The sequence below is a fragment of the Aplidium turbinatum genome, chromosome 13 (genome assembly GCF_918807975.1).
Source record: "Aplidium turbinatum chromosome 13, kaAplTurb1.1, whole genome shotgun sequence".
Lineage (NCBI taxonomy): Eukaryota > Metazoa > Chordata > Ascidiacea > Aplousobranchia > Polyclinidae > Aplidium > Aplidium turbinatum.
Genome location: NC_137484.1, coordinates 10,592,136 through 10,736,314, shown reverse-complemented (window position 1 = coordinate 10,736,314; position 144,179 = coordinate 10,592,136). Strand labels below are relative to the sequence as shown.

Sequence of the window (144,179 nt, the reverse complement as noted above, 5' to 3'; positions counted from 1 at the left end):
ACAACGATAGTTCTTGGATACTAATCAGTTTCAAGTTTTGGAGAAATTATCAAAAAAACATAACTGTGTGGAAACCACTACAAGAGGAGAATCCCCAAAGGTAAATACGTGGATTTCAACACATTTCAGGTATTTTCTCCCCAAGTCAGGTTGTTTTGTCATGATCAATGAGCAAAGTCTTGCTCCTTTCTCTTATCCTACCCTAGTTCTTGGCACCTTATCAACATAAAACTTCCAACTGGTTATTCAATGGGAAGGAATTGCGTCACAGTTCATAGCCACGCCTGTTGAAAACTATTTAAAACCACTTAGTTTTCAAGTCTGATTCACAAACATCCTTTAGAGGAAGAAGAAAAACAATTTTTCCCATTGAAGGAGAACTTGATTCCTCTTCATCGAAATGTCCTGCGGGGAGTGTAACTCTGTTTCCATGGGGATTATCAAAGTGACTCAAACTGATACAGCTAGCCACTCCCGAAATTTTACTGTAGAAAAACGCTATGTTAGTGACTCAATAAACTGCACCAACATTTTCTGTACTTTGTGCAAAGCAACCCCTGTCACCATGATAATTGCTTTTGTCAAACATTACGTTGAGTAATATTTTGATGGAAAAACACAAAGTCCTGTCCATAATCACGTTTTTTATGTTGTTTTGATAAATAAAAATTACGATTTATTTTGAAAAGCAAATGTTTCGAACTGAGTGGCCTTAATAGGTTATTTGTCTTGTTTGGAAACTGAAAAGCTTGTAGTGTAAGTACTTTTTGTATTACTTTTTGTAAATACTTCTTGTAAATATTTTTGCGTTGTTTTGATAAATAAAACTATGGTATATTTTGCAACTCAGTATTTTTTAAACCGAGTAGCTTCATTCATAACTGATATTGTCCCAAACATTAAAACCCATCATTTCTACATTGATTCAAAGTCCGCAGACGTTAAAATGACCGGATCATGCTGTCTGGGCCTTGGAATCTTGTCCCTTCCAGTGATACCAATCTAGGCCGAATTAATGACGTTCACGAGATTGTAGGACAAAACAATGTGTTCAATTCACCAAACACTTGTTAAAAGAAAAATAACAAGTACACTTTTATATTGATTAAGATATTCAGAATCTATACAGTCTTAGAGTGCATAGAGTAAAGTATCCTTAAAATCAAAGAGTAGTTTATATTGTTTGTGTGTAGTAAAACGTGATAGATCAACAATTGAGGTTCCAGCACTGCAGTTGTTCAGTAGGATGATTTTAATTAATTAGCTGTTTGGTTTGAGCCAACACTTTTCCGCAAAAGCTTCTACCAATGGATGACTTGAGTTTAAAAACAGCATAAATCATAATTTTAAAGTTAGTGCTAAAATCAGAGTCGTTCAGAAATTTATCCCTTGTACAAATCATAAAATGGAACTGGCTAAAATTAAATAGATTATCCAGTAATTTAAGCGCTGTTACGGTGAATTAATGCTTAAATTTATCTGTAATTGTTTCATCAAACATGATATCGTACGGAATCAGTAATCACCTTAGAGCTTAGACCATACTTTTTTCAACTTTTTTTTTACTTTCTTTATTCTGATGGTGTTAATTTCACTGTTAAGAACTTTCACCCGCTTTTATCGGATACTCAGTTTTGAAATTAACCATAAACAAAACCGTGTTTAAGGCTTACTTTCTTTGCAATAACAAGGTCCTTCTGAAGAAAATATGAAGAATAACATTTTAGTCAAAATCCATTTTGTGATTGTGCTGCAGTACCTATAAAAGGGGTCAGGTGCTTGGATCGAAAGTTATTTTGATAAAGTAAAACTTTTCGGTTACAAACTTAGGGAACAATTTAACAAACTTGGGGAATGCTAAAACAAAATGAAGCCAGCAATAAAGAAACAAAGAAAACCGGTTTTGAAGTAAGATAAGCAGAATATGTTTTTATTAAAATGTAATGTTGCATATTTTTTTCATTTGAGTAAGTTCTGATGATTTTTGTGTAAGTCTAATATTTGTGCAATTGTAAACAATTAATAAAATCTGCAGCAAAATTACAAAACAAACCCTTTGAGGAAATGACCATTAAGTTAGTTCAATGCGATTGCATAAGTTTGTTATGCAATATGTAGGCCTATGAAGCAATCTTTGCAGTTAATTTTTACATGAGATTTTCTAGAAAAAAAATGTCATTGCAATAAGAGTATCTGACGTGATATATTGTGCGTATGGCATTGATTGGCGTCAAAACTGATGGCATCCCGAGAAAGAAATATCTGATGTATAACCTCGGATTGTTTATGGTTATTTAACACTTCATTCATCTATACGTCTGATAACATATTTGCATAATACTGAATTAATGTTTTCGACATATTTCTAACTACGCAATATGGAAATTTGTGAGTGTTAATTAGTTGCTTGCGTTTTTGCTTCTTTTGATGGTAAGTTTGGAAAATCCCGGTATCATTTTGTCTCATTATGTAATAAGTAGCTCATAATTAAATCTAACAAAGTTAAAAGTAAATACAGTATAGCAGGCTATAAGTGGATAAGCAAAAATAAAAATATCTGTAACCTCTCAACAGAGGCGGAGCAAGCGCCCTCCGTACCCATCGACCGGAGGGGGCCCCGCAATGAATGAGGGCCCCTAAAATGTTTGGGCGGCGCCGAATGATTCTAACCGTTGTGCTGCGTCTGTGCGAAAATACTCATCAAATTAAAGAACTTTTTAAACACCACCAACAAGCTAAAACAAGCCAACTCTGCTGTTTGCGCTACAAAGCTCTTTCAATCGTGATCTGCCTTCTGCTCGCTGTGATAAGAGCTAACAACAACACGGTGAAAAAGGGAGTAGTAATTTCGCTTACTCATAAAAGAATCAAAACAAAACCTGTGATTATTGGAGTTATTGCGTAACAATTTACCTTTCATTGCTCTTCGCTTCTACTTCAGACGGTGTACTATACAGACGAGTTGGTGAGCAGCAGCTATAGCAAGTAATTTAGTTGTTTAATCTTTTATCATTTCCAACGCTGAAGCGTGCTTTGTGATGTCCAAGAGAACGTACAAAAGCGGAGCTAGCAAACGAAAGGCAGCAAAAGATGCCGAGAAGGAACTTCAGAAAATTCCAAAGTTGTCAACGTATTTTGCGCTGCGATCCAAAGTACAGGCACATGAAACAGACAGCGCTAGCAGCGACAAATCGCATCCAGAAATATCCAGAAGTGCTTCAAGTGAGGTTGAAGACGAAGCCAGTGTTTCTAAAATACCGCATTCCAGTTTCTGCGTTGTAAGGGGCCCCGGACTGATGTTCGGAGGGAGCCACGTTCTTTGTTGCTACGGCCCTGTCTCTCAAGAACATGTAACTCCACACAAAAAGAAAATTACATGACTTGTGAACTCGTTTTTATTAAAAAAAATCCTAAAATGGCACTATTAACTGCAGACAAAATGTTGCAGTTAATGATCAGATGTTTGCAGGTGCACCCCTACATTTTTCTATGTAAGGATATCTTTGATCTTTCTTCATGTATTTTGAGAAAGACTTACTTCATTAGATTCCAGTTTTTTATCTGGTTAATCTCCAGCCGGCGGTGAAAGTGAGCCAATACTGAGCTAACTTTGTCATGAAAAGCAATAAGTTTGACTTGATGAACTGTAGCCGACTTGAGGTAATATAAACTTACATGTTTAACACCAGGAAGATGAGTGTCAACTTTTTTAAAAAGAGTTGTTCAATTTACGAAAACAAACGTCTGTCTCAATAAACCACGGAAAGCCTAATACAAGTACAATAACCATACCGAAAGAATAAGCTTCATATAGATACAGGTATTCTTCAAAAGTCAAATTGGATTGCAACCGCAAGTTGATCTGATCAAAGCCAAAACAAAAGAGGTAGAAAGAACAATGGGTTGAAGATGATGTTTCGTTGATTTAGTCTTCGGCATCCTTTGTCAAGTAACCTATTAACAAATCATTGTTTAAAAACTAAATCGCTATTGACGCTAAAAATATAAACAAAAACCAACTTAACCAAAGGCGGTTTTAAAAGAATTTCTTAAGCCGCTTATTAAACAGCGTGTTTAACCGTAGACTTCGATATATTTGATGCCATTATATCAAAGGCTCAGTTCATCCATCGCCATATCTGCACTGTGCCGTGAATGGGTGTTACCGGCACCTTTTATTTAAATAAAAATGATAAACTACAGTATTAGACAAAACAAGTGTTGTTTTATGATTGAAGCACGATAGTAAAATGTGTCTCAGTCCTGGGCATACAACTTTGTAAAGTTTTAAAAACTTAGTTTTTTGCATAAGGAACAAACTTGTTTTATCATTTACAGTAGAATTGCATTTTGATGAATCAATGGCCGCTTTCCGATAACTTGATATTTTTAGCAACCTTCCATTACAGCTTCATTTTAAGACTAAGATTAGGTAATGGCATTGTAATTTGTACAGGTGGAAAAGCAATGATTTTATGCCTCACTGATAACTGAGCCAACGGATGTTTATCAGACCAATTCACAAAATACAACCGACATCATGTTTAATATGAAATCATTGACAGACAATGCGACATAGCCTACCACTCTAGTCTCACAATTGCATAATGCATATAGCCTATCCATCGTATTTTGTCATGTAGAGTGTTTTAAAACATGGATCGCCGGGTGGTTTGTTTCAGATCGGAAATTCTTTGCCTACAGGATTACAGAAACATTTCCCTTTGACATTCAGATTACAAACGCTCTCTGCTTCAGAAAAAATATGCGTGCAAGTGAATGCACTAGGGCGATAGTACGGTAGAGTCTCTCTATATGTTTTCTTTAGTGGTTTTCTCTTGTTCATTTATATTCACCCCATTTCGTATGCATTTCGTCATCGATGAATTCTGCATTTTCGACATTGTTGTTGACCTTTCTAGCTTTCTTGATCTTATTCTTCCATTATTTTTCAAGTTTTTAAAAGTAAAACACCACTGACCTCTTTGTCTGCTTTGGTGGTTACACTGAAAATTAGCTTCTATATCAGAAAAATAGCCTACATTTGGAAATTGGATTTTTTGAAACATTTTCAATTTTTTTCAGCTTTGGTTTTATAATGGCTCAACAAAACTGCGAAAGAATGCCTACAATGAGTGTCGCCGGTTCAAATTCCTCCCAAGAGCTGGAGGAACACTTTAAGCAAAATTATACACTCGAAACATTGCAGAAGGACGCTGTGATAGCCACCGCATACAATGAGGAGTAAAGACCATTTCAAAAAATTATCAGCAAATTTTGGGCCGAAACAAAGACTAGTTAGAGTTTTTAGTTAGTTGCAATGTTTTAATCCAAAACCAGGAGGCAAATTTGTGGAATTGATAGTCTTAAAATTAAAGGCATGCAGCAATTACAGTACCCATAGCCGGCAGTTTAGTCACTTTCATTTCTTTAATGACATGTAGTTAGATTTGTGTTTATCGTCGAGCAAGAAAATGAAGAAAGAAAAGCTTCTTTCGTTTCATGTATGCTTGATCAATCCTATCTGAATGGCCATTTTCTAAACTATAGTTCAATAGTTGCCAAAGTTATGGTAATTAAGTGCGGTTTCACACACCCTTTTCGAAACTGTAATTGCAATTTACAGTAGGCCTACCGTATATTAAGCGCGGGTATAGGTAACTTTTCAAAGATTAAACTCTCGCGATACAACCAAAGCAGACAATCATAAGACATCCCTTTTTACAAAGCTTCTGTTTCAAACCTGTAATTTTCTTGGTTTGCTTTGACGTGAAGTTTAAAATCGGTAATTGCGGTCACTCTAAACAATGTCCCACCGCATAGCAGAAAACCATAAATGAGCAACAATAACCACATACAATAGACAAAAATTGTGACGTTAATAAGTGATGAAAAAAACTCCTATAGCCCACGGGGCCATAAGATAATTATTACAATACAAGGCTCAAGGTTGTTCTTATTTCCACGCTCGGGTATCCAAACTTTTGTCAGAATTGATTCCATGCTTTAAAAATGTGGGAAATATCAAAACCGGAAAAACTTTACAAAATTGCCATGTTAGTGATTGGAGTTTAAGGTGTGGACACCTAATGATGATGGCGGCTTTGTTTTGAATGTACAAAATTTGTACATTCAATTTAATTACTATTATCAACAATAAAAAGTCGTCTAAGCCATACAAAATGTTTTTTAAAGCAAAACAATGCTAGCATTAAACAGCTTTAGTATTAGGTAGTACCTCATTTCTTTATGTGCTGTATGCTCAAGTATTTGATATTCCAAAACCCTTCCATGCTAACGATGACGCTTTAACTAAGGCAAAATTTGTGACTTTGTGGGAGAACGTAGAACTGAAGTCAGCAAAATGGTAAATAATATCAAAACATAGATCACCGGCCTGCGTCAGGGGTTCAAAGACTCCACAAGCATGCAAAACTACCTGAAATAACCAATCAACGGCTATCAGTTCAAGGATAAACATTCTAAACCAATCAACCAACGATAAATTAGTATCCATGGCTCATTATATGTTAATTTTTCTTTCTAACGGCTTAAGGTTTAGCTTTGAGGAGAGTGACACGCAACTGAACATGGGTTACAATTGAAAATCGCATTTAAAAAAAAAAATGGAAGCTCTAGAAGTCCTTGCTTTGCCAAAACATTAGTCTCACATCATTGTTGTACTATGAAAATTCTAAGTGTGTAAATCGTATATTCAATTTGGCACTAGGAAATCTTTTAGCAACTGTATAGTATTTTTTGCGGATTTTGTTTCAATTGTTTGTTTTTTTTTATGTGGAGTAAAGATTTTTAGTTTCTTTCTTTTTGTTTTCATGCCATATAGGCTACACTATACAGTGAATTGTCTTTTTCTTTGCCTTCGATTTGACCCGGCTTTGAGAACAGGTTGTCACTGCTTTGATTGATGTTGTTGTGTGGGGCATAATTAGAAATAAATTTTAAAGTAAAACTGGACAGCAACATATGTAGTAGGTCAAACTGTAAGAATATTTCTTTCAATATTGCATGCCCTCATGTAACACATTGTCATTTAAACAAGGTAATATCATTAAAAACCCATTTTTTCAAGGGAAAAAAATAAAGTTTGTAAACGTTCTGAGCCTACCCTCTAAAATCCGTTACCTAATGCAGTGGTTTCTTTTTTTATATTTACGGACCGATATACCTCCGAGAATTAATTAACTGGAAGTAGCTTACATGTGTTTTTTGAGTTCTCGCTTGAAAAAAAATTGTTAATTTTTTTTTGTGGATGCAAGATTACACAGGTCAAAACGTGAGATTTTTGATCTAACTGCTGACGAGGAAATATAAACAATGAAATATCCAGGCCTGTGTAAACTACTTTTATTGCATTTTTACACTTCAATCAGCAAATAGTATTACAACTGCCAAGTGGTCACAATTTGATAACAATAGACTCAAACAACTTTTTTGTTCAAAATAAAAGTAGCCTAACCCTAGTGCTGACTTCTGACGAACCGTAATACAATTAATACATCAACATGTCAACATTTTTTCAGGATAGTATTTTGTAACAATTCGACAAATTGTGAAACAAGTTGAAGTGCTCGTTTTATTTTCTCATCAGCTCTCCCTCCAATCGTCATGTTCAAAATAGGATTACTAAAGGCTCAGCAGAGAGGCTAGAAACGTTGGGCAACGCAAATTTCATCTGGAAAAGAGTGAAAATAAACCAATAAAGTATCGCTGATCGCAATCATCTGCAACAAAATTTACATTTTCTTAGATCGTGTCAACGTCTAAGCATTTTAACTTATGATATCCGGAAATAACAATTTGAGGAAAAAAATGTACATATAGAAAGTTAGATAAAAGTTCACAAAACAGTATTTCTTGAAAAGCTAGAGTAGGCTAGACCTACATACACAGTTTGTAAGCTTTTATTTAATTTTTAAAATAATTAAATGAAAGTATTTCATACTAAGAAAATACTTTTTCGCTACTCAATGCTTTGTCTGACAATTGATGATGATGATACGTGTTCTCCATTCGTGTTCGAAGATGCCTGCTTTTCCATAGGATTATCCATTGTTTAAGGAATATTGGTCTATAAGGAAATATAACTACTGATTAGAGCGATTCCAGAGTTACTAAGATGAAACTGCATTAGTGTTTGCCAAGGGTTTCTCATCTGGGGACCTAATGAACCCATGAGCTCACTCTGACTGTCAAAGAAGTCTTTGAAATTTAGTTTTTATCACACTCTAGCTACTGATAGCAGAAAAAAGATGACCTTTATTTTCTTTCTAAAAAATTTGATATAAACTGGCAACACCTAAACAAACTAAAACAAGTAACAATTTCTGCAATTCTGGTTACGTTTTTACTACAATAAGCAATAATGTCATGAAGAATCATCAAAACAATTTCCTTCAAAAAACTTTTCAACAATAAGCGCATACACAAATCTAAAAGTAGATCTTTAATAAAGTTGTGTGGTGGCAGGCCCAAGAAAGCGATTGAGTAACACCGTCTCTAAATTGCAACATGGAGCTTTTGTCCAAGAAACTGCTGAAATTTTTCAGCGGTGGGGAATCGCTTTACACTCTTCTTACTTTGTAAACTTCATTCAATATAATCTTTGTTCCCGACAAAAACGTATATTTAAACCAAAAATGCGTAATTTTGGAACGGCAGAGATTCGTCGCGACATTTATAGTTTGATTTTCCAGTTTTGCTCCACTCATAGTAGGCTATACAAGTTGGATTCGCTTCGGCCTGGAAGAGCAGTACATTGATTGCTTGTGTTAATTTTTGTGCTTTTTTTGATTGGTTTTGGCTTGGTGGTCCACTGACTAAATCACTATATGATTAAAGAAATCTTACATTACTCGGTCGTTTATCCTGTCGGGTGTTTGCCAATGGTTTGTCTCAAGATTAATCAAAACGTGAAATCAAGGCATAAATAAATGCACTGACTGAAATTGTTTGCAATGTTTTGATTCAAATCATTTGGATCACTTCCACAAAGACCAAACGCTATGAAGAACATAACCAAACTCGGAAAGAAAACTTTTGCCAAAATATGATATGAAACCACTCATTCTAATCCTACAATAGCAAGATGTTTTCGAGCATAATTACTTCATGCAATTTTCCATATCCACTCCCAAATTTGGAACTGTGCTTGGAACAACAGCTGCACAATGTACAATTTAACATTTTCACTTGTCGAAATAGCCTACAATGCGTAGCCTATCGCTAATACCAATTATGTAGCACACCTGATGTGAATCGGTCACATTGACACTCGTAAGTTGTTTATTTAAAGTAGCTGCATTTCCACAAACTCCTTATGCGATGTTGCAGAAAACGAGAAAAAAAACTTAAACTCTTGTTACTAGCAGCATTAGGCCCACAGGCAAAATACCGTTTGCATAGTGTGACATTTGGCTATTGTAGGCTTACATAGAATCACAAAAAGTATTGAAAAAGATGGTATTTAGGCCGATTTTAAGCGCAATTGCTCACCAAGATTTTACCAAGAAATAGTAATTTGTTCTACCTCCAGCTGATAAGGCAAAAATTCGCATGTTGGTTTGTACGAGGACACACGAAAAATGTGGTTACATTTATCTATCAAGGCATCGTAGCTCATGGCATGCCTTGATAATATCTGATGTTTGTTGAATTGCAAAAAAAAGCAACCATAAGAAGTCTTGACACGAGCTATCTGTTTTTTCACTTTTTTAAATGAGGCCAATTATTGAAAAACATCGCCGATGATGAGATGCGAAAAGAGTAGGCCTTCACCCTAGTAAGGCTTAGAAGACTATGACAACAATCTATTCTTCAAGTTCTTTAAATATTTTTACACACAACCAAACTTCTTTGAAAGTGTAAAAGATGTTACAAACCACATTTGTCAATACTTGTCTGAAGCCTGATAATTTGCAGCCTGTTTAAAAAAATAAAAATTGCGTACCAGTGGCTCGAGTAAATTTTTGATCTTAAAGTTTCTTAACAATATCAACGAAGTATAGTGAAAAAGTTCTTTTTCTGAGCCATAGCAAACGAAACCACGCCCATCACAGCAGTTATCATGAAACCAAAAGCAAACGAAACCAAACGTGTTTCGGTATCTTATTTTTCATGATAAATTTATTGGTGTCGCTTGGTTTTGTTTGTTCAGTTTAAACAGAATTCATCGCAAGTGAAATGATTTTCAAGATGATCAATTGTGCACGTAGGCCTACCAACTGTACACAGATAGGCTATTTGAGATTGGCGAGAGATTGGGTTTTGTTGATATAAGCCGGTGCGCCTAAGTGGTCAATTTGACTCTGCAGAGCAGTGATTCTTAATCTTTTTTGTATGTTTTACTCTTTTAGCAAAGATAAATATCAGATTTACCCCCAATAGATAAAATGGTGCTCATTTATTAAAAAACGAAAGTAACAAATTCCATCAGTTATATTTAATGCGACGGTTGCCCTTGCTTTTTGGCAACGAGTTGTTCAATGTCTGGTAAAGTAGGAGATAATGCACAACGAATATCGGATTCAACATGAAGTTGGTTTCGTGCTTTAGATTTGATAGTAAGCAGTGCAGAGAAGCCGCATTTGCATAGGTAAGTTGAAGAAAACGTGACCAGAACATTCAGAGCTTGAATACCTATCCTTGGATAGCAATGTTATATTTTAACCCAAAACTTTTCTAGGTTGCAAGAGTGAAACTCATCTTTTGCAAAAGAATCGTTTGTTAATTCTATAAATTCTTCTTGGATTGCTTCAGGAACACCTTTCACTTTACATACAAAAGGATTTCTCGCTACTTTCATCAAAATGCAGCCAGTATTTATCTCGGGAAAATATCGTTCACACTCCTCCTGCAATTTTTGAAGATAGCTGATGATGTCATCCTTCAAGTTTTGATTGAGATCATCTCCAGTTATCTCAGTCAAGCGGTGAAATGATATCTACAATACCAATACCTACAGCTGGCACAATTTTTCTGTCCCGTCAACTGCTGTGGATATTTTGATTGATAGCTCATTTACGCTCCAAAATTGGAAATTCACCCCCAGGGGGAAATTTTCCCCAGTTTAAGAAATGCTGCTGTAGAGTGAAAAAGTTATTTAGATTTTACACTTTTCTAGGTGCTTATGTTCTGGTAAACTTAATTAAAACATCTATCTATCCGCTGAGCAACGTCAAATCAATGTCACAATTCATAAGTGAAAATTCTAAGCTGATGGTTTGAATTTCTAATTAACATGAAACAAATTCTGCTGAAACTGGCTACAAAAAAGTAATGCACTGTGATGAAAAAACAGGTGCTTTTAATTATTTTCTCCATCGATAGACAAGATACTTTGTTTTATCAGCATTTTTCCAAAACGTTTACAAAGAAATATTTAAAATCTACACTAAATCAAAAATAAAACAAAGATAATTGTCTTCGATGGAAGACAATTACTTGCAGCCTAAACATGAAATTATTGGGCCCACAAATTTGAGCCATGACACCTTAAAAGACAGGTAAAAATTTAAAGACAAATTCTGCAAATTTCATGCAGTTTCCTGCTGTTAAATAAATCTCTATTTTAACCATGGTTTGGTGCACATTCACAGTATAGGCTACAAAGTGATAACTGCGTCAAGCAATAACGGGCAGCTACAAATGCAGAAAGAATGATTGACGTTGTAGAGTACGTTACATAAGTTTTATTGTGGTAAAGATTTAGTGGCGCCAAGAGACTGGCAGAAATATGAAGTCACCCACTTAGCTGTTGCAACGGAAAATTGCCTAGCTAATACAGCAAAAAAATGCTCACAAACTAATAACCTATGATTGTGTGAAGAAATTCAACTCGGCAGAAAGACAATAAAAACTCTAATTCCGATGAAATATTGGAGCACAGGTGAAAAAGTTTTTTTCCATGATGTAGGCTAACTGTCGTTTTGCAAACATACTATAAACTTTCATCAGCATTACTGAATTGTTTTGACAAAGTGTACAAAAGAGTATCCAGAATCAGGATCAGAAATTTGACCATTTTATTGGTAGCTGCAATCCTACACATCCCGGTGAGATCAGGCGAGCTACAATGTGTAGCGAAGGTTTCCAGTAAATGCGTGAAAAGGATTCGTTTTTAGCATTGCCACAGTGGTATGTGCGGAGTTATTTATATAACTTTTCACCCCACTATCAAATCAAATTGTAAATTAAAATTATTTTTTTTAGTTTGCTTTGTTTACAGTTTTATTTGGCCCTGCCTCCTAAAATCACCTTGACGTTTTTTTATACAATATGGCACCTAGAAAATCAAGACCAATCTTCTGCTCGTGTCCTAAGAAAAAATAGCAGTAGGCTAAGTAGATTTTTCGTGCGCAATGTCAAGTTTCAAATATAGAAATAAGTGAGACATTGAGTTGATAAAAGACAGTTGATACAGAAATGACGTATTAGAAACTTAGTCAGAGCAGAAACTCAAAGCAGCAGCAGTAGTCCAAACTCGTTATCGATTACAGTTTTGCATCTTTCATAAAAATTCTTTATAATCTGTCTCTACTGTGGTAAGTGCTTACTTTAAAGAAACGAGAAAGTGTGGCGGAGGTGACTAATGGTGATTTCCATACAACAACACATACAAACACGTCTTTATAAAGGTGTTGTATCACTCTCGTGGCTCAAATTATTTGGTCAACGGACTGACTAGACATAGACATTCCAATGTTCTTGTGCAACATTGTTTCAACGTAATCAAACTTCAACTGTTAAACATGTACTTGAAATGCGATTGAATTCAGTCATTCAAAGAACACCTGATGACATCAGTATCATTTATATGACAATACCACAAGTTTCCCAACAACGCACAATAGAGGCGTTACGTCGGATGACAAATCACAGATATCATCTCTCGTCACTTAAAACGCCTCTACTTTTCTTTTGCAAAATAGCCTACTTTTTATGAAAATGGCAGCACTGGGAACGTGACATCCTTCACAGCAGAATCTTAAATTACAATCAAAACACAACAGGTTGATGATTAATTAACATGTGTGGTATTTATCCTAGACACCAAAAGAGACATTCAAAAATTTACATTTTTAATGATACAAACATTCCAACTTCAAACATGCATGGAAAAGATGACGCACTGGAGATGGCGTCAGACTTAGCGCTCAGGAATCATTGCACCAATTTTCTGACAACAAGTCATGGAAGCAATGTAGCCTATGCAACGAACCAAGTAAAAGTCTTTGGGTAGGAAAAAGGTAAAAACAAGTTTAGATATTTTTGAAAAATAATTTTGGAACATTGAACAATTCTAGGGAAAAACAGAGTTGTTCTGTTTTCAAGGAACACAAGAAACTTACTTGAACTTCCTTTTATCAACGTCAGGTTACATGGTGACACATAAATAATCAAAAGGAACATTTCACTATGCAAGTACGGTAGGCACACTGGCACAATGATGAGGCTTGGCTGTTTTGAAATCTATTAACTTTCAATTAAATCGATAAAGAGACAAAGTTGTAAGATTGTAGGACACCATGTTGTTGTTGTTTCGTATGACGCTTTAAGTCTAAACGGTTTTCATTTAGCTAATCCATGAGGACATTGTTGCATTGGTGGGATGTTCTTGGTGGGCTTATCTTGGATTGCCTAGTAACCATCTTTGTTGAAGCTTGATTACTAGGCAATCCAAGATGGGATAGTTTGTAGACTGATTGGGGCATTGCAGTTTGGGCAGTTTGATTGAGTTGTGATCTTCATAGGTAAAGATTGTCATTTGTTTTAGTTTGTTTTGTTCTTATGCGGTTTGCAGTGGACCATAATTTTCTGGTAGCTGTGTCAAAGCCTGAGAGAGCTTTTGTTGGGTCTGTGATTAAATTTCCAGCGTCTCCAATAAGTCTTAGGCTATCATAGTCGACCAGAGCGAATATCTGGGTAGAGTCTTGAAATGCTGATGAGATCAGACTGGAACAGACATATTGCAGCTAGTGCAACTTTAGCGTCACCTAACGCCTCAAAGGATTATTGCAATTATGTGGTTCGATGAAAACCGCAGACGACTCTGTTTTTGAAAATATTCTGTAATGAGAATTGACATTTGACATATTAATTTGCACTCGTCACAAAGGCTTGGCCATATCGAGACCAAACCTACTTCCAGGTGAAAGACAGAAAAGTATGGATCAATCGAAAATACGAGTTTTTATAAAAATAGATTACTTTAAACTATAACATTACTCTTTGAATTAATGTTGGTCGTCTTTTTTTCTACCTGGTGGTAGAATTTCACAAAAAGAAAAGCTGATTTTCCAGGACATGCAATAAATGGTATAAAAGTCAAGCAAAGAAAAATATTTATGTACAATCCATATCAATCTCACTAACTCAGCAATATTGGTATGCGTTTTTTTTTTTGCATTAAAACGTTAGTTTACCAAAAAATGAATGTAAAATTAAAATTAGAGAATTAATAAGTCGACAATAAATACATTAAGCTTGTTATCAGCACTTCGGTGTCACCACCGGTATGTGCTTAACCAAACAGCAAATCAATTGTCTGCGGACGTTGAATCAATGTAAAATACGATTGATTTGCTCTCTGCTTAGTTCACTGTAAATCCATTGACGTGTCATGGATTGCTTTCGAGCTTAGCTGAAATTTTTCCAGCCAGAGGCACAATACGTTTATATCCTTAAAAACTAATAACTGCAGAAAGATAACGGTTGCTTTACCAATCGGTGCCATCTTTTTCTAATGCGCCATAGAATAATCCTTTATCACAAAATACTGCTTGATGATTTATTTCATTTTTATATACTTTGTGGTGACAGTGTGTGTTTGGTGAAAGCGTCTTTTTTCTTTGCTCTATACCTTGTTGTTTAACGTAATACGCGTATGTACAGTATGTTCTCTGCACACGTGTCTTGTGTCAGTAGTTAAATAGCACAAAAATGGTCTTTCATGAAAATATATTTGACTAAGCTTTGATGGTTATTTTTACAGTGCTATTGTTTTTTTGTACCTTTATTCAGAGATACAAATGTATCTCCAAAGGATCATTATATGATTTTACAGTTATGTTAATTATCATTAGCGCTTGAGCGTTGTACTTTATGAGGGATCGTACAACAGCGGCTCAAGGTCGTAGTCTGCTAAATCTTCCATTGATCGTCATAAGTGATGCCTAAGTTCTAACGCTCCGAGCCAAATTGAGACGTATGTTAAGTCAGACATGTAGTATAGTTTGTTGCTTTAACAACCTACTAACACATTGCTATGTTAAAACTGCTGAGGTATCAAAAACGATCTGTTTAATCAATGTTTTGAAGATGATGTGATCTGTGAATCTTGCCTTCGTTTTACAGCATTCACTCGTCGATGAGAGAAGATGAAGCTGTATAATGCACGGCGAGAAGACAAACACTAAGAAAAGCGAAACTGAACAAGCAATGAAACTTTTCGTCAGCTGCATCTATGCTCGTGACTTTTAAATTATAAATCTTAACTCTTTTTCTTGTTGCCATCACTTTAAAATCGCAGACCAGGTTTGTACTCCCTTCTGGAATGACTGGAAAATAATCAAGTCTTACATAATTTTATAACTGAAACTGACCCTGATGATTTAACTTCCCAATACCTCTCCAGAAACAGGTTTCCCACCCCTTAATGGTGCAAGCATCCCTAATCAAGAACTTCTGGTTAACGCTTTCTCGACGAATACAGACATTTGAAGTAACCATAAACCTTCAGTCAAAGTGAAAAAAACAACTGTGCCAGAAAACATCCTTGTGAGGACCTGTATGTTTCACAGAAAGAATCCGCTAGATGTCACTAAAAAGCAATCGAGGAAAGTTTCCGAGAGCGGCAAGCCTTTGTTCATCAGCATACATGAACGCCACATTAAGACATGCTGCTGAAGGGCAAAGACTTTTCGCGTAACAACGGACAAATAAAGCTCTCATTCGTACCACCCTGTCTTGCTATTGATTTACCTGTCTTGTGCAAATAAACCAAATTACAAGATTAAAATTGAAGACATGACTTGCTTACAAAAAGGAGTGTTTGAGAAAATGGAGGTTTGAAGATTAAGTCGTAATAACTTACGTATTGAACAATATTTTGCAGATTGATGAAACAAATGCAATGATATCACTAATTAAATTTCACACGGGAAGATGTTTGGACCATTAAACTATACAACTTTAACTGGGGCTATCAAAACACACTAATTTGTCCAAATTGCAAAAAAAGCAGGCAAACTGTTGATCATTTGGTTTTAGACTGTCCATGAACTGCACTACCCGGTGGTTTTAACACAGTTTACCAATGCGGAAATATATTTAAAAACTGGCTTAAAGACAAAGAGCGTCAAGTGTGAAAACGCCAAACGAAACCTACTACTTTAGCTCTAACTCACAATATAAAAGTTAAAAACTTAAATAGATTTTAAACTCAGGTTATCAATTGTACAATTACACTTTTTTATAAGACTATATGTTATTAAAAAAAAAAAAAAAATTGTTATAAATTTGTGTTCACTTGTGGATGTGATGCTGCCATTAGGCTGGATGCGGTTATTGAGCTAACTCCAACTTTGTGCAAAAATTCTTTGAATTACTCATTTTCTAACTTCTGCAAAATCAAAATGTTCTTTTGCTAAATTAAATTCTTATTTCTTTGAATGCCATTTCTTGTCAAAATTTTTAAATGTAGGCCAGTCATAATGACTATTACGTTTCAAGGCCGGAACTCTTCTACCGACCACTTAAGATGAACTGTTGTGGCAAATCATACTACTTTTGTGTCAGATGATCATGTAATGCAAGTATGCAACATATACAAAATAGGTCTGCTGAAAGTTATCCTACATAATTACCCAAGTTTTTAAGAAAATGGAATAAGAACAGATCATAAATCCGTGACCCGGATTCAAAAATATCACTTCCTTCTTGTTAAGGCTCCAGAGGACAGATTACAAATGTTAGATTATTATTTTAAATATATATATTAATAGGGGAAAGGTTAATTTTGATTTCAACTTCAGCCCTGACTTCAAAATACAACTGTATTCTAAGATCTCTGGTATAATTTTTTTTTAAATCTTTGTTCAGGAGTAGGCCAAATGTATTTAAGTGTGGTGATGGTGGCAACTATTGCTAGAAAAGTTAGTAATTACAATCACCTATTTATAAAACAAGTCAAATTGAGCGGAAATTTCAAAATGTTTCTACCAAGGGACTTAGAATATTGTATCATAAAATCAGGGCTAAAGTTGAATCTGAAATAAAAAACAAACAAAAAAACGATTAATCTCCCTCCCCAATATAATTGATGGATTTTAGAAAGTAAAAGTGTAAAGCACTATGGAACAGTAGTTTTAACTAAGTGAAATTAATTCCTATATTTATGAGCTTTTTAGGCGCATAAATTACCCGACTGAGTTATCACGTATACTACCGAAGTGAATTACAGCATGCTTTGGTGAAGTCATTCATGCGAATGGCCATATTTTTTAAATGTAAGCTAAAAACATACCCATAATTGTTTTCTTTTTTGTCTAGTTGCTGTAGTATACGGGATAACAAATGATATCGATTTTAATTGCGTTGGCAGTCATGCCGTGAGAGTTTTAGAAACTTTCGACAGACAATTATCAAAATGGCGGACTGGGCATTGTGGGACATTCAGGTGTCCAATGATTACATCCAATCAATGTTGAAACCCAATGTTAAGAGTGTGAGCCAACCAACTGAAATGGACAAATTATTATTTTTAGCAAAATCCCTGATAAAAAAATTGTATTCCAAACATTGTATTCCAAGGAAAGCTCGGCTGGATTTAAATTTACAAAGCGTTACAACCACGGCAGATCATATCTAACAAAATAGAAAAAATCTTGACTGAGGAACATAATCTATTACTTTTAAGGAAAGTAACAAAATAATTTGATTTTATAATTTCTTGCAACCTAACGTTGTATCTTCACACTCATATTCCTCATTTACTCAATGCACAAGATTTCATAAACCACGAAAAAACTGAACCTGAAAAATTCTCTCATTACTGCATATTCGATCAATTTCATTTAGTTAGTTTTTGTCTATGAAACTTTATTACTGAACTCGTCAACTTATAGGGAAATCTTTTTGCAAATTGTTTCAACTATCATACACAATCAAAGCGTTGGATATCAATCCACTAAAAAAATTACTGTACTTAAAACTTATATTATGTGATTAAATTTTCACATCTTTCTCACTGCACTGTGAAACCGACGACCACTCTCAGCCACCCGTTGCGAAGCGATAGATAGACCAATCTGAAACCAGACAGAGCGTCTGTCTGCTAACTTGAGCCAGGCTTCGTTGAACCGTTTGATCGACCAACGCGTTGCGCGATTTTGAATCGGTCGCTTTTGAACACAATTGTTCACAAATCGACATTTCGATCGCCTTAATCTTGTAAGGCTGTAAGCAATGGAAAGCAAGGTTTGCTAGTAATTTCAAACAACGATCATAACAACTTGGTTAAAGTAACTTCATTTTTCGCTAGTAGGCTACCTTTACAATTAGCCTACAACTTTTGAAGAAAACCACGTTGGCCGTTACAATATTCGAAAGGCTTCAGTGTCAGCACAAATGCAGTACGTAATTTAGTTGAATTCAAACTTCACCATTTACCGCGCATTTCAAGTCGCAAAGTAATGACGTTGGGATAAAACACACATTGAGGAATAACGCCACACAGGTTTAAGTTTGACGCAAGAGAATGATTACAAAGGATAGTCACGCATGACTGACAAACAACTTTGGAGTAATCTGTGAACCGAACCAACAAAGAATGCCAATGAAAAGGGCGCGGAAATCGTACTCCAACGAAAGCAAACAATCTTTCAAGTTGAACATCACTAAATCCACTTTGTTGGTGAAGATATCTAATTGCTGAAAGCCAAGCAGTTCTGAAAAAGTAAGATTTAACTTCCTTCGGCGTAGCTGCTGGAGTGGGAGGCAATTGCCTCTAAAGTTTATCCTGTCCCTACAGAATAATTATGCTTTCGACACCGAAAAAACCTTCTTTGAGACTTTGACCATGGACTTCTAAATAGTAGCATGCTACTATTTAGAAGTCCATGCTTTGACACGTTTTCGGCCATTAGTGCCTGCACGCTCTTACAGCAACTTCAAAACTAGAGTGAAATAAATAGAGCACCGTTTAAGCTAGGTTTCTCAAAGATGTCACGAAAGGTTTATTATGTTTAATTTCTGTGTTTGTCTGCCACATTCAAGTACAAGTTCTTGTTTTCAAGCATTACGGCACTTTACTTGCGTATACAGATGATTTCGTTCTTAAACAGGGATTTTCTTTGCACTGATGACAGCAACCAAATATGTGCTTTCTACGCTCTTTCAAACCAACGACCCTTACGTTTGCTCAGAAACAAACGGTTGACCGAACGGAACACACACAACGCTATAAACTAACAAAGCAAGACAAAGGTAGTATCAGGTTAGTGGGGTATCGTAACCATGACCTTTGCAATAAATTTCAAAAGCAAATATGGTGTGAGTGACGGATAAAAAAGCTTCGATTTGTCTTTTTACGTTGAATCGTTGCAATTTAACAAAGTTACACAATCAACCTAACATGTTATTTGAGTAGAGCATAACCACGTGACAATGCTGAAAAAAACGTTGTATTGAAACTTCTTCGTCGCACCTTCAAACTTACAGTGCACACTGCACAGTTGTCGTTGAACTTTCATGTAAAGAGTTTTAGCCTGTTTATTCTTTCAACTGGCTATTTAAAATAATTGTTTTTGAATTAGCATAGCATAATTTAAGCAGATACTGTATGATCAAACTATGAAACCACGTTGCTAATGAATGAACACTCAACCTACACACCAAGTGCCAATAAATGTATTCGTGGACTTAAAAGAAAGATACTAAAGTGATGTTAAAGTTTCAGGAGGTAACTAAAGTCATTGAAAGTAAAAAAAAGCACGGCAACTTTAAGTCACCAATACATTCATAAATTGCACATGAAAATAAACTTTACGAAATAGCTTTCATTTGTAATTCAACTTACATGGACTATTTTTTGATTTACTGATAGTGCAAACAAAAAAGCACACGAAGTAAAAGGGTAGCAGAAATATAAAAAGCATCAAAAATCCTCACTAGTAAATTATTTGAGTACGTTATAAGAAAGTTACAACTAAGTATGTTTGTTGATGCCTGTTATTTTTTGTTGGCGAATTTTACTGCAAACTTTGATAAATTCACATCAAAGCACAAGCATGATAACTTGACTGTCTGCGTGAGGGTAAAATTATCTCGTATGTTTATTTGCTCTTACATTATAGCAGTCCTAACCCGAGGCGGAATGCACAACGGTTGTAGTATACACCAATGACCTAATGTGCGTAAAAGTAAACTCCACTTACACTTGACGCTTAATAAATGTTTCAATGCATTGAATCAATGAAATTAATGTGAACTACAGGACACAATTTATTGAAGACAAGTCTTCAGCAAATAATCACCAACTTTCGCGTTCCCTTCAAACAAACAAACGAAGTCGGTTAGCCTATCTGCTGCAAATGAGGTAAACCGACACCACCCTATTCAGCATCGAAAGCCATTTGTTAGACACAAAACTACTGTGATTTTACTTGTAGGAGTTATTTTTAAGACTAGACATTACGCCAAAGATTGTTTTAGTGGGTCAAGAAACCTTACTTTTTATGTCGTTTGACATTTAATGGAGTCACAAATTTGAAATTTCAAGTACAAATTGTATCGATTAACGAGACCGTAAAAACCTAACTTTTCAAACGTTTACTGCTTTGCTGTTCACTGATGCTAAACATATAAATTGGCACCAAATAGTTTTTGCATGTATCAGTACATAAAGACAGCCCAGCTCAAGAATACTTTCTTTCCAAAGTTCATCTCAATTCTAAACATTTTGCAACATTTCTGAATCTTTCAAAACAAGGCATGAAATTTTACGACAATTTCCATGAAGCAATAAAATACGTAACGCTTACCACCATGGTTAAACAATTCACTTTGATCTAGTTGTAGAATCATGCAACCTATTGTCTTGCCAGTTGAAACACGCGCGTGTGGGATGCTGTGCAAGAAATAACAAAACTAAGCGCTTTGTGGCCATTGTGATCTCATTTCAGCAAGTCATCTGACCTTGCCTACGCTTCCTTTATCATTGTTGATTGGCTAGATTAGGAAGGACTCAACTGCATTTACGAAACAAAACGACGTGCTTTGGCTTGCAACAAATCCCAGACGGAACCAGAAATCTTGCTAAAGATTATTCTCCCTCAAATGTAGCAACATATTTCGAGATCTGTGTCACTGTCACACCACACCAGAATACAGCGCTGTAGGCTAAACAGTGAGTCAGAAAAATTTACGTTATAAAGCTTCACTAAAAATACAGCTGCAATAATGAGAACGTAGTAGTTTCCACCAGCGATCAAATCAAACAACATACGACATTGGCAGCATTGACAAAACCACTAAAGTGTTTGGTGACATGCGCGATACTCACAGTATACTGACTAGCTGTGCAAAGGAATCAAAGAAAGAGCTGAGATTTATATTTGACTACACATGACACGTTGAATCTACGTTCGCATGAAAGCTGTTATGAGCTTGGTGCAATTCTTCACAACATTAGACAGGTCAAAACAGTCCAAGTGTTGCATGAATTAATAATGCTGAACGGAACGCGAAACCGAATAAAGTGAACTGTCAAATACAGCCTATTTAAGCAGAAGGTTGTCTTTGATGGCAGCATGTATTTTCCTATATTATGCTAATGTCAAGGTGTAAAAATGAGAATTGAGTGAGATCGTTATAATTCTGCATCTGTTTTGAATAACATTACAAAATGGCGGAGATCTTCCCATCATTTGCACCTTTTTTTGTTACAAAAAGCTTAATAATTATATTGTATTACATAAAAAGTTTCACAGAAATTTAGCACTGCTACTTTGCATTCATCGAATGCTGGCAATTGCACAGGAATTTAACAACCTATTATTATCATGACTTTTATACTTTATAGTTGCAAAAATTCTGGTTGTTTTTTTTTTTGTACACAAGCTACGCAACCTCTTGTTTTGACAACAGCTCATTTGGATGTTTTTGATGTGTGCTGAAGTGTCTAATATTATGACGAATCTATATCTCGTGTCTGATTCAGTTTTTTAGTCGATGAAAAAAATAACCCACCTTCTGAAACACATAAATGTTTATAACGTGTTGGCAATTTCAGACCAAGGTTTTCAAAACATTTTATCTCATCATTTTAGGCCTACTCCAACACACTTTCAAATTTATTTTGATTCAGACCAAAAGTAAGCCTTTGAAAGGTATGGTTGGCAGAAAGTTTAAAAACACTCTTTAAATGAATCTTCAATTACAAGAGAAGGCTACAATAAAGCAAACTAGTTCTAATTTTTTTTGTGGTAGCCTAATGTCTAAATTAGCCTAAATTGACGTCTCTAAAGTTCTCCTGAATTTCAACGATTTTTATTGTATCTTTTGATTTCGACGTTTCTCATCGACGTTTTTATTTGACACAAACTGCGATCACCCGACTGCAGGTTTGCGCTTCCTGTTCCCAGTTTCTATTATTTTACAAAGGAAATATCAACGATGCGAGTACAAATTACGAGTGTCTCCCACGCTGGCAGTAGTCTACTCTTTACTGTATTATGAAGTATAAGAACTGATATGCACTTCACGCTAATAGCAGAAAAAAGAGCTAGAAGATCTAAGAGCAAAAATTTATGTTGTAGTAAAGTGTATCTTTATCTAGTTTGATCTAATTTAGGTTATTCCACTAACAATTTATTTTCCGTGAAATAAAAACACTAGTAAAGCGTAGGCTACTGGAACTGTGCCTAGGTAGCCTACAGGTAGGCTGAAAAAGTCTGCACTACAAAGGAGCGCTGGGACCGCGAGTTAAGCACTTCTGTAATAAATACAACATCATACCAAAACACACGTTAAAAACGATTTGAAAAAGCAAAGTTATTGTACAGCGTCCTAATTGATGGAACTAAAAAAGTAAAAAGTAAGAACGTTAGCATTGTTTGACGAACGTATCTATTCTGCAGGTAATTTTTAGTAGGCCTAATTGCTTGCCTAAAATCGCATGTTAGAGACTAAGAGAACAAACTATTTGAAATTACACGTCAACGATATAGGCTATTTATTGCCAAGAGCGATGATATATCATCATCGGTATTTGTGTGGTATAAATGTGAACAACCAATTACTTATCGGTTATTTTAAAAATCTTTTGTTTAGGCTTAAATATTATTAATCATCGTCGGGAACTGAATAAATAGTGAGGCTGCAAGTGGCAAAAACATTGGGTGGATTCTGACACCGATTTTAGGGGGTGTTAAAAAGTGTTAAATGCATTTTAGCGGCAAAATTAAAAAAAAATCCATTTTACATCTGCATTTTTTCTTGAAGCAGTTATCATAATAGCATTATCTGTTATTGTATAATGTAATGTTATGTTGTAGCCTATTGCCTTCCATGATTATCCTAAGCAATGTATTTCCACAGCCTACCCTGGCTAATAAACTGACAAGGAACACTTTCGGATAATTGCAACAAATGTTGTTGCTTACCTATCGTTGCTCCTGAACGTAATAACATTATTCAAGAGATTATCATAACAAAATATTATCTCATGGATTGCCCAAATTCAAAGATTGCCCAGCAGCTCTTCTAGGCAAGCATGAGTGACGAAGAAGGAGATGGTTGATTGTCATGTGAATCAAAGTAAGCAGAAAAGAATTCGTTAATTAACATTGCTTTTTTACATTTTTACCACTTTTACAAGTAGGCTACGCTATTGTTTGCTGATTTCAGAGCAGTGAAAAAAATTCATGAGTGGCAAAAGCGCTCTACTCATATCAAGTTGTAAATGAACTTTGATTACTGGTTATGAGCCAAATGTCTAGTATGAACTAACTTTATTGAAACCACATTTACTGTAAAAATGAAACCAAAATAAACTCTGTGGAATATTTGTTTGAGAACGTAGCAAAGACCTTAACTTTAGCGAACTCAACTGACAAGAACACAAACTATACCTACTGTTCCCCTTTATCAAGCCTTTTCAGCTTGTGAAGAGTTCCTCAACTCATTTGAATTAGTGGACCACCAAGCTAATTTATTGAATTCTGTTGACCCTTAGATACCAAAACAAACATTTAACACACAGCTCTACCAGACCTGGACAGATCTAGCATTCAAGTTGAATTGGTGCAAGGGAGCGTTATCTAGAAATTAAACCATAAATACGGGGATGAAGTCCAACCTCTCACAAAATTTTTGTATTTTTGTAAGAAAAGAGATGCGTTTTGTATGCCCAAGATATGACGCTTATGTTGAACGAAATTCATAAAGTCTTAGCAAGAGTGCAAGGCGATGGCCTGGAGCTCAAAAAAATTGAATAGTTTTTAGAAAAAGCATCCAGTTTTTAGGTCATCGGAGTTCGTTGAAGAAGAACAGTCGATATCATCGCTCTCATGGATTGCCAGTGTTGCCCCCACTACCTTATAGTAGATCGGTTTTTAGGCTAAACGATTACTCAATACAAATTTCTTTTTAGCTTCTGGATAGGCGTAGTGCACCTTTAGGTATTCATGGATTCTTGGTAGGTTGAGAATCCCTGATTTTGTAGCTAAGACAGATCATGGTCTTGCCATAAGAAATGGACATAAATTCAGTCTCACACTAAACAACAACCAATCGCAATTGAACAGCTAAACCAACAGGCTAAAAACAGAAAACAATATGGTTCAGAAAGACGGTAATGTACATAATTTAGGTAAGCCAAGCGGTACCAGCGAATGAGTCATCTTCCTGTGTTTTGCACTTACAACTTTAAATGAGCGTTTCAGCATTTTATGTTTCCACAACACCAGTTGTGTAATAATGGAAATGATCTACTTTCTACTACAATTCAAAGTAAACAACTACAAAAGGGAAGTGCGAAAAGAAAAATGGCGACCAGCGATGCAACGCGATGAAATGCAATAAATTTGTGCATTCAGAGTTCTGCAACTTTTTTACACTCACGGCACACATCAACTAAGAATGAAAAAAAAAAATTACAAAGCACGCAAAAGCACTTATAGATAAAGTAACTGCAGACAGTGCACACCGTTTCGGTCTTCCGGCCTCTTCAGCGCAGTAGGTACACTGGATATGGCCACGGGGATATATACTTCCGTGTGACATCTCATTTGTGGAACCTATATAAGCTCCAACAATGGTACTACAGCCAACCTTGCCAAAGTGCTCAAACTGCAATGTGTATTGCTTTGATTAGCCCTACAACACTTTTTGTATATTTTGCTCAATGCTCGAAAGCGCGAGTCTAAAATTCTCATCACCTTCTATTCAACAAGCACATATCACATATTCAGCAAGCACATATCACATATTCAGCAAGCACATATCACATATTCAGCAAGCACATATCACATATTCAGCAAGCACATATCACATATTCAGCAAGCACATATCACATATTCAGCAAGCACATATCACATATTCAGCAAGCACATATCACATATTCAGCAAGCACATATCACATATTCAGCAAGCACATATCACATATTCAGCAAGCACTTATCACATATTCAGCAAGCACATATAGAGTCTGTGTCTGTGTTGAGTCTGTGTTGGATTTGACCAAACACACAAACGTTTAACATTTGTCCACCTGAAATATGAGTGATACAATAAAATTAAGATGAATAAATTAGTTCTGAAAACTTTGTGCGCTATCCTCAAACGTAATCGCAACAACTGCACCTGAACATTTACAAAAAAAATCGTTTAAGCAAAGGTAAACTTGACATTAAAATTTCGCGAAATTTCGCAGGGCAAGTTTTGAATTTTTTATCAAAAAAATAATGTTCAAGTGATATTTCACGTTTCGCAGCACATTTGTAGTAAAGCATTGTTACATGTACCCGACTAGCTTAACACTTTGCTTAGCAGCCTACTGTACATTCAAAGAAAGATTACCCCCACCTAAGATACTCTTTTGAAGTCTTGCAGCATAGTCAGGACAAAAATTGACATGTAGGGTAGTAAAGACATCGACCTTGAACACAGAGGCTCTAACAAAAAGATAGGCTCCATAAAAGAAAGTTGACAAAATTGTTGTAAACAACTTTGTGAAACCATCAGTAATCCTTGAAATTTGCAACTTTACAAAATTAATTGTAAGCAAGAGCCAAACGTGAAGCTTGTAAATCACTTGATGTTTTATCAACCCAACAGCTTCTTTTACTCTCTATCAGCAATCGCATAGAAATTATCAGAGAAAATGCAACTTAATTCATGATAAATAAATTGCAAATAAACTTGTAATCTAATCAAAACCAAGCTAAACGACAAAAGTGTTCATTGTTCAATGGCTCATGAAATGAGCTCGGTATTGGAACAAGTCATAGATAAAATGATGACAAACATTGTTCAACCAAATGAAAACGTCTGTTCTGTAGTAACAAAATTTAACAATTTAACACAAAATTTAAGACCACACTACCTATTGTAGGGCATGTGCGTGAGATAACAGACACTGGATTAAAGCAAAAGAATGTTGTATGTAAACTAAAAGACACCAAACAACTATTTTCGGAGCATAACTCTAATTTGACGTTAATTTTCAAATCAATTTTCAATTTTCAAATTGGTGAGATACAATATGTAACATGTTTAAAAGTATTTATGAAACAAACAGCAAATTATGTAAAAGTGCGTGGATAAGATTTAGGCGACGGTCATTCAAAGAATGCTGCAATGGAACACTACTCTTTCTGGCGAGGAAACAAGCTCAGAAGGGTCATTTCTTCTTGGAAAATCTCTTCTTATTTTCAGAAAGTGAAGACCACCTGGCCAAAGAGTTGGTACTTGCATGAATTTTATCAATCAATACTGAAAAGTGAAGTCACAATTACAGCGTTTATGAGCCGCAAAAGGAGTTTTCCGTTAAAACAACTAAAACTAACAACATTCCTGCACGATCGAATATAAAAACATTTGTCTTGTGCTTTCGAGCACAATGCTCATAGGAAGATCAAATATCTCTCTTTAAACCGGTAGTAAAGTTAAAAATAAATTCCAGGGTATAGACAGCTCAACTTGGTGTCCAAATAAGCATGACAAGAAGGCACAAAAAGTCAGCAAGCCAGCATAAAACCGGCTGAACTGTAGCTGAGGGGCTTTTTCAAAATAAAATGTTTGATAATTTCGCCTTGGTTTGTCAGAAAATATTTAATGTTCCAAGTGCTCGCTCTTATTTACACTTCTGTCTTTAGCCTAAGTTTTCCTAGTTGCCCGAACACAAAAGCAAGCGCAGCTTCGCAGACCGCAAAGCAGACATGGTGTCTGGTTTTCTACTCTACACTTTTGTAGGCTGAAAAATCCGACTTTGTTGGGCAAGCAAAAATCACGCTTGCCTGCTGCGATAAAACACCGTTAACAATGTGGTTCATTGTTGCCTCCTCCATGCATGGCAAATATTTCGAAATCCGGTGTCTAATGTTGGTTAAACATCAATAAACGCGCTTTCAACACAAAGAACGGAAAAATGTACGCGTGGTGGAAGAAGTAAGAGCTATCAGGTTCAGTCGCATAGCATTTCAGGTCGAAGGAAATGCACATTCTTGTTTGACATTGGTAAACAACTAAGAATCGGAACTTCGTTCAAAGTTATTTCAGACTCTTGTTTAGGCGAACCTCGTAAAAAACTTATTTTTCCGCTTCAGTTCTCTGTGATGAGAACTCCGCTAGTGCAAGTTAATGTCTTTTGCCGCATCACATGATATAGACTTTTATTAACCCTACCTGACAAACTTCTTTCTTTCCGCATAAATTCTGTGTCCCCAGACATATTTGCTAGCTCAAAGTTTGGCAAATCAAGAAGCGCAGACGCTGTGAGCAATCCTTAGTCTATCTAATTTATAAAAGCGAAGCGATATGCCAGATTGCCAGAATGAATATCAATGATGCGAAATTAGCTTTATGCAAATATGTTGTGGGCAAATCGGCTATACGGGAGTTAATGACAATTTGAGAAAACGCAAAAATTATTCGTTCTGGCTGTTAACGAATAAATATTGGTTGAATTTTGCTTAGAGTCTACTAAAAAGAAACATTTTTTTCACAAGTTATGAAGCGATCAGCCGCTGCAGAAAAACTGTGTAAGCTTAGATATTGACAGAACTAAATTTTTTACAAAAAAATTGACGAAAGAGGTTCTTTCAGATTACCATAGACCCCTGCCTAGAAAGTTTTTTATTATTTCTGTCATTTTACAAATTAATAGTACCCATACATATTGAACAACTTACATATTGAACAACTTATTTTTAAAAAGATGATCCTTTTAGTATTTTTTGAAGAAGACCCCACCATACACACAATCCTGTCACAAAGATTACTGCTTTGGCATAACAGATTGAATTTGAACGCCAAATCAATTGCAATATAGTTTTAAGCAAAGTCAATGCAAGAGATTAAATGTGCACTTTTTCAAATGCAAAGTGCATAAGTTAACTGTTTGATACTGTACAGCGAGCGACTAATAATAATGTTATATCTATTGTCGCTTTACAACTGCTAAAGTCTTTTAGCGACATAGCTTTTTCATTTTTTGTATTAAATTTACGATGTCACAATGTTTCAATTTTTGTATCAGTATCTTCACTACGTTATACTAGAACAGGGTTACTCAACCAATGTTAACAAAAGTCCAGTTTGACAAGTTGAATATTGTCAGCGGTCCGGTAAATACGTTTAAATTTACACGCAACCAAAAAAGTTAAACTATCAGTAGCAGCACCGAACCATTTTTTTTAGGTAAAATGTAACTCCACTTGGATTTTTGACAAAATGTTGGGGTCTGGAAGGCGAATTGGCCCCAGCTACTAAGATAATCACAGAGAAAATTGCTTCCTTACAGTAGAAATGTGAAAGAGGTCGTGAAGCGTGGCAATGAAGTTATTCTATAAGACGCCAAGGTCCACCATCAACACCCAGATGGTCCGGATCTGGACCGAGGTCCGCTAGTTGAGTAGCCCTGTGCTAGAAAGAATGCAATTGGCACCGTTTGAATTTTTTTTTAAAGTTTGACCAACCTGGAATCGACCCAGATCTTGCAGCAATAGAACCGAAGGCGATAACCACTCGTTTACTGAGCTGGTTGCGAGCGACTAAATAAGACAAGAAGTCAAAAACAGAACGTCAGCTTGAATTTCAAAGCACTATCTCTGGTACACGATCTGCGTTTCTTTCGTCACTGGCTGTTGACCAAACTCGTGCATTTAGGCTTCTATGCCATAAACGACGTTATTTGTATTTCCTTCTTTTCTTTGTACAGTAGTAGGCCTACAGACAGTGTTGTACGCGTCAATGAAATAAATTGACGGCGTCAGCGTCAGCGCGAATTGCCTAAAAACTTTACGGCGTAAAGTACTGCGTTAGCCTTTAAAGAAATTGACGGCGTCAGCGCTATTTTGGCCAGGGTCTCACAAAACGGAAGTATTTTAACCAAGTGTAGGCTAACAATAGCTATAAAGAGCAGGTTTTATGTTTTGAGACTGTATTGTAATTAGCTGCTTTAGCTTATTAGTTATTTCTTTGCCCTCTACGAAATCGGAGTGTCTAGGGACCTGATTTTGTTCAGCCCCCATCTTATGGAGATGCCTCAACGTGGTGTAGAGGTGAACCCAGGCTGAAAACTAGGCTAATCCCTAGCAACTCCTGGGGCTAATAGACACACGTAAAAGTCCCCAACGGCAATCTCTTTATGGCGGAAGAGGGCAGTGTCTGACGGGCAGGCATCCTGTAAGGCGGGCCTCAATGAACAGAGCACCCGGCAGCCCGTTGCAACCGGTTCCCCTGAATCTGCACGTTCCGATCTTATTGGACCGCAGTGGACATGGAGCTGGCCAAGAGTGTGTGCGTAGCCCTCGCGTAGTCACGACCACCTTAAACAACCACACAAGCGAATGGCCTTTGTCTCAATTTGGACCAGGACCAAAACAAAGCCCAATGGCGATGATATTACGGGTAACGGGGGCAGGCTTGGTAGAGCTGGAAGCCTCCAGCCCGGTCTCACACATTGGCGGCGGATCTCCATCATAGGCTGGGCCTCCAAAGCCACATACGACATCACCATCCAAAACCAAATTCAATTTGAAGACAAAACCAATGCTCGGACACGAGCTGGAGCCGACGAAGACGAGGTATTTTTTTGTAGAAACACAAGCATTTCAAAATGTTTGTCAGACGATCTGCTGCGGTTGGGACGCATAAAGTCCTTTCCAAACGAAAACATGCGTTCCACAGCAGCGCTGAATGGTATTGGTGTGTTGTATTTCAAAACAAGTCTTGAAAACGTTTACTCGGAAAGGTAGCCTATCACTGTTCCAAGCGTGCTGTGATGGCTTAGCACAGCGTGGTCCAACTGCAGGCCCGCGGGCCAAACTTGGCCCGCGAGCTCCGTTTTTTGGCCCGCGAACTGATAGTCAGCTTTGCTTTAATCTAGCAATGTCACTTCAATTTTTGTTTCTTTGTTATTGTAATTGACAAAAAAACTTTGTGAATGATCCTTTGTGATGCATAACAATACCACTTTCTTCTAATGGTAGTAAAAACAGAGAGAGACTGTTCACCAGGCATTTGATAATAATGCTTCATGTACCAGAGATAGTGCTTTATTATCATATACCACTTCGTTCAAAATTTTTTTCCCATGGGCGTGAGAGTTAGTATACAGCCCCCAGAGCTTCAACTCCAATTATGTAAACTTCAGAACGATCCGTTTTTGTTGTCAAAGAAAATGGAACTTCCTGCAAGCTTTCGGAAGTTAGTGTCAAAGGAGAAGTTTCCCCCTTTAAAAGATGCTGTTCTGAACCTGTAGGCCACTCGATGTTTGAAAGTACATACATTTGCGAATGAACAATATTAAAACCAAAAATCGAAATCAACTTGGAAACGAGGCTCTTTACGCTTGCGTTCGCATGGCCACAACTACGATTCTCGTGGATACCAACGTTATTGTCGAAAATTAATATCTAAAGTTGATAACGTTAAAGATGATCTCCTTTTAGGGCAAAACAAGCTGTAGAGGTTTTAGAGAGTATAGCAACTATATGCCATAGGCTAGCCCATGTATAATTTGCCAGCAATAAGCCTATGAATCGCTATTTAAAAACATTGGCTAATAAGATTAAAAAAAAATGTTTTTGGCCCTCGATGAAAAGAAGTTGGACCACGCTGGCTTAGCCTATATAAATCTTATTTCAACGAGGTCCATTGCACCAACATAGCTCTTTTCAGGGGCATAGAGCTCTTGAAATAAAGTTTCTTCAACCTCCGCGATGATATTCATTGATTTTTCGCTTTCTCTCTCCGATCTCTCGTTTTCGATACTGCTCACAATATGAGTGATCACCAGGGGCTCCGGACACTTCCTGAGAGTGGGGGGTAATTGCAAGGGCGGGAACGATGTTTTGACATCGACCGGGGCTTATTGGATTATCGCATCACATATACTTCTGGAAAGTCGCTCTCCAGACCCCGTTCGCATTACTGAAAGCTTCAGTTTCTTATACAGCGTTTTAGGCTGCATGTTTCGCGTCGAAGGCGCAAAATTTTTGCCTTTCAGCACGATTTAAAATCGAAAAATTCTTTCAACAAAGCTGAAATCACGAGCAAAAGCTTTTTAACATTTGCCACATTTTTTTGAGGTTTTGAGACAATTTTGACTGGAAGAGGGGACGTACGCAAAATCCTTCTCTGTATTCTTCCTTGACTCAAGTCCTCCAAATTTTGCACTTCAGACGCTAAAAGGTTAGATTTAAAAGGCCAAAAGCGTTAAGGTCAAAGCTATAATCTATAAAACTACAGCACGACAACCTGTGCCATAACATCCACATTGAAATGAAACGTTTCAGCATCTAGGGTTAGGCCTACATTCAACTCAGAAAAAAAAAAGCTAAAATACATTAACTTTTACAAGAACTGAAAATAAGGAGACATCTTGATCGATACTACAGGAAGGCCTACCATCTGCGCCGTATAAGAAATAACACTAAACAAAAATGTCATAACACCCAGGTAATGCCTTGTGCCAAAATCTCACAAAAACTACAAAGAAATAACATTATAAACGAACACCTCAACTTAAACAACACACTGTGTGCACTTTGCTTCCATTCTAAGCAGAACAGTCAGAAGTCGTCAAAGACTTTAAATCTTTGCATTGTTGAAAAAAAATTCTTTGCAGATTTCATCTGCACTTAGTTCATCCAAATACACTTAATGGGCATGGTAGGCCTACATGGCAATGAAATTGAGTCTTGAAGCAGTCATTGTGCTTCGGAGCCATGTTTTAAGCGGCGTAGCGAGCTAAACGATCTTTCAGCTTCTGCAGAAGAAGGGCCATTGACCAATAGCAATTTTACAAGTTTTTCCACACTGGCATAAAACTCTTTTACAATAATAGGCCTAAGTCCCATTAACTTGTTTCAAACATCGCACACATACTTGATCGGCCCAAATTTCTGATGGAAGTGGCTTAAATCTTGGCCCAAAATTTTCACATCGAAGCCATATCGTTCCAACGCTGTAGCAACACTGTCGTTGACTGTGCCAGATACTAAAACTTCAAGCATTTGGTGAGGCCTTGCACTATGCTGTCAATAGATGCACAGAACTGCCTTCTGTAATGAGAAGCGAGGTCATGGGAAGCACTTTGCTCACAGCGCTTTCTTGAAATTTGAACTTTAGCTAAGCCTAAGCTATCTACTTGCTGCTGAAATTCCTTGTAGCCTAGCCTGTAACTGCATAAATTGTTCTTCATTTCTAAGACTCTGGTAATTAACTTTTGAGTTTTCAACCAGCTCCATCATGTCGCTGATGGTAGCTATAGGCTAAGACTTGATCTGCAACAGGCCAGTTATCTTTTCAAGTGGCTTGAATAAAACTTGGCAAAACTGCAATGCAAAGTAGCCTATGTGTTGCCTTGCAATAATTGGGAATAAAGGCCTAATGATTTCGCATTATTGAAATTTTGAAGTGTGTTTAGCAAGGCTTCGTAGTTTGACAACACTGCCGGTACATCGTACATAGCCGGTGCATCGTCAGCCATCTTGTTTGGCACAAAGTGTGCAAGCCATGGTGGGATTCATCCTGCAGGGCGATTTTGAACTTGCCAGACTGATTTTGCAAACTACTTAGCTCCTGAACAATTCCCATAGCATTATGCAAGTCTCTATTGCATATCTGCGTTGTCTTGCGAGTCGGAGTTTCCAAGCAAACAACTAAAAAGTTGTGCAACAACATAAAAAAATGAAAATAAAACACAAAAGTAGAAAAAATATAAAAATTAAATTTTTATCTCTACATTAGTGGGGGGTAATTTTATATTAGTTACCCCCTCACTCCAATTGGTGGGGGGGTAATCACCCCCGCGGCCCTCCCTCTAACGGAGCCTATGGTGATCACCATTTGGCGAACTTCTTCCGCTTGTATTCCAGGGAACCATTCCAACCGACGCGAAAGCTGGTAATTCGGAAGAGTCGCGCTGGCCAGAATACATTGTGAAACGAGATTTTCCATGAAAACAAAAAATGACGCATAGCGCTTGACGCTTAAAATCGGCAAAATAGTTGACGGCGCTATCACTTCCGTCAACTAAAAAATAAATTGACGGCGCTAGCCTCAGCGTCAACAAAAAGTTGACGCCGTCAAATTAACGGCGTCAACGTACAACACTGCCTACAGATTAGATAAGTTGATTTTTATTTGGATAAAAAATAAGCGAATCGCCCTCTTAAGATATGCTATTGAGTTCAAAAAACAGGTCGGTGTCAATATTCAGAGAGCTTGGCTCAGCTGTGTAACTTTGTTAAAAGTAACTCTGATTACCAAGGTCATCGGCCTTTATACAAATAGGCTAGTCAGGTTTCAGGTGTTATCCAGCAATAGTAAAACAAACAAACCAAGAACGCGACTAAATTGTCTACGTGACATTATACTTAACTTGGATGGTGGAAAAGTAATTAAAAATTTATTGAGAAGTTATGAAATCATAAAATATCCTCTAGCTGTGAATTACACCTGCCAAAGGTGCAGTAGCTACATGGATTGTGCGTAAAGAAGTTGTGACTTTGAAATAATACTGTATTTATACTTTAATTCTGCAAGGTAACTTTTTGGGGCCATTTGTCTTCATAAATAAGAGTATACGATTGAGGCAACTGGTTATTATACCAGCTGTCAATAAACAATGAAAAGTCCAACGAAATCTCAGAACTATTTATGCTGCCTTAATCCACCTTTTTCTTGATAATGATAAGTGTACAAGCAGCTTCAAAAGATTTAAAACTTTAACATTAGCTGAAAATCTTATAAAATAAAACTACGAAACTGAATCACATGATAGGCTACGGCAAATATTTTCGCATTGTTAGTGAAAAGTTGCTGCTCTCGTCTGTCGTTTAACGCAATGATAGCTTGTATACTTCAATGGCGACTTGCTATTTCTGACTGAAAACTTCACTTTTAAGAAAATTCTAACTGGTCTGACATTTACGGCCAAACAAACACGCACCGAAGTGAACTTGCACTCTGACACATTTCAGAAAAAGCCGAGAAACCAGTGGTGCAATTAACTTTCAACAAAGCACGCAAGAATTTAAAAATTTTCCGTTTTTGCAATAACCAATTGTTTTCAAACGTCACTTTAACATTAATGATATCACCAACAGAACCAAAAAACATTGCAACAACAGAAAAAGGAAGACCCAGTCAACAAATGGTTCTGCAGACGTTGAATTAATATAAAAAAAACAGTTTGCTAGCTGGAAACCTCACCACGCACTGTCAAAATTTTGCTGAATTTTAGAAGTACCTTTGCTATTTTAGTCTCTTTTACTTTGGATTTGACATTTTGTAAAAGCAGTCATGCGAGAAAGAAAAATTGGAACAATCTGTTCTTACAGTGACATCGAAGAATAAGATCAAAGTTTAGAAACAAAGTACAAATTTCATTTGAGCCAGCCAAACAAAACCCAACCAAATTATTATTTACAAGAAAGCTCATAAATGAAAATAAAGCTTGGGCAAGACAAAGAAATTTTGCATCGAATAGAGACAAATGTTCGTTTTTGTTTTAAAGTATTTTGTATTGTCCAGTGTCCACACCTAAGTCCTATTTGAAATCCAGTAAGTTGCAATCATAAATGCGTTGATGCGTAATCCACAATGGCGAAAAATACGCAATACAAGCTATAAACAAAACATGCCTTTGTATAGACTAAAATTAAAAACTATGTTTGCTGACAAAAAGCTACCAATTTTAAAAGTTCTTAACAACATCCAAGGTTTAAATTAAACAACAGGCATGCATGTGGTTTTGGTGTGATTTTTTCTTTGACTATACAGTACAGTATCACCAACCGTGCCAACACAATCAGAAAAGCGGTTTTAATAAAAATCATAATATTATGATTAAATATATATAGTTTTATGGTTTGATGGTTAATCATATGGTTGTATTGATTGTCGTTCTACATCAGCAAAGGTTTTTTAACTGCACGGATCATTTTTAATTTCATATCATATTTACGATGTCATCACATTATTGCCCGACTTATCCTTATTGCGTCACGCAAGAAAGAACACAGTCGGTACCATTTTTACACTTTTCGGTTTGACCCGACCTGGAATCGATCTCAGATCTACCAGCACCAGAGCCGAAGGCGATAACTACTTGGCCACTGAGCTGGTTTAAAAATGCATTTAGCAAGACCTGCTTCAGATTTGAGCAAAGACAACTATGTAAATACACAATGCATTTCCTTATCACAAGCATGCACTTATAATACTGCATACGCCTGAAGCTACAAACGATAGGTCTACGTCTGAACAAGGCAAAGCCGATTCGCAAACTGCAGTCTTGTTCAGGCCATGGCTTCAAGACCAACTCGCTCTGCATACCTAAATATTCCATGAAAGGTTGGAGACTGAGGCTATCAGCATGATATTTATTCATCTTTGTATTAATCGAACTCAAAGTTTCGCGGTATTCATAATGAAATGTTTTCGACAAAGCAACAGAAAATGGGAACAATTGTAGGCTACATGACACACTCCTCTTTGTTGAAAATTTAACATCAAACCTTAGGCTAAATTAACATTGCTGAGTGAACAATATGCTTAAGCTATCTATAATCAGTGGCGTAGCCAAGGGGGGGGGCACCCCCACCCTCCCCCCTTTTTGGCACGCGTGTGATGTCACATCATTGAGAATGATACTTTCAGTCTCTTTATGTCTCTAAAACAAAGTTTGCCTAATTTTAAACAAGACTGCATCAAAAGAGCGAGTTTTGCCAATACCAAACATTCAAATAGCTCAGCCAGGGACGTTGAATCAATGTTGAAAAGACCTGCGAAAAATTTTGAGAGTTAAATTTTGAGAAAGGACAAGCTGGAAGATTTTAACTGGACAGACTCACAAGAGAAGGTTTTGATCACAAATGCAGGTCGGTGTCATAAAAGATTTGGTCTTTCCAATGTCAGAACTTCTCACTCATGATTACTCCCCGTATCTGTTTAATATGATAAATGTGCTCGGGAGTACATTTGTGATGCTGTTATCAGGAGCGTAGCCAGCAAAAAGGTCGAGGGGAGGGAGCAAATACGTATTATTGCATTAGTCAGTGAGCCCGACAACAAGTTGGCGAAAAGGAGTTCTGGGAGACCTTCCCTAGAAATTTAAAAAAAATACATCTTAAAACTAAGCCTTCTCAGAGTACTTTTAACTAAAATTCATATTAAAACTCTATTAAATGATGCTGTAACAAAAGGTGAAATGTTTATGCCAACTATTTCGAGGAGGAAGGTAGCCTAATTGCCCTGTAGTAGCCTATACAAAGATCCCCCCTATAAAAATAAGTACACTTTTGTCAGAGATTTTTCAATCAAACAGTTTTCATCAACACAGCTTTCTTGCGCCCTCTTGTCTTCTTTCAAGGTGTAGAAAACGTAGTTAGACGTTCCACAGTGCAGTGAAGCAGTCCAGAAAGTGGCTCCGCCATGCTTTGTTAAAAGCATATATCGGGTCCAATTCATTGACGATTTTGACAGCAGAAGCGATGGCATGTACTCCGTGATCATAGGTAGGCTATTCTTTGTTGATCCACGAGAAGGTCTTTAACTAAAAAGCAGGCTTCAACACCTAATTGGTTAAGGCAGGATCGGCAACCTTTTTGGTACTACAGACAGGTTTAAGGCAGACATTACTTTACGGCCGGTTTTTAACAAAACACTTTCGGTGCATGCACATACAGTAGCCTATATTACTAAAAGCCCTGGGCTTGTTTTGCAGCAATCTGCATTCATCTTGGGATGATGGCTGTCAAAGGCACCGGCAGTGTTTTCGTTATGTCGCCTACTTCGCAATTTTTCTTGTTTGCTGTTGTTTTGAAGTTTTTGAAGGAAAGTTTATGAAATTCTTATTTGTGTTTGGTTTTAGGATAAGTTTGCACTAGCCGGGTTGATTAAACTTTTTGTAATTTTTGGAGCAATTTGGCCTTGATTTTGTGGGGCCCGTTAACAAATTGCTCACACACCGATAGCGGTCCGCGGTCCGTTGGTTGCCTACCCCTGGGTTAAGGTATGAGGAACGACTGTTTTCGCTTCTTTTTCTTCTTCAAGAGTCCTATTTTAACAAGGGGGTAATTGTCGCAATAATTAGGCCTAAGTACTGATAGAGTATTTGTAATTCTATGGCATTAAAATAAGAATTAGGGAATGTATTGCTTTGGGAAACTCCATAGCCTACCATTTGATTTTACAGCGGTTAACTTATACCTTGGGGTGCCATATTGTCTTAGTCTGCCAACTTTTGAATCATTCCAATAACTAGATGCCGATCGTCACTTTGCATCTGTGTAGAGTGCTGATGCCGACACGGTAACACAAAAAAAAACTTATGAAAATCCTGTTCAACTTTCTCTGGTGTCCTTCGCCATTGAATAACTCCAGAGAAGCAAAACACTTCCTCCTGCCAAAGATGGAGGCCTCAAGATAGTAGACATCCAATCCAAATTCAGAACATGCCGCATCGACAGCATTCTCCATCTGCTTCTTATAGAAGACGCCACCGAAATGTGGCACATAGCCCTACGGACCATATTCAACTTGAGTCAAACTGAATTTGAATTTAAGAAATAAAATTTATATTTCCACCTTACCTATCCTCGACATCCTATAGGATATTTCATGGAGGGTACAAATGGGGTGACTTTGAAAGATCAATACAATCCGGCACAATCACCAACTGCAAGTTTTGCCAAAAAAACTGATGATAATGTGACTTGCGTCCTAACAGAGTGCTCTTTTGCTTGATTGAATATGGGAGTGCCTGAAACAGCAATGTTCTTACTTAATCAATGAAACCTGGAAATCACAAACGACGTGATCCTTTACAATCAATTTCCCGGCGAACAAAAGAAGAATTCAAAATCATTGATCATGGTGAATGACGCCAAGCATACCATCATCCAAAAGAAGATATCTGTGGATTTGTGGCAAATGGCAACACATAGCCTACACATGGAGCACAAAACGGTCCACTACCCAAGTCCACTAGCGTACGCAGGGGGGGCATTGGGCCATGCCCCCCTCCCCCCTTAAAAATGTTTTAGTAGTTAACGACGTAGATTAAGGCATTTAATACGTTTTAAATTGCACTTTCAAAGCAATTAACAATGTTGTTTTATAGACTAAGCCAATACGAAATACATGGCCCAATCCACCTACCCCACCCCAGGTATGCCAATGTCTGTAAGCCTATTATAGTGAGAAAGAAATGGATAAAGTTTAAACTAAAACCATACTGGGATATTATGAAGACGTCTGGGATATCAATGGCCAGTGGCGTAGCTAGGGGGGGGGTTGGTCGCTACAACCCCCCTTTTGGCACGCGTGTGACGTCACGATATTGAGAATGATGCTTTCAGTCTCTTTATGCTTGGGAATGATGCTTTCAGTCTAAAATAAACTTGCCTAATTTTAAACAAAACTGCATTACAAGAGTGAGTTTTGCCTAGCCCAGTGCTTCTCAAACTTTTTTACGCCGTGTACCGCCTGAGCACTTTCCATCACTTGGCGTCCCGGTCAATTTGCAAAAAAAAGACAAAAGCAAAGTCATTGTTACTTTTGTAACAAATACTCAACAAAAAAACAAGTAAAAAAACACTTTTATTAATGGTCTTTCGAATTTTGATGCGAAGTGTGCGCTTGCTTATTTGCAACCAGCTTATCCAATTGCGGTCCAATGGAAGACAATGCTACTCGAAGAGGAGCATGGATATCCAACGCGTTTCTGTGTTTTCCCTTTAAACAGCTCATGGTGGAAAAGCCGGCTTCACATAGATATGTAGAAGGGAATGGAAGCGATGTTTTAATAGCCATGGTACACAGTCTCGCATATTCTGCTTTTGTTTTGACCCAAAAGCTTGCAAGGGAGTTTGATTCAAAAGATTTTCGCAAACCTTCATCAGCAGATAGATCCAATAATTTATCTTTTAAATCGACACTTATATTTAACTCTTCTACGTTTACAGTTGGTGCAAATGGGTTTCGAATCCATTCATTTCCTCTTTGTGGATCTTTTTGTTCCGGAAGATAATGTTGAATACGTTCCACCAAATTTGACAAATGTTCTGTGGCAGTATCTTGAACACATTTTACGTCCAAATTGTCTCCAGCATCGTCAATAACAGTAGCTAACTTAGGAAACATGTCGTAACAATTGTTCGAGACTCGAATCTTCCATGCTTTCAGCTTTCGTTGCATGCCGTCAATTTTATCTGCTGTTGCAAAAAGTGAAGCATTTTTTCCTTGCACTGAAGTGTTAAGGCCATTCATAATAACAAAAATGTCAGTTATGTAAGCTAGCAAAGCAAGCCATTGTTCATTTATAAAATAGCTTAAATACGATGGATCGATCATGTTTTCGAACAAATGTTGAACGACTTCTTTTTACAGTCAACACCTCAGTCACCTCAGTGTTTCCAGCATTACTTTCGTTTGATCATTGTTTCTGTTTCATATATTTGTCCATATAGGACCACGCTTTGCCATTTGTAAAACTTAGCTAAAACTATAGTTTTTATAGGCTAATATGGGCTAACAGCTAACTCACTTTCTAAAAAAGAACAAGGTTTATAGCTTCAACAAATCTATGTAAAAACATGCTCAACTCACTACAATCATCTGATATTTTGAAGTCAGAGTGTGGCCGATCGATTGAGCCTCTCACTTCTCTACTCGTTACTGGACGCTGCAGGTATAGTCAAGCACGTGGACACAGCACAAACACACAAAAAGGATGATCATCTCGCATCGAACATTGCGATACTTTGTTGAAATAATGGATTACAAAATAACATTTCTTTGTAACGTAACTGGAATTCGTCGTAGTAGCGGGCCACCAAACAGTCTATAGCTGGAAAAGCAGATTGAACATTATCGTTGCCTAAAAATTATTATATAGACGTTCTGATCAATATAAAACAAATTACTCAATTTAAAATTTCTCCTAACTGACCGTGTACCAGCAGCCAAGTGCTCGCGTACCGGCACCGGTACGCGTACCGGCGTTTGAGTAGCACTGGCCTATAGCCTATACCAAACATCTCAGCCAGGAATTAGCAACAAGAAAACATAAAGACTTAGCTTTATTTCCGAAAAATGCTGAAGAAAACATGATCTTATCCTTTTGCTATGCCACCTGACAGCACCATTTTATAGGAATATTCATACCCACATTTTTGTTAAAAATGCTCTCAGAATGCACCAAATTCAATTCAATGCACCAAATTCAAAATTTTCTAGGGGAGGCCCCCCCAGACTCCCCGCCGCTGGGTGTCGTCTTACGCGAAAATGCCATCGGGCTTCGCCCGCCGGTCGTCAAAATTCCTGGCTACGCTACTGCAGTGCCGGATTAACTATAGTAGCAGATGTAGCAGCTGCTACGGGCCCCGCGCTTCACAAGGCCCCGCGCTTGGTGAGCAAAACATTTTTTTGCAAAAAAAAAAAACTGTCGAACATTGTTGATAAGTAATTTTTGGCTTGCAAACTGGAATGGTATGGAAGAATATTATAGTTGTAGGATTAAATTACTTAGTCCCAACGTCTTATCCCTTCCTGATTATTGTAAACTTTAAAAACTGGTAATTTCCGCTGGAGGCAACTGCTTGATCGAGTGCCACGAGCCCACGATACTAGTTGTTTGAAAGATTATTCGACTGTACTGTACACCAGTGAGAAGAGTATCAATCTTGCTATTACAACGCGTTCAACATGAGTGGGAAATATAACGGATAGGCCTACAGGCACTTCTCAAAAAAAATATGGTGCTGTTGCAGAATATGTTCCATGTTATGCTCATTCGTTGAATTTAGTTGGTGTATGCGCTGCACAATCGTGTCCAGAAACAGTTCAGTTCTATGACTTTGTTGAAAATATCTATGTAGGCTATTCTTTGCTGCTTCAACACACCGGTGGTTCGTTCAGGAGTGTTCAGGTGGTGGAGTGCTAAAGAAGCTCTCTGAAACACGATGGTCCGCAAGAGCTGATGCCATTAAGGTTATTAAAGAACGTTTTCCTTTCATAAAGGAGGCACTGGAGAAACTTGCGAATGACCAAGTGCAAAAGGCAGAATGTCGACAGCAGGCAAATGGACTCCTCGAGAAAATGGAGTTGCTCAAAATTGAAATCTTAGTGGTTTTTTGAAATAGCTTACCCGATCGCTTCCAGGCAAGTCAAGCCTCTCTTCAAACAAAGCGGCAAAATCTCGACATTTCTTCAGCGTTGTGTGCCTCTTTGGCAGGATCCCTACAGACTTTTAGACCGGCTTTTAGAGAACAATTCGCTAAGTTTGAGTCAGAGGCGCAGAAGTTGACTCCAGTGCCGGATTACCGACCAACAAACACAAGAAGAATTGTCCAAAATCGAACGCACGATGAGAATGTAGGCAGTGGCCGTTCAGTTTCAGATGCAATGGATATCAACTAAAGACAAATTCCCGGTGGAAGTTTTCCTTGCAGTATTGGACAGCCTACAATCTGTGCTGGAGCAACGTCGCAAGGCATAGGCCTACACCAATCCGTAAAGCACATTGCTATTGATTGCTCCTCTCCAGAACTCAATTATTTCACTTTGATTAAAGAAAACAATATTGACACCATGTTTCCTAACATTGACAATTTGTTACACATTTATCTATGTATGATGGTAACTGATTGTAGCCTACTGGAGGGAGAGAGATCATTTTCAAAATTGAAGTTGATTAAAAGCTAGCCTATCTGCGAAACACGATGGGGCAAGAGCGGCTACACTATAATAAAAAAATATCAAATCTATAAAATATTCAATTACTTCCCAGTCATTATCTGTAGCCTACATCAAATCAATCTGCTACAGGCCCCGCACTTGGTTAATCCGACACTGCGCTACTGTACTGTCAATGCCCCCCCCCCCCCCCTTGAGAAAATCCTGCGTACGCAACTGCCCAAGTCCTATGGGTAATCATGACAAAAACAAATAGGGCTACATAGGCTACCGTACCAAAAAAACATAACCTAACATTCTTTTATCGTCTGACATTTCCCTTACTCCTAAACCTTTTGCAGTCAGAAAAAAAAGGACCAATCTAGATACCCTTCTCAACCGTCCCTCTCAGCCGTCATTGATGGTCGAGATTACTGTTGCAGCAACGGGTCTCACTTAGCTTAGTACGGTCGTAGAACAGCTTTGAAAAAGTTTAGACAGTTAAGGGTTTAACAATCCTTTTTTAGCCCGTCTTTCTCACTCATCTCAAACGGCCCGATGCAGAAACTGTGATTGCAGCTGGAAATTTTTAACCATCTCTCTCTCTCATCCTGGGATGATAAGATTGCAGCGGCCCATTCAAAAAAGACTCTGGTGTCAGCACAAGCTACCCTCCTTCCAGAGATGTACGTATACGCCGCAACTTTTTGTTTACGCTAACGCTTGCGGCCACATTTTTTTGGATAGTTTGCGCTTGAGGCTACGCCGTAAAATTTGCGCGGTTTTTTAGCGCATAGCATCAACGCATACTTTTCAATGTCTTTTTTTCGCTACAACACGCCAATACCTTCCAGCGCTGCAGTCGAAAGAATGTTTTCAATGGGCAAACACATATTGGAACCAAAACACAGCAAAATGTCAGATGAACATTTTCAGATGCTTGTGTTTCTTCGTGGAAACTCAAAATAAAACTTGTTTGTTTCGAGTGGTTTATACCGCGTGAATGTTTGTCACCTAGCAAACAAAATTAGTTTACGCTAGTGTATGCGCTGACGCCACCAACTTTTTTTACAAGTTGCGTTGACGCATACGGCGTATGGTTTTTCAAACGTTTGCGTTAACGCTGGCGGCGTCAATATTTTTTGTTTGTGCGTAGGCTACATCACTGCCTCCTTCTGGCCGCCTCTCTCTGGCCTGTTCACCATATGAGATGTGATGAGGCAGGTAACAATTCCATTTTATATAAAAAATAATGTAAACCTGCAAGGTGTGGTGGTGGTATCCAGTGTTTTTTTTAAGGTGTTTTGGGGGACCGAAACGGTCCCCCAAATTTCTCCAGCGGTTTCCCAAAATTTGGACTTGCAACTACAGTAGAAAAGTAATGGTTGTTTCTCGCTATGTCTTGTCGATAATACGGATATAGCCTACAATCAATAGTTCAAATCCGGAAAACAAAATAAGTGGAGGTACAGCTAACAGCTGAATCAAAGAGTTATTCACAAAAGAAGTGCACCTTCGATACTCGTCAATGTTTATTTCTGATTTATGGCGCATAATGATCAGTTTTTACGTGTGGAAACATAACAAGCAGAAGCCAACAAGCACACTTTGTGTGATTGTGCAGCAAACTTGTTTGGCGGCCGTGTTGGGCAGGCTGTTTGGTCGCTGTCACAATCATTTAAGCTGTGCCTTGTCGAATAATTCATTTTATGTTGCGTTGATTGTATGTAGTTATGGCTATTTTTTGGTATTTAAATGAAACACTTGCGGTCTCTTAAAACTACTTAGCGGTCACCCAAACCAAACCTTAAAAAAAAACCTGGTGGTGTCCACCTTGAACTCTAAGCGTTGCGTAAGAAAAAAATAAAATTATGTCCTTCTATTGCGTTGTTGTTTAAGACTGAGATAAAGTTGTTCAAGACACTGGGAATTGAACCATAATTGCTTACCGTATTTTACACATTGCCGATTAAGTTTTTATATTCCGAGAAATATGACCCAACGTTCTTATACCTGTTGTTCAAGTTTCACAGTGCACAGCGATTGCTTTGCGTGTTACAGCAATCAAAGTAAATTTACACTTTTTATTTAAATTTAAAGTACGGTAAATTCAAGAAATTATTTCTTAAAATTAAGAGCAAAATTCTTTCTTTTCCGACTTCTAAAGCTAAAACCTCAATTGCTAAGGTAACAGGGATTTTCCGACTTCTTTTCAAATTTTCATTGAAATTCACGGTTGATTAATCAACCAAAGAAGGTTGCTATGAAACATTGGACACATCCATAGTTCCATACCAGAGGCTGCTGAAAGAAAGAATATATCAGAGAGAGAGAGAGAGAGAAATAAACTTTAAAATACCGAAATAAACTTGATATATCAATCAATCAAGTTTATTTCGGTATAGCTCCACATTCATTTTCAATGTACACATCAGTAGATATAACAAATCGCTTTTTTGATATGGAAACTACACCATGGTAAGGTAAAGGTGGGTCCCATACTTGATTCAAGTGTTGGGTATGAGAAGATAAGGTTCTCATTGTACTAAGCCTTCGGCACTAAGGAGAGTAGGGTGGCCAGTTCCTTTCTCTCGGCCGCCTTTACTTCAGCAACTACGCCTACCCATTTTATTACACCCTGGGTAGAGGTGAGCGGTGTTTTCAACAACCAGCTTAGCCAGGAGTTGAATCAGGTTTGCATAATTGGAAAGCCAACGCCTTATCCGTTGCGCCATCCCACCACCATGGAGGCACCGAAAAAACCATGCGGTTATCTAAGTCAAGGTGCCCCCACGTATAGTAGCCTAATTTTATTTGTCAATCGAATATCACAGATAACCAAATTCAATCAGGAAAAAATGTGATAAAATACACATAGCTAAAGGGATGCTTAATAGCAGCAATTTATTCTGATAAAGTAAAAGTAGTAAAACCCTTTTTTCAGTCAATAAAAATCAATTAGTTTGCTTCGATTGCGCTATATAAAACAGTCAACAAAACTTTGAAGACAATGTTGCATAGTGCTTTTGCAGGTTAAGCCATAGCCTAGGACAGTCTGGATAGCATCGGAATTCCAAAGGCAATTGGACTCCATTCTGCAGTTACCTGATAAAAAGACCATAAATAAAGTACGTAGTTTATTTCTCTCACAATGTCATAAGCTGTAGTAGTAATAGTCCAGTTTTAATCCGGTGATGTCCCCATTACCGAGGGTGGTCGGATTCACCTCCAAGTACCGCAATTGCCTTCACACCTTGCCTCCAAATTGATCTGTCTAACGCGTCCTCTCTTGTCAAGCCCACCTTGCTGCTTTCCACTTCAACTTGCCTTTTCCACGTTTTCTTGGGTCTTCCTTATTTTCTTTGGTCTTCCACTTGCAATTCCAGCGCTTTTCTTAAAACATCATCTTCATCCCTTCTCAAAACATGCCCATACCACCTCACTCCATTCGCTTTCGCCAACTTATCAACATTCTCATTCAACCCAAGCGAGTTCACAAGTTCTTCGATATTCCCTTTGCCCATCAGTTTCACACCACGCATTGCTCTCACCAATCACCATCGCTCTCTCAGTTCTTCTTAAAATTGCCAATTCGTTTTCCCGTAAGCACCATGTCTCACTTCCGTACAGCATTGCAGATTTCACACAACTAGTATAAATTCTTCCATTTTCAACGAAAATCTGCTACCACATAGCAACTCTCGGCATTCTCTGAATTTTACCTAACCAAACCTTACTCTTGCAGTCACAGCCGCTTCACAACCACCACTGGCATTCAATCTACCTCCTGGATAGCAAAAGGCCAGTTTACTAAAAAATAAATGCTCTCTGGCTAGGTAACCATTTTGCTCAGCACAGTCTGCAACCTGTGGTGAAAATTCAACATAGTTGGTGTTTATTTATTCAGCTGTATGCAACAATTGACACATGTTTCATTGTTGTAGACCAGGGGTCATAAAACTACGGCCTGCGGGCCGGTTCTGGCCCGTGAACTGATTTTATCTGGCCTGCCACGTGCTGCGGAAATAACAGCTGCACTACAACTGTTAAGGAAAGGACTGACGTTGCTATTGAGCTACACGCAACCTGCTAATGATTTTTCCATATGGTTTCTTCTTATGACATCACAAACTTTGTTGTTTAAAACACCAATGTTTCATCAATGCGACATCTCTGTTTAGGCAAATCATACCAGCCAGACTAGGCATTACAGCAGGGTATAACTTTTCCAGAAACCTTTCCATTTTCATCACAACTTTGCTATTCCATCGCTGACTTTGTTATTTATTGTGCTCAATTCAAGTCAATGGAGATTCTAAATAGTTGTATATCTTTTTGCAATTTGCATCCGGCCCGCAGCTGTTAATCTCGCAGCAATCCGCCCCTCAGAGAAAAAAGTTTGGTGACCTCTGTTGTAGACAAACAAACCCCTAAAGTCACATATAGTTACTGTAATAGGCTAGTTACGGTGAGTTTTTAGAAACAGCTGTTTACAAATAAATAAAAATAAGGATGAGAAACAGCAAAGTAAATACTTCCACAACGTTTGATAGGATTTTTATTCAATGTGTGTGTACAGCACATTCTTTGCACAGTTCAGTGGGCTGTGTGGATGAAATTTGTAGACCGGACCTGGCTCACGGGTCATAGCATGGTAACCCTTGATCTAGCTGTAGCCAACGATATCCTGATATTGTATTTTAAGCAAAATTAATAAAAGGTTTTCAGTACCGTACGGCGTACATGTACACATTGTATTAATTTATTTGTTGGAATGCAAAGTTAATGTAACGATAGTAAAATATAAAATAATTTTACTTTTTTATAAATATATGATATAATCTGTGATAAACTATATTAACACCCTTTGTTTGTTTTGCACAGAGAGTTAAGTCAGTAGCCTACTACTTAAGCCAAGAAACAATAATGAGAAGTAGCACTGATGCAAATATTGTGTATTGGACAGTGTTGGCCATTTGCTCATATCATGTTTTAATACCTGTCAAGGAAGACAAAAATACTATGTAGGTTACTAAGTTGCCTTTGATAGCATGTCAATTGTCACCCTTTCGTGTAAGCTACAATCATGATATAAACTAAAAAAAAAAAAACTTTGGAAGTAGTGATTTGCAATTCAACAGCTACTTCACCAGATGTTTAATACATTTTTACTTTATCAGCTTTGTTAGGGGTTTATTCTTGAATAAATCATTTGCTTTTGTTGATATTTAAGTGATGAAACTGCAGAGTTGATTGGTGGTACAAAATTTGAAAATTGCTAGTAGAAGGTTGCTCATAGCTTGAAACTGCAGGTTTTTGTCTGATTCTCTTTAGGAGCTAATGTCAGAATAAAATAAACATAAATGTGGTGAAGAGAGTCAGACGGAAACCTGCAGCTTCGAGTTATGTGCAGCCATTACTCACAATGGTGAAACTGCATTTATTGTCCAGAAAAAGTGACTTGTGAATCTTTATTTGACTTATTTTTGTGAAGTTATTGAGGCTCTGAACCTCTGTACAGATCTCATGATTGGAGTTGACAGTTATAAGTTTCTACTTGGTGATACTGTTCATGAATTATTCTGTAGATAGTTTTTATAATTAGGCTATTATTTCCTATATAATAGTCGAAAGCATGACAAGGCAAGAAAGAAAAAATATCAACATAGTTATATGCTTACATTACTGTTTTAAAATTACTGTAATATTCATAAAGTCATGTATAAAATGTTTTATCCAAAGTGAACAAACAAACTCCTGGCACTGCATAATATAACAACAAAATAACTTTAATTCTACAAATTTAAAGCAAAGTTTATAATATAAGTAAATCGTTTTAAGGGTATCGGTATTTTGTCAATTAATTTGATGTTTAGATTGAGTCCTAATGCAAGTAAACAAAGCAGTTTTACTAGAGTTAACTAAGGAGTTGCAAACTGTACCATGTTTTGTTTTGCTTGAAGAATCATATGCATTGCTGTTGAAAACGTAGTGTTTGAACAGGCTTATACAGTACAACAGAGCATAAAAATACAGTTTGCTACATACCATGTTATTTGAAACTTTTGCACAAACAAATTTTGAAGCAACTTGCTAAAAGACTGTAGTAAAGCTAATGGAGTGAGTTTCACATGGGAGTTATTGGTAGGTGATTACACCTTGTAGAATGTAGATACTGCAGGTATTGCATGAACCAGTCTGAGGCCTTCTACCAGCACATGATCAGAAGTGATAATAAGAATTGTTATGAAAACAAAAAGTATTTTTTCTCTAAAATAACTAAACAAATATGGCTTTACAGATTCATGCATTTATCAAAATTTAAAACTCATTAAGTGATGTGATGTTGGTTGGAAATAGACTAAACTTGTTTGAAGTAAATTAGTTCTTTTCCAGACGAAGCATTTTGCTTATTCATCAGCAAAGGCCAATAGAAATTGATTTTTTTGTTATTGTTTTATAACCACAATACTATTTTATTACAGTTGGCCAATGTTTGTTGAAAAACATTGTTAAAAAATCGAAATTAGGTGACTGTGCAAATCAATCATATATATAACATTGAAGAACCAAAAGAAAAGTGCTCTGCAAAAATGAATACGAAGTTGCCAAAGATTCTGAACCAATGCTTTTAAAGCTTGCTTGTTTGTGTTATTTGTAGTTTGCCTATCTTGCATTACACAAATCACGTTCAAAGTTCCTCCATTTCCATCTTTTCCTTAAACTTTCAACATGGCTGTGAAGATGTTTGAAGGAGCCCCGTTTGGAACACAAACAGCAAGGTAGTTACAAGATATCTATAAATTGATGTGCTTACCATATTTCATTTTTCTGTTTTCATGTAGACTTTTGTCCCACCAATCAAAATGAATAAAGAAAACTTTTGACGGCATGCTGCAACAGTATTGGTTTTATGCAATCTAAACAGATAAGCTGCTTTTTGCTAGTTTAACACAAGTTTAAACTAGTAAAGGCCTGTCATAAATAATTTTTGAAGTTCTATGAAATTTCAAGTACATGTATTTTATAGCAACACAGTGGTTTCGGTTTGCTAAAGCTACAGGAACACACTTCAATTTTTTTCTTTTTTTGGAAAACACTAAATACGTTTTGTTTAATCAAACTTTCAAAACACTGCGCAGGTTTGATGTTACTGGCATTCATCCTCAAAGCAAAGCTCCTGGATCATTCACACAGATACCTTATTGTAAGAAATCAACAAGTGACCTACAGAAGAAGTAAGTTTTGTTCACACAGATCTGTCTTGATTTTTCTTTCATGTAGCATCAAGTATAAATAGGCTTATTGATTTCTGCCAATAACAAGATCTCATTTGAGACTAATCTTAGAAGCGGGGCTCTGCGTAACCCATTTCTAGTAGCTGTGTGGGAAATTCGTCAGACATTTAACGGATTATTATTTCTATTGTCCATTTTTGTATCATACGATAGCACTCCTTCAAGTAGAAAGTTTGAATGGCTAAGGCACCCATCGCTCCTCGTTGGCATCAATATTTTCTCAGGGCATGGCCAGCCACCTAGCATGAAGTGTTTTGGTTAAAGGAGATTACACTCAACAGATAAACTGCCCAAAATACCTACTTCTTTTTTGAGAGTCCTTCAATCGTGAGTTCCTCTGTACATCTCCCCGGCACAATGTATTTGGTGGACCCTTAAAAGTTGTTAAGGACAGTCACAAAAAACACGCAATGTAAGAAAAAACCAGTTATTCAAAATTCAAGCTTTAAAAAACGTAGGTGACAGCACAAAGTATAACCTACTGTGTTTTGTAAACTTATTTAGCAAAACCAGATATTTCCAACATCGTGCCTGAGTCTACGTAGCTATAAACCAATTACTTCTTACAGATATTATGCAGGACACTCAGTCAACGGCCAAAAAACAAACAATTTGTTAGGCAAAGCAAAATAGCAACTGTAAAAACAAGCTACAGGGATAATTATGCGTGCCTGGATTCCTAAACAAGCAAACACTTAGACACAATTTGTTTTGTCTTTCTCTTCAAGTTACTTTACTTTTCAGCTTTAAAATCTTTCATGATTTTATTTCTCCACTATTATATTATACCTAACAATATCGCACTTGCAATAACGTGATAGACATTCTACTGGTGCAAACTAAGCTGAACTATCACAAGATGTATAAGGTGATGATCTGCTTTTATTCCGATGTTTCGTCAATCAGACACGACTGACTTCTTTAGGGGGCTAGATCAGGTAGAGACTACCTGTCTAGCATGGCAAATCGCAGGACCATGTTACTGTAAATTAACTGAACATGTAAAACGAAACTCAACTTCCCAACAAAATTATCGTGCGCCAATTTTGAAACTAGAAAAGAGGACTTTAAGTGTTAAGTTATCAATCAACAAGAAACTTACTTAATGGCAGACCAGGAAGAGAGTGAACAGTATGAGTTATGAAGAATCAAATTGTATACGAACCACTGCATAGCTTTCAATCAGCATGAAACCAATTTCAATACATCAAACGAGCACTTGCAATAGTTTTTTATAAATAGTAGGAAAAGAAATGCGATCATTACGATTCATTACATGAAGCTTTTGATTAATAAACCAACTTTCAGAAAACATTCGTTTTTAGTACACATACATCGCACTTTTCTTGTAAAATTAAACAGTTATGTTGTCAAAAGTTAAAGAATGTATGAAAAATGCTTGTTAAAGAATATTTGTACTCGCATTTTAGAAATGCAAAATACATCGATGAACTGAGGAGATGTGCAGGATAACTTAGCCTACTCAGGTTTATTGCTTAAATAAGACATGAGATTACTGAAAATATTTCCACGTTTTTTTTTCTTATAGACTTTCTCCTGGAGCATATAGCGTCGATGTTGGTGGATTCAATGAGAAAGCAGTACAGGAGAAAGCACAAGGTCCCGGATGGAAACGATCTTATGAAACATCAAGAATGGCAAAAATACCCCATTTGCTTTACAGGTATATTACTTTACACCTTCAGCAGGATCTACACTATAGGGCTCTATTCCTGCATACGGCTGATGGTTGTACAAAGTTAGTCAAGATGTAACCATTAAAATCTTGTCTTTTAAATTTCAAAATAATTCTCTCTATATACAGTTACTAGAAATGGTTGAACTATTGTGGTTGTTTTATGGTTTGACTTTTTTACGACTTCACAGGTGTATAATTTTATATAAGACTACCTTCTTGTTTGCCATTAATGTAGGTCTACTTAAATTATCTATTTGTAAAGTAGTACACAATTATATAATCAAGATGTAAACTGTACTTTTATTTCATGACTTGTAAATTTATTATAGAGAAGAGTGGGTTAAAAAGAAAGAAATTAAAAGAAAACTAGGACCAGGAAAGTACAATGCTGAGAAATTCGATTTCATACATGCTCTGAACAGTAAACCACGCAGTACGAGAGGAATCTGCTCCACGAGAGAACAACGCTTTCGTGGTCGCTTTGTTGTGAGTATGAAATAGAAAAGTTATTTTCTCACAGAGTTCATTCTTAGTTGCGTTGAAGGAGAAACTAAACTCAAGTGATAACTTTGCATCATAACTACCCTGTTTGGGTTCAGTCTACGATAGATTGCTTGTCGACGACTTTCAGTTGATTAAGCTGTTTAAAGATAATGAAAACTATAGGCCAGAGGTCGGCAACCTTTAGCATTAAAAGAGCCAATGTTCCCAAGTTTCTTCAAATTAAGACATATTCGGAGCCATAACATGTAACTGTCGAGTTGGCCACTAAAACCAAAGGTAATTATAGCCCACACTTCATGTAGAATTTCTTTCAATTTTTGCTTTGTATGATACATGCAAATATTCTAGAATTTCAACAAACAAAGCCTGACTATTAAACACAACACTTTTTAGTAGGCTACCTACGGGCACAGTATTGGGTAAAAACATACATTTTCAAATAATCATTTATTTCACCCAGCTAATGCGATATTTGCTCCTGAATTTCACTGCACAGCACATCTACATTAGCTTGATAAAGATGACACTTTGAGTTTCATTTGAGACTGCAAGCTCTCATCTGTTAGGCGTGAGCGTTGTTCATTTTTTAAGTAGCCTAATTCATGAACGAAAAACTTTGTTCGCATAAACATGTTGATCCAAATATCGACAGAACTCCAAATGCATATTTTTTCATGTTCATGTAAGAGTCAGGTATGGCATTCCACGTATCGAACACGAGCTTGTCTGGTTTTTGAAGCTTTTCAAGGTCACTCCATTTGTGGTTGTGACGAAGCGTGGCCTTCTGGCGAGCAAGATCTTCAAGGTCAGCTCTCAAGCTTCGGAACTTAGATACCCACACATCCTTGTCAGCTATGTCGGCCAGTTCAAGTTCAAAACTAGATTGACTTACAGCTGTGAATGCAGTCATATTCAGCAGTAATGGATCGATTTCCAGAGGGGTAATAGGGAAGGATAACGTGTCTTTTTCCTTCCTAAAATCACAGAATCGTTGTTGAAACACAGTTTGCATATCGATGATAGTTTGCTGAAAGTAAGCAAAATTTAACTGGTTGTGTGCTTCTTTGAACTCTTTTAGAAAGGGAAAGTGAAGTAGTGTACCTCTTTGTAAATCTCTGGCAAACACTGTCATCTTGCGCTCAAAACCCAAAACCTCCTCCAGCATCTGCAGGGTTGTGCTACCTTTTCCTTGCAAGGTTTTGCTCAACGTGTTGAGGTGCAATGTCAAAAAAAAAACGTACTAAACGGATTTGTAGGCCTAAGTCATAATTTTCAACAAAACTAGTTTAAACTATAGCCTAGAGCAGTTATTAATTTACAACAGAATTTTTTTGTATTGCCCAAGCTCGCAGTGTTTAAAGTCACGGGAGCCAGAGCAGAGGGCTGAAAGAGCCGCATGTGGCTCCGGAGCCGCAGGTTGCCGACCTCTGCTATAGGCTATCAAGTAAGTTCAATATGATTTGATTGCGACCGTGGCCTTCTAAAATAGATGGCCTAGACACCGTGCACAAGCCTTCAGAATTGCAGAATGACTTGCGAGATTGTGCTGAAATCAAGTGTAGCAAGAACTGGTAGCGATCTAAACGTGTTTCGCCCTTGAGGTTGGGCGCATCAGTATTTATAGCGAGTGCCCTGCTTTGTGCTGACCACCATGTACATGGTTTCTTCTACATAATTTAAGTTCGTTCGTGGACTCGTGTCAGTAATTTGTTTAAGTTACTACTTTATTTTGCCACCGTTGCGAGAGTAATCTGATTAAATTACAAATTTAGTAAAATTGACAGGCGAAAGCAACAAGACACGTGACAATCAACGAGCCAGCTACTCCCATTGTGGCGTATCATCAAGTGTCCAGCCAGAATATAATCTCGTGCTCTCGAGCGGTGTCGAATCGACTTCCTATCACCCGTTATGCAGATCCTCCCATCACTCGATGTGGAAGCAAAAAAATGTCCCTTGAAAGCTATTTCTGTTCACAAGAGATTTCGTAATGCAAAATTTTTGTCACAGGACAGCCCAGGCCCGGGTACGTATGGCAAGGGTGGGGTTCCATCTGCTGGCTTGGAAGAGAGAGCATCAAAGTCAGCCACTGCGATCGGATTGCTGGACTCAGGTGCAATGTCATGTTTTTCCACTTTCATCTTTCCAACAGTTCTGATGAGAATTACCATTATTTGATCATCTATCCAATCTGATAATGAAGTACCTTATTTTGCGAACTAGTGTATTTGTATGCATCAACCGTAGTCCGCCAATTAAAATCTCCGGTTGCTGATCCACCAATAAATATAATTAATCTTCACGCAAACTGGTTTTCGATTGTCTAATCAGGTGACTAGTTTAATCGGTTACTTACAGGAACTGCTGTTGGTGTGTCCAAACCTAATGATAAGATTCAAAGATCAATGTTTCAATGTGATAAATTGCCAGAACAAAGTTTTTATAATGTCATAAATAAACCTGTCAATGAAAAAGATATGCTAAATTTGTATTACACAATTTTTGAATTTTTTATACTGTACTTTCATTTCACGTTTAAGTTTTCAATTATCTTTTGATTGAAATACGTAGACTAACGTTAAGTCACCAAAAACTCGCCCGCTTAAATTAGATCAACAGATAAAAATTGTCTACACCAGCTTGAATTAAAGTGTCACTCTTTACAGACTGGCATTGATCTCTTTCAGGGTCATCTCATCAAAGGTCCTTGCCCGTTGTTGGGTGTGAGTTGGCGCCGGGGCGATACGAAAAAGAAAGCTTTACAGAAAGGATTCTGAACAAAGTTGTTAGTAAGCGTGGTCCGTACGATCTTTTCACCGGAGAAAGAAGCAAAGCCGACAAAACTGGACATTATGCAATCCTGGTGAGGCATACAATTGTTGTGCATACTACTTTAGTTTAAAGCGAAGGAAATTTCATGACTGCTGCTCTATACAGCTGCCCTGTCATCATGCGAACTAATATCCACTGTTCTAGTAGGCCGTGGTACCAGTCATGCTATGCCAGCAATGATTGAAGGTGCCATGACGGGCAGCACAAGAGTTCTCAACTTCTCTTCTGACTTCTTTGTTTGTATTTTTAAAACAATTCAAACACACTCTGTTCACAAAACAACGAAACTAGTTTTGTGTTGGCTTCTTTTTCATCCGAAACCTATTCAATTACAACGATTCGATTATCTTCATGAAATATTTAAACTTTCAAATAGTATCATGTTGTGATTGAAGGATCATTTTACAATTGACAGAATGTACCATAACTTTGTTAACATGTTACTGTAGTTTATAAGAATGTTAATATTATTGGCACGGGACACCACTCATCTGTAGATAGAATGCAGGTCTAGAACAATGGATCAAGTTTCTGATGTAGCGTTTGTTATTTTTACATTGGTGAAACATCGCATGATGTTGATAACATGAAAACGATACTTTTTATCATTTTTAAAATCGTTTGTCTTAACGTCCTTGAACGTTGCTTGATTTGTATTGAAGAATTTATATGTCAATGAACAATTGCTACAGGAAGGTTTAATGTTTATTTAGAATATTTGGTCTTTTGAGTGGAAATAAACTTTGAAAAGTGTCCACTATTTGTCTCATTTCAGATCACTTGTTCCTCGATAAAATCTTTAACTCCGTCAACAAGGCATAACATAATGTCTCAATGTTGTTTCAGGCTGCAAGCGAGCTTGGACCTGGCGAATACAAATCAGGTTCCTTCTTGGATCAATGGGAAGGCGAACATAAGATAAAGCACGGCCAATTCGGAAAGGTGGTTTTTGTACCTAGACAACAAAATCTATCATTTTTACATTAATTTAACGTTGCAGACGTTGAATAATGGAAAAATGGAGCGTTCTGATATAGATATCTCAGCTAAAATTTCAGACCTTTTTATACATTCATTCAACGTTTGCAGCCGTTGAAGCAACCCGTCGAACAATCTTGAACGATGGGTTAAGGTGGTGATGCAAATTGTTGGGAAATCTTTTGTTTTAAAGTTTTATTAGCATAAAAATAGTTTGAATGCTTTGTCGGAATTGAATCTGCCGAATTGTAGGTTTTCAAGTCTTCAGTCCTTGTTCATGTTTTTGATGTGCATTGTCTATCTCAAAGCTTTTCAATTTTTTTTTTATCGTCCACCCTTCAGAATTAACAGAATTAACTCAGAATTAACTCAGAATTAACATTGTTATTTCATGCATTTTTTAAAAAATGTGATGTATAACCGACTTTTTTGGCACTTTGGCCTTTGTAACCTTTGGCCTTTTTCAGGATTAAAATATATTGGATGATATCAAATCATGCAACTAAACACAGGCACGGTGGGTTATAGGCGAATTCTTCGTAAACAATTCTTCGTAAAGCAATTCTTCGTAAGCAATTCTTCGTAAAACAATTGTTCGTAAACAGTTGTTGGTGAAATGAAATCCGTAAAAGAATTTTTCGTAAAGCATTTCTTCGTATACATCAAATCTCCATTGCATGCACGAATAAATGCTTTGGGAAGAATTGTTTTACAAAGAATTAACTTTACGAAGAATTGTTTTACGAAAAATTGCTTACGAAGAACTGTTTACGAAGAAAACGTCGGACACCGGCACGGTGCATGTTTGCAAGCATTGCTAGCTCACCAACAATTGTTTTGGGAAACTCCTTTACTCCCATTTTTTTCATGTACGCTTGAGGTTGAAATGGTGCGTCCTAGGGGGTGCACCCTTGTGAAGGGCGCTGATTTAACTTATGATATTAAACGTTGATCCTTTCATCTGTACGTCTATTCAACGCTATAGCTCTTGAGTTGTTGATTTGTTGTTAATTCCGAAACGACGTTGCTTCTAGCCGAAATTATACTGTAGAATAACGAGTGATATTATGGACGCCATCTTCTTCTTCTTTTGTTTGAGACTAGATCAAATCAAATTTCAGGGCAGGTGGTGGAGAGCCAGGTGAGTGTAGCTTCGTCCAGCGTTGCTATACCATGCGTTCCATTTGGTGCCTTGTAGATGGGGCATTCGAGAACGACATGGTCAGCAGTTTGTTCCTCCGCGCCGCATTCGCAGGCCGATGAGGGAGCCAGACCCCACTTGTGCATGTTGGAATGGAAGCGACCGACTCCGGTTCGGATTCTGTTGAGCTTGACCCAAGTCGGCCGAGGCAGGTCCATACCAGGGGGGCGCGCCACCGGGTGGGGTATAAAACCATGTAGTTTGGTGTCGGTGGCGCACCACGCTGCATTCCAAGTGTCTTCCATGAAGTGTGCTGCGCTGATGGCATGATCGCTGAATGGATGTAGTAATTCAACAGCAGCTGGCACAAAGGGGTGTCTTGACTTTAGTTGCCGGGAGATTCCTGAGGTGGGATGTTGAGTTTTGCATGAAGCAAGTGGTTAGGATCCCCCGCCCGGCGAGCCAGGTGTATGATGGCTTCCTTTAGGCGGAGCTCAGCAGGTTGGATGCCTGCAAGGATTGGTAAATACTCTGTTGGAGTTGGGCGCAGGCATCCAGTCACAGTTCGCAATGCGTCGTTGATTGGGCTGTCGATGAGGCGGGTGTGGGCACTGCGGCACCAGGCAGGGGCGCAGTATTCAGCAGTGGAGTGAACCAAAGCCAGGGTTGCAGTGCGCAAGGTGTCAGCACCTGCACCCCAAGTTGTGCCTGCCAAACGTCTCAGCAGGGCGACGCGAGATGTCAGCTTTTTGCGTAGTGACTGTAAATGGTGACGGTATGTGAGTGACCTGTCAAGTGTAACCCCAAGGTATGTTGGTTCTGGGCAGGGCGGCAGAATTTTGCCGTTAACGGTCACTTTCAGGTCACGTTTTGCCTCCCTGTTGTTGAGATGGAAGGCTGCCGTCACAGTTTTACTTTCGCTGAGCTTCAGTTTCCATTGGTGAAGGTATCCAGATATGGTCGTCATGTCTTGGCTCAACGTCGTTTGTAATGATTGCCAGTCTTTCGCAGAGTGCAAGATGGCCAAGTCATCAGCATATGCATATTTGTCAGATGTTGTTGATGGTAGGTCGTGCGTATAGACGTTGAAGAGGAGGGGAGCCAAGACTGATCCCTGTGGGACACCGTTTTTGAGTCGCCGCAGTCTACTTGGTTTTCCGCTTCTGGTGGTAAGGATAAAACTCCTGTTGTGGATGAGTTCCATGATCATTTTGACCATGTGCCCGTCAGGGAGTAGGCAGAGTAGCTTGTAGACTAGGCCACGGTGCCAAAACAGTGTCATAGGCTGCTGTTAAGTCGATAAAAACAGCCCCCGCTTTCTTTTTTGCCGAGAAACTCTCCTCAATATCCTGAGTTAGTAGTGTGACTTGGTCTACAGATGACCTCCCTTGTCGGAAACCAGCTTGTTCTTTGGGAAGCATCATCATCATCATCCGTTCAGTCGTTTACGACTCTCGGTCACTCTATACGTTATCTTTCTCCACATCTCTCGATCCCACGCAGCCTCCTTCAATTCATGCACTCCCATGCCACTGTCATTTACAATCGTGTCAAGCCATCTTGTTTTCGGGCGCCACCTTCCTCTTCCTCCGCTCACCAAACCAAGCATGATGTCTTTTTCCATTGATTTGCTTCTCATTATGTGGCCAAAATATGAAAGTTTCTGCCTGACGATTCTAGCTTCTAGGGATATGTCCGGTTTAATTTGTTCAAGAATTTTCTCATTTGTTATTTTGGCTGTCCAAGGAACACGCAGTAACCTCCTCCACGGGTGTAGACCAGTCTCTCAAGGATCTTGAAAGGGATGCAGAGCAAGGAAATGGGGCGATAGCTCTTTGCATCGTCTAGAGTGGTTTGTTTGGCTTAGGGATCGCGACGACCAGAGATCTTCTCCATACTTTAGGAATCTTGAGGCGGCGCAGGCAGGACGACAGGAAATCGCATAACCAGGACTTTAGAGCATAACCAGTGTGCATGATAAGCTCTGGACATATCTTATCTGGACCAGGGGCCTTACCAGCAGGTTTTAGGTGCTTGAGGGCAGCATTGAGTTCGCTCCGTGAGAAGGAGCTAGAAATGCTCTCCTGGTCGGGTGTATTGATCTTCCAAAGCTTTGTCACTTCCTTGGTAACAAACCGGTCGGAGGTACGATCACACGGCTTATATGTCCCATTTTTTATTACCTGCGATGCGATCGTATTAGCAGGAATGGGACATTGTCGGGGTGATTGTCTTGATCGTCCCATAAGGTTATTGAGTGTGCTCCACTCAGTACGGCTTGAGTGCGAGAGATCGATAGATTGGATGGTCTCTGTCCAGCGTTCTTTTCTTTTCGCATCGAGTCTTTCCAGAAGAGCCTTGGCGGCTGAGAGTGTTGTTTGGCCATCTGAAGAGCTAACAAAAGATTGGTAGAGGCGCTCGCACTCTGCATCCCAGCACGGAGTGTAGTTACTTCTACGACCGCGAGGGATGGCTTGTTTGGCACATGTTTAGATGGTGTTGCAAAAGTCCTGGTAGGCCTCGTCCACTTTGTGACAGTTAGGTGGAGGTAACTCATTTGTGAACTTGTTGGTAAGGAGGCTAAAGCGATTCCAGTCGGCTTTACGGAAGTTCCACCGCTTGACTGGTTCACTCGGAATCGGTGTCTTGAGCGGTATTGCGGTAATGAGAGAAGGTCGGTGCTGGGACCGAGGGAACCTCTGTAGCACACGTTTGTCCGGAAGCTGATTGTCGTTGCCAGTGCTAGCAAAGGCCATGTCTGGGTTTGTTCCAGCGCCCCATCGCCCGGATGTGAAGCTGGCTTCGTCTTTGGGGTTGTACAGTGGGGCATAGTTGTTATTTGATGCCCAGTTAGCCAGACATGCACCAGAAGGACTGGTGATGCGGTATCCCCAGTCGACGTGCTGGCAATTAAAATCGCTAGCATAGAGGCAGGGGTGGGGGTACACTGGGATGGCCGTCGGAGTGAATGGCGAGGGAGGTGGCTTGTAGATGTTTACGATTTTGTAGCCGTTGACGTCCACACTTAGCCATTCAATCTCTGAGTCTGAAGGGGATTGTTCAACCAGTCTCCAGTTCAGCTTCTCGTGGACAAATGTGGCTAATCCGTGTGTCCTGCTTAGGATTGACCCAGCTAGTGAGTAATTTGGGATCACTAGCCTGTCTGCGCTGTGGCAGTGGGTCTCCTGGAGGATGATGATAAGGGCCTTTTGTTGTTGAGCTACTCTTTGTACGACATCGATTTTAGCAGTCGTAAGGCCTTCAACGTTAAGATGTTGGGACTTCTGGCTTCTTTCTTCGTTCTCTGGGGCCGAGGGTTTATCCTTTTACCACCCCAGAGACGCCGTGATGTGTCTCTGTTTGTTGTCATTAGCCTGTTTTGTGCAGTTACCAGGACTCACCGCGAGGAGGTTGACAACATGAGTCCCATGATTATTATTCGTATTGTAAATGTCAGTAGCTTATTTTAAATGAATGAGAAACTTCTAAAACTTTGAGGTAAATGAGGCTGTTAAAATGTTTGTGGTAAATGAAGATTCCATTCTCTTGTATTGAACTACTCTTTTGATTCATACAAGCAAATTTTTGTTCACACGAGTCAGTTAAGCTAAAGCAAAAAACACTAATAAAATCAAAACGATAAGATAATGGTGCGAAAGAGTTATAATGTTACACTCCTGTTATATTAAAGAACATTGATAGATATTTTCAACAGTTAAAAGCTAATTGAAACGTGGTAAATTGATCGTACTATTTTATGATACATTTTCTCATACCACTTTTCATTTTGCTTTTAGTTGTTGAAAATATCCACCAATTCTTCAAAATAGCAGGAGTGCAACAGTTTCCTTCGCGCCTTCATCGTTCTGACTCTGATGACTATTTGTGTTGTTTGCTTTCAGCTTACCTGAAGATGATTATAGTAGATTGGAATCGTTTGTTATTTCATGTTATTTCATATTAAACGAGTCGTTTGTACCAAGCATTGCTGTGTCTTTTGGGTTTGACACCTGTAAAGCGTGTATTAATTTCATTATACATTATTTATTATTATCAAAGTTATATTTTGTGTATTTCAATATTATTGTATTTATTTAATTTTGTTGTTTACAGGTTCAACAATACCTCGACCGTCCTACGGATAGGTTATACTGCACCTCACTGGCTCATTGCCCCAGGGACCCGTCTCAACCAGCGCCCAATAGTTACTCCCTTACACAACATTCACTCCCAAAACGAAGCCTTCCCCCTTTCCTCTCATCAGCAGATCGCTTCGACAGGCGATCGAACAAGTTCTTTACTGGGAACGTGGTAAGTTGATCCTTCGCCCGCTGCACTGACACCCAATCAAACTATCCTTATGGTTCATATTCGCCTACATTTTTAGCATTAAATTGAGGGAAACCTTTGTTTTCATATTCTTCGTCGTGTGTCACACGTCCGTAGCCCAGAGCATCACGCAAGCTCTTGCTCTATTGTTGAACTCGGCCAAATCTTGTGCAGGGCATTTCGCTTTTAGAACAGGGCATTCGAGTAGATGGTACATCGTTTGCTTTCATCTTTCATATTGAAATCGTATCTTTGGAAACCTTAATTTTTACAGTTTTGCGCACTTGTATTGGGTTTGAATCACAAACTCAATTATTAAGATAGACGGTTGAAATTTTCCGAAAAGAATGTAGCCTACATGCATTGTTCTTGTTTGTAAACCGTTTCATCTATTTGTTTCCTCCGTTTCATCGAGCGGCCCTCGGAACATAGGATCAGCTGTGTAATTCCTTATTGATATGTTGTATTGTTGACTACACTTTCTGCATTCCCGTCTTACATTTTAACAAAAATTCTCTACTTATCCAGAATCCAGTTGGGGCGGGGAGGTATGAGGTACGTAAGTGGCAGGAAGCTCAGCATCGGTATGGCAGCGCCCACGTCTTCAACTCGGCGCAACACCGCTTTGTTTCTGCTGAGCGAGATTTTCTATTGAAGTAAGTGCTTGAAAAGTCTATGCATTCGATTTTGCGAATGATTTTTGCAGGCCAGCAGTAAATTGTTCTTCAGTTCATGTCCAGTCTTGTGAAACTAAAGACCACTTTACTTGGAAAGCATTAGCCAACTTGAAATTGCGGCCATGTTAACTCAACAAGAAATCATTGTATGGTACAATAATCCCTTCATTTAATTCAGTTTGTTTTCATTTCTGACCACCTCAACGAAAAACAACATACTGTACTGTAAATGCCTAACATAGCAGAGATCTAGAAAAAGTTAGAAGCGACAAAGCACGAACGTAATGACGTGCTTGAGACCGACACTTGATAAATAGATTGAAGTTGGGCAGATTTTTACAGATCACTTTACCTTTTAGTAGTCCCGATAGCTCACTTGGGCGTCTTTCTGCACTAAGAAACCTCAAGATCAAGCGGCGCTGGTTCGGCTCTCGGCGTGTGCGCTTGAGCAACGCATTCCAAGGACTGTTCTCCATTCAGTGAAATCTTATGGTGGAAAAATCTACAGACAACAATACTTTGACAACTGGAAATTTCACTTTGCCAATCTCCGTGACCGTCCTGTGTCATTGATTTAAACTTAAAGCCACTTCATCCTATCAGAGGCTTTGTCAGTGCAAGGACAAAGATTCAAGACCAACCAAACAAACCAGCAGCGAAACAAAGCAGAAAAACGAACCACAAGTTCAATAATTATGATACTACTTTTTAGAGAGAGAATACAACCCACAGGCACACGAATATCCAATCAAGCATTGATGAACTCATCAGATGAACTCGTTAAGCCTTCATCCGTTTAAGAAATACTGCCCACCCCTAGCAAGCCATCGCTGACTTTGATGTCGCCGATAGCTTAGAGTTGCCATACGCACTTTTTACGTTGATTCTCGATCTCAAAAGCATTGAATCAACGCAAAACTAGAAAAGGTTTTAGATAGGTGATGAGATTAGCACGACTGCACTATTAATTTATCATCGTAGTTTTCATTTTCTTGTCTCACCAAGCCATGGGCTGCTTGCTTTCTCTGCACAGAGGTAAGCACGTTTTGATTCAAATCGATGAAATGTTCTTTTCACGTGAAATTTATAGCCTTCCTATGGTAAGATTGAACGTTTATGAATAAATGCAAAGCATGCGAGATGTGTTATCTTGATTGCAAGAGATTCTGATTAGGCAAGGACTGTTAACTGTTGAGAGAATAATTTAGGGCTTGTGCCAACAAGAAGCCCGCACTCCAAAACAAGACACTATCAAAAAAAGATGAGACTCCAAAAATATGTGCGGTTTTCTTGTCTCTTTTGAAGATTTCAGGGCCCTAAAATAATCCCTAGTCCTGGTCCAAAAGTATTGTAAACTCCGGAGCCCCGGTCAACGCCACCAGACAAGGCTTAAACCGACAAATAACCTATCACCTTACTCTAGTCTGTTCAACTCGAACCCTACTTTTGAAAATATATTGAGTTTCGCTTTTAGCAGTATGATCGTTGCTTACTTTACAATGTAGATACTAACGACCTGATTTAGCCTGATGTTGCGCGTTCGCTGTGGTAGTAGCGGTTTATCACTAGCTTTCAGAACACAGTTCTCTAATCATGAGCTATGACTCATGACTACTGCAGATTCTACAGGAGTGAAACATACTATTAAAATCCGTCTCGAATATCCGAGATTCAGATAGATCAGCAGTGCAGCCTCTGTTAACTTTGTAGGGATGCTACATAACGTACAGTCGTACAGCCACCTGCAGGGAAATTCTGGTACGAAAGTGCTCTCGCTGTTTGCGGAATATGGCTTGAAACTAAAATGCAGTCTGTGGAAAAATGTTTCGGTTCAGTTTTCTCTTTCATTCTCGTCTGCTACAGTTGTTCGGAATGACAATGATGTAACTTGTAATATCAACGTACACTGACAAAGACACGACAGGACGAACAATTGTGATTTTCTAAATATGACATTGCGCTTTAAAAACGCCGAGAACAGTGCAAGACGACTGCATTGCGCTCATCTGACAAGCAAGTGCGATACGTTGGTGAATTTTGACGTGACGTCGCACTCGGCCAAGTCAGGCAGCGAGTAGCAACCAGGACAGTTCAAAATAAAACTATTTTGTTTCGATGCAAAGTTTTTTTATGCTGTTTCGTTTCGAAAGAAAGCCGTGTCGTTTCGTTAGTAATTCGAAACGATTAACCAATCATTCAAACTTACGGACTAGTTAACACAATTTTTTATCTTAATCTCATTTCGAACAGTGATAATGCTACTCTCCACTTTCTAATGATATGACAGCGCTCCACTCGATGAAAGAAACGAATCAAGTTATTCGGTCTTGAGCTTAAAGTTAATTTCATGTCTGAACTTCACAAAATGTCTGAATATTTTCTAGGGCGGCATCAAAACACGCAATTTCAGCAACCGGTCAAATACCCAGACAACAAATCATTCGTTTTTGTTCATTGTCCTCAGACGTTAAATCAATGAAAAAAACGACTGATTTGCTGCCTGGGTAACAATGATTTTCCTTCTCATCACAAATACATTGTCACGTAATCATGACGTCACGTCTTTGCCACGTTCTGAACAGCTGATTACAAAAAAAACAAAAACAAAGTTTCATAAACATCATAATGGCGTTTTTCGCTCCGCCTACGTCGTAATGAGAATGGCTAAGAAATATGTGAGAAGGTTGGATTCGAGATCACGACTAAAAACCAGCAGAAAAGGAATATTTCCTGAATACTGTCGATCTCACTTCATACAAAATTACATTCTGGTCGATTATATATATACAACGTCAAGTGGCCATGATTTAAACATAAAATAGTGCAGTGTAAAATATAAAAAATCTTGCAATTCCGAAACGATTTTGAATCAATCATTGAAACCAGCATACATGTAAAATACTCATGAAAAGTTTCAAGCTCTAAAAATAATTAGCTTAGTAAAATACATGATCAACATTTTCGATGTAAAAGCAATCAACTTTTACCCTACAGCTTGAGTTTACCAGTACGGCATAAGATGTTTAATTGTTTATACAGGTAGGATGGGAAAGCTGGCCAGTAAGCCAACTAATTGATAGCAGTGTAGCAGCAAAAAGATCATCTTAGATGCTAATCATTTTTTGGGAAATAAAACCCAAAGTACGTCTCTGTTAAAACGAAGTAACATCTGCCGATAGTAAAGTACTGCAACTACAAGAAAACAGTCCAAAGCAGAGGTAAAATGTAGTTGCTTCATAGAAAGTGGCAATGTGTTATTTTGCCAAAAAAATAATTCATTATGGGAAACAGAAACTTAAGAAGGCATTAGCCAAATACGTGTCTATTGCTACTGGTTGATTCAGAGATTCAGGCTACGATTTCCAGAGGGCGGGTTACAAAGATTTCATTAAGTTAACTCGGAGAACTACACACGCAGATGTATTACATTGAAAACTTTTAAAATGATATTTTGTGTACACAGGCACACACTGAAGGCATGCACTGAAACACAACACGGTTTAATACAAAGTTACATGAACTAAAAGAATTGCTAAAACTCTGCTACACAGCGAACAAGCGTTAATTCAGAGCACATCGCGTCGTCTTGAATGAAATAATTTGTTTACACTGCGAGGTTAGATTTTAATCACGCAGGAAAACGTCTAAAATAAGGCCGTGAACTAACATTTCTATATTACGAGTAATACACAACCGGTATAAGTGTGAATTTAATTGAACAATAGGCGTACCGAGAGCGATAATGACTGAGGAAATGCTTGCGTCGATATTTCCAGGAGCGATTAAGTCGCAAGCTTTTAGGTTAATTTCTAAAACAGATATTGACAAAATGTCGATCAGAAAAAACATCAACACGCGAACGATAAACACTTGCAATGCAAAAACGTAGATGAGCTGGAACACAATTGGACAAATAGTTACGTTAAAAGCAATCGCCAGAGCGTAACTCAAAACACGCGACACCTACAAAAAACAATTACGCATCAAGCGGGGGCTTCTCAACGGGGGGCCCATGGACACCGAAGGGTCCATAATGACCTATTGACGAGGTTAACAGAGTTTTCTTATTGTCACAATCAATACGAATGACCCAAGCATTTCTTGCCCACATAAGTGTGTTATTTCAATTTGTCTTGAAGTAACTTTATCCCGAGCATGGCACAACGTCTACTGCTAAATTGACTTCTAAAGAATTAGATACATCGCATTTCCAGAAACTTGTTTGTTTTGGTATTAGTCTCGGACTAGGGTCCACATACTTATCTGAATAGGCATGATGGTGCACAGACGAAAATGAGTTGAGAAGGCCTGAAAGCCCAAGCTTAAAGTCTTGTGCAAGCGACAGAAGTCTATAGTCTTGCTCTTACTGGCAGATTCCAGTTTGAAACAGGGCATGCTGACATTGAAAGCTACATGATGGCAGTTAGGTCAAGTAAACCTATTAACCCATACCGCGCAAAAATTTCTCGTATTCGTCGTCGTAATCCTCCTGATAAGGAAGATCTTCTTGCGTGGCGTTGTCATACTGATCACCCGCGTATCCTGTTGACCAGTTTGCATATGGAGCATCCATGGATGTGGATGGAGGAGCAACCATCGGGTTGTGACTGTACACGTCGTTTGCTTGGTGAGGAACAGGTAACATCTGGCAACACAGAAATGTTATAAAAGTCAATCCTTACACAAATTGGACAAGAAAATACCACCAGTTTCTAAAGTGAAACTAAGACTTTACCGGTGATTTGAGATTCAGTAACCACACTGCCAATCTGAGTTCTCAAAAAAATCATTTCAAAGAGATATAAAGCACATTTAGCCAAGAGTTCAAAATAACATCGGCCTCTAGTTTGCACGTTGGCAAGGCCTGTGCGGTGTGCACCGGTCTATGATTTGTATGGAAGTATCTTAGCTGCGCGAGACTTGTGGGATCTTTAGCTTGAAAAACAGATTTTTTGTGAAATGTTCAATGAACCTCTTGTCTATACTAAAGAAAGTTAAGGTTATGAAGCAGATTTGTGAAATCAGTTAAGGTTGTTATAGGCCTTAAATCTGTAGCTTACAGGAGTTACAGGTGAATTGTTGTCTCTGTCGGGCAGTTGAGTAATGCCAACAGGCTGATTCTGGGTGCTGAGTGGAGCTAAGTGCTTGTTGTAAAACTCTGGATCCACTGCGTCCGCTGCAGTGTACATGACTCCGCTTGGGGTGAAGAAGACCGGCTCGTTCTGCAAAAAAGTGCATAATGTGATATCGCACAAAATCATCAAGCACAGTAGCGACTGGTTGGCGTTTTCGCTTCTGGTATTGCTGGACCTGGGTTCGAATCCATGTCAGGTCACCACAACAAAACAAAAGATGCTTCTATTAGTGTTTTTTTCTTAAGTAAAGCAGTTAAAATGAGCAGTTGTTCAATATAAACTCATCGTAAAAAGGATGCAAGTTTGAATAAACAGATCCAATGAAACTTCAGCTGTTGCAGGACGCTGAAAGATTAACACCGCGGTTAATTGTCACACACAATACCAATATAGAGTTTATCCCACGGGTCATTTCATTATATTTCAGACAAAATTAAGATTTTTTGGAACCATGCAATTTTTTTATTGGCTTATTTTATTCCTCTCATTATGCTGAGAAAAATGACACCAATTTTATAAAAATTGGGTCAGCAGTTTTCGAGATATCACGGCATTTATACGCTGTCACTAGGTGTCCTTACAAACAGAAGAGCAACACGTTTATAACCATAACTCTAGACCCACTGGTCGAATCTTAAAAAATTTTGTGTCTAACCCCATGTTTTCACTGGTGGGCTTTCCAATAACATTGTGTAAAATGAGCTACAGGCAGTAGTTTTCATGATAGACTAGTTTTGACTACATTTTATCCGCGGCAGATATGACAATGATCTGCATTTTTTTTTTGAATTTTTTTTTTATGAATTGGAAGTGGAAGGTTTGATGTGTGTTGTATATCATTTTCAACTGGTTACTCTTTAGTTAAGAGCATTTTGTAACTCATTAGGCTCAAACCTGATCAGTATTGTATTTCAAGGTTGGGATTATTGTTTACAGATAAATACTGCTGTGTAACAGTCACTTAGCCGAAATAGATTGATTTTGAGCAACTTAACTGCAATTGCACACTTGTAGTTAACACTTTTTATATATGCACAGAGCAACTTTAAACTTCTGAGCATAGAATATGCTGTATTCTAAGCATCGATTGTTTAACTGTTTTCAATCACATCATCATTTTTAAACTCGCTTATGGGCACAACCAATGTTGTCAAGCATAGACTACATATTACACACAGGTTTAATAGGCTGAATCGAAAATGTGAGAAAATATGCATAACATGCATTTCAGCGTTTTGAACAGTTCCTTCAAACATATTAACAACATGCATTGCAAATTCTAATACTTTTTATCCGCATTGTCAAAGAATCTCTAACTAGAACGTACAGGAGAGCTTCGGTTGTTGTTCATGAAAGTTCATAAGAGCTTGGTAATTTCTTTCGCAATGGAATCTGGGATCATATATGTAAGACGTACATCGTACGTCCTGTTGATGTAGTTGGTGCGTTTAATGTCATGCGTATAGATGAAATGTCCATAAGACATTTGTCTTCATGACGAGGCCAAATGAAGGAAGAAGATGGTCCACGAGGATGCATAAAGTTAACAGTAATGTCATTATGTTCTCGATCAACATGGTCAATCATACCAAACCACCCCTTTCCATCATAAACACACGCTACATATGTTGATACTTTGATTTTTTCAATGTCCAGTGAAGGTGCTTTTGAAAAGAACTGATGTGTTCCAGCAACTTGAACATCACCAGAAAGGCGCTTGAAACTGACTGACCCGATTCCCTCAGTCAGAGCAAGCAAAATGATACCCTCTGGTATCGCGGACTATGCAACCCTTTGGAAATCTCTTGGAGTTAAGATACGTTCTTTGACAGTCCACTTCATCAGCTTTCATGAATGTAAATCTGATGCCCTTGAGCTTTGATGTTTTTCTTGCAATATTCGTATGCATCTGAAGCATTTCAAATTTGCTGGCCCCTTGGTCGATTTAAGCTTTCATTGGCCAACTTTCGCTTAACTGTTCCCCGAATACCATCGCAAGGTGACTTTTCTTGGCTTGTCGCAAAAAACGACCAGGTTACTCGGAGACCAAAATCGTTGAAATGTTAAGAAAGGTTAAAAAAATATTTGTAAATTTTATATTGAGCGGCACAGCCAACCGAAATTTATTCAATAATGATATATTCTATTTTTGCTGAAAACTTGAAATACATGAATTTGTTGCTACTGTAAAAGTCGAAGTTGATGTAGTAACTATCTAAAAATGGCATATAACCCACATGTAACCTTCCTTTTTCTAATGATGATTTTTTTTTTTCAAAAAAAAACTCAGATCATTGTTATTTTGGTCGCGGATTAAAGATAGTCAAAACTAGTCTATCATGAAAACTACTCCGTGTAGCTCATTTTACACAATGTTATTGGAAAGCCCACCAGTGAAAACATGGGGTTAGACACAAAAATTTTTAAGATTGGACCAGTGGGTCTAGAGTTATGGTCATAAACGTGTTACTCTTATGTTCTTGAGGACACCTAGTGACAGCATATAAATGACGTGATATCTCGAAAACCGCTGACCCAATTTTTATAAAATTGGTGTCATTTTTCTCAGCATAATGAGAGGAATACAATAAGCCAATAAAAAAATTGCATGGTTCCAATGCCGGTTCGAATTATAATGAAATGACCCCCACGGCTGTAGAGTAGGATGAAACATATACGACTCCAACTCCGGACACACCAAAATCCCTACGACTTTACATTCCTGGTTTATCCAGGGTAATATTTAAGCAAAAGGGAAAAAAATTCAATTGAATTAGTTAACAAACTAAAGACAAGTACAGTGTTTACAAGGAGCTATCTACCTGGGTCAGCACAAGGCTGACTACTCACTGTAGAACAGCGGGCATTGGTTTCGCCGGCAAGGAACAAGTACAGTAATGCTTAAAAAAATAAATGCACAGAAGTATCAAATTTCTTCCAACCGGATAACCACTTTTAAAAGACAAAAATAAGAAGATTTTTCATACAACTGATCCTTAAAAACACGGATAGTCTCACCATGTAGTAGTTTTCATCCTGCTCTGAAAGAACAGCTGGATTTGGATTTTGTTGGGACGTTTCGGATGAAACGGAGTTACTCCTCCCCCAGTTGGTGGCACGGAGCTTCACGAAACCTTCTAGCAGAGTCACGGTGAGCTTGTTCAATGGGAGGGGACTGGATGAGTAGAAGGCTTCCAAGTTGTGGAGAATCGACTGAAGTTTCTCTATTGACTTTTTCCCGTCATCTTTCAAGGAATCCTCCATTTTCAGTATTGTCAACTAGAATAGAACAACAGAATAAGATTAATATTCCAGAACTAAATTTCAAACTGGTGACGTTTAAAACCATCCAAACCCCTAACCAAATTCGCGTGACTCTAATTACCCCTTTACAATGGAAGAAAAGATTGGCATCACCTGGATGAGAACAGCAAAAGACAGAACTGCGTGGATGGTGGAAACATATGTGGATGCCATCTGCCAGCAGTGGCATGACCGGCTGATGATGATGAATGAAAGAATATTAATGGTGAAATTGAAAAAAAATATAATAGAATTGGTAAGAAATTGCCCAGAGAACACTAGCTACGCAATATTCGTCAAACCCAAGCGTTTTACGAGAAAAAAATCACCCAGTTGCAAAATTTTCTGATGTAGTGTTAGTTCACTCTCACATATTACAAATATCCCTGGCATATAAACACAAAGCTAAACGAGCGCATTAAAACAATGCTTAAATTTTTATCTTAAAAATTCTACCCAGATGGTAAGCAACTTCACCAACCTTCAAAACACGAACTGTGCATTGTATGTTGTCATCATTAGGTTGGCTGATCAACTTCTCAACAACTTGCAATAACCCGCGGCCCAGCACCTTGACTCTGACAAAGCGACCGTTTTCCTCCAATTTTAGGTTGAGGAACAATTCAGCCATGAACTGAGTGAAACTTCTAGCCCTGCAAAATGACGCAATTACGTTCTTAATCTCAGAACTTTTGCAACTGATTTCTAACGTTTGTGTTGATTTTGTGACTTTATTTGGTCAAATCGCACACAAGTAGTTTTACAAGCGATGGACAACACTCTATAGCAGTCTCACGACTAGAGATGTAAATGCAAAAAAAAAACGACTCAATGGTATTACTCAAGTCGGTATTAGCCTACTCACTTCTCACGAGTCGTGAAGTCTCACAACACAAGCTTCGCAACTGGACGTTTTGCAAGATATTTTTGTAATTATTCTATCATAAGGGCTCCAGTTAAAAAAACTTCAATTCGAATAGAATTTTGTAGCAACCAAAAGTGAATGTTCAAAACTAAAGTGAATCAACTAGAGTTTTGAATAGAATTACATATTTGTCAACCGTGCAGTTTCACAAAGTATCCTGGGAAACAGAAAACAAAAAATCAGACTACGCTACAATCACGTGGAAGTAGTATGACAAGCCGAATCACCTGTCTGGGTCATTTTTCAAGGTGTCCTCCATACGTTTAAATTCTTTCTGGGCTTTGACAAGTAAAGTGCTGCGGAAATTTGGAAGACCAGTATCAGTTCTCGACAACTGGTCGCACAGTTGACTCCCAAGATAGCGAAAGTTTCGTTCCAGCACGCACTAAAAAAAAAATAGCGATCTTTCTATGCAAGATATCATAGCCTTGTTTGCTACGTGGGAAAGACAGCAATCTAAGGCTTTCCAATTGACAGAAGAATATTTTTTAATCTATTAACGTGTGAAAAATGATTCAATTTCGGCAGCTTTGAAGTTCCATCTAACCTGACTTGCATTAAAATCTCTACATCAAGTCTAAACTACTTCACCAAAAAATTTATTTCTTTTAGATTTATTTTGCTTTATTTAAACTGCTTGTAATTGATAATATCACGCAATAAAAATGTTAAAACTGACCATTTCATATACTTTATCCACTATGACTGGTATGACACCACTGTGTATCAAGTTATAAGACCGCAAGGTGTCAATCACTCTTGGAACATCTGTGTCGAAGCAGGCAGGATTGCAAGTGACTTGATCAACACAGTCATCTATCAAGTTCAGTGCTATTGCTTCTATTTCAGAATCTGAAACAAAATATGTCTCAGCTAACAGCATTCACTGTAATACACTAAATGTGGGATATGATACAAGACAAACCAAACTAAATAAGACAGAAATAAGGAAAATAAAATGTTTCTGAAAAATAACAATTATAATGTGGCTTCTAATTTTTTTAACCAAATTTGCAAGGCCGACTTTGCAAAACCTAAAGTATGCAAGTTAACTTCACAAAAGATTGGCTATGCAGAAATTGAGTTTCGCTTTTAGCAGCATTCGGAACACAGTTCCCTAGTCAGTAGTCACGTGCTATGACGAATTGCACAATGCACATCATCATTGTACGTGACTAGGGAACTGTGTTCCGCAGGCTAGTGCAAACCGCTACTACCACAGCGAACCCGCTACATTGTGACGTAAACAACGATCATGATGCTAAAAGCGAAACTCAATCTACTGCAGGGGTTCTTAACCGGGAGCAAATTTACCCTCTGGGGGTAAATTTCACCTACCGGGGGGGGGGGGGGGGTAAATTTACTGAATCATAAATTAAAGCAAACTTTATTTTGCCACGAGTTTTCGAACTACATGGTGAAATCGAGATTTTTCTTCCAGAATCCCCGTTGAGTAAGCACTTTGGCGACAACAAATTTATTAGTGCATTGGCGTACTTGACAGACATTTTTTTAAGTTTGAACCAGCTCAATTTGCAAATGCAAGGAAAAAGTGTTACCATTATAGATGTATGTATATACATGATAAAATTCAGGGCTTTCAGACAAAATTAGATCTGTGGAGTAGAAGAGTTCAAAAAGGAATTTACGCAAATTTTCCAACATTTGATGATTGGAAAGTCAGTAGAAGTCGCAACGAGATTTTAGACCTCGAAGTCGAAATATGCCAGCACCTTGCCACCTTAAAAAACAACTTTGACGGTTACTTCGAAGGTGAAAGTTTTAACAGTACTGCTCTTTGGATAACTCATCCCTTCAAAGCCAAGTTAGAAAGTATTGCTGACGATGATCTTTGCAAAGATGAATTGACTGATGTTCAATGTTCAACAACACTTTGTTCCAAATTCTTATCGTGCAATGGTGACTTTTCCAAGTTTTGGTGTGGATTAGTCGAAGAGTTTCCTACGCTGACTAAGCGTGCATTTGAAGTTATTATACTTTTTCCAACTACTTGTCTATGTGAAGCAGGGTTCTCTTCATTGTTGACTATTAAAACAAAACATCGATCTCGCTTAGTTCCCAACGAAGACATGCGAGTAGCTCTTTCAACGACTGTTTCAAGAATCTCCAAAATTGTTCGTGGAAAACAAGCACAAAAGTCTCACTGATTGACTGTTGAAATTGCGTGTCAAATGTTAATAAAAGAAAAAAAACTTAAACATTCTTGTGTGCTTTTATCATATTTATTTAGCACATTTGAGTAGGCCTAGACATTTTTTTTCACAGAACCCGTCAAGAACCGAAATGGCCCGTTTCGGTGAGTCCGATGCCTATTTGGTGTTTTTTTCATTTTTTTTTTAAATTATCGGGTACCGTGGCCTAATTATCATTGCCGTTTTAGAGTTAGAGGTTAGGAACTCACCGAATCAGACTCACCGAATCGGACTCACCGAATAGTAGCAGACCCTCAAGAACAATCGTGTCTTCGGCAAATAAACAGCTTGTTTTTGATATTTGCCAAGGTAAATCCACACAAAAAAGGATGTTTTGCATTTCTTCACATGGTTGACTGGACACGACGGCATCACAAGGGCCACCAAAACGGTGGGGGAAATTTTACTTTTTCATTCGGCAAGGGGTAAACGAGACAAAAAAGGTTAAGAACCCCTGATCTACTGTATGCAAGCTAAGTCAGTCAGGTCTATGTTTACATCAAAGACAATGTTTGTTCATCGGTATGTTTAGTCCAATGACCTTCAATCCTCCGTGCAAGTGCTGGGTTTTTGTGAACTGTTCCAGTAACTTGTATGTAAAGAGTTGTTTAGAAAAGCTTTATCGAAAGTGGGATCTACCACATGATTGCATGCATTCACGCTCACGCAAAGACGATCGAAATAAGTGTTTGCAAAGCTGCTACCAGCATTTCATTTTTTGAAAACAATGTGATCCACTTTCGAAGGTAGTAGCAGCCCAAACAGCGAATCAGTCGTTTTTTACATTGATTCAACATCTGCAGACGTTCAATCAATGTAATAAATGACTAATTTGCTGTCTGGGAGCTTACCACACTAACGCAAAACTAATAGAGAATATAAATGGTTAGCGTAAAAAAAAATTCCACAGACGGCAGTTTCCCATCTGTGGCCACGATCTACCGCCCAGGGCAATCGGTCGAGGTATGATTGAGCGCCTCCAAAGAAGCACATGACTTGATTGCTTGGGCAAAAGTGTGCAGTTAAACACTGTTAAACACTGTCAGTGTCAAGGCTAAGTGACGTTTTTCGCTTGAAAACTACACGTGTGATTGCTGGTTTTTGGTCCAGTTGATTTGGATGTCAACACCATGAAAAACTCACCATAGCTACTTTTGACTTCGTTTGCTTCATTTTGAGAAGTATCTTCTGTTATTTTGACCTGCAAGCAATTAAATTTTAGAAATGTCAATAGTTTTAAAAAAACAATGTCACGCCTTTCTGTTAGCAGGTACAAATGTAGCAAATAAACTTAATGCTTTACACATGTTGTTGTATTTACAACTCTTTTCTCTAAATACATTAAGTGCATAAATTGTCACATATCCACACAAGCGTAACCTCCTTCAACTTTTAAGCTTTTCACATTTATTTGCAAAGGTGTCTGGCTGCAAGTAAATTGTTACTTGCAATGTAATAACGTTAAGTGGTACTAAAAAACAATCTATAAAATTTATGTTTTTTATTTAGATTCACTGAAGTGTGCATAGCATACTGCCAGAAAGGAATATTTCCAATACTTCTAAAAAAAAAACACACATTTTAGTTTGAAGCAAGATATTCTCAAATATTTACTAAGACTATCTGAGTATATTTGATAAAAGCTGCATGGTCAGGAATAATGGGAGCAAGTCTTTTAGGCGCACACACTGTGGCGTCTGGATATTTAGGTGCGGAGCACTGTGGCGCCCGTTCATTTAGGTGCTATTCCTAGTAAAGTCTGCAGATTGTATCAGCTTGGCAGGTAGGGCAAGCTGATACATATAGCATGATACATATAATACACAACATGTTGACTTACGTTGGTCTTACTGAAGGGAATGAACTCTACTGCATTTGCGGATAACTTGGAAGTGGAAATATCTCCAACATGTAAACTACTCATGTCTAAAAATCATAAAAATGAAAGAAAATGTTGGCAAATAGTTTATCACAAAATAAGTAAGTACTAAACTAGTTTTATCTTTCCACAAACTGCTTTCCATGAACGAGAGTAGAGTATGTAAAGTTTTCTTGGGGTATAAAACTTTTTAGAGGTGTGGTACCAACTTGGTAATACCAAGTATGATAATGATTTATCAATATATCGAATAATAAACTTTGAAGGCAAATAATCCTATTTTCCTTAGCCAGTACAGTAGTACTAACGTTGCGGAATGGCCCGTTTCGGTGAGTCCAATCCCTTAACGGGGGATTTTTTCAATTGTTTTTTTTTTTTAATTATCGGGTACCGTAGCCTAATTGTCATTGTCGTTTTAGGGTTAGAGGTTAGGAACTCACTGCATCGGACTCACCGAATAGTAGCAGACCCCTAACATTGCGGTGAATGGCGCAGCGGATATGGCGTTGGGTTTCCAATCATGCGAACCTGGTTCGACTCCGGCTTACGCTGGTTCTTGAAAAACACCACTCACCTCTACTCAGGGTGCGTATTTATAATCTGCAGGTCACTATCAGCAAACACGTGATATTGCGAGCGTCTTTCTCGAAACTTTCTGATATGAAATAAATTACACGAGTGATTCGGTAGACGCAGATTGGCATAACGATTTGGTCTCTCAGACTTAGGGAGGTAATAATTTTGATGACATGGGTTCGATTCCCAACGCTGCCATTATTATTTTTTTTAAATTACTAAACAAAGTTCAAAGCAAGAATCGATTCTCTGTCTGAGTGCTAGAAGAATCACAAGGACTCAAAACACTCCATCTGCTACAGCAACCTGCAGATTACAAATACGCACCTCAGGTGTAATAAAATGGGTGGGCAATGGGCATAGTTGCTAAAGGCAAGGCGACAAGAAAGAGGAACTGGTCACCCTACTCTCGTTATTGCAGAAGGGCGAAGCTGAGTATAATGAGAACCTTGTCATCTCATTCTCCAAAGTTCAATAACTGAGTAATTGAGTATGGACCTTTACCTTTACTCACTTAAAACACATTGCATGCACTATTGCAATAAGGAGAGGTCTGGTTTACAAAAGATTGATTAGGAAATGGCTATACTGTGCAAAAATTGCAAACAATTAGTCTTTTTAGCATTGCAAAAATAGTTTTTGTCATAATTTAGCAATTTACTTGCAATAATGCTGTTATCTTGGTTGCCATTGGATAATATTCCCAACTCTCGATCTCTTGACTGCTTCAACAACTCAGCAGATTCGAAAGGCTTAGCAGCTTTCTTCAGATCTGTAAATTGCAACAAAATTTGACATCAAAAAGCTAACCATCAAAGCAGCAAAAATATCAACGAAACAGTAAATAAACAGTATTCCATTAGCTGGTATTAAAACATCAATGTGCTTGCATTTTGCTTAAAAGTAAAGTAAATATATATATAGCTTTTTTAATTTCATATTTATATAAAAACACTTTTTACTAAAGAAATTCTTCAACTGTAAACAACACAAAAAAAGCTAAGTTAAAAAATTGATTCATTTTATAAAAATTTGCAACATGGCAATAGAGAATTAGAGGCACAATTCAAATTATGTGTTGACAGCTAGGAGTCCAATGGAAAATAAACATTTCAAGAAAATAGTCACAGGTGTAGATTTTTTCTTAACAATTTTTGCAACAAAAAGTATCAGCTGAACAAAATATTTTAATGTAACATTGAGAACCTCTTTGGATCATAGCCAAAGCTGACTTGGAAAATGTGGTAGGCTTTCGATTGGTTTCTTTCAAAATAAATTGCGCTTTATCGGCAGCTTGTTTCATTGACTGCACAAGATTCTCTGCAAAACATCACAACTATCTTAATTCATGCATTTATAACTCTTCATGGAGAAAGGCTTGTCAATAATCCCACCACATCTGCATAGAAATTGACCTAATGAAAGAAATTATTCGTCTTTTTTACATTTCAAAGCCTGGATAACTTTGTTTGATGAAAATTAAGGAGAGTATGTCAAGGCATTGATACATTAGGATTAGTGGCGCCGCCAGACCTTCAACATTGAGGGGACAAAATATTACTGCAAGACTTAGACAGTGATATATATATTATTTAATTTATCTTGTTTTCTACTGCTATTGTCTACTGCAATATAGCCTACCTAACGTCCCACATTTTTGACATGTCTGATCTGTCGAAACAAAATAAATTGACTTGGCTTGACGCTAGGTTCTTGTAACAGTTAAGTTCTCTTGTATGGGTTATTTATGGCCTACATAGTTTGGGTCTGCTACTATTCGGTGAGTCCGATTTGGTGAGTCTGATTCGGTGAGTTCCTAAGCTCTAACCCCTAATCCTAACCCCTAACCTCGAACCCTAAAATGGCAATGATAATTAGGCTACGGTACCCGATAATTTAAAAAAAAAATTGAAAAAATCCCCCGTTAAGGGATCGGACTTACCGAATCGGACTCACCGAATTAGACTCACCGAAACGAGCCATTCCGCATAGTTTCAACCTCACTTGCACTAAACTAAGTTGGCAGTATCACAATTTACCTTGACCGTTAAAAGTAGAAATGTGAAATAATTTTAAAATCCCATTCCGTTTAACACTGCTAAAGCGTCTATCTAACGCAGTGGATAATCTGTCATAACTCGAAATACATCTTCATTCTTCATAACTTGAGGAATAATATTTTTGTACGCAACTTTCTTCTTACATCAATTCACAGTAACAAAAGAGAACACGCTGCACTGTTTAAATCTGTAGTAAAATTTTTCTACTATTGGTTTTCAGATATTTCCACTTTTCTCGTGGTATGTATTACCTGAAATTTGAGTAAATATTACTCAATTTTTTGTAATATGCACTCACATTTTTGGTAAAGTTAGCATGAGAAAAGTGGGAATAACTGAATACCAAATTGAGGGTAAATTTTAGAAGCATTTTTAATAGTGCACTGCATATTCTGGCGATGGGAAACAACTTCTTTTCAAGAATGACAAGCTGACTGACAACTAGGTATAACAACTAACAATGTCAATAGTGATCAGATAAGTGATCTTGAATCATGGTGGTTCTAAGTCGCGATTTCACTATTTTCAGTGTTGAAAACGATCTTTCAGCTGAGCATGAAGTAACGGGCAACAAAAGTGCCTGTTTAAGTAGACTCACAGCATTGCTGTAGATTGACTTCGCCACAAATTATCTGGTATAAGTCTATCAATGTTGCATCTGGGTTTAACTCTAATAAACTAGCGTTTTGCAGCAGTGGCAGTTGCAATTTGAGATCGCACAGATTAAGGTCGTCATGATACTACTCGACTGCCTTCATAATGTTGGCTATGGCATCTTTCGTCCGGAACAGTATGACGGAACAATACAGTTTAAAGTCAACATGTTTCTACGTTTATTAGACGTAAACACAAGCTTCACTTATAGTAAAAATAATCAATTAAAACACAAACCCAAGCCAGCTAAATCTGTCGTTTTTACATCGATTCAACGTTGTAGGGCGTTGAATCGATGTAAAAAATGTAGAATCTTGTTCCGGGGACGCAGGTCTTACAATTTAAAGGTAATAAGCAAAGCAATATCCTTAGAAATAAAAGAATGAGAAAATAATTTTAATGCAAGTGAAACGCATTTTCACGTCTAATGAACGTAGGAACATGTTGACTTTAGTTGCATTGTTTCGTCATACTGTATTTTTTGCATCTTAATGCGTAATACAATTGTTTGCTCATTTTGTGTTTTAAACTTTATCGTCATTTAATATTGTGCATGAAATCTTTGTGGACAGGAAGAAGAAATATTAAGAACAACAAATCATTTAACTCCGGTGGAGCAGTATTGCAGTTTAATAGAATAAACTTTAACTAATATTATCAGTACTGTAACATACCAAGCTGTTGAAAACTTGACAGGGAAAGCAAAATGCGGCATCCTTAGCTTCTGAATACTCCAGCCAGAGATAGTCATCAAACCATTGTGAGTGAAATTTTCTACCTTTAACTTTCGGATAGTTGGCCTGGGCAGTTTTAATTCATTCTTTACTAATAACATAATTACTTGCTTCACGACATTTTGGCACACGGAAGGCAGGATCAAATTTGTAATTTTTTAAGTCCATTTTAGAATTTTAATAGGTACCGGTAAATATTAAGATTTATTGAATCATTGTTCTAAGCTTAAATAAAGAACATTGATTACTTTGTAAAATACAAAGCTAAAATTTAATTCTAAACGAACTTTACATTTAAAACAGGTTGATGTTTTTTTTTAATGTCAACAAAACCAAACTTCCTTTTGGCCCACCTTCCTACTCTCATCCTTATTGCGTTCCCTCTCTATTAAAACAGTGTCATTCTCACTCATTTTGCATAAGGTTTTGTAACTGACAGTAATTAAACTTCTGCAACAAAAAGCACTGTGGAAGCAAGTGACCCTTATGCGTTATGCAGCAAACAAATTAAACTAAGCTAAAGAATTACAACCGCTTGCATTAGTGTTGGGGGATATATCGAATTTTCGATACGATACGATATCTTTTCAATATCGATATTTATTTCAATATTGTTCGATATTTTAACTATTACAGCCCTACCTCGTAACTGCAAACCCCTACAAAAACGTTGCCGAGGCCAAACGACAAAAGTTGAAATTGCCGTGGCAATTGCTGTGAACGTTTATTATGAAAAAAATTGTACTAACACATGTAAAATGAGAAGCGAAAAATATACTGGAGTAGTCTATCACGACCGCACTGTTTGATTTGTTGTGATGTAATAATACCAAAAGTAACGATAAAGCGAGCAACGCGATACGCACGCTGTTACGGTAATTCACGTTGAATAACTCACGGGGAGGAAAAGTAAGTTAATTTTGGGTTGATTCAACGTTCGAGTCAGCACAAATCGATTTAATTTTCCGGCGAGTTATATTGCATAACAATAATGCCCAATAAGAATTTTACGTTTGTTTTACATTAATTCGACGTCTAGCGACGTTGAATTATCATAAAATAACGTTAATTGCTCAACCAAGTACCGGTAACAAATTAATAGCTCCCTGCAAGAAGATTGTCTCGATTTACGTATGCACTAACATAATTTTGGCACAATTGGGATAGGCTACTGCGAGCAACACAAAGTCTGTTTGATGAAGAACTAGATGTCAGAATCGGAATCATCAGATGCTGTATCGGAGGATGAGTTTGTCGTGTCATCACTGGAATCGGACAAATTAAGAGGCTCATCACTTGGCTGTAAATCTACACTGTCTTCGCCGTTCACAATGAAGCGCCCGCGTTTTGCCGCTTTCGTGCTTTGATACCCATCCACACGCCTCTTTCGCAGAGCTCCATCAGGGTGTTGACTTAGGAGCAAATCTATGGCTGCGGCATAACGACTGGGAGGAATGTCTAATTGTCTAATCCTAACCTTACAAGCGCTCGTGTGGCCTCGGCATTTTTATTGCCGACGCTAATGCGCCATTCATGCATCTGCGTCGGCAATCACCTCAGCAATCCGACACTAATTTCGAAGACTGAGAAGCTCTTTTCTTAATTAGAACAAAAATATCGAAAAGTATCGAAATATCGAGTATTTTTTCAAATATCGTATCGTTTTTTTCAATATCGCCCAACACTAGCTTGCATTATCCTAATTGTAGGCTACGTATTACTTTAGTAGATTTTGTTGAGTTAAATCTACATTATATATATCCTTATATTCTTAAAACAATGAAAACTATCAATACTACAAAAAAGTGCTCAATGCTAAGCAAAAAAGCAAAGCAGAGCAAATTAAATCAAATATAGTTAATACTATCTGAAGCCTTTACAAATTGCTTCACCTAACGGATCATCAGAAGGTCTTATTCGAATAAGACCTTCTGATGATCCGTTAGGTGAAACAATTTGTAAAGGCTTCAGATAGTAATCCTTATATTCTTATATAAATCTACATAGCCTATATTATATCCTCGACAGCCCAATCAACGACGCATTGCAAACTGTAACTGGATGCCTGCGCCCAACTCCAACAGAGTATTTACCAATCCTCGCAGGCATCCAACCTGCTGAGCTTCGCCTAAAGGGAACCCTTATACACCTGGCTCGCCGGGCGGGGGATCCTAACCACTTGCTTCATGCAAACCTCAACATCCCACCTCAGAAATCTCCCCGGCAATTGAAGTCAAGACACCCCTTTGTGCCAGCTGCTGTTGAATTACTACATCCATTCAGCGATCATGTCATCAGCGCAGCACACTTCATGGAAGACAATTGGAATGCAGCGTGGTGTGCCACCGACACGAAACTACATCGTTTTATACCTCCCCCGGTGGCGCGCCCCCCTGGTATGGACCTGCCTCGGCCGACTTGGGTCAAGCTCAACATAATCCGAACCGGAGTCGGTCGCTTCCATTCCAACATGCACAAGTGGGGTTTGGCTCCCTCACCGGCCAGCGAATGCGGCGCAGAGGAACAAACTGTTGACCATGTCGTTCTCGAATGTCCGATCTATAAGGCACCAAATGGAACGCATGGTATAGCAACGCTGGACGAAGCTACACTCACATGGCTCTCCATCACCTGCCCTGAAATTTGATTTGATCTAGTCTCAAACGAAAGAAGATATCCTTATGAAAACATTGAATGACTCAATGCTGTAGGCCTATGTACTGTAGGCTACTGCCACTACTCTACTATCTTAAAAGGCAGTCTCTCACATGGCTATACATTTCTAGTCAATTCAACGACTTTGCTGGTGACAAACTAAATCTTACAATATCATAACACGTAAAAATCATGCCCTTGTTATACTCGCTGCTGTTACGTCAAAATGTCAGCATTGTCTCGGATTTTTCCACCATGAGGTAAAAAGATGAAATATTAAGTTACACAACTAAAAATTAAATAACTTAGAAGCAAGAACCAATCTGCAGGACTGCCGGTAACAATTAATTGTTACGTAACAGGCAGCAGGAAAAGTATGTGACTAAAATCACAAAATCATAATAATAACAGCAGCAAGAAGAGCAAATTTAAAATAAAAGCTTTTACCCCCCCTTTGCAACTTGAGTTGACTACAGGTTGAGATCCAAATATTAAAAAAATAATAACAATATGTAATAATATAAAAAAATTAAATAGATGATGCCCAAATCATTGGGGGGGCAGCTGCTTTGACCACTAAGCGGTTTAAACCTGGTTTTAACCGGTCAAAACTAGGTTTAAACCGGTCAAAACCCTGACCTGACTGGTCAAAACCCTGTAATGAGTTGCTTGATCGTGTTTGCCAGAAAATCACTGAAAACGTGAGGGAGATGGTAGAAGGTGAGGGAGGAGGGAGAAGGTGAGGGAGAAAGAAAAGATGAAATTGACTGGTGAATGAAGCATTTGAATATACTGGAGAGACTTGTTAATTCCAATTGTTCAATTGAGGTGTTCTACATAAAGTAGATAGGCATAAGGCATCACAACTTGTTCCTTTTCCAATAATCCTTTCTTGGCTTGACGTGTACTTTGCTTCAAAGAACGAATCATAAACTATCCTGTCTTTAATTTTTAAAGGATCTTAGAATATGCATTTGCATTGTTTTATTTTAACTGGATAAAATTTGATGGCAAATGTTTTTCATAAAAAAATTGTTGGAATAAATTCTTGTACTTCAGTTGGCTGTGCAAATTGTTCATCGTTCTACCAAGCATTTTTTGGTTCATCAGAAACTTATTTTTAGAATTTAAATTTTCTCAGTAATTAAAATAACCAACTGATTGAAATATCAAAAACAAACAGAGAAGTTGAATATTTTTTGTTCCAAATCCAGCATTTAGGTTATGTTGATCAAAACAAAATATAGTTGAACATTATTACTAATACTAATAGCATGGAGCATGGAGGGTACTACTTTTAATTCAATTGAAAAGCAACTTGATTCATACACTAAAGGAGTTTTGACCAGTTTTGACCAGCAATAGGTGGTCAAAACTGCCCGGTTTAAACCAGGTTTTAACCGTTTTTTACCGGGCGGTTTAAACCGCCCCAGTTTAAACCGATCAACCCTGCTGCCGGCGCCACTGATTAGCATGGATTCATACATTCTGCTGCCAGTGATAGGCGATCAATAGACATGCACATTGCATAAGTAAACAATATATACATTATAACAAAACGTAGTTGAAGCATTTTAGGTAACCAAGTATCAAAAGCACAAAATTTTAACGTCAGAATAAAAATAAAATGTTTTAGTGGTGCTAACCATACCTGCAGACATATCTTCGTATGCAGTTTCAACTAGTGGATTAACAAAGCTTTGCCAGTCTACTTGAGGAGTAAACGGATAGGGACTTTGGAACTGTCTTTCATTGAATTCACCAACATTGCTTCCACTCCTCAAATCTGATTGCATGCTTTGATTGACATTTGGCGGAACAGAAGTTACATTAGAAGGATAGCTGTTGTAGTTCTGACTGCTATCATAAAGTTGAGATGGAACTGCATTTGACCATGATGAAACTGGTTCTGCCTGACTGTAATTACTTCCAGGATAAGCATCTATGTTACTTTGCATCTGCATATATGGTTGCGTGTTCATCACAGTACTAGCTTGGTAAGAAGCACCAGTTTGAGCTTGATCATACGATGGAAGGGGGGCATTTGTGTATTGATAATTATCATAAGCGCTGGAGTGCATATTTTCAGTCATATTGGTACTTTGAGACCAAGATGCGTTTAAGCTGGATTGTTGGTCAATGCTGTATGGAACCGAGCTGGACACTGCAGAGTTATTTATTACATTTGAAGGCCACATATCAGGCTGCCTAATCGGATTCTCAACTCCGAGCTGGGGGGAACTACGAAAAGAGGATCTTTGCACAGAAGCATTTGGTACATATTGACTTGAGTTATGTCCTCCAGAATGGCCTTCCATATTAAAAAATGTACGCTTAAATACTTGCTAAATAAACATCAAGTAACTAGGCTAATGAAAACTTTACACATATATTTTCGTTTTTTGTACTTGAGTCTAGAAAATAAATCTTTGTTATTTTCCACAAGTAATAAATTATTATTAATAATGAAACCAATTAATGCAACACCCAAAAAAAGGTTAGGAACCACTGCCGTAAACATTTGGCCACCAAAGGAAAATCCTACAACGAAAACTTTACTGCTAGGAAAACTGATGCTAAATTGTTTTTTTTTATTTATAGGACCATGAATCAGGCACCCTTTGCTTGATGATGATAGTTCAAGATAAAGTAATTAAGCACGACGATCGACGTTAAAACTGGTGTGTCCTTCGTGAGACTTAATTTGTCCGCCGAGGTAGCTGCTCAGACCGTACACATTTGTCCGCCGTCAACAAAATCGAATTTTGAGGCCTGCAACCTATTTCGTCCCCTGAAAAGATCAAGAAAAATTTTGAAATGTTTGCAGCAACTCCGATCAGCGACTTCGGCTCTGTTGTATTTTTTTCTCGCTCTTTTCAGGGTACGAAATGGGGGTACAAAGTGTTCAGGGTACGAAATAGGTTGCACCCTGGCTAAGCTTCCATGCTAGAAGAATGGGTTGGATTACATGCAGTAGTTGACAATCTTTTTGAAAGATTTAAACATCAGCAGTTTAGTGAAACTGTTGAGAACATTTTGAAAGCATTGATTTGCTTGTTAACATTCTTGTTGACTTTTATCATTGTTTTTGGTCTTCAAATTTTTGTTGCACCTTGAAAACAGCCTAACTAAATATGGTACTTAATGATATTTTGAAAAATTGACGTGATGGAGAAAATCTGACTTCCGATTTGACTGCAGCGACCGAAATTCAGCTAAGATCACCTATTTTCATTATCTGTATCAAATTTTTTTTTTGTAGAACAGTGTTATAACCACAGTCATCTTATTATAACCGCACTTTATTTACAAAACGAATGAAAGTTGAAATTTGTTTTGTTCGCTTGCAGAGTTGCCAGAGTTTTCTTACAATGCGTGAACCAATTTTATTTTTCATTATTATTATTATTTATTTGCTTCAGACAAAGCTATCCATATCCAAATCAAACCCAGGGATATCTAGAAAAGGGGATATGAAGGCTCGCAGCGATTGCCTTATTCTCATGACACTACCAGGACAGTAGTTTGTAGTGCTTTAAACATGCGGTTCTTTTTAAAATCGTAGAAAGTTTTGTAGTGCAGCTGGTACAATGAGCTACAGAAAACAGTTAGCAAATGTTACGTAGAGACAGTATTTAAAGACTACCCTTGTTTACAAATCAAAGACAGTTGAAAAGTTACCAGTACGGTAAGCTGTTTTTTATGACAAAGCCTTTGCAGGAGGCTAGATGTAAAGCAAGTACCGTATATGGGTAGTTGAATTAACAAGCAACCACGAGCATGCTGTGAATATCCAGGCTGATGCTAATAGTGCAATGCAAGTTATCATAACAAGATTTATTAAACTACTATCGGTGCCAATTGTCATTTTACGACAAACACAGATTATTTACGATAAACAAAAGCCCTTCTATTGTCAGACGTAGGCTAATAAAAGCCTTCATATCCCCTTCTTCAGATATCCCTGATCAAAACAAGGAAGTAATACAGCCAAACACAGAGGAAAACATATATTTTCCCTCTTCTCTTTTTTTCAGGTGCAGCCCTGCAGCCCCATGGCACGAGCCACCACTGCTAGGCACCATTAGGAGGATCGTCTCAGGAACGATGCAATCACAAGGATCAGTAAAAGTCTACCTCCGTATGCGTTGCGTCAGATCTGCTTGTTGGCTCTGGGCATAATTTGTTGTGTTCTCGTGCCTTGCTTAATTTTTGCTTGGATCTTTAGGGGGAAAGGAAGGTGATTTGATACGGAAGGTGATTTGATACAGTCCTTCTGGGGTATTCACCGAAACCAACACAAGATAAATACCGTCACCAACTGACAGACAAATCAAAATAACTACATCCGGGTTACCTTTGGAACCTCGTGTCTTTCCCAAAACTTTGAAAATGGCGGAAGCTCAGTTTTTAGAGATTTTTGTAAATTTCCTACAGTTTTTTTGTCGTCGTCCAGACAAACCATGGGAAGTTTAAGAAAGATGGAAGTGTGGTCTGTTGTTAGTGTTTAGTTGGTGATGCAAAGTCATATAGGTTAACTTTTTGCAAATGTGTGTCATAGCTCAGAAACATCAATTTTCTATAAAAATTTCAGAGAAGGTGATTTGATACACCTTGGAGAAGGTGATTTGATACACTGTATCAAATCACCTTCCTTAGCAAGATGATAAATCATTAAGTGCGTGGTGGTTAGATAACATTCGTATATGTAAATATTGTTATTTATAGCAAGCTACATTGTCACTAAACGTTGGAACTCCTCATGTTCTTTGTTTAATGCAATCTTACGGACAGCATATGATATCTGCTTCATTTTGTTGTTGTAAGGTCTAAATAATACATTGTTAAAAATTACCATGCTTTCTACTTATGTCAAAAAAACAAAGCGTTGTGCTTCTTCAAGACTAGATGTTCTTGAAAAGGCTGCGAAGCAAGTCTGTGAGAATAGCCTGTCTTATCGAAAGGCTGCCTATATGTTTGGTGTGGATAAAATGACTTTGCTTCGCTACATGAAGAAAAACCAAACTGATCCAAACCGTGCTTTTGGATATGATTCAACAATTGATTCAACATGTTGAATGACGTTTCATTGTTGTTTGGCTGCATTAGGCCTATATCGATATATGTTCACACAAACTTTTTATTTCCAATATTAAGTAAAATATTTCCCCCCCTCTTAACAGTTGATCCCCCCCCCCTAAATTGTCTATCTAGCTACGTAAGTGTATTGTAAGCGCGTGTGACCTTTCAAAATCTTTGGTGCGCATTAATCAGGTGCCTAAGCGTAACGTAACAGCAAAAATTAAACTTTGACTGCAACTGTATCAAATCACCTTTTCAGTGTATCATATCACCTTCTTAGGAAGGTGATTTGATACATGTATGTGAGATATTTTAATTATCAATATAAGAAAAAGTAATTGAGATAGAACGTTGAAATTTATTCATAAAGTTGCCAAAAAGTCTATTTCTTTCAGGAAGCTTTAAAGTAGATTTCTCTGTCAGGTGGTTTGCAACTGAAAGTTCATAAGGTCAAAAGTGTATCAAATCTGCTTACCTGCTTGAAAGGCAACGCTTTTTTGTTTTCTTCAGTTTTAGTAGCTTACAATGTTTACTGCCACCCGGATGGTTGCAGCTTATTCTGTGACTTTATGTTCAATAATTTGGTGGTGTGAAAATCAATTTTTTGATCCTAGTTTGGTAGAAAAATAAAAAATGTTGGTGATGGTGTAGCGGACGTCGAGTGGTCTGAACATCCGCCCATACCTAACTGTAGCCTAGCTGCTACAGCAACATCCCGGGTACTAGCGTTAGCAGTGACGATCGGTGAGGGAAAGCAAGGAAAGCAGTGCTTACCTGAGCGAAAACTATGCAAAGTAGGCTATAATGACTGAATTCTAGGTTTAACTTCTTATTATTTTTATCATGTCTATTTTAACTTGAAAATTACTGTATTCGTGACTAGAATTACTCGTAACGCTTGTGAGTAGTATAAATCCTCACCAAACCGCATGTCTTGCCTATAAATGCCAATTAACGCAAACGCTTCTGTCAGAAACAATCACTGAGGCTCTAGGTAAGCAACTATCAAAGTTGCTTACCCAGATTCAAAAATGTCAAAAAACGCCTTCGTTTTATCCAATCATCACTCGTTTTGCAAAACGTCACCAGCTGCTTAGCCAATCAGATGTGTTATGGTGAGACCAGGTGAGTCTTGCTTTCCCAGTGACGTCAATGCATACATTCGCTAGAGCGGCCAGACTAACTCGTCAGAATGGTGCTCGTCACGGTACACAGCACAAGCATCATAATGCCGAAATAATTGTTGCTGTTTTTTTATGTCTCCTCGCCATGTACTTTAGCCTACTAGCTTTCATAGTCATGCCTTTGCCCTTTTTACAGCGTTGATGTAACGTTACTTCGCCAATGAACGTTCAGGTGCGGCTGCAATATTTAGTTTGTTAAGCTTCTATACGCAGGAGGCAAACTTATCCAGCTTTTTGTACAAATTGCTTGCGGTTGTAATGTTTAGACCTAAGTGTTAGTTTTTGTAGTGTAGGCTTAACTGAATATCTCAGAATGAACATTCATGACGAATTAAATATTTAGACAACTATTATTCCATGTCTAACACTGGATTTTGGTCCTGCAACGTTAAAATCAAGATTGTTCATGACTTCTAAACATTAAATGGATGTATGATCACGACATAGGCGAAGCACAATTTGACAGATTTTTATGTTTGATTTGTTTTGAAAATGCTCTCAGAGCGCAACAAATTGGAAGTGTTTTTCAAAAATTTCTGGGGGAGGCCCCCCAGACCCCCCACTGGAAGTGTTGCCTTCGACAACACGCCTTCGGGCTTCGCCCGACGGTTACGCCCTTCGTACCTAGGCCTACTACCTTGCTGCAGCATATTTACAAGTTGCTTTCCCAACGGTTTAAGCCACCGAACGTCACTGAGCGTTAGCGTGTAGTGGAGATGATCTTGAGACTAACACTATAGTTGCCTCCCTGATGAGGTCTGATTGTCATCGTATATCAAATTACTGTCTTCATTATAATAATTCTATGTACCGTATGCTGTTATCTAGTTGTGATGGCTGCCATGTCATCTGATTGTTTTTATCGTTCTGAATACTTTAAGTTCTTCTAACTTGTAACACTACCGTACCATTGTCTGTAAACTTGTAACAGTCATCATCATCATCATCCGTTCAGTCGTTTACGACTCTCGGTCACTCTATACGTTATCTTTCTCTACATCTCTCGATCCCACGCAGCCTCCTTCAATTCATGCACTCCCATGCCACTGTCATTTACAATCGTGTCAAGCCATCTTGTTTTCGGGCGCCCCCTTCCTCTTCCTCCGCTCACCAAACCAAGCATGATGTCTTTTTCCATTGATTTGCTTCTCATTATGTGGCCAAAATAGGGATATGTCCGGTTTAATTTGTTCAAGAATTTTCTCATTTGTTATTTTGGCTATCCAAGGAACACGCAGTAACCTTCTCCAACACCACAATTCAAATGCGTCAATCTTTCTTCTGTCTGATTTGTTCATTGTCCATGTTTCGCATCCGTAAGTTGCAATTGGGAATATTATAGTTTTGATCAGCTTCTTTTTTGTTTCTAATTTTATATCCTTGCTCTTCCAAATGCTATTCATTCCAACAAATGCATTTCTTCCCAGCGCTATTCTTCTCCTTATCTCTGGTGAGTTATTAGAATCCCAGCTTATTTTTGAGCCTAAAAATATGAATTCATTCACTGTTTCAATTTCTTGATTTTCGATCTTGATGTTTTTTGTAACATCCTATTGTTTCTTGTTTCTTGTAACAGTAGACAGCCTATTTAGTGAGATTTTGTGCATTTGCAGTTTGTGTATTATTTCGTTGTTTTTCATTGTTATTTCGTTGTTGTTGTTCGTTATTTGTGCATTTGCAGTTTGTGTATTATTTCGTTGTTTTGGATATGGACAGCTTTGTCTGATGCAAATAAATATCATAATACCTTGCCCCTTTTTGCGAGTATGAGTTTATTTAGGGATGGTAGAAGTAGGGGATTGCTCACTCAAAAGTAAGGTGAACAACTGGAGGGTCACAATGTTATGACCAAATTTGATGCAACTACAGCTTGAGGTCTACTGCCATATGTCGCATACTCAGGTGCAGTTTATATGACCTGCCCAAGTGTGTACAAAGTGTGTATCGACAAAATAAATGTAGGAAATATGTGATATCATGTTTATTTAATAGTATTCAAGTTATGATAATGCAGGGGTAGACTTCACGCAACACCAGTAACGGTAAGTAGCCTCACACTGCTGCAGTAAGGTTTTGCAGATTTTCTAGCACCCAAAATTTTAACCAATAATAGCAATTCATTTGATGAGAATGAATTTACCTAAAAGCAAAGAAAACGTTGTGGAGTTCTGCTAATTTTTGAACTTCTTAGTAGGCCTAACCCTCCAGCTGTCCGTGTCGCAAGAAAAATCAGTAAAGTGAGTCGTCCCGATATTCTACTGTCTCTAAGTTTATTGCAAAGAAATGAATGAACTTCCACGTCGGAACGTTGTAGCCAAATAATGTCTTGAATTCAAATAAAACGAGTTAAACTAATTCAGAACATAAGAAACTACACTATAACCATACGGTAATTAAACTAACACCGTGACTTCCAAGAAAGGAATCCGTGGCAAACTGACTGAGAAAATAAGGCATCACACAACTGGCCGACAGAAACCATACTGAAAACTGACAAACTGACTGTGTTTCACGCTGAACGATTGATTTAATGGAGGCTTATTGCTTTAAGCAATGCAGCATCCGCCAGCATGTGTCAAATGAGCAACGCTACAACAACGTAAAACTACGTATGTAAATCAAACCCTGATAAGTGGTGCAAATTCCGAGGAAACGCCTTAATTTCTAGCCAGCGTTTCAAATTCCTATCAAGCACTAATTTTACAACGGCAATAAGACTAAAGCAAACACGAAAAAAGCCGCAGGCGCTACAATTGTGTAAAGACTGCCAGAACAGGATAGGGAGACTTATTTAACTATAACTCCCTGAAAGTAGTAAGGGTTTTTCGACAGCCTTAAGGGACTCTCCACTTGAACTAAGCAAACATTGATCTGGAAGCGTGGAAACAACTTGCCAGGGATAGCCTAAGTTAATCTGGAGGAAGAGCACTAGCGAAGGCATGGAATTTTTTAAAGAAAACGGGATACAAAAGGCTCAGAAAAAACGAAGCATTAGAAAAGATATGCTAAAAAGCATGTTCCCTACCTTCCGTACAATGTGACTTTTGCCTACGTTTTCCCATCATAGGCCTCCAAAGCCAAATCAGATTTGAAGTCAAAACCAATGCTCGGAAATGAGCTGCTGGAGCCGACGACGACAATTTCTGCGAATCAGCGTTTGCAACGTTGATGGCAATCAAGACAAAACAGCCTAAACAACATTGAATCCGCCATCGTTAAGCAACATTGAGCCACGGCTGGACTTCCTTTGTAGGAAAGGTGGTCGCATCCAACACATTTAATAAATGTGTACGGTAACCTATGTTTGTTTCCAGTAGGTTACATCATGTAAACCGTAAAGTACTAGGCTTTGAGTAGCCTACCATTAGCATGTTTTAAGTTTTCATTTGAATTAAATCTTTCCATATATAGGCCTATTACAAAAGTATGCGAATCTACCAGAAATAACCTATCAAGGCTTTGTCAGTCAGAGGATAAAGATTTAACACTAGGGTGGCACGTTTTTGAACTTTTTTTTTAATTCTTTTGGGGTAGTGGGGAAATGGTGCCAATGAGTGAGAAAACAATCATGACAAAATTTGAGATTTGTAACAAATTGTCTTCAGCCTCCTCATGGGGCCCAAAAATCGAAAAATGGGGTCAAAAACGTAATTTTTTTCAAAAATATTTTTAGTTTGGGTAGATACAATATTGTTTAGATATATCTAATTAACCTAAGAAAAGAATTTGGAGCCATTTGAATTATTCCTTCAGCTTCTGAAAATTTCAATTTTGCTGAAAATTTCGCATTTTTGTGGGTGGTTACATGATACATAATTGCGTTAGACATTTTGCCAAATATAAAACGTCATTGTATTTCTCTTTATAGACCTTCCCTGAGCTGTTGCGTCATTTTTTAATGAAATTGGGTTAATTTGGTAGGAAAAAGTGACGTCTTTTATTTGAATTTACGTCACTGACGAAGTTTGTAGTTATGTAACCACAAACAAAAATGCAAAATTGTCAGCAAATGAAAATTTTCAGAAGCTGTGAGGAAGCTGAAAGAATAGTTCAAATGACTTAATTTTTTTTTTAGGTTATTTAGATATATCTAAACAATATTGTATCTACCCAAACTAAAAATATTTTTGAAAAAAATTACGTTTTTGACCCCATTTTTCGATTTTTGGGCCCCATGAGGAGGCTGAAGGCAATTTGTTACGAATCTCAAATTTTTTCATGATTGTTTTCTCACTCATTGGCACCATTTCCCCACTACCCCGATAGAATTAAAAAAAAAAGTTTAAAAACGACCCACCCTATTTAACACCCCATGATGATTTTTAAGCAACTTTTAGGATTTTCTTATGACTACTTGGCAACTCTGATTTAACGTTATGTTATGTGAATTGTGAAACCAGAAATGACTCTTGTCAGTTGTCACTTGTGGTGGAAATAGTAAAGTAACTGAGTGATTTACTGCAAAGCGAAGTTAGGTTTACCTATTCTCAGATTGTCATCAAAAAGAATCTTAGCATCGTCTACACAAGAGAAAGTTGCTGATGTGTGTTGTTTTTTGAATTTCCATCTTTGTAATGGCAAAACCTAGCATATATCATGCTGTTGTAGTTCTATTTTTGGAATTTTTCGCCTTTGGTTTATTGACAATTCCTATGTTGGATGTAAGTTTTGTGTAGGTTTTGTTCAATTTAGAATTTGCTAGCTTGTATATAACATGTCATCAATGTAATCACTTCTAAATGATTTTTAGGTTGACGATTGCATTATTTAGATGTACCTGTACGCGAAATTTTTTTTCCCACGATATTTCTGTCTTATTTGCATATTTTGGTAAAAGTTTGTATTAAAACCGTGTGAATGCAACATTTTCTCGTTGGCACGGTTGGTTCAGTGGTTTCATCCTCTGCCTAGTGTTTATGAGAACAAGGGTTCAACGCCTGTCGAAGTCAAACTTTTTTTTTTCTTTAAATTAATTTTTGCGGTGCACAAAAGCTTTTCAAAAAGAGTAGGGTTAGGGAAAGCTTATATTTTATTAACATTGCAGAATTTCATTGGCAAATAGTTATTTCGCAATCTGAATCAACCAATCTCTCAAAACACTTTCTGAAAATCTTACTTTTAGAGTGACTAGAATCAATACCGTAAGACAGAAATCTTGTGGAAAAAAAACTTTTGCTACCGGTACGGTAGTTAATTTGTTTTTACAAAGTAGGCCTAGTCTTACCCAGGCAGCAAAATCTTTCGTTTTTACATTGATTCAATGTCTGCCGATTCAACATCCCATTGATTCAAAGTCGTCTTAAATCAATAATTAATTTTACTGTCTGGATTTAATCTATTGTCACAGGCTACAGTACCTTACTCTATGTTAACAAAGACACTGCATCTAATATGCTGATTGTTTATAAGTCAATTCTAAAAATATGATTATTGTGTAACCTTCATAACATACTGCAACTCCAATGCTTTGCAAGTAATGATTGCTTTAAAAAGCAATCATTTAATACCTAAAATTATTAATTTCTAAATTATAATTTATCACAAAAATTACGATACCATAAAAGATTATCTACGTTCATCTTCAATATATATATATAAGGGAGTATTTATTGTACAAGATTTTTTAGAGCTGGTGGACAAGTCTCCACCTTGGTCAAAAATGGCATGACGTCATACATTGAAATCAATCAAAAAATACTGAAGTGTGTGAATAGCCTTCATAACTTTACCTTTGCTTTGTTATTTTGTAGCCCTTTACCCTAAAGATAAGAGTTTAGGTTGAGAAAATAGCCAAGAAAAGGTGAAACAGTGAAGGCGTAAATCAGCTTTCACATATAGTTAAATGCTATTCTTACACTTCACCTTATATTTGTTGATTGATTACAATTTATGATGTCATAGTATTTAGAATTTTAGACCATGGCGGAAACTTGTACACCTTCTCTGATTTTTCTTGAAGGCTTTACCTGAATTCAATTTTAGCTTGCTATGATTTTTTTAGAGAATTTTTGTGCCATGAGGCATGTATACATATATTTTATATTTTACATTCAGTTTCAATAGAAGCTGCTAGAATTGGGATAGTTTTTTATTCATATCAATTGAACTACTGTAGGCTTTTATTGCAAATCTGCTCACTCTACTTTACCACAATAAAAACAAAAATGCTTAATTTATTTGTTGGCAGGTTTTAAAGGAAACTTTTCATGACCAAATGTTTCTAATCAATGGCTTGGTCAATGGAATCAAGGTAGGTATTTGTAAGTTTCCAACAAATGTATATATATTGAAAATAATCGAATATTAATGGGCCATCGTCATGTTATCTTAGGCCTATTCAGTTTTTAGACTTGTTTCTTTATTAGTCTGTTTTTCAACGTTGTTTATATTACTACTACTACTACTTTCGATAACTACACTTAAATAGTGAAAAATATGTGGCCGTTCATAACTTGTTTGGTTGGACCAAAATCGAGAGTAATGTCATTAAGGCTAATTGTTTGTACCAAGCTTGGCAACATGTAAACATATGCACAATTTGTAAAAGCACTTTTTCAACTCAAAAGTTCTTGAAAATACTAAAGTATCAAATTCTCTAGAAAGATGTTTAACAACAGAAGTTGCTCATTCCTTAAGCCAAAATATTACTTTGGGACAAATAACACACTTTTAAGAACGTAAAATATAGCCTGCTGCCTGTGCCATGCATAATTGCATATAGATTGTGACAAAAAGCAAAACTACCATAGATCTAGCTTAATATAGCTGAACAAGAAATAAATACTAATCTTTGAAAGCAGCTCTGATTGTTATATAATTTAGGCTCACCCATGGCTTCTTGATGTGTATGTAATGTGACACTTTTTTTTTAATATAACATACGGTATTATGATATGATATATATGATATGCTTAATTGATGCATTTAATGTTCTTTTCTAGGTATGCTTATTCAGTTTGGAGTTTGATAATCATTTCAGAATGTGGTACTTTCAGAAAAGATATCTGAAAAAGTTAAATATAGTCTATGAAGGAAATGTAAAATTTTTATTTGGCCATTAGAAAACCTGTTATTCCTACTCACTACTCAGTAATAACTACAATGATAGCATGTAACCTAACTTTGACCATGTTTTGTGTTTAGGGGTTGCTGTCATTTCTAAGCGCCCCTCTGCTCGGCGCTTTATCTGATGTGTGGGGAAGAAGATCTTTTCTTATTCTTACTGTATTTGTCACATGTGCCCCTATTCCATTTTTGTCATTAAGTCCTTGGTGAGCAGTGTAATCATGTTTTTAGGGCAGTGGAGTGCGAAAAAAACAAACAAACAACTTCAAGTAAAAAACTGTTAAGTCATGTCACAGATTTAGATTTTACTTTTTAGAGAAAAATATTGATGTAAATTCTTGAAAAACGATTAGGAATGCTACAGAAGTGCTGACGAATAATTGCATGTTACTGCTTAAACATATCAGTTGTTTTATTGCTGTTTGCGGAAGTATCGCTTGATTGTACATTACAACATGTTCTCAGTTAATTACAGACAATGCTCTGATGACACTGTGTTGTGTAGTGCAGCACTAAATAAACTCTCCTAATTTTAATAGAAATTGAAAACACTTGTAGGATTATATCACTCAATTGTAATGATCAATGCAACCGAATTAGCACATTACGTCATATTATACACATTCCCAACAATGGGACTCATTCACAACAAAACATTTCCTTGAGCAAATTGGTTAAACACATCAATTAGATAATCGTGTAAACAGTAAACACGTTTGGTAAATATAGTTTATCGATTGCGTTTGTGTTATTATTTTCTGTATATCAAGACGGAATCGTGCTTTAAACATCCCACTACCTTTTAATGCAGTGTCCACACTCCACAGCCCTGGTTTTATATGTTTTGTATTCCTCAGTATTTTTGAACTAAAATTAGATCTCAAAATATATTTTTGTTCTGTAGTAGTAGTCCAGTTTTAATCCGGTGATGTCCCCGTTATTGCGGCTAGCCAGATTCACCTTCAAGTGCTGCAATCGCCTTCACACCCTGCCTCCACATCGATCTGGTTAACGCGTCCTCTCTTGTCAAGCCCACCTTGCTGCTTTTCTCTTCAACTTGCATTTTCCACATTTTCTTGGGTCTTCCTTATTTCCTTCGTCCCTCCACTTGCAACTCCAGCGCTCTTCTCAAAACATCATCTTCATCCCTTTTCAAAACATGCCCATGCCACCTCGCTCCATTCACCTTCTCCATCTTATCAACAAATTTCAAATTTAGTATATTACCTTTTGAATTAACTACATACGTGCAGAGTTTCGTTCATCTTCACAATAAAAATATTTTTATTTGATATTTACTTAATGCGTATAAGCCGTATATCGCATCACATCTAAAGGGTAGTACAGTAATTTACATTAAAATGCAGGGTAAAACGCTTTGACATGACACTTACATCATTACTGTTTAAATGTGTTTTTATTCGTTATTCACCTTAATCATTTTGATAAATCATTTATATAAATATTTATTATTCACCTTGATCATATTTTTATTCCCAGGTGGTTCTTTGCCATGTTGTCACTTTCTGGAACTTGTTCAGTGACTTTTTCCATCATTTTTGCATATGTTGCTGACATCACTAATGAATCTCAACGAAGCTCTGCATATGGCATTGTAAGAGTAGTTTTTGAAAGAAAATGAAGTGAAGAGCAGGATATTTCAGCGCGGCCAATTTGACGGGAGGCAGTTAATCGCAGCCGACCTGTTGCTGGGACATCTCTCCGTTAGACTATTTGGCACAAAATATATTTATCCATTGAGTACATCTTGCGTTGTGCAGATAATTATGTTAACCAGTGTTGGATTTTTGCAATTTTTCAAAGATGTCCATACGGCATACGAAAAGTCGGCCGGGGTCGGTTGACCTGCGCTGTTAACCGCTGCAGAATGCCGTGTAACCAATAAAGTGTGTTGTGGTGTTTGTAGTAGCTATTTATAAACTTTATTACCAACAAAGTTTTTCATTCAAAAATCAGTATTTATTTTTACACCTAGCAAATTGATTTAGAGTTATAGGTTACAGATTAATATATTTCATGGCCACCTAAAGATATGGCCTGATTTGTCACAGTTTGCAGAAATTTCCAGGTTTTTCTAACTTTGGGCGAACGTTTAAATAAATTTTTCTAAAAAGTTGATTTTTACGTATTCTTTATTCTTTTCCCCAGATGACACAATAGGTTTTAACATCCTCACATGTTGAAAAACAAAGAAAATTTGATTTTGTAGATTTTAGTCAGACTGTTAATTTTCAACCTAACAGTCTGATTTTGCGTTTTTCAACTTACTTTTTCTCATTGGCTATTGCTTCCCCAAGGCAACAAAAAAGTTTTTTTGTCATTAAGAAACCTCAAAAAGTAAAAACATCTCACAAAATGTCAGTTAAGCACTAGCAGTAGCTGTAATCAAAATCTGCAAAATGTGACAAATCAGGCCGCATCTCCAGGTGGCCATGTATATTTAAAGTCGTATATTTAAATTACAAAAGACACCATTTGAGAGAACATACAATAAGTTTATAATCATTTCATTCTGGCATTGCCAACTTGACGCGACACTATTCACTGCAGATAAACTGTCACAGGTCATCTTAATGTAGGGTACTTTACAATTACTAGTTACGAAGCAGGGTTGAGAAAAACCCGTTTTTTTTTAAAAAAAGCCCAACCCGCATGTTTTTTTTTTAAAAAACCTGGGTTTTTTGGGTTTTATTTAAAAAAGATGCAAAAAAGGTAGATTCATGCTTATTTCACCTCAAATACTACTTTTTACCAATGAAGTGCCTTTCACTCATGGTACATGCTGGCATAACTCAATAAAATAATGCACTAAGGCTGTTTAACTATGAGGCCTTCTTGCATAAATGAGTTTTAGTGTAGTACAAATTGGCATTACTTGATTTTTGTGTACAGAAATATTCACTGTGTTTTCAATTTATCCTTGGAAATTTCCTTCACAATCACATCCTTAAGTCCTAATTTGAAGTTTGTTTTAAGTACTGGTTACAAGAGTAGGTGCTCACTGCCTTCCTACAATCCCTCCTCTGCCTCAACCATACTTGCAATTGTTTCTTGTTGTTTCTTGATTTATTGAGTTAGCGAGTTGGGATAAAAACCTGATTTTGTATAAACTTATAATGGCATTAACAACGATAACTTAAATCCGAAATCCGTGGTACACATTGGCATTTCTCTAGCTTGCTATTTCGATAATAATAATAATACATAGGCAAAATTGTGACCAGAAACAACGGCTCCTGGCACGCAGCAAAAAGCGACAATCAGCTGTGAAATCTCTTTGCAGCCAGGCAAGCCACATCACGCAGAACACAAAAACAACGCAAATTCAATGTCAACAAATTTCATCACAATTTCAATTCTAAACAAGAGGGCAATTGACCCGCCGGAACAAGTACCTTGTAGTACTTTGGTTCATTTTTTCAATTTTCTGATAAAAAGTGGACAAATATGATGCTCTGGGTTTTTTTATGAGGTTTTTTAAGTGGGCTTTTCAAAAAAAAACACCCAGGTTTTTTTGGGTTGGGTAAAATACCGACAACCCTGTTACGAAGGCACAAAAAGCCATGCCATTTTATTATTTTGGTGTTTCTTAAAAGCTTCCCTTTTATGACTTTATTAGTAACCTATACAAGTATACAATCGTTTTATCATCTCTCCATTGGCATCATGTCATAATCTTTGAACAGCCCCAACCTACTGTTCTTTATAAGAGTCACTGGCTTCTATCATGGGAAGCCAAATTGTTGAACGTATCGCCCATTGTATTAACACAATGCATCATAGCAGTATCGTGACGTCATTTTACTTTGAGTTGTTGGTCAGCTTATTTGTATGTTGATAGCTTCTAACTGTTTTGTTTAAAAAAAAATGGATAGCTTTTGCGTCACAAGAAGTGTCTATTATGTATTAAAAATTATTTTGATGACAATTCAACACTGATACATACAAGGACCATACACTGAAAAATATACACAGCATCTGTAAACACAAATACTTGCACAGGGCAAGATATGCTCAATAAATGCAGTACAACTCGCCCCAGATAGTTTAGTGGTCACATGTACCTGTGTAAGATGTCCTTGCGACAGGTTGGCGCAGTCAATAGTCTCACTCCAAGTTGGCTGGGCCAGATTGCCGTTGCCGTATCTCAAATAAGTTCACACCTCTCCTCCTCATCTGTCCATACAACTTTCATACTTGCTTGTTTTGTAGTTGCTATCATATTACAAGTTTTGTTATTAAAAAAATTATCCCCTTAAAAATACGAAATTTCTCCACAGTTGACAATCTCGTACAATACATTCCTTTCAACATTTTCTATTAAAATATTTGTGCTCCAAAATAGGAAATGTGAATTCTGTACAACTTGTACATATGTCATGCCAATGTCACAGCTCTTAACCTGTAGATTGTTTAGGCTTAGAAGTTTTTAATACTCTTCAGATGAATTGTTACATCATGCAATACTTGTATGGTTGCAGGTTTCAGCCACCTTTGCTGCAAGTCTTGTTACAAGTCCAGCAATTGGAAATTATTTGGCACAAACATTTGGAGTAGACGCTGTGGTTGCTTTAGCGACTGCAATTGCATCTTTTGATGTCTGCTTCATTCTAGTTTCTGTACCAGAATCCCTCCCAGAACAAGTTCGCCCTAAAACTTGGGGTTCTCCCATATCTTGTGATCAAGCCGACCCCTTTGCGGTAAGTCGGTCTGTTAATTCTTTGGTAAGTGCTTCAAAGTCCTTTTAGTTTCTTCACAGTTCTTTTTAGATTAAATCCTTTTTAAACAAACAACATTATAATTTGCTTGCTTGATTTTGCAAGTTGAAAGAAGAGATGGAACAGCCGACGAAATCCAAAAAAACCTAACTGCTCACCCAATTTTTTTTGCATATGAAGTAATTTCTCCAAGCTAAACCCTTTCTTGTTATGTTTAGGCACCTAATAAAGTCATTGTTTACAATATTAAATAGTGTTGCATAGTTGTAATGCCTGGTGATTTTATTTTGTGCGTTTTTTTCATGAATTAAAGCACAGTTAACTTGTAGCCGTGCGTACTTAATCTTGTTTGTTTTGAATACTTGGGAAAATTTTCACCGGTTAGGGGTGGTTAAAAACGTTTTATCACGTTTTTTTGTTGGTTTGCTGAGTCGGGTGTATTTGGGAAAAGCTGCAGACGACGATATATCACGCGGACGAATTATAACTTTTATTAAGGTTTGTTGCTGCATACATGTAACTTAAACACTTCCACTTTATTTTAGGCTTTAAGAAAAGTTGGCAAAAACAAGAAATTACTTTTGCTTTGTCTAACCGTGTTTCTATCCTATCTTCCCGAAGCCGGTCAATACGCTTTCGTTTTTCTATACGTGCAACAGGTAAAAGCCTTTTGATTGTATTGTATCATGAGTATTGTATCCATGACCTTAACTATAACTGAAGATGGCTATGATTGTACTTGTACCCCATTCACCGTATATTACATTGGCTACAAACATATCGGGTCTGCTACTATTCGGTGAGTCCGATTCGGTGAGTCCGATTCGGTGAGAGCCTTTTTCGGTGAGAGCCCTATTCGGTGAGTTTTTTTTTAAAATTATTGCGCGCCGTAGCCTAATTATCATTGCCGTTATAGGGTTAGGGGTTAAGGGTTAGGGGTTGGGGGATAGGGGTTGGGGGATAGGGGTTGGGGGTTGGGGGTTTTTGTGTTTTTTTTTGAGATTTTGTTTGAAAATTATCGGGTACCGTAGCCTAATTAAAACCCCTAACCCCAAACCCCCTAACCCAAAAACCCCTAACCCAAACCCCCAAACCCCAAAACCGCAAACCCCAACCCCCAAAAACCCCAACCCCAAAAACCCCCAACCGCAAACCCCAACCCCCAAAAACCCCAACCCCAAAAAACCCCAACCCCAAAAACCCCCAACCCCCTAACCCCAAAAACCCCCAACCCCAAAAACCCCCAACCCCCTAACCTCAAAAACCCCCAACCCCAAAAACCCCCAACCCCCTAACCCCTATCCCCTAACCCCTAACCTCTATCCCCTAACCCTATAACGGCAATGATAAAGAGGCTACGGCGCGCAATAATTTAAAAAAAAAAACTCACCGAATAGGGCTCTCACCGAAAAAGGCTCTCACCGAAAAAGGCTCTCACCGAATCGGACTCACCGAATCGGGCCATTCCGAACATAGCAATGATCGTTTCGCTTCTTACATGATATGCTTCTTGGAGTTGTTTGATCGGTTTATTTTTGTTTAATTTCATATCTAGCTGTCACAACATTGGTTACGATTGATTCTTCGAACCTTTATTCTCTGGCTTAGAATGAATCGATCGATGCGCCACGGTACAATAGTGTTGCTGGTAAGGCAGATGTGATAAAGCGCGAATCACAGTCGAGCTGAAAACCAAAACGAAAGTAAACAAAGTCACTGACCATCTGCTTGCAGAAAGGCACTGCATATTTTTGTATAACTGTGCTGCAGGGTTGTAGTGGGAGCTATCCGGGTGGGCTTAAGTTTTCACAAAAAAACTTGCCTTTTTTAAAAAAAGACATAGCGAGATCTATAAAAATAGTGTTGCCAGATGAGATATTGTGTTCCGATTTAAAATAAACTTCGAAGTTGTTCAAGAATTTACTTACATTTTATTTTTAATAGCTAATTAAATAAATACTGCAAAGTTTGGCTGTTTATCGAGGTTGTTATCTTTTCTAACATTAGTTTTGTTGCAACTATTGCTAGAAAAGAAAAAAAAGCACTAAGGAATAGGTTAAGTTCCAATCAAATTCTTGTTACATTTAACAGGATTTGCAACCAGCTACTCACCGCCTAGGAGCATGATTTCTCACATGAATGTACATCGCATAAATAGTCAAACAAATTCTGCAAAAAAAATTTGTCGACTCATGGCCACCTGTGGACTATATTTACGTGCTAAAACCCATTTTTGCCTATAAAACCCGTTTTTTTTTTACCAAAAGACCCGTTTTTGCCTATTAAAACTCGGGTGGGCTGGGTTTTATAAAAAAAAAACGGGTTCTTTACAACCCTGCTCTGCAGTAATTTAAAGGATTTTCGAGTATGATTAGTTGATCTCAGATGACAAAATTGAATGTCTAACTCAGTTAGTTGATAATGATTCAATACTATCTGGTGTAAGTAACGTATGTTTTGTTTTATATTAACTATTTTTGAATCGTCTTACTTTGCACATTGTAGTGCACAATATAATCGAGTCTTGCAATTTCATATTACGGTACACAAAAAGTTCTTTCGAACATATTGCCTTGCTCCAAAACTCTTCATAGTCTTCAATTTGACAGGTGATCGGTTTCACAAACGACATGGTTGTGTCGTATGTGGCTGTCGTCGGCATCCTGGCCATCCTGACTCAGACGGTTTTACTCGGTGCCTTGTCTCGAGCGTTTGGATACAAGACTGTTATCATTTTGGGACTTTTGTTTCAGCTTGGACAACTCTTGATTTACGCATTTTGCAAGCCCCATTGGTAAGCTTAAAATAATTTTATTTTGCGCAGTCAAGTGCATTTCATAGCTTGACTACAAATTGGGTTTGAAGTTGTCATTTTTGCCACAGAAACAAGTAGTGATTGAGAATGTAAAAAGAGGAAGACTTAAGAAAACGTGAAACGAAACACTGAAAGGCGATATAATATGATCAGGCGAAATTTAACTCTTGGTGATGCAAATACAGTACCGAGTAAAATACAAGCGTCACTGCAAAAAAAAACCTTACAACGCTGATAATTCGGGATGGATGTCCAGGCCCTGCCAGCAGAGGGAATGAACGCAGTCTACCTTTAAAACTAGGACACATATTGGTTGTCCAGTATTCCATCTCCTACAGCACATAACGTTTTAGGGCGATGTGGGTCGCTGGATGCTTAGCTGCTTTGTCAAGTATCAACTATCCATCGTTGAGTTCCTGGGTTTCTACTTTATCAAGTAAAGATCAGCAAGGTGGGTAGTGGTGGTTCAATATCAATTGTTGTGTCTTTTTATGACCATTTTGGTTTTAGATTTCACGTTGCAAGCAGTTGTGGAACTACCTTAGAACTATGCAAAGTATTAATGTGATCCTTAGAGGCAACCAACTCAGTAATAATTATAAGCTGTCCGAAGCAGTCAAAAGTACTATTGCATTGACATTCAAACGTGGTGTTAACAGCGTTGGACAATTGATTTTTCCACAAGAGCAAATCTTTTAAGTTGTGCACGAAGTGCAATGTCGTATTGACCAAGTATCCCGCCAGTAAATCAATTCCTATTTAATTTACATTGATTCAACCTCTCTAGACGTTGAACCGATGTAAAAAAATTGATTTGCAGTCAGGTATATGCCCTCTTTCAGGCGTCGTGCAAGGAGTCGTAACTGGTATCCGGGGTCTATGCAACGGTCTTGGCCCGGTTTTGTTCGGCCTAATCTTTTATGCTTTTCACGTTGAAATCTATGTGAGACATGATGCAAACACTGCTCTCGCCCCCAACACGTCATCAGTGACGTCAGCTTCGTCGAACGAAGTATGTGGTATTCTATTTAGACAATTAACGCTAAATTTAATTAGACTAGGCTTTTGTGTCTTTATTTTTAGTTAAGAATTTGAGCTATACCATGTAGTTTAGTCAATTAGTTGTTTATTGTTTTAATTAAACGAGCTCCCATTAAACTTTATGCAGTCCTCACCACCGTAAAATCACTAGCTTATACTTTAAAGAATATGTGTTTTTCTCAACACATCCTCCGTTTTTGGCCAACTCTTCTCACAAAAACTATATGCTATTATTATACATGTTAAAGCTTTGGTAGAGAGTTTGCTTTGTTGAACCATAGAGAAATAAAACATAGTAACTTTAGCGGGTTTAGCATACTTTATTTCACACAAAATATAACATAATTAAATAAAATAAACTCAAACGTTTTCGACACGTACGTGTGTCATCATCAGGAATTAAATCTGCAATACATAAAATGAAAAATCGTAAGATAAATTTGACTATGCACTGTAACTGTAACGACACTCTGGACTGAAAGCACAAACTGAACAAATGATTCGTTACAGTTACAGTGCATAGTCAAATTTATCTTACGATTTTTCATTTTATGTATTGCAGATTTAATTCCTGATGAGGACACACGTACGTGTCGAAAACGTTTGAGTTTATTTTATTTAATTATGTTATATTTTGTGTGAAATAAAGTATGCTAAACCCGCTAAAGTTACTATATTTTATTTCTCTGTTATACATGTACGTCACACAAATGACATGCACACTCTTTCAGACGATACTTCCCGGCCCACCATATCTTTTTGGTGCTGTTACCGTTCTGGTGGCCATTGCTACTACTTGTTTTATTCCGAAAAATTTCTCTCATATTTATCGTCCTTTGTCAACTAAAGACAAAGAATCATCTCCTGAAAGCATCAAGCATCCTTTGAATCACGTAAGATCGCGTGCTCCTCCTACGAAGGTGGATGCAGAGACGGTATCCGATTCTGACGACGAACCTCCTATGTGTAATTCTGAAGAAAGTCAGCTTTGATCATGATGATTTCTTTTTAGCGAAGGCACGGCTAGCTGTAGCAGGGTCGTGTGATAAAGTGATTCCTTCGTTAGTGTCTAGCGTTGGTCATGCAATAAAACGCAACGCTTGATTCTGTATGTTTTCCATCAGAGTTTTGTAATCTTTAAATTGCTGTTAGCATTTTTGTGAAGTGTCATGACTCTTAGTTTTGTATTGTGTTTGCTGCTAGTAGGCCTATTTAGTGTTTAAAGCACATGACTTGTCATATATTTATCTGTACTTAACCATTTTGTTTGTGCTCTATATTTTAGAATGTTTTCGGTCAATATAGGTCTCTGTGCGGATCCTTAATGTGTTTTTGTCACTCGATTCGTCAACACTTGTTACACAACTACAGCTGTATAGCTGAGGCGTTCCTTGTTTTCTCATACAAACTCTTGCTCAACATTACTAGCACACTATCGATTCCCGTTTCGACATCGTTGGTTGGTAGATTTTCATTGCACTAGTCTTTCAAAGACAATTTAGCGGAGCTTGTCCTCAAGCACCTGACTGAAGGCTTGCTGTCGTAAGTTCTTCGTGAAGGCATAACAGCGCCATAAAACCTTCAAACGTTAATTTTTGACGTTTAGCTTCCTAATCTTTTACTATTTCAATCGTTAACTTTGACAAGCTTATCATTCTCAAAGAAAACCTTTTTCGATTTCTTTTTTTCTAAACAAAACTTTTTATGTTTTTGAGTTTTTTTTTTGTGAAAACTAGTAACCACCTTCGTTTTGCTTATTAAATTTTTAGTTTTTTTTTTTCATTTGTCAACTAAGCGCGTACTCTGGACAGTAAAAATTGTGACAGATTGTGTCCAAAATAAAATTCAAAAATTTCGTTTCGTTTATTTCGACTCCGTTAAATCATTAACAAGGTCTCTATAGTGCCCTTATAGCAATTTTAACGTTCCCTAAAATGCATTGTTCATCCTTTACCAGAAACTTTGTTTCTTTGAATGCCGCATCCACTTAAGGGGAGATTGAATTTAAGTGAACTTTGTGTCACGTTACAAAAACTTTTATGTTCCTGATTTTTGAAAAAAGTACTGGTCAGTTTTTAGCCTTGCATGTTTCATTGTATTTACGTATCTGATGACGGGTCGACGTGGTACTGATAGCTTATTTAATTAGATCTTTCCTGTGGTTGACATCAGTTATCGACAAATATGTTGTCTTTTTTTTTTCAATTGTCACTGTGCTGACGAGAAAGTGCATAAAAGTTCAACTTGATCGGGTTTCGACGTCTGTGTTTTTTTTTGTACAACAAAGTCACTTTTTCCAGCAGAAGCTTCATCAGAAATTAAGGATCAGCTCTTCATCGAGCATGTCGTCACATGCATTGCATTTTCATAATTTGGCCTTGTGAAAAAGCACTGTGATCAAAGCAACTGGTTTCTTGAACTTTTGATATCCACCCCACCATCAACATGTTTAGACGTTTAGAAGCCTAATTTTGTAACTACAAAGTGGCTAGTTTCTGTTACTCATTGCTGTAACACTCTTCACTAAAACAAGATGTAACTTGCCTTTCAACAATCCTTTTTCCAAGTGATGTTTTGTTGATGTGTTTTCAACACTCCGTAGTCCATTTTGTTGTAGTTTAGTCGACAAAAATAAAACACATTTGCGAAAGGTGTGGATTTCGACACATAGGTCTTTACCGAAGTTGCGAGTTCTTGTGTGGGGATTTAGTGATATTTTCTCGTTTTTTAAGTACTGTATTTTGTTATCAGCAATTTTCTTTTGTATCCATGTACAGTACACGTGGTAAGTCATTATTTCCATGCTTACATGGGGACCAGCAAACGTTTTCCAAGGCTAAGTGGTGGCAATAAAAAGAATAGCGAGTGTAAACTGTAAACTTGAAATATCCCATCCAGCAAACCAATCTATCGTGCGTTGATACATCGTCTGCAGCGGAATGGCCCGTTTCGGTGAGTCCGATTCGGTGAGTCCGATTCGGTGAGTCTGATTCGGTGAGTCCGATCCCTTAACGGGGGATTTTTTCAATTTTTTTTTTTAATTATCGGGTACCGTAGCCTAATTATCATTGCCGTTTTAGGGTTAGGGGTTTGGAGTTAGGGTTAGGGGTTAGAGGTTAGGAACTCACCGAATCAGACTCACCGAATCGGACTCACCGAATCGGACTCACCGAATAGTAGCAGACCCGTCTGCAGACGTTCTGGCCTGATGTACTGATTCTTCTTGCGTTTGAGGCCGACGCAGGTCACATTGTTATATCCAGGTAGCAGCCAATGAATTGTGTGTTCATCGAGCGTTGTTAGGTCCGCATGTCTATTGTCTATCCTTGGGTCGGTATGCACTGGTATTTACTGGTTGAAATCGAAATACTAAGAATAAGTAAAAGTTAGTGGGTCATTTTCAAACTTACTCAATAATTATTGTTCTTTTATTTCTGTGGTGAGAATTTTCTTTGATGCATCCAAACCGTGTAATCAATGCTAAACACTTAAGCAGTCAATCATCCAAAGTACGCAAAATGTCAGTTCAATGCTGCTGATTTTTCATTGTGTGATTTAAATTCTATATTGTGTGACGTGTGAAATTCATCACAATTTTAATATCGCAGAAATTGTTTGGGTAGCCTATCAATTGTAGCCGAGACTACTTTAGATTTTAGTAGAAACTAACCTATATATTGCTTTAATACGGTATCAACTTGCAAATTACATTGAATGTAGCCTAAGGGAGCGTTCAAATATTACGTAACGCTGTTTTTCCGAATTTTTGACCCCCCCCCCCCATGTGACGCCAACGTAACGTTTTTGTCAACCCCCCTCCCCCACGTGACGCTTTTCCATTACAAAGCCCGTTTTGCCAGTTTATATCAAAATTATGACGTGGAAACACGTGCTGATAAAATATCTTGGTTTGTATGCTCCTAAAGCTTACGTTTGAGACATGAAATTTTAGCTATATTCTTTTTTTTAATTAAAACGTTATGTACCTACTACTGAAAACGTTTATTAGCCCACCGTCCAAAATGTTTCGATCCAAACCTTTCATTGTTTGATTAGGTATTGAAAGAAACATCACAAAAGCGCAAAAGAAACCGCAAGGAAAGCTAAACATCTTCGAATGGGGTCAGTAGTGTAGCCAGGAATTTTGAAAGGGGTGTTTTAAGGACCCAGCGGTGGGGGTCTGGGGGCCCCGGCCCTCCCCCAGAAAATTTTGAAAAATTACCTTGAATTTGGTGCATTCTGAGAGCATTTTTAACAAAAATGTGGGTATGAATATTCCTGTAAAATGGTGCTGTCCGGTGGCATAGCAAAAGGATAAGATCATGTTTTCTTCGGCATTTTTCCGAAATAAAGCTAAGTCTCTATGTTTTCTTGTTGCTAATTCCTGGCTGAGATGTTTCAATGTTTGGTATTGGGAAAACTCGCTCTTTTAATGCAATTTTGTTTAAAATTAGGCAATTTTTTTTTTTTTACTGAAAGCATCATTCTGAAGCATAAAGAGACTGAAAGCATCATTCTCAATATCGTGACGTCACACGCTTGTCAAAGGGGGGGGTTGTAACCCCCCCCCCATGGCTACGCCACTGAATGGGGTCATCAATGCTTCAAAAATGTTTCTATATATTGGAGCAGTAGGCTACTCTCGCTTGTGTGGTTCAAACTTGATGCATAATTGTCTTCTTCAGACTCGCACGTATGAATGTCTTCTACCTGTTGAGAGGTTTGTGTCAAAGTCGTTTGGTTCTTAAATGAACATGTGTAGGCCTAGGCCATGTGACAGTCATAGGTACACCTACAATCCTACATACCTGTTCATGTAGGCTATCACCATGTGTCGCTTTTTTGCTGCTTGACTCGGAAAGTATGCACAAATAAACTACCGTACCGTACTCGTAAGCGTTACGTAACGTTTTGCTTGAACCCCCTCCCCCCGATGTGACGCTAACGTAACGCTTTTCATAAACACCCCCCTCCCCCTCGATAGCGTTACGTAATATTTGAACGGTCCCTAACTACAAATGGTAGCCACTTTAACAAGTCGAAATTCTGCCACTAAACTTGACTAGAATGAAACCGCCAACCAATCATAAGCTACGGTTTAAGTGACGTAAAAAATGGCGAAAAGAAGATGATAGAAAGCAAATTAAGTGATGGATTTTGTCAGCTGGTTGGTTAGAGCTAGAAAGTAGTCATTTCATTGACGCGGGTTCGATTCCCACCACTGCTATTGCTCTTTTTCTTCTGTAATTACCAAATAAAGTTCAAAACAAGCATTAACTCTCTGGATGAGTGCTAGAAGGGTCACAATTGGACGGTAGCCTCTTATAACATGTTCTGATTGGTTGGCGGTTGCATTGTAGTCATTCGCAGTGGCAGAATTTCGACTTGTTAAAGTGGCTACCACTACAAATAGTAAAAAAAAATGTTACCAATGCCAGTATTTGGTTTATGGCCCATTCGATGTTTGCGAACCTTAAAGACTTGCCAGCAAATAGATGCAAAAAGTATACATAAGCTTTATTGTTCGTTGATGTGCAATAGTGTTACTCGGAATACCACCTCACCATATCTAAATAAATGCAACTGCGTAGCATTTTGCTTTGTCGTTGAAGAACAGTCGGTGTAGAATATCATTTGTCAGGCTGCGTGATTGGGGCTAATGTGTAGGACCTTTATGTTAGCATTGCTCAAGTTTTCGCAGACTCAGTAAGTTTTTACCAGTTAAGCTAAGTTATTGAGATTTACTTATCAGCGCTGCTTTCGATAGAAGGGAGGATAAGCTTGCTCCGTTACAAGCGCCAAACACACACGGGACAGAAATCACTGCAAAAACAAACAAAAGCAGCCGCTCTCACACTCCACCAACCCGTAAAAAGTAGCTTCCGATACACCACTTTCTCCAATTTAAAAAAGAACCGCATGTTTAGCGCAGTAGGGTACCAACTACCGCCCTTCTAGTGTGAGAAAATGGCAATCACTGTGAGCCTTCGTATCCCTTTTAGATATTCCTGCCTGCTCTGCCTCAAAAACCTCTGTAGCTTATATGTAGCCTATGCCAAACTACTTAGAATAACCTATCAAAGACAGGCACCGAAAAGCAGTTACAAAATTATTTTAATGAAATATCCTTTGTTTCATATAAATAGACAGTAGGCTGCACAGAAAATAGCCACTCCACCGCATTCCACCTTACTGTGCTTCCTGCACACCAGAGTTGGATCAAAACTACACCAGTAGCCTAATTAATTGTTATTTACATTGTTCAGAAACTTTCAAACGGGCACATCCCCGCTTTCAAATCACAATTAGCCTACTTCCAAGTGTAATTAATGTCATGTAGCCTAATTAGCTATAACTGAGACTTTTTTTTGAGTAAAAGTTTTAAATTTTTTTAGTTCAATTAAGTTGCTATTAGGCTACATTTAGTAAACTTAAAGTTGCATATCATAAAGGAACTTTACCTGCAGGATACGAATAATTTTCACAACCAGGGGCGCCGGAATTGAGGGCACGGGGGCAGGGGCGGCGCCAGCCAAAAATGAGTGGGGTGGACAAAATATTTCGAGGTAATATACTACCGTAAAATATGGTCACTAAAATTACCGATTGCGATGTGATTCACTTCAGGTCGGTTGTAAAATTTATTGAAAAATAATTGCAAGGGGGCAAAAGAAATTGCAAGGGGGCAAAAGCTCGTTTTCTATTAAGAGCACTCTGAATTATAAACAATAGAATAGATAAAACGGAAATGATCCGCTTTATAAAGTAGGCTACGAAGGTATCAAAAATGACCAACATCTTGGTGACATATCAAAATTCAGTTTTTGCTGGTTATAACCAATGTTTAAGGCGTTTTATGGGGCCAAACGCTCCCATACATTTCCTCTGCGGTCCATAGAATTGCCGACTACGATCTTGATGTTAGCAAGCATGTCGTTATTTCACGTCATGGAGCTGCTGCAATAATAGGGGGCCTCATAAAAATTTATTGGGTGGCCCCTTAAACAGACTTTTAAAAAGCCTCGCTATACTACCCAATAATACCCATTATAGCCATAGGTTAAGAATCACTGCATTAGAGTTTTATTTTGTGCTCGCAGGTCAGTTTAAAAGCTTCCATCAATTTTTGAAGATCAGTGCTATCGGCAATGTCTCGCTCACTGCTGATCTGCACCAGATGTTCAAGTCTTTGTGATGACATGGCAGCTCGCCGATAATTGTTTATTATCTTAACTTTGCTGTGAATACGTTCACAAGATGCCACAGTCACGGGCAAAGTAGCAATAATCTGAAACAAATCGCTGTACAAATGATTAAGATCGGTTTGTTCAAACAATTTCAAAAGTGAAGGCAAACACAACCACGGGTATAGAGCTCGACCGATATCACTTTTTCAGGCCGATGCCGATATTTATGAAAGTTTTAGGCCGATACCGATATATATATCAACTACGAAAGTTTTGTTACCAACAAAGTTATTAAGCAGCAAACCAGTCCAAGAAAGTTTATGCATTGGTTGCTGTAATGGAAAAATCACAATGAATCAATCACAAAAAAACACCAAACAAAAAAGAAACAACCAAATGCAATAGTCTGCTGTTTTGTGTTCAATTCAATAATCAAAGTTCAACAGTTTCAAATTGTAGTTCAAAAAACATAGTTTCTCTGCATTCATGCCAAGAAGAGAACATCTTTTATCATCGTAAATCAGTCCAACACGACACGAGTTTCTGCTAGGATTAGCACAAAGGCCTGTGTCACCGCCACTAGCCCGATAAACAGAAGCACAACCAGGCAGCACCAATTAAATAGGCAGCTAGAAGAGCGCCTTTCCAGTTCTACGTGCACAAAACAAGACATTCAAACCTTTTTTAAAACACCATTTAAATTAGGCTAACATGTGCAACTTGTGCAAGGTTTAAATGGGTTTAAATTTCTTTGACAATTAAAATAAAACTTTCCAGCTTCGCTTTTATGACTTTTAAAATGTTAAATGCATTTATACGCTATTCCGATATTATAATGCTTTACAGTTTCCCATCATTAGTTTGTTCTATTAAATTTCAGGTAGGGAGGTTGGCCTACCGATAAATTGAAACTCGAGCAAAAGAATGCCGCTACATAAACTGGGATAACTCAATGCCATAGCGATCAGAAAGCGATAAACTTACCAAGCGTGCCAAAACATCGGCAAATAAAACAAAATGCAGCCTCTTTCGAAGTCGAGTAGCCTACTCCACCCAAACTCTGAATACGGCACCATTTCTTTTGAAATAGGTAATTCTTTTTGCACTGCTCCGACTGCGGAAAAACTATCAGTGGCTGAATCCGGCCAGATTTAACAACAAATTCGCGATTATCGCTGTGTATCACTTCAGGCAGCGGATCCCTTTCAGACAATTCGATAAATAGAGACAGCAATATTCCAATTACGGTACGTCTTCGAGCCAAATAAAATTGACCTTCACTTAAACTTAACTCATAAATGATTACTGATTTAAGATTTTGACTTCTGAGGGTGGCCATCGACTCTTTCCATTAATTCTTATATTTTGATTGTTACGTCACAATTACTGAACAAAACAAAAAAACGTGGCAAACACCACAAAAGCTTGTGTCTCCGCTGTGACGTGACAAAAGCCATCACCTCAAAATGGTAAAATTAAACTACAATCATTAATCAATACAACAGAGCGATAACAATGAAGATTCTTCATTTCTTCGTATAAGTCAATGCTGCAAAAGTAATAGAAATTCATAGGCTACGTAAGAAGTTGAAATTAATTTATGACGCTGTCACTAGGCCCCCCTAACCCCCCGCATACACTCCCCCAAGTTTTCTCATCGGATCTCAACGAATTACAAAATTGACTCTAAATAGGAGCGGGGTGGACATGTCCACCCCAGTCCACCCCGTGGCGCCGCTACTGCACGGGGGCATCCGCCTAAATCAAACTGAAAAAAGTCATTGTTAATATAGAGTAGGGTTGCCATACCGTCCGGAAAATTCCGGACATGTTCGGAATTTAGGGTTAAATTTTGCGTCCGGGAGGAATTTAAAAAAATGCTCAAATGTCCGGAATTTTATGATGGGCGTTTTGGGGAATTAAAATTGCGGGAATAACCCTGTAAATTAGTGGTGTCCTAGGAAATTCGCTCAGCCAGCTCATTTTACTGCATCTGCAATCGTACTGTGCACACTGCCAATCCAGAACATTGTTATTTCGTACCGTGTGCATTTTTTTTACTACGAGGTTGTACGGAATTATGATGTAACAGAGCGTTTTCCTTATCAATGATGTTTACCACTTAGAAGTCAGTGTTACCATTTTAGTCTTTTTAAAACCAAATCTGGTTTATTTTGCAACCGTTTGGTTTATTTTTTTTTCGATTTGGTTTATTCTTTTTTTTTTTTTTTTTTGGTTTATAATTTGTTTTTTTAACATACTTTACGTCAGGTATTCGGTTCGTTGCAGTGATTATTTCACTCGAATAAATTTTTTAGTTTATTTCTGCTTCAATTTGGCTTATTCTGGTCTTTTTTGTTTAGCTTCATGTGTCGTAATGCGATTTATCAGTTATTGTATGTTGGTTTATTTTTTAGTGTATTTCTGCTTCAATTTGGTTTATTCTGGATGCATGTTCATTGCTGTTCTTCCTTTTTCGGCACAACCTAATTCTCATTATTATTTTTCACTCTGAAGTTGAGATTTTTTTCAGTGACGGTCCGTAGCTATATTTAGAGAGTGCTTATCCTGCCTGGTGTGGGATTCTGCTCGTGACAGAAGATAATACTTTTCATTTCGGTAGCTGGCGCTTTAGCATGAGTATCGTACACCGTTTGCAGCTTTAGCATTTCGGTAGCGCATATAACGACGGTTGAAAACAAAAAAGTCGTAAGTGACATTTTGAGAAATTCCAATTTTTGCATTTTCAAAACCAATGCGCTTAGGGCTAGGGCTATCTACTACTATAGTTACAGATATTAATGCTCAAAGTAAAAGCATTAACGAAATTGAAAAAAAGAATAAAAAGGTGTTTTTTGGCCCTTTCCTCCAAAGTGTAAAAATGCACTTACGACTTTTTTGTTTTTGACCGTCGATATATGGTCTCATGACAATAGTCATGCACTGTCCGGAATTTTGCTTTTTCAAATATGGTAACCCTAATATAGAGTAAATATTAAAACATTGAATTTTGTAGTTAAAACGTGTAATTAATTTCATTTGGAAGTAGGCTAACAGTGATTCGAAAATTTCAGAAAAAATGTGATTAAAATTTATATACTGTAATTCAACTTTGAGGCACAGCAAGTTATAAAGTTGCACCGAAACAAGACCACAAATATAGGTCATTTACAGTAGTTCTAACACCAGACGGGAGCCTACATAATCCTTAGGAAAATACTACCGGTACTATAAAGTTTTAGCTCAAATTTAGCCAATAAAATCTGAAGATAAAGAAATTTTGTGATAGAATGGAAGATCGAAAAAACGTCTTTTATCCAATACTCTGAATTAAATTTTCTCAAATTTAAGGCAAGTTTTAACTTATTTTCATCAGCTGTTTTGCGTTTTTTTCAACCACACGAGCCTCATACTTGTAATTTTTTTTCATTTTTATACGCCAGGTGGCCTAAAATTCGGACAAAAGCGATAAATTGGCCTAATTTTATATACCGTGTCCAACGGCTAATAAATCATTCGGACATTTTTTGTGTGCAAACGTTCAATTTTCTGTGATATCAGTAAAGTACTGGACTATAAATAAAACATTTTGCATTATTTGTCCTAGAATGTCTACATTTCAAACTAATTCTGTCCGAATTCCTCCAGGATTTTCTGGCAACTCTGGCAATTGCATCACAAATTTGGTAACAACTAGAACATTACACAACTAAGGCGAAAGAGAAAACTGAAAAAAGAAAACTAATCGGGAAATAGTTAAAACATCGCACTCTCGAGTTTTTTAGCGCTAAAAGTAACTACTTTCAATTCTTTTATTTTCGCAAACCATCATTTTTCCCGATTAGTTTTCTTTTTTTAATTTTCTCTTTCGCCTGAGTTGTGTGATGTTCTAGTTGTTACCCACAAGTTTGCTCTTTTCAGGACAAGAACTGTTGCCAAACTTTTCTTTTTTATTTCGAATTTGTTAAAAAAAATATAATTAAGTTGCCATATTTTTCGAGGTTGTACGAATTTTGTGTTTTTGGATTTGTGTGGGACAAGGTGTTTTTATCTTTTACACTGAAACAAATCAAATCTTTTTGATAGGATACCAGCACAGTACCATGGTGAAAGATGTTATAAGTATATACCGTAGGCTAGGCATTTCATTTTTAAGGTTTTTAAGGTATAAAACTGATGCATATGTTTTAAAAGTTAACAGTGTACGGTAAGTCAGCAAGTGTGAAGTGATAATGTATTAAATCATAGTGGCTACGGTTGCCATATAACAAGCCTCTCAGCTCTTTTTTTTGGCGGCCAAGCATGGCCTACCGAAGCTTCTTCTCGGTGGCCAAAATAAGTGATTTGTTAAAAATTTGTGTTTTAAAAATTTGTTAAGTTTTTGCATTCACTCAGGTAAGAACAAGCAAACAAAGCTCTGAAACATGTTTGCAGTTGTACCGTACCGGTAGGCTGCTTAAATGTGATACCGGTACTTCCCAAGCAGGCGCGGATCTATGGGGGGGCCCGGGCCCCCCCTGAAATTTTGTGAGAAATTGTTGAATGGTTTGATATTCTTCTAAACAGCTGATATTAGTCCCACGGCGGACTTAACTTATCCCGGGGGGGGGGGAGTTATTTTTTGTTATTGATGAACATGGCTGTTTTAATGTCTATTTTATAGCATATTGTATATGTCGTAGTATCTTTGTTCACAGTGGCGTAGCCAGGGGGGGGGGGGGGTGGGGGTTACAACCCCCTTTGGTATGCGTGTGAGGTCACGATATTGAGAATGATGCTTTCAGTCTCTATGTCTCTAAAACAAAGTTTGCCTAATTTTAAGCGAAACTGCATTAAAAGAGCAAGTTTTGCCAATACCAAACATTCAACCATCTCAGCCAGGAATTAGCAACAAGAAAACATAGAGACTTAGCTTTATTACCAAAAAAATGCCGAAGAAAACATGATCTTATCCTTTTGCTATGCCACCGGACAGCACCATTTTACAGGAATATTTATACCCATATTTTTGTTGAAAATGCTCTCAGAATGCACCAAATTCAAAGTAATTTTTCAAAATTTTCTGGGGGAGGCCCCCCAGACCCCCTGCCGCTGGGTGCCGCCTTTGGCAAATACGTCGTCGGGCTTCGCCCGCCTAGTTCGTACCACGTTCCTAGTTCGTACCATGAACAGTTCGTACCGTCAGTTCGTACCTTGAAAAGATCGAGAAAAAAACACAAAAAAAGCCGAAGTCGCTGATCGCAGTTTTCGCAATCGCTTTAAAATTTTCCCCCTGAAAAGATCGAGAGAAAAAATAGCTCAAAACCGAAGTCCGCTGATCGCAGTTTCCGCAAACACTTTTCCGCAGTTTCCGCTAACCCTAACCATAGAGTAACCTATGCTCAAACTCTAACCCTCGCTGATCGCAGTTTCCACAAAATTTTTTTCGCAGTTTCCGTTAACCCTTACCCTAATTTCTAACCATAGAGTAATCTATGCTCTAACCCTAACCCTCGCTGATCGCAGTTTCCACAAACATTTTTCTGCAGTTTCCGCTTTTACCCTAACCATAGAGTAATCTTTGCTCTAACCCTCGCTGATCGCAGTTTCCGCAAACATTTTTTCGCAGTTTCCGCTAACCGCAGTTTCCGCTTACCCTAACTCTAACCATAGAGTAATCTATGCTCTAACCCTAACCCTCGCTGATTGCAGTTTCCACAAACATTTTTCCGCAGTTTCCGCTAACTTTTACCCTAACCATATAGAGTGATCTATTGTGAACCAAACATGCTTGTGAACATGCTTGTGAAGCTTGTGAACCAAACATGGCCTATCAGCACGGTAGTTTCAAAGGCCATTTAACGACTTCTCGGTGGTCATGGACCTCATGGCTACTGGAAGCTTAGAGGCCTGTATGAGATAATCATAGCTTCTGAGTCTTATAGAATCCAGTTACAGTACAGCAACTAAACATATCACACTCCACTAATTCAACATCTTACAAACTGTAATTGGGTAATGTAAAACTTTTTATGTGTTGAATGTAAATACATTATATATACGGTATATACTTTTTGCTTTTTTTAAGTTATTAAACCTCTACTTTTAAATATGCTATTTTCTATTTGGAAATTTCTATACCATGCTGTGTTATCTAATAAGGTGCAAAGCTAACATTTTAAAGTCAACCAATCCTCTTCACTTTTTCAAATCATATTGATTGATTGATTTCATCTTTATCCTCAGATTGGGAAAGCTTCTTTGAGAGCTTAATCCTGGCAGTTTTGCATACTTGCTGAAGCACTGACACAGGCCTGGTTACCGAGATTGACAGAGTGGTGTTTTGAATTGTTGAAGTGTTGTTGCTGGGGAATTATTCCATCGACTTGGCTAGGTGTCGCTGAATGGAGAGCAGTCTCAAAATGCCTTGCTCAAGCACTCACATCTCAAGAACCAAATCTTGCTTGATCTTGAGTCGGGCGCATATCCACTGAGCTAACAGGGCTGGCCTACTATTTGATACTATTCCCCTTCATTTTAGATTGTCATTATCTTTATGTAGAAATTTTAGCAGGTGATTATTAATTAGTAGAATGGATTCTGTTTTAAATGACAGTGACGAGCTCTTTCAAGACAGCTATGAGCAACAAGAAGATGATGAAGGAAATGAGATCGTTTATGAACAAACTGCTGCTGGGGAAAATGAAGTTATGAATGATGATGGTTCTGGAATGGAACAGGAAGAACAATTTGTTGAAGAAGATGTTGAAGCCAGTGAAGAACAAATTTCGTTTGAGCATCCAATGGATAACCATGAAGAACAGTCTGAGAAAGTTGCCGAAGATGAAGATATTGTTCAGGAAGATAATGATGAGCAGGATGTAGATCAAAACGACCTTGAACAACAAAGTGAAGAAATTTTATATGAAGATCAACAAGAAGAAATAAATGACGAGGAAGTTGAGCATTATCCAGAGCAAACTTCAGATGATGAAAATTTTGTTGCTTACAAAGAAGAAGATGGTAGTGTTGGTGAAGAGTCACAAGAAGAGAATACAGTAGACCAGGAGGGTGATGTTGAAGATGTACATAAAAATGAAGTAGATACTGAAGAGCTTCATGATGCAAGCTTTGAAGAAATCCAATATGATAATGCTGAAGAAGAAGTTATAGAAGATGAACATGAAGCCACATATGGTAATTGTTGAAATCCATCTTTTTTGCATTAGAATAAACACAATATATATATATATAACTAATAACTCACAAAGCTTTGTTTAAAACAAATTTTAAGCTTTGTTTTCATTGGACTCGTTAACAATGCATATACATTTATTTACACAATCCTATTTGAAATTTGAATAAGAACCTTTTGAGGGTCCCACGAATTACCCATAAGCCCCATAAGTACCCATAAGCACCATAAGTCGCGTCGAATTACCCATAAGTCGCGTCGAATTACCCATAAGCCCCATAAGTCGCGTCAAATTACCCATAAGCCCCATAAGTAGCGTCGAATTACCCATAAGCCCCATAAGTCACGTCGAATTACCCATAAGCCCCATAAGTCGCGTCGAATTACCCATAAGCCCCGTAAGTCGCGTCGAATTACCCATAAGCCCCGTAAGTCGCGTCGAATTACCCGTAAGCCCCATAAGTCGCGTCGAATTACCCATAGGCACCATAAGTAGCATTGAATTACATAGAAGTAACGTCGAATTACCCATAAGCCTGTATAGTGTAGAGTGTAGTCTATAGCCGTCTAGAAGCCTAGTAGTCGGCTGCATAGCCGAGTGGTGAGGAGCACGGGCTGGGCGTTCCAAAATATAGTTCGACACCGCTCAAGAGCAGGACACTTGAAGGCATGCCTAAAGGTGGACACGAAGATTGGCTTCGTTGCCTTCCCGTCCGCTTATGTGTAATCTGCAGTTTGCTGCAGCAGATGGAGTGTTTTGTCCGATAAAACACCTTAACATTGGGCAATTTTCCCTATGAACCAGGTGACTGCAGCATAGCAATCGTTCTCGCACTCAGCTAGAGACTTAATTCTTGTTTTGAACTTGATAATTAAAGAAAAAAAGAATAATGGCAAGGGTGGGAATCAAACCCGTGTCACCAAATTCAATAGCCTTTGCCTTAACCACTCAGCCACGCAAGAGCTCGTGAAATCTTCGCTTAATTTGGTTTATATGGGTAATGTTTCGAGAACGTTCACAATATTATCAGTTTAGTTTGTTTTTATTTCTAACCATCACAACGAAAAAACAATATACGACAAACTTAGCAGAGGTCTATAAAGGGTAGAAGCGACAAAACGCGGACGTTATAACGTGCATGATACCAAAGCAGGACAATCAGTTTAAGTGACACGATCGCAAGTCGCAACAGCGACTTGCAGATTACATATACGCTGACATGAAGGCGTAAGTAATTCCACGTTGCTTATGGGTAATTCGACGCGACTTATGGGTAATTCGACGCGAGTCGAATTACCCATAAGCCCCATAAGTCGCGTCGAATTACCCATAAGCCCCGTAAGTTGCGTCGAATTACCCAAATGCCCCATAAGTCGCGTCGAATTACCCATAAGCAACGTGGAATTACTTACGCCTCATGTCAGCGTATATGTAATCTGCAGGCTTTGGTATCGTGCACGTTATAACGTCCGCGTTTTGTCGCTTCTACCTTTTATAGATCTGTGCTAAGTTTGTCGTGTATTGTTTTTTCGTTGTGATGGTCAGAAATAAAAACAAACTAAACTGATAATATTGTGAGCGTTCTCGAAACATTACCCATATAAACAAATTAAGCGAAAATTTTAAGAGCGCCTGCGTGACTGAGTGGTTAAGGCAAAGGCTATTGAATTTGGTGACACGGTTTGATTCCCACCCTTGCCATTATTCTTTTTTTTCTTTAATTATCAAGTTCAAAGCAAGAATTAAGTCTCTAGCTGAGTGCGAGAACGATTGCTATGCTGCAGTCACCTGGTTCATAGGGAAAATTGCCCAATGTCAAGGTGTTTTATCGGACAAAACACTCCATCTGCTGCAGCAAACTGCAGATTACACATAAGCGGACGGGATGGCAACGAAGCCAATCTTTGTGTCCACCTTTAGGCATGCCTTCAAGTGTCCTGCTCTTGAGCGGTGTCGAACTATATTTTGGAACGCCCAGCCCGTGCTCCTCACCACTCGGCTATGCAGCCGACTACTAGGCTTCTAGACGGCTATAGACTACACTCTACACTATACAGGCTTATGGGTAATTCGACGTTACTTCTATGTAATTCAATGCTACTTATGGTGCCTATGGGTAATTCGACGCGACTTATGGGGCTTACGGGTAATTCGACGCGACTTACGGGGCTTATGGGTAATTCGACGCGACTTATGGGGCTTATGGGTAATTCGACGCGACTTATGGGGCGTATGGGTAATTCGACGCGACTTATGGGTACTTATGGGTAATTCGACGCGACTTATGGGGCTTATGGGTACTTATGGTGCTTATGGGTACTTATGGGTAATTCGTGGGACCGCCTTTTGAGGATCTCAATGAATGCAAAACAAGCTGTTGAGATTTTTAGAAGAGTTGCAACTATAGTTACTTTATGTACGATTGTACGTATATACAGAGATGGGCGTGATCTTGATCTTGAAGATCACAAGTGATCTTGAAGATCAAGATCGTGGTCTTGATCTTGATCTTCAAGATCACTTTTTTTTTGGTGATCTTGATCTTGAAGAACAATAAGATCAAGATCACTTTAAAATTGAATTTTACTTCCTAAATAGAGGCATTTTTTTAGAACTCGTACTGTACAAAGCAGTTAGTGGCAACTACTAACATTAAGCCACTGTTAATATGATATGTGTCCAACAAAAGACGATTTAAAGTCACCGTCTAATCTGGTCAGTGTTGCCATTTCAAAATTTAAAAAGTTTTCTGTGTTGATCGTAATAAAGAAGTCAACTACCGTGTACTTTATGTTGACGTGTAATAAAAAATGATTTAACTTTGTTCACAATTTCCATGTGTAAATTTAAAAAAAATATTTTCTTTCTTTGACCCAATTTTAGATGTTTCAAAACTCTAGAATGGCGGCGTTAAAAAATCTGGACTCTAGGACGCCGACTTTGGTCATGTAAAGTGGTTTATTGCAGCAAATCAACCAGACCAAGACTTGTTTAGCCAGTTTAGGGTCTGAGTATGGAGCGGTTTGTCTGATCGCAGGCCTCTGAACTTTTTTGATAGCAGACAACAGCATCAAGGTTGCCAGATAGGTAAATGGTGCAATAAACATTGACATAATACAGTGAAAGTTAAAACTGCTTAGTGACTCGAATAAAAACTCCCACATGAACCAGACAAAAATTTGGTAAAAAATGATGCAGTTCAAAGTTTATTTTTATTTATTTATTATAAATAAAACGTATAAAACTAATTGCAAATTTTGCGACTTTTTCAGAACTACTGTAATTAACCTCCGCCTTGGGTGTGACGTTGCGATTCTACGCAAACTACATCAACAATTGATAGGCCTAATAGCAACAGTCACTAACTTATCACAATTCTTAGGCCAGCGATCGAGTAGTTAAAAGTAAAAGTTAGCAATACCAACTATATACCTTTACCCAGGTTGCATATAGTAATTATTTTTTGCAACATCACTGAACAAAAACTTCATTTTTTTTTCAAGTATACAAAAAGTGATCTTGAAAGTGATCTTGATCTTCAAGATCACGATCTTGATTTTCAAGATCACATAGTTTGGTGATCTTGATCTTCAAGATCACCTATTCTTGGTGATCTTGATCTTCAAGATCACCAATACTGGTGATCTTGCCCATCTCTGCGTATATATATGTCATATATTTAACTGCAGACAAAGACGCCACTGTTTTGACCTTAAAGTCGTCTCACATAGATATATATGCTTTTTTATGATATATGTATATAAATAATACAGTAGCCTAGATAACTTAATAACTTAATTAATTGAAATAAAATATTTGGTTGTCAATCTTACTTTAGTTATCTTGAACTCATAAAAGTCAATTTAGATAAAACTTTGCAAAATATCTGTACAGACATTAATTCTAGTGTAGTCATCTTCATCATCCAAATTTGGTTGTGTCCCCATCCCCAGGGCAGAATGGCCCGTTTCGGTGAGTCCGATTTGGTGAGTCCGATCCCTATTCGGTGATTTTTTTCAATTTTTTTTTTTACATTATTGGGTACCGTAGCCTAATTATCATTGCTGTTTTAGGGTTAGAGGTTAGGAACTCACCGAATCGGACTCACCGAATAGTAGCAGACCCTCCACAGGGTGACCGATTCTTTTCTTGCAACAATTGCCTTCACTTTTATTTTCCATCTCATTCTATCCATCGCATCGTTTTCCTCCAGTCTGACTTTATCTGCCTCATTCTTCACCTGTTCCTTCCATGTTGTTTTTGGTTGTCCCCGTTTCCTCTTTCCATCAACCTTCAAAGTCAATGTCTTTCGAAGAAAACTTCCTTCCTCCCTCCTTAGTAAATTTCCATTTCATCTTACTTCATTTGCCTTTACAAGTTGTTCAATAGTCTCCCTCATCTCTGGCATATCCATCTGTTCTTCAGTTTTGTTCTCCCTCCTGTTTTTTTCCCCACACATTGCTGTCACCATTGCCCTTTCTGTTCTCAGAATTGCAAATTCACTCTCTCTTAGCACCCATGTCTCGCTGCCATACAATATTGCAAGCGCACATAACTCCAATATGCTTTTCCCTTTATTTTTAACGAATTTTTTTTTCCATATGGAGTATATAATGGAGATTCTAAATGATAATTTTCAATAAATTTCAAATGACAATACCACAACGAACTCGCAGCATCAGGCTAAAACAAGTCGTTACCATCTACAATCTACATTGTGAAGTAAGCAACGCTCAGTCGATCATGCTGCTAAAAGCGAAACTCAATTATTGCATAGCTAATCTTTGCTTTCCCCTTCAAGCATTTCATTAAGTGTTGTACCAAGATACAGTGGTGTATATGCTTTCGATAGGTTGCAAAATAAGGTTTTCCAAGCATCATTGAGATATTATCACCAGTCACCACTCATTCACACTGCCAACACCATTGCTCGTAATTTACAAGATGTGCTCGAATAGGCTACAATACTTGTCTATCATGAATGTGCGCATAACAAGTATGACATATATAAACAATGATTACTATTAATACTACAAAAATTGCTCAATGCCAAGCAAAATTTCAAGCAGAGCGAATTACATCAAATATAGTTATTCTCTAAAACCTCTATGTTTGCTTAGATCCCAAGGACAATGTTCAACAACATAAAGCAGTTGATAATGAAGATATTGATGACCCTGAAAATATACATTATGATCAAGAAGAGTCTTATCCAACTGTTGGAGATACCTCAGAAGAAATGTAAGTTTAGTTAGGATCTAGAGCTTTGAGATCATAGGCGCCGACTCCGGGGGGGCCCCCCTGTGAATTTAGCTCGGGGTGGCTGCCCCCCCACAAATTATTTTTTAAAAAATCCTAAAGCAAATGTTTCTAAGTTCAAATTTGCGTTAGTTTGACCTTCATTGCAGATCGATCTCAATTAAAAGATCTACTTGTTGCAACAAGAGCGCTGATCCTAAGATAACAAAAGAAACAGAAGTACGGTAGCTGATAAACGCCAGCATGGTGCCGTTGAAGCATTGTAACAATGATTGAAAAACGTTTTTCTTGATTTCTTCTGCTTTGTTTTTCTTGGGAGTGTCAATAACGAGGTGCAGTTAGCTCAGTTTAGTATCTACGCGTATTAAGAGCTAAAGTTCAAAGTGACTAGCATATAATTCGAAGTAGCCTACAGGCCTCGAAATTCGTTTTTGTTGACGGCGGACAAACGTGTCCGCCGTCCGGTCTGAGCAGCTATCTCGGCGGACAAATCAGGTCTCACGGCGGACACACCAGTTTTAGCCGTCGATCGTCATGCTTAATCACTTTATATTGATAAATCTTCGCCATTTCAGAACTATTTATAACTACGGTTTTTGAAGGCTTTTTAAAAAATCAGTAAAGTCACTCTGAAAGGCTTTCATCAGACCAACGACTTGCGCTTGAAGAGTCAAAGCGCCGTGTAGCTGGTCAATACGTCACATAACTGATTAACTTCCCCCGAACGAGGTCGTATGGCTCATTGCGTCACAATACTCTGGGCAGGAGTCGGAAAATTTCTACAATGATGCTACTATTTTCTGCTGTGCAAAGTTTCACAGGCTTTTTCCTTTAAGTTTATTTTTGCGTGTCATGTGAGCGAAAGTGAATTTTTCTTGGGTCTTTTCTTTCTTACTGTAATACCAAAACTTAACAAATTTTGTTGCATCTTGCTGGAATAGCCTACTCGTATAATCTAATTTAGTAACCAACCTTGCCGTATCATTATTACTCGGAGATCAAAGCCAGATATTGTGACGTAAAACTTGAACTAAATTGCGCGAGATTAGTGTAGAAGTACCTGTACTCCTATCGATTCTTAGCGAAGAATTCACCTTTGTTACGCTGATTCAATGTCATCAATCCTTGAAGCAACGCAAAAATCGAAAGTTTTCCTCCTTGAATGAAAGCTAAGGGATACAGTATTCACATTTTCTAGATGCGCTCTAGAATGCGCTGGAAAATATATTATTGCAAATTGCAATAATTGTTCGTGCTATGCAATGACGATTTGTATCGCTATTTCTCGGCGGACAAATATGACCGATCTAGATGGTACTTCCCGCGGACATCACATGCTGTGACGGCGGACATATCCGCCGTGAATTTCGAGGCCTGAGCCTACATTATAAAGCTTGGCGATATACAATGGCAGATAGACGCAAACAAACATCAATGCTGACAAACAAACATCAGCATTTTGAATGTAAGCAATCAGTCGGCTAGAAAGTTTGCCCCCCCGGCAATTTTCAAAACCCGGCGCCTATGTTTGAGATATATAACAGCTGCGTGAATATGCTGAAAGCAATGGTGACTTTATAATTTTTTTTGACTCTTAAATTCAAATTTTGACTTCTTATATGCTGAAAATAGCAAAATTTGGTATATGCCCGACTGCCCGTATCTCGAAAACTTGATGTGATAGAGAAAAGTCTGATTGCAGACTTAATATCAGTGGCCCAAATTCAGCTAATTGTACTTATTTTGAGGTTTCGTATAAAAAATGTTTGTATGACAGTGTGATCAAAGCATTTAAATATTTTTTATTGAATATCATTAGCAATTATGTTGCGTAAAGTTGTTACTGTACAGAAATGTTCACATGAGCAACTACAGCATTTTTTCATCCTCAGAATCTCCCATGATGATGCGGCTGATGAAAATTTTCATGATTCTGAAGAGAACAAATCACCTGCGGAGGATGACGATTATGAAGATGTAGTAGAGGTTGAAGAAGATCAACCGGACGAAGAAGGGGAAGACGAAAATGTAGCACAACATGAATCTGATAGTGAGAACGAGGTAGATGAGGAGGAAGCAATTGAAGAGGACACCAAACTTGATCATATGTCGGACTACGACCTTAGAGGTACCGAGGCATAATTATTTTAGATACTTTTGTTACTATAAGGAATGTCATATGAGCTGAATCAATTTTAAGTTAACCGAATACTTTCCAATAGACTTTCGTTCATGTGCAATTTTACTTACAATTCATTTTTTTTGCAAACTTTACAGATTCGGACGAAGAGGATGATGAGCTCTATAAGAAGGACAATGGTAAATATTAGTTTGGTGTTTATGAAAACGTCGAGCAATAGCAATTTAAATTTGTCAATTTTGGTCGATTATGGTCGAAATTCAATCGAAAATTAGCATTTCGTCATGGACATCTAGCCTATATGCCTAAAGCAAGAACGCACCGTCCGCACATGTAGCTCAGAGAGTATGATCGAAATTGCATCAACCTGCTTTCATTATTACTACCGTATCTCACCTTGTGCGTACAGGTTACTCTATATGTTGCTTGGTTCCGTTTTTTGAAAACATTGAACGTCTGAATATTCACTCCACTACCTAAAAAGTATCTTTTCTTCACCATCTTTTCTTCTCTCTTAACTGCACTGCTGTTTGATTCTGCAGCGTTTATATTAGTTTCATTTCCTTACAGTAATTCAGTCGTTGCTCTAATTTTTTCTCCATAACTGCTTTAGAGAAACCAAGCGACGAAGCTGCTGCTCGAATACTTGACTCGGACAGTGATGAAGACAAAGAAAAGGGTGAGATGCATATTATATTTGAGTTGTGACCAACAGGGTTTTTATGAAGTTGAGCGTCTGCATTAAAGCCCATGATAAGTTTACGAGGTTTGGATTTTAGAACAAATTTTTGCTTTCTGGACAGAAGTGTTATGGATTTAGCTGCGTACTTCAAGCCTTAATACGTCTGGCTGTAAGCACAGAAGAATATCTTATTTTTATGGGCTCCAAGCTTCTTATGATTAAAAAATTGCATTTGCGGATGGGTGAGCAAGAAATTCAATTTCTGTGTCCTGTGATCTTTCAGAGGGCGTGGGCGATCTCATCGCTGACATTTTTGGGAAGAGTGATGATGAAGATGAAGAGTTTACTGGTTTTGGTGAAGAGGAGTCAAGTGCCATGAAAAAGAACAAATCACTTGGTGCTGTCATCTCTTCATCGGACGAGGAGGACGATGGTGAGTAAAGATGCTCTGAACGTAACAATACGGTAACAGTTTATAAACAGAACGTTTTGCTTTGTGTTTTTAAAAAATGTACTTTTTTCTAAAAAAAAATTAGTATTTTGGTTTGTCTCATCGTACTCTTTCTACCGCCATGCTTTAAGTCTGAAAAAAAGTTTGAAACGATAAAATGGCGTCAACGCAAATACACAAGGGTGGGACAAACTTCGAACGGATATGCGCTGGAAAAGTTTTTATTGATATACCAGTTCATCTTTTTTCTGAGTTTGTAAAACAAAGATCTAAAGTTGGTCAGCATTACATTCCGCCACGGTTTTGTTATGATGGATGTGGTCAATCAGTTTATTTGTGACAGATGTTTCATCCAAGAAGCCAACCTCCTCCCGGCAAGAGGACTCCTCTTCAGATGAAGGAGTAAGGGACGGAGATAAAGGATCTGGTGGAATGGTTTATGATTTTGACGTTATGCTCCAAAGGAAGAAAGACGAAAGGTAAGAAAGAATTCATATCACATCATCTAGCGTTTCTTCCTATCAACCGGTGAAGTCGAAGGGGGTACCCTTCACCAATTTTTACTGAAATGCTACTAGATAGCAGCTAGTCTTTGGTCTCATCATCACAGACCAGCAGACCTTCCACTTCATTTGGAGGATGCAGGATGGTGCAACCGTGGATGACGTGGTTTGTTCCTCAGCACCGCGTCATCTTGTGCTGAGAACAAAAGGCTAAGTAATACTAGGGGTGTTCAATTTCGATTTTCGATTCGATTTCGATTATGGTGATATTCGAAATTCGTTATTCAAGTCGGACATATTCGAAATTATAGCCGCCCTTTCGGCTGAACGCGGTTGAAAGTAACGCGAGTGGCGCGAAATCTGTCTTGTCTCATTTTGCAAGCGAAAAAAGACTTCGACGCATGCGCATCGTCGATCACGTGACTATCACACGCTCTCGCGGGTCCAACGGCCAGTCCTGCACCAGGGATGCCAGGTTGGCATTTTTATTGCCAAATTTCTCAAGAATAAAGATAGCTAGGTTGTGCAATAGCAGAAAGTGTAGGCTGAGCTTTGTCGCAGTTTTATCCATTTTTTACCGAATCCATAGGCGCCTAAGCCGTGGGGGCAGAGCCGTAGCCAGACCGCAGAGCAAGGGGTAGCCAGACCGCAGAGCAAGGGGGACAACTTTTTTAGGGGGGGGGCCGAACAAATTTAAATATGCAAAATCATTATAATTGTAACTTTTGCCCGAGAATATTGAGATTATGCCAAGGGAGGAGAAATTTTTTTCAGGGGGGGCAAGGCCCCCCTGAAAAAAAGTAGCCCCCCCTGCTCTGCGGTCTGGCTACCCCGGCTGGCTACGGGCCTGCGCATATTTCTGTGTGTGGGCAACTTTTTATGCTGTATTGATACATAAAACAATAGATGAACTAGCGATCGGCAGCAGGAAAACATTTTTTGAATGCAAACCGCAACAGCTTCGCTATAAATAATCACTAGAACGAGTTGCGATGCTACAATTCAACACCAGACAACAAAATCTGTCATTTTTACATTGATTTAATGTCTGCAGACGTTGAATCAATGTAAAAATGACTAATTTTGCTTCCTGGGACATAGCAAAAATCTACCATTTTGCGTCGATTCAATGTCATCAGATGTCGAATGCACCCCAAAACAACATAATTTGCTTACGTAGACGGAGCGTGCGTTTAGCTTGATGCGCTTGCAAACATACTCGATGTCGCTTTCGAGTCGAAACCTCTGTATTCTGCAGTGAAATGTCGCGGCAGTGAATCGCTTGCTGTGAAAATGAACTTGAAGTGTTTGGGATCCCAGCAACCTCGGCTCCAGCGGAGCGATCGTTTTCAAAAGCTGGCCTGATCGTCACGAAGTTGAGATCCCGACTGACGGGTGACCATGTCGATCAGCTTGTGTTCATAAACACCAACATGGGCCTGGAGCTGTAGACGTTATTTTGTGTTATTTTTTCGCAAATTTTCATGGCTTTTTTTCGCGTTTTCTAGCAAATTTTCATGTCGTTTCTTTCAATAAAATCACATTTTGCAGTTTGGTGAATAGTTGTGATATTCGAAATCGAAATTCGGAAATCGAAAATAAATTGAATTTCGAATATTCAAATAATCGAAATTGAACACCCCTAAGTAATACACAAATTTTTATTGTTGCTAAAACATATATGTTTGTGTAACTGCAATAACAAATTATGATTACTCTTCAAGGAAGGGGCGAAGACGAAAAGACGGAGGAACTTTTATTTCTGATGCGGATGACATCATCAACGCCATGCTCACGAAGATGAGGGAAGCAGCAGTTGCCGACAGAGAGGCCAACGAAATGAAGAAGCCAGCATTGAACAAATTGAAAATGCTTCCCACTGTTGTTCGGCATCTTAAGAAACAGGTCGAGAATTTGGCAAGAGAGTTTTTTCTTTACTTAAAAATGGTTACTTTAGATTTAGTTTACGCATCTTTTATGCGTAGACTAAGTCAATTTAACTTCTGTTACTTTTCATATCTTGCTTATCTCTGCACGAAAAGCAGATATCATATTTTGCTTTCTTGTACTATGAACAGCTCTGTTAGTTTGTGGTGACACCTAATTGCTGGGAGTTGTTCTCAACTAAAAGTGAGCTGGGCTGTGAGGTTTCATAACATCGGTTGCGTAAACACCGGCTCGACACCTGTCGTGAACGGCTTTGAGTGTGTACTCAATGACATGCTTGGAGGTAAACATGAAGATCAGCTTCCTTGCCTTCCTGTTCACTTTGCAAGAATTTTCAACTGCTGGGCCTGGGAAGTACTCATAGCAATTAGATTGGAGACTTTTTTACTTCACTCTCTGTCTTTTAATGCACGTTCTATTTCGTTCAGGATTTAAAAGAAGCCTTTGTCGACATGGGGATGATTGCAGCCATTGCTGATTGGCTGACACTCCTGCCTGACCGCAGTCTCCCACACATCAGCATAAGAGCCGAACTCTTGGGGGTGCTGCACGACCTGCCTACCATCAGCTCGGTATGAATCTATTTTCCCATACTTATCATGCGTAGATATGATGTTGTATTACGTAACGTTTCTGCGCCAAAGGCGTGTTTAAAAAGCAACAATCATGTAAGAATTCACTCTCTGCTCACTAATGTGGATGTTTTAGACCGGACGAGTGTTGCAGTTAACGATCTTGTAGCCAGAGGAAATATTTTTATGAATAAACATTTTTCTAACAAAAGCGTCTTGTTTTTTGAACTTTTCTCAAGGGGCAAATCAATAGTTTTTTTTCTCCTAAAGTCTAAACATTAAAATCATTTGGCTAGGCTATCACTCACAAAAGTATTTCGATAAAATTTTATCTTGCAGAACCGGTTTTCATCCATTAGGACTCATTAGTGCAACTAGAATCCAGTTGTTCCCAACCTGGGGGTTGCGACCCCCAAAGGGGTGACGATCATCGATATTGATCTTGCTGTTTAGAAAAAAATAGTTGGTCGGGGAGGGTGTCGCAAGATATTTAAAATCAACATAAGAGGTCAGCATTCAAAAAATGTTGGGAGCCACTAAACTAGATCGAAACGAACAAAAAAAAATGTTAAATTGATAAAAGTTAATAGTTGATTTTTCTCAAGCGACGTTTCTTTTGAAGCGCATTTTGAATGTTTTTTTTCTCTACAGGAAACTCTGAAGTCCAGCGGCATCGGTCGAGCCATCATGGTTCTTTTCAAACATCCACGAGAGATACGAAAGCATAAAGAGTCTGCCGGCCGCCTCATCAATAAGTGGTCGCGGCCGATTTTCGGCCTGAACGAAAACTTTAAAAGCATGTCTCGTGGTGGTGAGTGGACTCTGCTCATTGCTTGACGTGTTTCAATTTGATTTTGTATCCACAGGTGTTTGGTAAATTTTTGATTTTTTTACATTTAAATTTTGTGATATTTTTGCTTTAAACAGAGGATTGTGAGTTGTAACGTCGGTGGCGACACCGGAGGTGCTTTTGTGCAAACAGAGAGTGATAAATCGCTTCATTGTCTTTTCAGTTATGTAAAAAAGATGAAAATTCCAATTGGATAAGTATCACAACGACATATCAGTTTTATACCACAGCAGTCACAGATTGAACTAAATTCCATTCAATCCAATCAACAACAAGAAAGTCTAATTTTTTTCCATTATCTTTTTATAACAGAAAGAGAACAGCGTGATCTTGACCAGATGCCGCAATCGAAGCGCCGCAAACTGAGCTCCGGTCGAAGCGACGCCGAGAAAAGCGGTGAAGCTGCGCCGGAACCCGGGCAGCTGAGGCCCGGGGAACGTGGTTTTGTAATGCGGGCTCGAGTCCCAATGCCTTCCAACAAAGACTATGTCGTCCGGCCCAAGTGGAACGTCGAGGAAGAAGATGAAGAGCGTCCGACAGGCTTCAAGAGAGGAAAGCAAAAGAAAGACGAACGACTGGAGAAACACATCAAAACATTTGCTGACAGGCGCAAAAACTTGAAAATGCAGCGTGCTGTCGGAATAAGCATCGAAGGCAACAAGATGCCATTGACTTAACTTTAACTTTTGTTATTTTTACCTGTAACCAGTCTTGTCTTGCAGTGTTGCCCTATAGAAGCTACAATGTCATACACTTCCAAGTGCACGTCATCGCCGAGGGTACAAGTACACGTTCAGTAGTGATCAATGTGGTCAATGCTTCTGTTTTGTTTTTTTGCTGGTACACTCATCAGAGCTACCGAAGTAAAAAAGTTTAACTTTTAATCTTTGGCTCTTCACTTTTCGATGCATTCTACAGCGTTGTGGAGTTGTGATGCGTCGTCTCTTTTTGCGCATTCAGACTTTTTTTGTTTACGCCTTTCACATTATACTATGTGACACTTTAATGTTCTTATCAGCAACTCAAGACCAATACGGGTTTTTTTATTGATCAAAATCTAACTTCGTCAGATCGATGCAGCATTGGCAGATTATAAAAGCCTTGTTATGATGGAAAACTTGTCGAACATTTGACAGTTGTATGCGCATTGCACACACAAATCATACTTTGTACTGGTTCTCTGTGCAATACACTTAAAGCGCTCTTTAAAAGTATGCCGGATTTTGTCTCGGTGGTACTGAAAAATTCAATTTCAGAAACCATAGATAAACTGTATTTTCACTTTTTTACAGAAGGAGCAAAGAGGCCGCACTCAGTGGAGCACCATGCCTAGTCCAGCCAACAAAAAAGCGACTTTTTTTTTGGCTGAATCTGCATAAGGTCAATGGTTAGTGCAAAGTGTCATGCTCAAGGTCAGACAGGGAATCATTATGAGATTATGCGACTCCAAACCTAATGCGCTACCACTGCGCCACTCTGATACAATGCGCTCCCACGAACAACGAGTACAAGCGTTTACTCAATGTAAAGATGGTGGATTTTGCTAGCTGGAAGCATCATCTTCCAGATTTCAGTAAAATCTCGCCAGTTTTGTTGCTTTGCATTATCGCGACGTGATGTTGATCTACGGTCTAACTTTATCCAGAGACTTTCTACCTTTGACTGATCGATCAGTTTGATTATTTGCATTTTTAGACTGTTTTTTTGCAAACTGTAACATAATGTTGATTAATTATGCGTTTATGCAGCATCAAACGATGGGATTAAACTTGACTTTCAGCCGAAACGTTCTGCTGTACATTTGCACATAAATTTTTAAGCTCAAAGAATTCAGTGCCACATCACAAGGCAACGTACAAACTACGTTTTTATAACTTTAGCCAGTAAATGTCGGTTGGAGCCAGCACTGCCTAAGATTGTCGTCGTTTTGGGCAACTAATTTCTCCACGTTCATGCCATGGTGACAATTGCATTATCTTCAAGTGTATTTTTTTTGATTAAATCGATTGCGGTTACACTTGTTGTGGAGTTGGAAAAGCTTCGTTAAGTGTCATTTGCCCGGCCAACAAAACAGTCTTTTTTACATTGGTTCAACGTCTGCAATGACTGATTTGTTGGGTGGATAACTGGGTATGTTCAGTACTTAGTAGCTAAAGTTTTATTACAAGAAACGCTGTTTCGGCCACTTGACGTTGCCAATTGCAGCCAAATAGTAAGCTGTCCTAGAATTGTGCTGCAAAAGTGAGAATAGAACTATTCGGTTTTGTGCAAAGCCAGGTGTTTAGCCAAAATGTAAAAATTGCAGCTCTTGCTAGCTGGAATAGGTGGTGAAGTTTGCTACTTTTCGTCGTCGCTGTTAAATAAAACGTATTGTTCCCAGCGCTGTCCACATAAGAAATATTACAAATATGGATCGTCGCTACAGATTAAAGTTTTTGCTTCCACATCATTCTTCATTCTAACTTCGTTTTTGTTTGGGATTTAACACTTTTTTTGTCCGGTCTTTTTCAAGTTGGAAATTTTTGGCTCTTTAATAAGATTCAATTTCATTGACGATCATGAACTAATTTTATGACAACTACAAACACAAGTCTTTTCGATCTTGAATACAGTTGAGCGGATCAAGCGCAGTGTATTTTGTATCTTTAAAGACGTGGCGCAACTGATCTTACACAAGTTGCTCTTTACATCGTTTCTCGTTGACGTTGAAGCGATACAAAGAAACAACTTTTACAAGTCAGGTACAGCCCACGATTTTGTTTTTTTGGGAGATGCTCCCCAAATTATAAATTACAGCACTGACGAATATTTGTATTTTAAACTCCGTTTTTAACTGAATTGCATAACATTAAGAAATTTTGTGCAACTTCATTATGGAGTTGCTCCCTTAGCTACTTTTGGTGATTCGATTTTCCAACTACGTGCTGTTCTTTGTTTTTCTTTCAATTGATGAAATGTTTGTTTAAATTTGCGTCAACTACGTTAACATAACGTAACGTAACAAATTACGTAACGTAGGCTCAATTTGGCGTCAATTACGTAACGTAGGTTAATGAACTGACGGGTAGTTTTCTATACCATAGCAATTGATGCAATCACGAAGCTGGGGATTTCCACTTTCCCAACTGAATTAAGGCCCAATCTTTTGAGAATCACAATGTAATGTACACAAAGAAACACAACAGTCCACGACGAACCAAAACGCAATTTTTTGCTAAGGAACTGCCACAATGGCGTTTGTAAAACTTAAGTCAATAAAAAATCGAAAACCAACTTCAAATAAAACAAGGGGAGCTGAAACGAATTTTCAACCAATAAAAACGTAACCAAAACACCATTTTTTTGTAATTCTCAAATTTTATGCTTAAGACGAAAATAAAATATATTCGCGGTGCGACTTTGGCTGGGCCCAGTGCTCTGGTCACCAGAGAGCAATGTTCTGTACACCACTGGGATAGATAACACGAACAAGCAGTCTGAGCAAAAAAGTTCTGTTTTTTGTTGTAGCAAAAAGGTTGCTAACAAACGACAATTTTTCAGCAAAATGATTAAACGATTCAAGTCTGAATTGCTTCAGAGCTAACCATGCAGTTTGGGTTGCCGAGCCTCATCAAGCCTTCAGTCGCACTTTTGACTGCGCTGTCACTCAAGCTGGGAGGACAATGCATGCCCACAGAGTCGTCGGTCTCCGATCCTGTGTTGTCAGAACTGACCATTTTCTTGGAAGGCGAGACGTCCTCAAAGTTGTACTTGCGCTTCCACGTTCCGAAAAGACTGACTTGATCAAAAGTCGAGTCAGTAGATGAGAAGCTTGATAAGCGTCGAGACGGCAGAAAGTTGGGCTTGTAGTGGCTTAAAATAGAAGACGATGGACTCGTTTCTGTTGAATTGCTCCGGATATCACTTTGCTTGTTATTGTCACTCGCATGATACTCGAATTCAACTGGAGAGGTGTTGCTGGGTGAAAAGTTTCTGAAAGAAAATAATGTTCTAATTAATCATATGTTTTAAACGGTAATAAATAAATAACTACTTGTTTGCTCAAGCGGTTTAGGTGTACTAGTAGGGTACACAACAGTAAAAAACACGACATCACATGAAAAGAGTAGCCTATATAAGCGTATTGTACAACTTCTACACCTGCATAATTGAACAATTTCTATACTGTTACGGACAGTGTACTTTACTATAGACAACTTTTATAGACCATACCGTAGCTTACCTATACTTTTCATGATTGCGGACATGACGTTCCAGATTGGTTTGTTGGCCGAATGGACGATCACATATTTTGCATGGGAATGGACGCTCCTGGAAAAAATTGTCCCATTCCAGATTTTTAAGATTAAACTTTACTTTCTCCGTTATCTATTTTCTGTAGGCTATACATTCCCAGTATCCAGAAATTACAATTTATCAATCCACTTCATGTCAAAGTATAGCCTAAATATGGCTCATGATAAGACTGTTATTTTCTATACTGAGACAGAATAGAAACTCCATCGATTGCGCACTCACCTTGTTATGGATATTCTTCACGTGACGATGCATATTGGAAGAAATTGAGAAACTTTTCTCGCAATACTCGCAGATGTACGGTTGTTCTCCGGTGTGGATACGTTCGTGTCGTGCTAAATTAGCTCGGCGAGGAAACGCCTTGTGACAAAACTTACAAATGTGACGGTCTCTCATCATGCTCAAAGGCTGATCGCTCTGGGGTTCATTGTCTAGCCGATTACAAGATAAATCCGGAACATAGCAGCCGCCAGAAAACTGCATTGACGACTGAGCAAGAGTCGGCTGAAAAGAAGACATGCTTGATAAGTTGTAGTATGGAGAATAAAGCTTCATGAACTGTTGCTGCCATTCAGAACTGAAGAGGGGCATGTTGGGAAGAGGAGAGGCTTTGGAGTACAAAGCTTCGTTGGGCATTGGTAAAGACAAAGTGGGCATGGATGCAGATTTTGATCCATACTGCTGACCACATTGATAGACTAAATCCAGCGATGACTGCCAATCCAGACCTGACTTCGATGCGACGTCTTGCTGAGTGATTTTTTCTTCACTGTCACGTTTTTCTTTATTTAAACTTAAATCGAGCGGTTTGTTACTGCTGCATTGCTCCTCTACTTGACTTTGAGGTGTGGTGTTCAGAAAGCACTTTTGCACTGGTGCATCAACTCCAGAACGCTTCTGTCCAAACTGAAGAGTATTGTTACGGTGGTTGAGGATAGACACACTTTCAGCCCTTTTCTCCATTGAGCTGCGATACAAGTAAGCTGCGGCAATAGCAGCAGCAGTTGCTCGAGAAGTGGGATTTGTAGGATTACCTCCAGATGAAGAGACTGGCGAAGATTTAGATGAAGATTTATTTGATATAAGACGTGGAGACAGAAGAGGATTCCAAATGTAATCACGAGAAGTTTCACGTGGCTGAGCATCAGAAGAGGTTTGGACGTCAGAATGCTTCACTGAGCCAGAGAAAACTGCTGGGGTCGTAGAACCGACAAATCTGCTTGGATCCGGGTAAAGTACTTTTGCCTGAGAAGTGGCTTGACACACTGACGCAGCGTCGAGGCGCTTGGCATTGCATTGCACTTGCGCATCGGACTTAGCCTTAGGCTTACGTTGTAAGCTTACATTGACTGCGGAGCTTCTGGAAGATGTCAGTGGAAATTTTTGAGGATATAAGTCATTCCTCCATGTAGATTTTTCTTGAGAAATCGTCATGAAGTTTTGTTTTGGGTGTGCTGAGCTCGACGGAAAGCGATGTTCCGATGCAGGGAAATACGAATACAATCGTTGCAACCCGTGATAAATGTCCCTCTTAGACATTGCAGCAGAATTCAAATCTGAAATAAAATATATTTGTTCGCTGTATTTTATGTCAATTATTCTGTATTACTTTTATGTCAATATATGTCAAACGGTAACTCAGACCTAAAATCTAAAATCCTTAACAGCATTACCAGACTGTCAGCTGCATAATTTACGTTTTTTTTTTATCTGAGTCTTAGTTAATGTTAAGTGAACAATCAAATTGATTAAAGCTATATGGTCAACAAAGCTTTAAATTAGATCATGTCACGTGTAACAATATGTAACTTCGTCTAGTTTTCCTTTTTCTATTCTACTTTAAATATCGGATTCACATGAAATTATTACCTTTTCCTCGTTGAACATTTTTAAATGGCTTGGGTGACTGCGACCCAGCTTTCCGGTCAGATCTATTCTTCCCCACTGCATCTGATAGCTTGGAAGATTTATTTGTTGGACTTCTAGCAAGAATAATTATTGGATTAATGAGGAATAAAATCCGAAAAAAATGTGAGATAAAATATTGTAAGGATTTTTTTAATCGACGAACTTTATCTATCAAGAATGCCAATTACTACAGAGAAAAATAAAGGCGTTATTGTAAATAATTGGAGAACCCTGACAACTTAGGATTATGTTTAGGTCCTTGTCTGCATATGCAATGAATAACACGGCAAGCAAGAATAATGATGGTGTTACACCAGGTTTAAAGGGTTGAGAATTGATAAGGTACCATATGGAGGTGACCAATTGTTCTGTATGTGCTGCCTTTTCCTTAGCAATTACGCCTAAATTAAATTCATCCTGGATAGCGATGAACAGCAATGGACTACACCCACTGTAGCTAGTATCAAACAAAGACCGTACATGACAGAACTTCATGCGTTTCAGCACCTTTATCATTCAGCCGCTTAATATTTCATTCTTTGGTGATATTTTGTGCTTAGTAGTCATACACATCTTCTCGCTTTGACAATGGACGCAGACATAGTTTGTGAAATATTAGTAAAGTATTAGATTTACCTTTTTACGATTTTAAATTTTATTTTAACTACACTGTAGCCTATCAATCGAATAAAGTAGTTGTACACTTCAAAAGCTTTCAACATTCATTTACCTGGATAAAGTTTTAGCGCAGAATCGACAGTGCTTGTTGAGAGAAACTGAGTTTGGAAACAACTGTCGACACTTCCTGCATCTCATTTTTGTTCGACAATCAGCGCGCATTCTCCGGTGGCGGCACAGGTTGCTAAACTATAAGAACAAAGACACCGTTGAAGCCTTTGTTACAGAAACGGAATCTTGGAACCCTAGTGCCTGCATCTTAATACGCGGAAAATTGTCTTTCGTAGTAGGAAACCAGGTTTTCAAAAAATTACAGCTTCAAGACTTGAAATAGCATAAGTGTTAGATGATGACATAACTCATTACTCTGGTGCTGTAGCAAGAGAAAATAACGTTATTCTATTGTAGATCTCATTTCTCGACTATAAATCCATTAGTTAAAACGTGCGGGGTGTTGACGAGGTACATGGACAACAGAATGTGGTGATTTTTGTAGAAAAAGATATAAATTCCTAGTTACACGGCTAATAGAAAATATGTAGGCTAACGGATACTATTGTGACGAGTGATAAAAACTTCAAACTGTCTTTGGCATGAAAGAAATTTTCGTGACTTACCTGTGTGTATGATTTATGGCAAACTTCGCACATAAACGGCTTAACACTGCTGTGGATATGTTGGTGTTGTTTCAATCCACTTGATGTGCCAAAAGCTTTGCCGCACTCCGAGCACAGATGCGCTCTAGCGCCAGCATGCGAGCATCTAACATGGTTTTGAAGATTTACAGCATCCACAAATGTCTTGTCACAAGTTTCGCAAGCAAATCTGGTAAAAATAAGCGTTGTATTCTACACGTCTCTTTGGTGGGGGTCAAGAAAAATAACTACCATAGTTTGGACAATTGAAAGGTACAAACAAATTGTAGGCCTAGTTAAAAGATGAGTTAAGTAGTTAAAAGCTTAAGTTACGAAAAAGTTAGACCCTTTCTTAATTAAACACTCCTGAATATAATATAGGCCTATTTAAATTACCTCATACAAATCAAGTTAGAAATGAAAACAAACTTCAAAAAATTGGGTACATAACATTTGAATGTTCGTTAACTCACTTATAGGCTATTTACAATACAATCTTGTCAAAGCAGTGACGTTGCAATAACGTTGCCAGACGAAGTTAAAGCAAAGTACCTTTTGACATCTTGTTTACAAATTTCACTTTTACGACAATTGTTGTTGAAGTGATAGCCAAGTGGCGATATAGCTTGCGGAAGTCTTGAAAATACGTTGGAAAGATTTGAAATGTAAGGCATGTCATGGTTTGCATTCTTTGAAAGTGAACCTGAAATTTAGAAGACAATCATGATTTACTGAAACTTGAAATTTGCAACAATGTCATCAGTATTCAGCATTAGCCTGTTTGGTTGCACAAGCCAAAACTGTTACCAAGAAGAAATCAACCGAAACAAGTTTGAAAGGCGTAATATAAGTTATATTCTGGTTTTGAAGCCAAGATATCAGCATAGACTTTATCATCAATGTCTAATGAGTCACTGAGTCACTGCAAAAAGCTACATCTAGCGAAACACAGCGACGGAATATCCAGCGCTTGCCTGTTACAACAGGGTATCCGCATATGAATTTATAAAAACTTTTCAGCATAAATTTTTCCAAGAAGTTTGAATAGCTTAAGTATAAACAAACTGTCATAAGTAAAAAATTGATTTTCGTAACGTAACTTGTCTATGTTAGAAAGTTGCTGCTTACTTGTAGCGGCAAACGGTGCCACAGGGCATCCGCGAGAGGTCAGTATAGTACTAGACGAAGCAGTTAAATTTTCTGGTGAATACGAATTGCTCTGATCTGGACCAAATATCTGTAATTCAGCGACACTGTGTTAGACGATTTTAATTGAAAAGCTAAAGCGTTTTGTCTAAAAACACCACTTGTAAACACTTCAACATTACAAGCAACTTGTGCAAGTGTTACGTGGACAAAGCTTAAAATTATTTTCAGCGTTTGAATTACCTCTTAGATGCCTGTTGGCTAAATATTAAAATAGAATACTATCAATAATTTATGCATCTATTAGCCCAAAATAGACATCTCAAATCTTTGAAAAATTGAATTTGTACAAATAAAATTGATAACATTTAATAGTTATAAAATGAACGGCGTCATATCGAAACCAATTGGTTACACTTCTTCCCTGCTAGCGTTACAACACACTAACAAAATTATTCACATAAAAATGCTGTTAAACTACGTTGTATTTTTATGTTTTATGATTTGCGCAAAAGTTAACTATGTTTTCACATTCTCAGAACCGAAATTATGAAATTTTATGATTACCAATATTAGTGTTTTTATTAGAAATAAATAAACAAGCCATAGTATGTTTAATTCCACCTGATTGTGATTGACAGCTGGCCATTCTCTGAAAAACGAAGAATATCTCTGCGCAGTTTCAAAAAACACATTGGGATTGACATCGGCTTGACGGTTGTCCAGAGAAAATATTTTGTGATGTTTCATTTCCTGTAAAAATAATGTAATAATAATTTCCACTGTAAAATGCAATATCAGTTTCTGATCGTGTACGCATGTTCTCAGCTGGTCCAATAGGGCAATGAATCACCCGATGCAAAGCAAATTACTGTGAAAAGAAGATCGGTTATCACCTGAGTACATGCAATCCTAGAACAAATATTTGCAGTTTTGCTGCAGGTTGACTAACTCTTATCACATGTGTACCTGACCTTGGCTAGCTATAAACTTCTAACAAACAAGAGTTTTACAACGTAATAGGTCTAGCCGATACACAGACGCCCGTTCAAGCGACAGATACAAAATCCGAGCTCTGTAAACAACTCGTCGGCTGTATTGACGATTAAGATTTTTGTCAAACATTAAGCCGAGGTGTCAAGCAAAGGAAGCGTAATTGAGCAACTGAACAAACGGGATTATCTGGAATCTTATCATATCACCCAAGAAATGTTGTTTTTTTTCAAAATTTATCAAACGAATGTTGAAGAGCTCGTTCATAAACCAAAAAATTTAAACAAATCCTAGAGATTTAAATGACGTATATTGACGGTTTCTGATGTCAAAACACTACGATTATAAACCTATATAATTCATAGGATAATTATCGTGTTTAAAAATCATCATGCATATAACACTTTAAAGGTTGTTCTGCTTTTTTATCGTTGTAATCGTATGATAAAAACGCTAAAAAAAAGAAAACGGAATTCATTTACAAATTACAAAGTTTCTTCAGCTAAGTTTGTATATCTGGGTAAAAAATAGGTTTTCCTTTTCTGCTTTAAGTACAAATGTTCTACTGTATTTCTTATAATCGTGGCTTGGCTGTTACAAATTAAACAAATTTCATAAGCCGTAAGTTATTCAGGTTTTCTTGTCAAAATTTGAAACGGGACACAGGCAAGAGGCTGCAAGGCAAAATCAAACAATGTAAAATTTTATGCATTACCAAGGCATCTGTAGCCGTGCTCATAAAAATAGAGTTTGTCGCCAGCTTTTTACAAAACACTCCATTAAATCAACAACACAGTTCATTGTTGACGCTTGCAAGGAAAAAATACACACAGGTGGAGTCTGTAAGTGACTTGCGCTGAGTTCAATGTTATCACAATACACAGATATTGCTTTCATACGTTAATCAAACGTTATAATCGCTTTAATTTAATCAAAAAAAGTTACAAAATTTGCTTGGTAGACGAGATGCCAGCCGACATGCAAAATACAGGCGTCACTTGCAGCTGAATGGCGACACCTGGGACTTTCAAAGTGATGCAACAATGATCAATGCATGTTCACTATTTTAATGATTGAAAGCCCTATCATTATTGGGGTAATCAACTTGATAAATTTAAAGTCTAGTCACGTTAAAATACGCTAAACCCAACACAGCAAGACACGAGTGCCTATAATGGCCACGTGTCACACCGACACCTGTTATTTTGTAAAAAGTGTTAAAAATGCATTGAAAATTAAAAACTTAAAAATCAGTTTAAATATCACTTTAAACTTTACTGCGTATGTTAGAGTTAACTATTATTATTAGTACACTGTGCAGCATGATGAGAGACAGCTTGCATCAGGTGAGTAAATTCGTTCTTTTTACATCGACTCAACGTCTGCAGAGTGATTTGGCATCGATGTAAGAATACATTATGCTGGCTAGGTAATGATCATACTCGGGGTAGGGTCATCTAAAAGTAATTTAAACCCCAGTTTGGTGAGCAAAACTTCCAGCACACTACAAACGTGGTTTTTATGCCCCAAACAGTGACGAAAACAATAGGGATTCTAACCATACTCTTGTTGAACCTGCCTTTTGCAACCGGTTTAAAAGTGGAAAACGTTTAAATCCTTAATCTAATCTTTTCATAGTATTTAAGTGTTTTTTTAAAAGAAACATTCAACCTCCAAAAAAGTTTTTGATAATACGGAGTGACAAAAATTCCCACTACTGAACGATTATGAATGTTTTTGTTAGAAGTTTGCTCTATTCAAAAATACTTTTGTTAATTTAAGTTCAATTATTGGTCATTGCGATTCAGAATAAAGTAGAAGACATTAACTAAAACGGAGTGACTCTGACTACTACAACTTTGTAGAAATAAGTTAAATTATATCTAGCGCTCAAAAATATTCCAAGTTTGAAGATTTTGAAATCTTGAAGAAAAAATACAGAGTCTAAAAAGCAGAAACTAAGCTCATGTTTCATGCTATTCGAAACGCTTGATGTACGTGAGTTTAATTTCTGCAATTTGGATTTTTTAGCCTTTGTTTAGCACAAACAAAATTCAATTCACATTGCTTCCAGACTGTTACAACATTTACTTATTTCTAAAACTATATAACCCCTGTGCTTGATGCTTAATTGTCAATCGGACTCATTCTTTCGTTTATGTAGTTTCATTTTTGCGACTTTGTTGACTACCCTCATTAATGAGGTTTTATTACAAGTTTTAATAAAATTTCTGATACCATTAAAACAAAAACAATTTGTTATCATAAAAAATAGAATTATTGCTTTATTTTTAAGACTGTTGTAAAATGCTGAAACAAGCTTGCTTACATGAGGCTGTGCGATAGAGTAGCTCCCTTGATCCATTTTTGCGAAAAACACCATTGCCGATATCTTGGTAACTTATCTTCAACTGCCACTCTAGAAGACAAAAAAACTTGCATGAAAATGTTGATGATCTTTAAAGCGCAGCGCCTTTGTAATCATCGGAGAGGCACAAATACCGGTGAAAAAGGGCAGCTTTTTTCTCTGTTTACCTTTTCGCCGAATTGCCGTTTTTCTTCCAGCGCTTCCCAGTGCTGTAACGTGAATTGGAAAGAGATTAGGGCTGAAGCTTTAGGCAGGATCGAAGATTACTACATCGTGGAATTCAACACTAGTGTATTCATTTTTAATCAACTAACAAGTACATAAGCTTTCTGCATTACCTCGACAAGATAAAAACAAACCACCTCGTCTTGTTTTGCTTTGGCGAGTCTTGTTTTGCTTTTGCGAGGGGCAGATCTTGATTAAAAAGCAATCGTTTTCAGAAATTTCGAACATGTTGAAATTGTTTTCAACTTTGTAGCTTTTTCCAGCCAAATTTTATTTTGTTAAACGTTTTCATGAGAAAGAGACTTGCCTTTTGATTATGCATTATACTAGAAACTTTCAACAACTAATCACATATAGTTTCGCTGCAATCTCATGCAATTACTCGTTGTGCAAAATATCCAAGATACTTATACATAAGCGGATACTTGTAAATAGAATTCAATTAAAATAACACCCCAAAACGTAAACCAATGTTGAGTTTTGTGCGCGTGGTATCTTTGCAGGTATGTACCTCGCAACTCAAGAAACTGTTCATGCACGCTTTCAAGCTTTGCGGGATTTTGTCACATTTTCTTTCTCACGAATGCAGATTTTCCCTGATGGGGCGTCGCGACGCCTTGATGTGTAGTATTAAAATTACAAAGCGGCCTCACAAGCTTGCATTCCCATCAAAATGTCACGATTACCGAAAAACATGCTACAGTTTATAATAGCCAGGGTTTAAAAGTGTTTTCAATCTGAATTCTACCATATGAACCTCAAACCACAAATATGCCATTTCTCGTGTATATAATCACAATGTCATATTTTCCGCCCACTGCGACAAAATACACTACAAGTATTATCGATTTAACACAACAGACAACTGGAAGCAGCAAAGAGCATATTGTTATTGGGTCGAAGTAGGACGTGTGGTCTTTGAGTAAGCTCCTCCCATTGTGTGATCATCTCATCAACACAGCAACGTGCTTTGGAGCGGTGTCGAACAAACGTCCTTTGCTCTCGTTACTCAGCACTCTCACTCAGCGTGCTTACTCAGCGCTCTCATTACTCAGCCAAGCAGCCGAAAATCGTCAAGCTGACCCATGACATTAAACTTCCAAGTAAACAACCGTGTTTTGACAATGCGTGGTTCTAAGTTTGTGTATAGGATAAATGCTTTGCCACTTAATGGAAGGTGGAAATATAGCCTATCACATATTTCAGCATGTGTTCTC

At 37.9% G+C, this 144,179-nt stretch overlaps 5 protein-coding genes, 1 long non-coding RNA gene and 1 pseudogene across 7 annotated transcripts; 3 read left to right on the top strand and 4 right to left on the bottom strand.

Moving 5' to 3' along the window:
• Positions 1–7,349: 7,349 nt before the first annotated feature.
• LOC145782599 (uncharacterized) lies at positions 7,350–17,197 on the bottom strand. Of its 2 annotated transcripts, none has more exons than XR_014290850.1 (3): positions 16,884–17,197; positions 7,964–8,089; positions 7,350–7,693 (listed from the first exon to the last, which is right to left on the bottom strand). It is a non-coding gene; the product is annotated as an uncharacterized LOC145782599 (long non-coding RNA). The 2 variants fall into 2 exon arrangements; XR_014290849.1 differs by having other exon boundaries at positions 7,975–8,089.
• A 22,160-nt stretch (positions 17,198–39,357) lies between these two features.
• LOC145781635 (SCAN domain-containing protein 3 pseudogene) lies at positions 39,358–40,023 on the bottom strand (annotated as a pseudogene).
• Positions 40,024–48,918: 8,895 nt separating this feature from the next.
• On the top strand, positions 48,919–63,026 carry LOC145782156 (ciliary microtubule-associated protein 2-like). The gene is made up of 10 exons (XM_082593913.1): positions 48,919–49,211; positions 49,572–49,667; positions 51,277–51,411; positions 51,756–51,912; positions 53,941–54,043; positions 54,618–54,793; positions 55,609–55,704; positions 60,995–61,192; positions 61,739–61,866; positions 62,600–63,026. Exons 1-10 carry the CDS (start codon positions 49,162–49,164, stop codon positions 62,685–62,687), a joined length of 1,227 nt encoding a protein of 408 aa, XP_082450039.1. The 5' UTR covers positions 48,919–49,161; the 3' UTR covers positions 62,688–63,026.
• Positions 63,027–63,766: 740 nt separating this feature from the next.
• On the bottom strand, positions 63,767–84,428 carry LOC145782557 (uncharacterized). The gene is made up of 11 exons (XM_082594363.1): positions 83,673–84,428; positions 77,125–77,238; positions 76,580–76,690; positions 75,304–75,389; positions 74,607–74,664; positions 71,930–72,102; positions 71,478–71,635; positions 70,807–70,978; positions 70,041–70,301; positions 66,948–67,109; positions 63,767–66,532 (listed from the first exon to the last, which is right to left on the bottom strand). The coding sequence occupies exons 1-11, from the start codon at positions 84,337–84,339 to the stop codon at positions 66,329–66,331; spliced, it is 2,166 nt and encodes a 721-aa protein (XP_082450489.1). The 5' UTR covers positions 84,340–84,428; the 3' UTR covers positions 63,767–66,328.
• Positions 84,429–92,741: 8,313 nt separating this feature from the next.
• Positions 92,742–106,807, top strand: LOC145781895 (solute carrier family 71 member 1-like). The gene is made up of 10 exons (XM_082593581.1): positions 92,742–92,948; positions 94,475–94,537; positions 95,431–95,558; positions 96,853–96,967; positions 99,855–100,073; positions 100,637–100,750; positions 102,701–102,885; positions 103,260–103,357; positions 103,749–103,918; positions 104,679–106,807. Exons 1-10 carry the CDS (start codon positions 92,862–92,864, stop codon positions 104,937–104,939), a joined length of 1,440 nt encoding a protein of 479 aa, XP_082449707.1. The 5' UTR covers positions 92,742–92,861; the 3' UTR covers positions 104,940–106,807.
• Positions 106,808–117,662: 10,855 nt separating this feature from the next.
• Positions 117,663–132,971, top strand: LOC145781994 (uncharacterized). Its single transcript, XM_082593716.1, has 11 exons — positions 117,663–118,310; positions 123,430–123,550; positions 125,461–125,696; positions 125,846–125,887; positions 126,322–126,387; positions 126,674–126,823; positions 127,185–127,320; positions 129,069–129,249; positions 129,720–129,863; positions 130,515–130,674; positions 131,026–132,971. The coding sequence occupies exons 1-11, from the start codon at positions 117,707–117,709 to the stop codon at positions 131,388–131,390; spliced, it is 2,205 nt and encodes a 734-aa protein (XP_082449842.1). The 5' UTR covers positions 117,663–117,706; the 3' UTR covers positions 131,391–132,971.
• An 889-nt stretch (positions 132,972–133,860) lies between these two features.
• LOC145782081 (uncharacterized) lies at positions 133,861–142,811 on the bottom strand. The gene is made up of 10 exons (XM_082593818.1): positions 142,699–142,811; positions 140,001–140,129; positions 139,359–139,467; positions 138,783–138,933; positions 138,213–138,420; positions 137,648–137,784; positions 136,879–136,991; positions 135,232–136,565; positions 134,936–135,024; positions 133,861–134,685 (listed from the first exon to the last, which is right to left on the bottom strand). The coding sequence occupies exons 1-10, from the start codon at positions 142,750–142,752 to the stop codon at positions 134,271–134,273; spliced, it is 2,739 nt and encodes a 912-aa protein (XP_082449944.1). The 5' UTR covers positions 142,753–142,811; the 3' UTR covers positions 133,861–134,270.
• Between the last annotated feature and the right edge of the window lie 1,368 nt (positions 142,812–144,179).

Excerpts from the sequence above, each read along its gene's own strand:
- LOC145782081 (XM_082593818.1), bottom strand. The coding sequence starts at position 142,752 with ATGGTGTTTTTCGCAAAAATGGATCAAGGGAGCTACTCTATCGCACAG. Across the intron at positions 138,934-139,358 it reads GGCACCGTTTGCCGCTACAA|GTTCACTTTCAAAGAATGCA; the intron begins GTAAGCAGCAAC and ends TCTAAATTTCAG. Across the intron at positions 137,785-138,212 it reads GCCATAAATCATACACACAG|TTTAGCAACCTGTGCCGCCA; the intron begins GTAAGTCACGAA and ends TTGTTCTTATAG.
- LOC145782156 (XM_082593913.1), top strand. The coding sequence starts at position 49,162 with ATGGCTGTGAAGATGTTTGAAGGAGCCCCGTTTGGAACACAAACAGCA. Across the intron at positions 54,794-55,608 it reads CTGGACATTATGCAATCCTG|GCTGCAAGCGAGCTTGGACC; the intron begins GTGAGGCATACA and ends ATGTTGTTTCAG. Across the intron at positions 61,193-61,738 it reads AGTTCTTTACTGGGAACGTG|AATCCAGTTGGGGCGGGGAG; the intron begins GTAAGTTGATCC and ends CTACTTATCCAG.
- LOC145781895 (XM_082593581.1), top strand. The coding sequence starts at position 92,862 with ATGGCAAAACCTAGCATATATCATGCTGTTGTAGTTCTATTTTTGGAA. Across the intron at positions 94,538-95,430 it reads GCTTGGTCAATGGAATCAAG|GGGTTGCTGTCATTTCTAAG; the intron begins GTAGGTATTTGT and ends TTTTGTGTTTAG. Across the intron at positions 103,919-104,678 it reads CGTCAGCTTCGTCGAACGAA|ACGATACTTCCCGGCCCACC; the intron begins GTATGTGGTATT and ends ACACTCTTTCAG.
- LOC145781994 (XM_082593716.1), top strand. The coding sequence starts at position 117,707 with ATGGATTCTGTTTTAAATGACAGTGACGAGCTCTTTCAAGACAGCTAT. Across the intron at positions 127,321-129,068 it reads CAAAGGAAGAAAGACGAAAG|GAAGGGGCGAAGACGAAAAG; the intron begins GTAAGAAAGAAT and ends TTACTCTTCAAG. Across the intron at positions 130,675-131,025 it reads TAAAAGCATGTCTCGTGGTG|AAAGAGAACAGCGTGATCTT; the intron begins GTGAGTGGACTC and ends TTTTTATAACAG.
- LOC145782557 (XM_082594363.1), bottom strand. The coding sequence starts at position 84,339 with ATGGAAGGCCATTCTGGAGGACATAACTCAAGTCAATATGTACCAAAT. Across the intron at positions 72,103-74,606 it reads CGAAGTCAAAAGTAGCTATG|ATTCTGAAATAGAAGCAATA; the intron begins GTGAGTTTTTCA and ends ATTTTGTTTCAG. Across the intron at positions 67,110-70,040 it reads AGGATGAAAACTACTACATG|AACGAGCCGGTCTTCTTCAC; the intron begins GTGAGACTATCC and ends ACTTTTTTGCAG.